Consider the following 122,355-nt stretch of genomic DNA (forward strand, 5'->3'; position numbering starts at 1 on the left):
ACCATGGAGATAAAACAGTAATGGGTAAGAATGAGATCCAGATATGACTGAGACTGTGTGTGCATGTGTTTTAGAGACAGCCTGGGTTGGGTAGGGGGCTAGTTGTCTAAGAGGGGGTACAGATTCTGGTCATGCTTCATACCCTGGAAGGGCAGTTTACTTGAAAGATATTAAAAATGAATACTGAAATTTTGAAATTTGAGGGCAAGTATTGAGATGTAGAGGAAGACTGAGTAGTCCACTACTTAAGTCTTGGAAAATAAAGCAGGAAGGACATAGAAAATAGAAAATGATGGCAGCAGGAATCTGAAATTTTAAAGAGAGATTAGTTATACCTAAAAAAGAGAACATCATGAGATAAGATTGGCATAAAAGGTGCAGATATGGTGAGTCAGAGTAAGGAAACCTTTTCTTCCTTCTGGTCTTGTATACCATGAGGAAAAAAAAAAGTAGTTTAGAGGATTAAAAGTATTGTCATGGAGGGAGTTGTTCTAGGTTAGAGTGAGAAGAAGGGATCTAAGTTTAAAAAAAGGATCAGTGATAGAGTGGTCACCATGGAAGACTAGGGAAAATCAGGATAAGGAGATTGAGGCCAGATAGAACAGAGGACAGGAGAATGAAAGGGTAAAGTTGGCTGTGGTTGTTAGTCTATTGCCATTTGCAGAAGGATCAAATCTGGAAATGACCATAATTATGCATTTGTGACAGGATGGGATTGAAAATAGTTTAAAAGGTTAAGACAAATGTAGTAGGAGGGAATTCATAGGAACAAATTGATGTCAAGTAGAATTACCAAATTTTAAGAGAGGAGACACACCACTAGACAGCATCCACCTGAGAAAGATCTGCAGGTTGCGATGGATCTGTGGCATTAAAAAAGTTCAAGAGATAAAATTTCTGGGTAGTTTAATAATGCCAGCATTTTAATAAAAGTATAGTCATTTGATCATCTCTCTCTTAGACCAAAGATCCTTTATGGAGGTGAGCTCCCAGTTTATATATGTCAAAGAATAGGTATTCCTGAGGGTGGCAATCAACTCTGGTTAATAATTAATCAGAAAATGAATATTACAATGAGAAGCTGAGCTATATTATAATGATGGTCTTGGGATACGTGACAGCGATCACCCATGTATTGATCAAAGAGACTGATAGATTTTCATATCACCCACCTGACACAAGGGAGAATCAATATTTTCCCAGATCTGTCTGAGCAAACATACATGAATAGGAATATCTCCATTAGCCCAAACTTAGACTTTCTTTTACTGTTTTTGGTTAGACCTCAGCCATTGTGCCTGGGAAATTGTTTTAGAAAGATTTCCCACACTGGATGAAGAAGTAAAGGGGGAAAACCTTGGCCCTAATTCAATAATTAATTATTTCAAGAAAGAAATACCCATTTCTCTCATTCACAAGCTCCATATGAGTCAACAAATGTGATGGGTGGTCAGAAAAGTTTATGTCTTCTGAGACTCAGTACATGAAACAAGAAGGATGTGAGGAGTGATGGGCCTGTGAAAGTCTCTCTGACTCATCTCTGATCTGAAGGAACATGCTTAGTTCTGGGTTACTCATTTTAGGAAAAAATTGATGAGTTATAGAATATACATATATATATACATATGCAGATATATATTAATATAATACAGATACAGATGTGTGTGTGAGAGAGAAAGACAGAGACAGAGAGTAGACAGAGAGACATATTAAGTGATGAAAGAACTGTGTGTGTTTAACATGGTAGAAAATTGACTTGCAGTGAGGGCATTGTGATTACCTTCAAGCATTTGAGTAACTGACACATAGAAGAGGGGTTAACCTTATTCTACTTGGTCTCAGAGGATAAGACTAGGACTAGTGGGAGGAAGTTACAGAGAAACAAATTAATACTTAATTCAATATAGGATATGCTTTTTTTAATGTGAAAATCTAAGATAATTACCAGTGAAAGCTATCCCTTAGTGCAACAGGTTTCCCCCAAAGGTAGTAACCTTCCAAACTCTGGGGATTCCCCACCATTATTGGCCCACCTCTTTTCCAGAAATATTGATGAAGATGAACTTAAAGGATTTAACGATTTCCTAAACTGCCCACAGATGAGAGGGACACCTCTAATCAGTTCTGGTGGAGAGGCCTGAACACACTCATCTTTCTCAAGGGGCCTGGGAATCTGCACAATTTCAGAAGGAAGCTTGGCAGGGATTTGGCTTGAGCCATCTTTCATCACTGCTTTTAAAAGCATGAAAAGCAGGTCATAGCAGTGAGGGCCAACTTCCTGCCAAAGGAGCAGAATCAGCCTTGGATGTGGGACTGTCCTCTGGAGTAACTGCTGACAGAGGATGTCACAGAAGGTGATTCCCCAACAGAGCTCATTAACACTCAGCCTGAGACCTGAGAAGGAGAGGGAATAACAGCCGGATACAGCCTTTAATCTGCCAGGATCACAAAGCATTTATATGTAACTACTGATTTCTGAATTAAAAGCCAAGTTTTTATCTCTTGAAGGAAGAGACACAATCCACATTTACTTCTCCTTATCCACACACACACACACACGTGATCGCACATGCACACACACACACAGACCCTTGCAAAATCACAGCAGCTGGCTCCATCTAAAAATGATTCTCTTCTTTAAATTTAAAAAAAAAAGCCTCCCTCCCTAATTTTGATCAGAGTCTATGCAGTAAGTGAGAAGGACATATTTAGACATCTCAGATTCCACAAGACAAAGTTGCTGGTGCAGGGTGTTGTAATGAGTGCTGAGCTGGGAACCTTAGAGATCAGAGAGCAGAGGATGGAGAGCAGGAAGGATGAAAAGGGGACATCTAGTCTGGGATTTCATTATTCTCTAGGTTAGAGAGCTTTCTCAAAAATCATATTTTTAAATGTATACAATAACATGTAGAAGATTACAAAGGTAATCAAATGTATCAAAATGCAGTTATCTATCTATATGTATGTGTAGACATGTATGCATAACCATATTTATACATACATACATAGACATGCATTACTTTATGTACGTATATATTCCACCCATGGCATTGCAATCTCGTGTCTCTTTGTATGCCTCTCTCTGTGCGTTTCTCTCTGCATGTCTGTGTGTGTTTCTCTGCTTGTCTTCATGTTTGTGTCTCTGTGTCTCTCTGTGTGTCTCTCCATGTCTGTGTGTGTGTCTCTCTATGTGTGTGTCCCTCTCAGTGTGTATGTGGGTCTCTCTCTGTCTCTCTCTCCATGTTTCTGTGTCTCTCTGTGTGTCTCTCCATGTCTGTGTGTGTGTCTCTCTATGTGTGTGTCCCTCTCAGTGTGTATGTGGGTCTCTCTCTGTCTCTCTCTCCATGTTTCTATGTGTCTCTGTATCCCTGTCTCAGCTGATGAAACTGAAGCTCAGAAAGGGAAAGTAACCTCAGACAATGAAGATGGTGAACACCAAAGCTTGAATTTAAACCCAGCTCCTCAGTTTCCAAACCTAACCCACTTAGGCTGTAAGCTCCTTGACGGCAAAGGCAGTCCTTTGCCTTTCTCTGCATCCTGGGTGCTTGGTCCAGTTCTTGGCCCAAAGGAGTTACTTAATAACCATTTAGTGGCTGACTAGCATCGCATCCTTTTGTAATTATGGGCAGGAAAACTGACCTCTACATAGTGAGAGCCAGGGCCAAAGTCACATGTGGCCAAGGCTGTATATTAAGGAGCCATGTGAGATTTGAACTTGGGCGCTCTGATTCCAAACTGAGTTTTCTCTTTCCATGTTGCAGAGGTGACTAATTAAGCCTGGTTAGAGAAGTCATATTTAACCACAAAGAGCTTTGGTTCCCTTTTCTGGAAATTGGGGGTACTAATGCTTGCACTACTTGCCCCTCAAGATTACTATGAAAGTTCAATGAGCTCATTACAGGTTTGGGACTTTGAGATACTAGATAAACATTAGTCAACCGAGAGCCACCATTGTCCAGAAGCTTTGTGGAGGGAGCTCTTCTGTACTTTGCCAGGAGCTGAACAGTGAACCAAGACTCATTTGGACTTAGGGGATGGAGATGTTTATAACAGGCACTGGTCACTTCCCCACCTACATGAGCAGGGTAGACTTCAGTTTCTTCAGACCTACAAGGTCATCAGTGTGGCCCTCACTTCTACTGCAATGTCAGAGATGCATCTGATAGCTCCTCTATTACTTAGGGTGTGATCTAAGAGCGGGTGGAGCCAACACCATTGTACTACCCTGTGGTTGAGCTGATGATGAATTTCTCCCAAAGAAGCTGGACTGGCCCTAAGTAAGCAAAGTCTATCCCCAGGCCTATCTTGGAAAGCTTTCCCACCTGGCAGGCCTAGAGAGAAGCTAGGACTTTCCCAGCATGGCCTTCAAGAACCCAGAATGTTTCCAAGCTATGAAAAGTAGAGAACTTTTAAGAGAGGTGCCATGACATGAAAATGTGATCTCTCAGTGAACTGCCAAAGAATCCCCAAAGTACCCTACTATGAGGACTGAGATTACTCTCAGTCATTACTGAGATTATCTAGCTGGGAATTTTATTGCATAGTGAGTGGGTAGTGGGCTTTTGAGTTCTGCCACTAGCAACGTATTGTTTGTTCAGATTCTTCTTCATTTTAAAATGGACAATTTTCTATATTTGTTGTCAGCATCCTTATTTGTCCAAGGTTCCCCCTCTCCATCATAATTTGCTTCTCATAATCTGTTGGGAATCTGGAAGTCAGATTGAATTCCTCTGATAGAATTTAAGACAAAGTAATAAGTGGCAAGGAACATGAGCCTGAGGGACTTCCCTGAGAAGAAATGAAGGAACTTTAAGGTATGGACTTTGTGAGCTCAGTTTTAACTTCATTTTTCTTTAATAGTTCACAGTTCTTAATTATCTCAAGCACAGTAGAAATGACTAGATAGAACTACATATTTCTAGAAATCAACTATCATATGGGGTATACAATTCTTTCATTTACCGATTAATAGATTTGTTGCTTATGTTGTGTTTTTTTTTAAAGCTTATACTGAAATCATCCACAAATCCACAGTTGGTGAAGGGTCTTAAACTCTTGCCTTATGTAGGATCTATTGGAAGAAATGGAAATATTCAACATGAGGCATTGAAGACATTGGGAAGTGGGGCAGAGAAGTAGAACTTTAGCATCTGGCTTCAATTAGTTGAAGAGCTTTCATATGGAAGATTTATTCCCATGGTTCCATGAACTCAAAGCAATGATAGGCAACTAATATTCACTAAAAAATGAGAGTTCTCCAGAAATGAAATGCGATACCTCTAGAAGGAATAGGTTTTCTGCCCTCAGAGAGCTCTGATCAAAGATTATTCCAGCACTCATTAGTTATGTTCTAGAAGGAATTATTTCTCAGACACACATCAAACTAGGGTCATGGAGTCCTTTCCACCTTTGAAATACAACAATTATCAGAGATTTCTAATCTTGGGTCAAAATCATTTTACCCTTCTTGTGATAATGTATACTTTTAGGTGTGCATTACCTGGTATCTTAGTGAGTTAAACATACTGTTATTCTTTAATCCATGTGATATGAAGGTATAGATATGATGTAAACAAATGCATGGTGGCTTATTGAGTAACCACGTTATAGTATTTTTCAAAAGCATATTCTCAGCAACATTGAATGAAGATCAGGTCCATTAATTGGTGTTTTACTTTTGTGGGTATGATCAAGGTCCATCACTTACTTCTTTAACTAGATATGGTATCTTGATAAATGAAAGTATATTTAAGTTCCAAACCCCACGCATCTAGTAATAGGAGTTCAGAAGTAACCAAAATTCTTTCCAAATTGGCATATTGAATGAAAACATAAGGTTTTACTTAAATTTACAAAATTATTTTTCACGAGTGTCGAGCAATAAGTTGCAAATGAGTTACTTGTTTTTCCCCGCTGCATGTTTAAGGTTTTGTCTTTAGCCACAGATGTTCTGATTTCAAACACAGATGAAGTCTCAGAGATGCTGTCCATTTTGAAGGGGAAAAAAAAAGAAAAAGTAAAAGCAATCCCTTTAATTATCAATCTAGTTTTAAAACTGAAAAAAAGCGAAAAGAAATAAGGAAGAAAAGGGTATGAGGTGAAATGCTCACTACAATTCTCTAGACACTTTTTAGTGCTTTTGAATATAGGCTAACACACAAGGGAGATCCCTACACCAGCCAAAGATTGGAAATAAATGTGGAAGTGAAAGGTTTAATTTAAGTATCTGAAGTGGGATGTATGTAGAGAGTATTCAAAAGGGAAATGTGGAATTTGACAGTGTCCTTTAAACGCTGCAGCAAAGAGTCAGCCTAGATTCCATTAAAAATAAATGTGATGTTTTATTTATGCTACAACTATTCCCAGGATCTCTTTTATGCAATATGCAAGACCCATTTAGAGCTTTGAATCAAACAGTAGAATTTAGGTGGGAAGAGACAGTAAAAGATGCAAATTCATTAGGGCTAGGGAATGGAAGAGATAAGCATTTGTAGCCCTTTAAAAACTCTGTCCCCAAAATCTCCCAAAAAATAATTGACAGGAAATTCAGAGGACTTCCAGACCAATATCCAGCACAGATCTTGAATCCCAGGTTTAGCACCTTTAATAAGTGATCTCACTGCCTTAAGCAGAAGGTTTCTCATGATGGGATCCCAATGGCTACTGAGGCTATCTTTCCTGTTTTGGAACATTCTTCCGCTTCCTGTTGACTAAAATTATCTGGGGTTATGGAATAGCCAAAAGGGAACACAACAATATTTTGATTTAGCCAGTTGTTTCATCTATGACCTCCCCCCACCAAAGAATTCAAATAATCATCCATAGAACACGGTTTCTATCAAATATGTCCACTTAAAGTACCTAGAAAGTCTAGAAGGAGCCTGAAACACCAGATGTCTTTATGTCAAATCAATGTTTCTACTGTAGGCAACACCATTAGATGACAAAGAAAAAGAACATTTCACACACACACACATATATATATATATATATATATATATATATATATATATATATATATATATATATATATATATATATATATATATATATATATATAGTGTGTATATATATAGTGTGTATATATATATATATAGTGTATATATATATAGTATATATATAATATATGTGTATATATACATATATATAATATGTGTGTATAAATATATGTATATATATAGTGTGTGTATGTATATATATACATATATAGTGTGTGTATATATATGTGTGTGTATAAATATATGTATGTATATATGTATATATAGTGTGTGTATGTATATATATATATACACACATATATATGTGTATATATATATATATATATATATATAAACAAAGAAAAAGAAAGGCTCCTATCTGAGGGGACAAAAAGATTTTAAAACAATAAGGAAGCTTTAAAGTTTCAGTAGAATATTTAGGGAAGTCATCCTATAGGAAATTTAATCCAGGAATATCAGTTTGATGCATCTCTGCAGAGACAGAACTATAATGTATGTATTGGGGTAAAGGTAAAGAGGCTAGAGGTCAATTAATGTCTAGAATGAAGCTGGTACTCTCAGAAGATACATGGCAGTTTGGAGGAATAATTTTGGAGGAAAATATAATGAATCCAGTTGTGGATATATTGAGTTTGAGATGACTATGGGCTGTGTGAAGATGAATTTATCAAGTGCCTACTCTATGCCAAGTCCTGCATGAAGCACTTTACATGTATCTCATTTGGTTCTCATAATAATCCTATTATGTAGACAGAATCATTAGCCCTAGTTTTTTGCCCTAGCCACTTAATGTTTTGTCTGTGAAAAAAGTTATGCAAATGAAAGAAATGAAGCATCTTTTACTTGACCTTCTGTTTCCAGCCACTTTTATCAAGTAGTAAAAGTTTTGATTTTATATATTTTAACATATTTAACATATATTGGACTACCTGCCACCTAGGAGGGGGTGGGGAGGAGAGGATAATTTAGAACAGAAGGCTTTGCAAGGGGTCAATGTTGAAAAAATTACCCATGCATATGTTTTGCAAATAAAAAGCTTTAATTTTAAAAAAAAAAACTTTTGGTTTTCCCCCCCACTGTTCATTTCCTATACAAATGAAATACGTGGTCTAATTCTTGCCAGTAATGTAGAAAGTCCTATCTGTTTCAAGATGAGGAATAGCACCAACTCTATTAAAAATCCTTCCGTGGAATGAAGCAGAAGTGTTGCTCTTAGTGCATAGATATGATGTAAGACAGCATCATTGGAAATGACCCAGGAAGGAATTGGGTATGTTTGACTTTGCGGAAAATTGTTACTATTAGAACTTGTGATAGCTCAAATAGAATAAAACTGAATTAGACTCTGCTAAGCTCCTGGTCATTTCTACATTTGGATTCATTCACTCAAAATGTTTCCTATTTATACAACTGAGTGAAATTGGGTTACCATCCTGAGAGCCAGGAGGAATATGTTTTTTACTCTCCTCTTCATTTGAGTCTGATAATAATAAAGTGATATCTTTAAGAAAATAATCTACCCTAGAGAAGATGTACCTGAAAACAATGAAACTCATGGTCTTAAAATATTTTTTTCTTTAATTATTAGTAGTAGACCTGCATGCCAAGTGAGAGAAAGTCAACAAACAGTGCTTAGTGCCTGCTATGAGCAAGCCTTAGTGCTAAACAAAAAAGAAAAAAAAGTAACAAAGAAAATAATAAAGAAAAATTAAGTTCCAGCTCTCAAGGAATTCATAGGAATTTATACAATGATCCATATTAAAAAACAAAAACAAAAGCAAAACTGGGATATAGACAGGATAAATTGGAGATAATCAGTAGGACGAAGGTACTAGTATTAATAAGATCTTGCAAAAAGCAAAGTCATATCTGGGAATTGAAGAATGCAGGGTAACCTACAAGTTAATGGAACAAGTGAAATAAGAAAAAATTGGGGAAAAAATTCATTGTGATCAAGATCTTAAGTTCACAAAATTACCTTTTCTAACAAGACACCAAATAGCAATTATACATTAAATAACAATTAGAATTTTATTTAGAAATTTTCAGATAAATAGTAAAGAACATTCTCAAATGCACAAATTGGATATGATCTCTTCTGTTTCCATTTTGAATATCCTATAACTCTTAGGTCTAGAGTCAATCCCTTGTCCCAGCAAGTAAAGGTATGTTAACTTTCGTTTCCTTTACTATGAAAAATGGGGTAGTGATTTTAAATCTTTCTTTTTATTTTACTTTTTAATCTAACAAATACTTGTTAAATGTTTTCTATTTCCAAGACATTGTATTAGGTACCAAATATGCAAAACCGCAAGTATACCAAAATAATTTGTACTCTCCTTAGATTTTGGAGAATGTTTTATACTCTGCATTTGATTTTATTTTTCTGTTGTTATAACCTAAAAACTTTACTATTCTTATTAGTCAAGTCTTTGGATCTCCTTTTCTCACTGTATTTATGTCTTCTGTTATTTATTTGTGCAAGTGTTGCTCAAACCCTGAATCAGTCACTTATTAGAGTCATTTAACCTGTTAGTCTCAGTTTCTTCATCTGCAAAAATAGAGGTAATAAGAGCACCTGAGTAATATAATTTATAAACCTTAAAGTACTATAGAAATGTTAGCTGGTAAATTATTGTGGTTGTTATTGGTTTGGGTATTATTAGGGATTATTATTAATGATAACAATAGGACAAGCCTAACTCAGACCTGAAACCGTCATTGTCTACTTCTCATCCTTTTATCAATATCCTATTCCCCCCAGAAGAAATAAATAATTTCATATATTAAATTATGGCGAGTTACCCATTATTCTTGTAGAGGGCTTGATCAATGAAAGCACAGCTCTTGATATATTAACACTAGAGAGAGCCCTACAAATTGTCACATTTTATCTGGTCTTGAAATTTAAAGCTGATGGAAAAGCATCAAAGAATCACCAAAAGTACCAGAAGAGGACCTTTGAGGCCATCAATTCTGACCCTTATCAGTAACCAAAAATTCCCCTTATAATGTACTCCACAACTGACTGTCCAGCCGGTGCCCAAAGACTTTCAGTGGGAGATCATCACTACCTCCCAATGCTGTCCCTCATTGTTGGTCTCATTGTTAGGAAATTAAGCCTAGATATGGCTCCAAACAATTTCTGCTCCACATGCTAGAGCCAGGTGGAACACGTCTAATCTTTCTTCCATATGACAGTGCTTCCTATAAAGGAAGGTAGCTACTGTGCTCCCACACACACACACACACACACACCTTTTTCTTGTTAAAAATTCCTATTTCTTTTAACTCATGCTCAGGATGTCCTTCAGCATCCCAGTTGGCATCCTATGCACTTTCTAGCATTCCGATGTGTTTACTCCCCTGTGGGACCCAGAACCCTTCATAATAATCCACATGTTAATGTCACCATGATCAAGATCAAAGGAGGAATTAGAAAGGATCCAAGAGTCCACCTAGTTTATCTCTCTTATTTTACTGATAAGGAAATAGATGCACAGGAAGGTTAAGTAGCTTACTAATGATCAGTGTTGGGATTTGAACTCACATCCTATGACTTCAGAATCAGTGACCCTTCCCCAAATCCATGCCATCTCTTTCCATTTGGCTACTTCTAAAGGAATGCCTTCCGTTCAACATGGAATACGCTAGTACCCATTATGGCTGAGCTTGGTGCAATCATTATGATTTAGTAGAAGAGAGAGCCCACAAATTTGTCCCTGACCATGAAGGGTTCACTCTGATCTGTGACTCAGCCTTGTAGAAAGGGAGAAGCACAGGTGCAGCTTTGCAGGGAATCCTGAAGGCAGAAGATTGATCTGTGTGGTTCCCTAGCAACTCCAAATTCTTCAGCTATCAATCATTAGGAGGAGGAGTGATTTGTTAGAGAGTTTTTCATTTTTTTCCTGCTCTTTAAGGGAGTAAAGGACATCTCCAATTAAGAAATTGCCTCATTTATAAAAAAAAAATTATGGGTATTTTGAGAACTTCTTTCTCTCAAAGGTCCAGAATTCAGGATGAGCCCATGGCCAGGGGCTCTTCTCCATTAGCCAATAGTCATTTCATCCAGAAGCTCTGTAAATTTAAAATGGACTAAATTTAACAAATATTTATTAAGCTTCTACCATGTAGAAGTACCCATCAGTAATGGAGATTCAAAGATAAAATGACAACTATTAGTGAAAATATACATTTAAGTATCTACTATGAACTAAACACAAGGGACAGAAAACCAAGGGCGAAACAGCGCCTATCTTCAAGAAATTCATTTTCCATAGGGTGAGACATCATGTAAACATCTAAGATTCTAGGGAGGGAGGAAAAGGAAGGGAGATAAAGGGAATGAAAAGGATAAAGAGGAAGAAAGAAAAAGGGAAAGAAAGGGAGAGGGAGGGAGAGGGAGGAAATGAAGGGGAAAATAAAAAGCATTCACTATATGGGAAAGAAAATGCAAGGCAAAGATGATCCCTGATATCTCAATGGGATTTCATTCTAATAAGGGGAAGGAAAGGAGGCAGAGTAGCATAGAGGAAGGAGCACTTAGGTTTGCAAACCTTGATAGAGCCAAAGGGAAGAATGGGGAATCAGCCCATAATAATGGCTGCTGATATGATTATGATTTAAGAAGGGAAAGGGGGGGAAGTATATGATGGACAGTATACATAAACATGAATGCACAATACACATACATATAGACATCATTGCAGCTGACTGGAAGATGTCTGGAAAGTTAAATAAAGCATGGTTTGAGCCTCTCTGGCTATAGGGAGCTGCATTAGACATTCACCAGCCAAAATAGCAGAAACCCAACGAGAGGGAGTAATTTAAAAGATCAAATTTTCTTTGAGGAATAATATTTTAATGCAAAATAAATACCAGATCTATGGATAAAGACATCAATAGCCCCGAGAGATCAGAAAAGGGATCAGTAGGTCTAGCTAACAGAAAATGATCTTTGAAGGAAAGAAGGATTTCTTGAAGGCAAAAAGTAAAGAAGACGCACATTCCATAAACAGGAGGAATAATACAACAGGAGGGAAGGGAGATGTCATTGGTGGTGAACAAGAAGAGCCCTTGGAATACACAAAAGAGAATAAGGAATGATAAGCCTGCAAAAGGGTGAAGTCAGGTTGTTAAAGAATTAAACAAAGCAGAAGAAATTGAGCCTCTTCCATTAATTTTTTTTTTTTTTTGCCAGCCTAATCTGGGAGTTTAATAAATAGTCAGATCTCTACATTCATTTGATCAAATCAGTGGATGTACTATTAGTATACAAATCAATCTGGTAAATACAGGCTTGATGATATTAGAGACTGGATCATGCACTACAACTTTGGATCCCTGTCCTTGGTTCTGATCCTGGATGAGAGAAAAGCACATGCACAAGGGAGAGCTACCTTTTGTATAACTAAAGATTTGATCCAAGTGGTAGGTATTTGTTTGTTCATTTGCTTGTTTTGTTATACAGGAAAACAAGGAGAGCCTTTTATACGTTCCATCTATCATAGACACACTTCAGTCACCTTTTAACACACAGTCTGAAAATGTCAAAGTAAGTAAAGTTGGTAGATTGTCCATTCATTTTCACTCATGTCCAACTCTTTATAACCTCTTTTTGGGTTTTCTTGGTAAAGTTACTAGGGTAGTTTGCCCTTTCGTATTTATACATACACATTCATACACACACACACACACACACACACACAAAATGGGGGTAAACAGGTTGAACATAGCTATGCATCTTCCAGACTTCAGGCCCAATGCTTATCCACCCCATCAGATAGCTGCCCTAGAGCTAGAGGAGCTCAAAGACCTGCCAAGTCTATTCCCTCATTTTAAAGATGTGGAAGTGTGGCTCTAGGAGATTAAGGGACTTCTCAAGATCACAAAGTCAGAAGTATTGGGGAAGATTCTGGGAAGGTGGCAGAATAGATTGGTAAATTTCAAGCTCTCCTGATTTCCCCCACAAATAGAGCAAGTTTATGCTTCAAGGTGAACCTAGACTTGTGAAAAATTAAGGAGACTTGGAGCAGAACAGGAGTCCTCCAGGCCCAACTCAAGAAGATCTGAAGAAAGATCTAGGGCCTAAATTAACTGGTGTGGATTACAAACACCTCTGAATTAGCTCCCCCAAAACACCAAGTGGGGTAAGCTGGGTGTGTCTGGAGATTCCGCAGGAATCACAGAAATTTTTGGGGATCATCAGAATGAGTGAAGCAAACCTTGGCTGACTAGAAACACCAATGAGTAGATGTGCTCCTGAGAAATGTCTCTGGGCAAGAAGGAACCAGCACAGTGGGAGAGTAGAGACAGTGGGGCAGCTTTGCTGCTAATTGCAGACACTTGCAGACACTTGGAGCTCTTGGTTTGGGATTCCTGGTCAGAGGAAAGAGCAGAGACACCATCCCCTCAAACCAAGATTAGAGATGCTAAAACTTATACATCTTATTTTTTAAAAAATAAACTATCAAAAAAGAACCCACAAGAAACATACAATGACTACAGGGAAAACCGGGGTTCATCTTCAGAGAAGGACACTGAAGTAACAAAAAAGTTTCTACCCCAAAGAGTAATATGAAATGGCTCTGAGCACAGAGAGAGTTTATAGAGCTAATGTATATGTATATATATATATATATATATATATTCCAATGTAAGACATTGAGGAAAACAAAACAAAACAAAATTCAAGAAAAAAGAAGATTATGGGGGAAAAATGTTAACCAACTAGAAAAGGAGATACAAAATCTCAGACAGAAATAACTCTTTGAAAATTAGAATTGGGCAAGGGGAAGCCAGTGAAGCTGTGAGATACCAAAAAGTAACAGATTATAAAGAATGAAAAAATAGAACAGAATGTGAAACATCTTATTTTTAAAAATTACAGATTTGGAGAACATCAAGAAAAGAAAATATAAGAATAATTAGACTTCATAAAAGTTGTGACCAAAAAAAGGATCTTAATACAATAATGCAAGAAATAATCCAAGAAAATTGTCCTGGAATGATGGAACATAAGGGGAAAGTAGAAATATAAAAATCCACTGATCACCACCTGACTGAGATCCTTTGTGGAAAAACACACAGGAACATTATTATCAAATTTCAAAACCCTCAGATCAAAGAAAATTTTGCAAGAAACAGGAAAAAACACATTTCATATATGCTGGAAGTACAACTAGAATTGTACAGGATTGTATCAGCTGTCATAATAGAAGGCCCCAGATGCTGGAATCATATCTACTAATAATCAAAAGAACTAAACCTATGGCCCAAAATATCATATTCAGCAAAATTATCTATAATATTGAATGTGAAAAAAAAAGGACATTCAATGAACTTGCAGATTTTCAGGACTTTCATCAATCAAACCTAAACTTAATAGAAAATCTAAGATATAACAGCCAATATCAAAGATGAATTTCAAGAAATTCAACATGGATGAATTGTTTATATTTTTCAAATTTATAGCATATGTTTACAATTGACATCAACTATAAAACAGATCAAAAGAAAGATTGGGGCAGAGTTAAAGTAAAAATAGTAATCATGTCATACAAATGAGGTGCAGAAGAAATATAGACACAGAAGCATTACAGGGGGGAGGAAGGCCCATAGTTCTGAACACCTACTCACACTGTACACATACTATGAAGGTTTTAGCACCCTCCAAAACCTATAAAGAAATAAGGTGGGAGAGATGGGTGGATGGGGAATCAAAGTATGAGGGAAAAAGACAAGGGAGGTGTTAGGTTCTTACTAAGTGCTAAGTCAGTACTTGACAATTCTCTTGTTCCAGCCTTTACTGAGAGTTTAACCCTTTTGAACTCCTGGGGAGGAGCTTGCATGCTTAGGAGGAGCAAGTTCATTGGTTGAAGTAATTTTTCCCAGAAGCCCTTGCGTTATCCCACATCCATTCTCTGGGAGGATAAAAGAGGGCGGCACTCGAAAGACTGAGTCTCTTGTCTGGGCCAGACTTGAGGCGGCTCTCCGGAGGAAGAAGAAGTCACTACTCTGGACCAGAGTTGGCGGCAACTGTCTGGAGACCAGGGCTCTCTACAGGAAGAAGAATCTGTCCTAGAGATTTGAGTTGACAAAGCAGATCTCCTCCCAGAGAGCAATCGGCAGTCTCTGGGCACAACAGAACTTTACAGGGAGGGATTCATGGGTGGAGGGAGTTTAAATGATAGACAAATTAAGGAACAGGATTAAAGCAAAGGGTAAGCAGAGACAGGAAAGATATGCTTGTGGATATGTGTAGGGGTATGTGTGTGGGGGTATGTATATATCTATGTATGTTTATATAAATATATAATTTCTTAACTATAGCCTGCTTGGGGGTGGGAAGAGTGATGGGGGAAACAGATCAAGTTAAAAAGATGCACAGCAGAGAACAGAGAACATTTTTACAAGGAAAAGAAAAAATGGATACTCATGGATATAATTTCTTCTAATATACTTTGTTGAACTGGTATTTATTGTTATATATTTTGAATCCTCTCTGATGTTCTGCTGACTGAAAATATGACAATATTCTTATTTGTTTTGTTTCATTTTGTTTTGTATTCCTTTTCTGTTTTTTTTTTTCTTTTTTCCTCATTCTATTTCTTTAAATAAAATAAATTTGGGGGGAAAAAGAAAATCCAAAATCTCCAAGGCAGAATTTTACCTCAAATTATCAATAATTTGGCCTTCCAGAGTCCAAGCATTTTCCATCATACTGTGTTACCTCAGAGCTAGTAGAATTTCTTTGGTGTCAAGGGACTGCCTTTAATTTATTCATCAGTCACTCTAACCACTACTGTTCCCATTTGCTCCTTCTTCCCTTGAGGAAGAAAGACCCAGTCTAGCCAGACCGCATGAAATTTAGTACTGCACTAGTCTCCCAACCACACAAAAGCTGCCTTCAAATGCTGACTGTAATTGCTTCTTCAAGAAGCCTGGGGCTAGAAATGGTCAGCACTTAAAATCTCTTTATTATAATATGGCCAAGAGTTAAAATGGCTGGTGAGCAGAACTTCCACCGGCTACATATAATGCAGAGGAAAACTGGTGAAGCTGTTGCTGTTGTCGTCTGTCCTTCATTCCCAAAGAGGACCATGGCATCAGGGAGGTGATGTCATGACATACAAGTGAATTGGATTTAAGGGAGAAGGGCTGTGCAAGGTCATCTGACTCACTTTCCCCTCCAGGGCCACCTGGGTCCAGAGGCAAGATGATCAGGATGTTTGGGAATATCTCTAGATGCAATGGGAACCTTGCCTTGGCCTTTTTAAGCTAAAGTCTTCAACAGGGCTCAGTTTGACTGAGGCTACACTCATTCCGGGATGAAGGCTGTTTCAAAGGGTCCTAAATCTTTGAAATTCCCTTTTTCTGGTTTGCGGGAATTTTTTTTCTCTCCACCTAGTGATCAAAGATTTTCTCAGGTATGTGCACATCATCCTGGGCAGAGAGAATACAGCCATAACATCATCCTGGGCAGAGAGAATACAACCATAACAACCATGACAAGCACAGCTGGCATTTAAGATCAGGGGACTCAGAACTTGGAGACACTTTAGAGATCATCTGCTTCACAGCCTCTCATTTAACAGAGGAGTAAACTGAGGCACAAGTAGCTAAAGAGATTTGTCTGTGTTCCCATGGCTAATGAGTAGAATGTCAGAATTAGAAGTCAGTTTCATTCCAATTTGGATTGAATCCAAAGCCAATTATTTTCACCTGGCACCATGTTGCTTCTCATTAACAAAAATCATCAACACCATCACGTCTTCCTGGAGACTCCATTTAAAGAAAGGGTTCACATCAGCCATGTTTACTTTTTTATTTCCTTTGTGAGTCTCCTTCTGAGTCTTTCAGGCTTCTCTTTTTTTCCTCACCTTTCCCCAGCAGACTTCACACCCTGGACCATATCTTTACCCCCATTCCCCATTAGCCTTCTGTTCCTAAATGATTCTTCTTTCCCTTTAGTCTTCTCACTGTGGAAAATCCTTCTCCCCTTAACTCTGATTGGTCAGTCATGCTTGAGACTTTCATTTTAGAGCAGGGCAAGGTCAGCCATATTCATTCCTTCACTCCAGATTCTCTTCCTTCATGATGTCACCACACAGACACACACACACACACACACACACACACACACACACACTATTTATCACATCTCTGCTTTGAAACTTACTTTTATATTTTTCACCCATATATATTTATACATATATATATGCATGTATATATATATGTATATACATACACATATATACATATATATGCGTGTATATATATATATATAAGCTCCTAGTGAACAGGGGCTGCCTATATTTTTGTTTTGATTTCTACTCCATGTACTAAATATAGTATCTGGCTTGTAGAGGATGCTTAATTTGTCTGCTTGACTTGACTTCCCAACCTATGAGATAGGTAAAACATAGGTAAGCAAATGGAGGTGAGGAAGGGTTCTTTGCCATAGATCTGGTAAGTGACAAAACTGGGATTTCAATCTAATTTTTCCTTACCCTAAATCCATCATGTTTTCCTGTGAGACAATTTATACCACTTCTCTCAATCTGAATTTTGTTTCTACTTATTTTTAAAATATCTAAGGGTGAAAAAGTATCTTTGCTATAGGAATATATTACCTTTCTAAAAAAGAAATTTCTAAAATTTTAAAAATTTCTTTTAAAAAATTAGAAAGGTAATATATTCCTATAGCAAAGATACTTGCTATAGGAAAAGGAGAAATCAGATGTCTGATTGCCCATTCTGATCTCTGGGCATTTTTAGATTTCCAGCCTAAAAAAACTAATGTTAGAAACTTCCATTCAAGGGGTTATCCCCTTTGCAAGAAAGCAAGCTCCCAAGACAGGTTCAATTCTGAATATTCACAAAGGAGACAAGCTTCCAAAAGCCCTCAGCAGGCAATACTATTTAACACCTTCCTCTAATCCAGGAGGGTTGGAACCTGTGCATAATCAGGAATGAGAGCCAGCCCCCTCACTCACTCAAAATCCATCTAGATTGGAATCAGAAATGAGAAAGGCAGAAGTTCTTTCCACAAGAAAAAAAAAAAAAAAGAGCAGAGGAAAACTCCTTGGAAGAGGATCAGAAAGGGAACTAAGCGTTTGGGCATCCCCAATGTGTGCTCATGCAGCAAACTCAAGATGGAAGGAAGAAATTCCAACATCAGGCAACCAGAGAAACATTTTTACAAAAGAACAGAACTGAGAGGAAACACCTTTTGCTACATACTTCCTCCAGCAAAGCCTAGTCCATGAAAAATTAAAGATGATATAGGCTAGAAAGAATCTGTGCACAAGGAAAGCCGGTCCACAAAGGAGAGAGCCATGTTTAATGCAACGGGACTGAACTCAGGTCTCATTCATTTTGCATCATTCTGAGAGAGGTAAAGTGCTCACCACGGGACATAAATCTTTCACTATAACTGCACCCACTGACCTTTTAAGTAGCAAGCTTGGCCTTCAAAATGGGCCACAGAGTGAGAAGGATTTTAGCAAAGGAAGAGATCCAATATCCAAGAAACCCAAGCCACAGCAGGGCAGCTGTTGGGCTGCGTATTCAAGGAAACACACACACACACACACACACACACACACACACAGAGACAGTCTGAGCTGACCTTTGTCAGGAGTGTTCCTTCCTTCCCTATGTCCAGCTTACCCAAGAGACTAGCAATGACAGCAGACAAACCAGAGTCCCCCTTTTCTGATGCCTTTAAAAGATTTGATCAGAAAGAAAAAAAAAATCAACATTCTGATTCATTTCTTCTGGCTGGATTGTGAGAGGCCTGCTGCTTTCAAACTGAATTATGTGTTAATGTCCTAGTTCTGCTCTACAACATGTACTATGCAAAGTATGTATTGAAAATACAGGAATTCAAAGATGAAAATGATCTCAGTGGTCACAGTAACCTCAGTCCTTTTACTGACAATGATGAGGTGAATATTGTGCATGTAGTATGGAATCCATCTAGATTTTAGCCACATTTTTGGTAAAAAGGAACCACTCCCTCTGAGGCCATCTTTGAGCTCAGACCTGAAGGCTGGGTCCCAGAGGTCAATCAACTATTACTTCCCTCAGAATTCTAGAGTTCAGACTGAAAGGTTATGGGTATGTTAAGGGGAAAAGAGAAGAGCTCCTAGTGATGTGCTCCCATTGATTATCCATTAGTCAAAGATAATCAACTTTTAGAAATAGATGTTACCAAGGTGATATAGTAAGAACATTTGTTAGAAAACTGCCAACTGCAAATTGGGGTGATACTCTACCCCTTCCACATCTGTAGAGGTTCTAGAGTAAAATGGACTCAAGTTTAGAGAACCTTGATGGCAAAGGAGCACTCGCAGTTCCTCATTTGGTAAAATCCTTGTCTCCTTATATGGGGTTCTCAAAACGTTTCTCTTAGGAGAATAACTCTCAATTGGAAGTCAGTCTGGAAGTGAACTCTCTTCACACCAAATGCACATTCTACAAATTTCTTTTCCTCAGAGCATCTCCTTGGTTCTGAATCAAGTGTATCATTTATTCCTGGTACAGACTGTCCAATAATAGGGTGAATGGTGATGGGAAGAGAGGGGGTGCACCACTCTCTTGAGGGCCACTTGCCTCATATTTTGTTGCCTTCTAGTGGGACATAAGGAGTCCACCTTTTCAAGTTTGACTCCTGGAATAATTGTTGTAACAACAGTTTTGTTCAAATTTCCTATTCTGATATATAAAGACCAGATACATATCTAATTCTTTCAACTAATCCCAAAGTATCTGATCTTGTGATTTCATTTTAATAGCTTTATTCTTCACACCTAGTTCACACCATTGATCGTTTCAATATAAAAACTGTTTGCACCTGTCTTACACATTTGATTGATTATATAATTTGATCCTATGCTTTTTATCAGATACAGGTATCAGGACATAAAGAAACTTGTTAATTACATTAAATGGAGGAGATTTGCTGGGTAACATTTCTCTTACAAAAGAATCTCTTATTCTTTTGGAGGAGATGTGCCCAGAGCGATAGAAATGAATGTCGACCTTGTCAGAGGGCCAGGAGCAATCTCAGAAGAGCTGGGATTCTGCTCATCAGGGAGAGGCAAGAAACTATTTGAACTTTAGAGGAAGAAGAAGAGACTGTTCTCACATGTCAAACTTTCATCCCAACTAGATATAAAATAGTCTTAAAATAAAAGGAATTGAAGGAAAAGAGAAGGAACTTTCCTCCCATTATTTTAGCCCAAGCTCAATACATAATTCTTGGGGCAGGAAGCATCATGGTGGATAGACTACAAGGGTGAAGTTAGGAAAGCATGATTTCAAATGTTAGTTCAGCTAGTTCCTGACAATGAGACCCTAGCCAAATCATTTGATCTCTGCCTAGAAATTTCTTCATTTGGAAAATGGGGATAATAATACATATACCACGGTGGCTTGTTATAAGGTTGATTTTTTTTTTGGTAAAGTCATTCACAAACCTTAAACTACTATGAATGTTAGATATTATTAGCAATCTCTTTTTCTAGCCTTAAACATCTGACTTTAAGAGAGACTCCTTTTGCAGGCTCTGCTGGGTTTGGAGGAAATAGGAAGTTAAGTGACTTGCTCATACAGGTAGTAAGTATCTGAGGTTGAATTTGAACTCAAGGCTTCCTGGCCAGCTCCGATACTCTGGCCACTGCACCCTATGGCTGCCTCATTTGCTGTTGTTCGATACCTAAAGGAAGCCTCAGTGCCTTCCTTGAGCTTAAGCCCTCTCACCATTTGCCTATTAGATCTTGCACAACAGATGTCCCAGGCCATCTCAGACTCTTAGTGTTCAAAGAACTAATTATTTGTGCCCTAAAAGCTATGACTGTTAGAGACTCCTCCATTGCTGAGGTGGGTCCCACCATCTCTCCATTCTCCCAGCATTTTTCTCTCCTACTTTTTTTCCCCTCATTACACTTGTTCATCTTGTCATCCATTCTGCCTGGTGCTGTCCACGTGCCTCTTCCACCCTGGTACTGCCCCTTCCAGCTGGTGCTGCCCACCCCTTCTCTTTATTCAGAGTTACCACTAAATAGGTCAGGCCTTCATGTCCTTTTGTCCAGTTCAGCGCAGTGCTCCCTCAGCAGAGTCTTCCATCCTCAAGCTTCTGCCCTTCCCATTAGAGCTTCCCCACAGCAGCACAAGTGAGTTGCTTTCAGCATGGAGCTGTCCTTGGTGCTGCTCCACCCCCTTGGGTGAGGGGGTCCTTCCTACAGCCTCTGGAATAAAATCTCAACCTCCAACTTTGACTCTCGCCCCAAATCATTGCCCTGGCTTCCCTCCTTCCCACAGCCGGTCCAGCCCAGTTGGCTTCTCTCTGTCCCGTGCCTCCAGTTCTCCTCCCACCTCCATGACCTTTCATGACCATCCCTTGTGCAGACAATGGACAGCTGCTTCCCCTCTACATTCTGGACCTTCTCATTTCCTTTTTGACATGGATCAAAAGCTCAACAATGAGTTGTCCCTGGTCCCACAATGCTCTTCCTCTCTAACTGCTTTATGGTGAACTACCTCTACTTTTAGTTATTTAATTGCATATGGATGGACCTCTAGGATATTTGAGAGTCTGGAGTGTGCTCTGTGCCTATCTGCCCACAATGGATGCACCTAAGGCTCTGTGTGGTAAGACTGATGATGTTGACTGATGCTGTGTGCATATGTGCTGTGTGAGTGTGAGTGTGGGCCCCGAGATCCCTCCTGGAGAAGAAGCACAAAGAACTGGATTTCGTTTTCTGCGGCCTCCTGTAGCGACACGTAGCCCATCTCACGTGGCTGGCTCGCTTTTTATCCACCACAAATTTTCTACTCTATGGCACAACTACTTTCGCTAAGTAAAAGCCCATCATTAAATATTTAACATGTTCATAAAAGTCTTTCTTAAATAAGACAGACTCGGCGGTTTGGCACAGAGAGGCCGCTTGCACACCAAGACAACGAGAATTTTTTAATGTGAGCAAGGCAATGCAATCTAATATGAAGATTTCAGAAGTTCTAGTCCAGTCCCTAACACATATTGAGTGTGTTAGCACAGGTAGGTCCCTCCTTCAAGGATCCCAGGCAACTGTCTAGGCCTTACTAATGCAGAAGAGGCAAAGCCCTGCACATTGGGGTGGGGGGGAATGGGGGCAAAGAGACTTTTCTGGACAAATTTCCCCTCACTCGTGAAGTCTCTGATCTAGAGAAGAAAAGTTGAAGCATCACAGCTGTGAAGATGAAGCACAGTTGGGCTGTCCTTAACCATTACACATACGTGTTATCCGTTTGCAGTTTCTCCCACAGCGTGTGCACGTGCACGCGCGCGCACACACACACACACACACACACACACAGAAGATGATCATTATTTTTTTTTCTCTTCTATGAACAAGGAAGCAATGGAAGGAGATGAAAGGAGTATGAGCAGAACCTCCCTGACATGGTCAGGGTGACAGGGGCCCCTGGGCAGTCTCCAAGGATGACATTCTTGCCCTGTACAGTTTTCCCCGCTAAGTTTCTATAAAGACAAAGCCGGGGAGAGAAGAGGTGATCCCTTCTCTCATCTCCCTCCACCTTTCTTTCCCTCTCCAGCACCAGCAGTGACTTTGAAGCAGCTGGGCGTCCCTAGGTCACCTTCTGCCAGCTGCTTCTAAAGTGTCCCGTCCTCTTGGATCACTTTATCTGGCAGATCCGACTTGGCTTCTCGTGCCAACTCTTTGGTCTGGGCCCGCTAACTGGGGCCAGGCGGCTCCGATGTCACTCGCTAGGGTGGCCTTCCAGACAAGACACTCTCTCCTGCCAAATGAAATCTCTCTCGGTAGGCGAAGACCCATTATCTGTAGCTGCCGCTGCCAGAGATGCAGAGCCTTTGCGCCCTCCCCCTCAACCTAATGCTGGGATTCACCTTTCCCATCCTGAATGTGTTCACCAAGACCTGAAGGATGGCAAAACAGCCGGCTCATCTGGGGCAGCAAAGTTGGAAGGAAGATGTGGGGCAAGACCCAGATCAGGTCTTCCCTTTCTGATCCCCTCCATTATCCAGGAACTACATAGACATTTCCCCGATGATCACTCCACTTTGGAGATGCCATATCCTTTTACCCATCATTCAAGGGAAGCAGCATGGAGTACAAGCCCCCAGCTAAGCTCATCTATCATTAACTAGCCCTGGAGGCTCATCCCTCAGCGCCCCCTCTCTACTTCCTTGGCATCTCCCTTTTGGTAAAGCCACAGATTGTGGCTTTTGTGAAGTGTGATGCAAACCTCCACTACCCACAAGGCTACAGTTCAGAGACTCAGGAACAATTTTAGCCCAAATAAGCCCCAGCTGCAAAGTGTTAAATTATCGAGATTCTCTTGGACCAGACTGTGGACAAACAAGAAGATGAGATAAACAGAAATTAAAGCAGTTCGAAGCAGCGGGCTCCCGTCCCAAATATCCATCTCCTTAACTAGCTGATTTTACACTCTGGACATTTCTCCAAAGATTGATGGAATTCATCAGATCAAGACAAATGCAGCCAGCCTCCGAAAAATGAAACTGCGACCAGTGACAGCGAGAGGCAGTCTGGGGACGAAGGACAAAAAAGCTGAACTGGCAATCCTGGGCTGGATCTCCAGTCTCCCGCCATGACCTTGGCTGAGCTGCTGAAGCTCTGGGGGCTTAATTTTCTCTCCTGTAAAATGAGAGAATTAGACCAGAAGTCTCCGAGGTCCCTGCCAGCTCAAAGGCCGGGTTCTTCAGACTAAGGCTATTTTCAGGCATTTCCTGAAATTAAAATGAGTAATTTGCCAAAAATCCATTTATTTTAATCATGATAAAACATCTGTAATCAAAGAGAAAAAGCCTAAGGTAAACAAATCAATAAATATATAATTACTATTGAGGATTGGATGTTTCTCGGCCCCTCACCAAGGTGACCAAGGAAATAAGAAATAGCACTTTCCATGCACAGAGAGGTACTTGGGTCTCACTCATTTCCTGGGCCAAAAACAGCAGTGGGCTTCTGCCTCTAGGCTACCCGTCCCACATTCTCCTCTTAGGATGTGATTCCTCCTTCGGAGTCTGGGATGTCCCCTTGTCTCAGAGGGGCTTCCCTGGTCTAATCTTGGAAGACCAGGGCAGCCATTAGCAGCATGCTGCCTTCTCCCAAGCAGTTAATCCCCAGTCCCCACTGTCTGTTATTTACCATTAGAGTTTCTTCCCTTTGGATCTTTAAGAGTCCCCAATAGCATGAAAAAAGCTGAGCCTCCTTTGCTCCCACTAGCATGAGAGTTGTGCCAGTCATCAGCTGAGGGAAAGACCCTGAGGCATTGAACTATAAATAAAATGGAGAAAACAGTCGAGGCAGAGGAGACCCAGAGGCCGAAAGCCCATTTCCAGGCTGATTCACCAGGCCACCTTCTTTCCGGAAGCTCTGCTTGGCTAACTCTAACTCATGGCCCAGGCCCTTGGTCACCAATACACAGCAGGAGGTGCACATTTTCCCATCTCCCCCCAGCCACCCAAATTTGTTTGGTTTTATTTTTTTTTCATGTTTCTGTGTACATCATTTGCAGGCTTTCTCCCCCAGCATAGCAGAAGCCTCTGGAAGGCAGGAGCCATTTCATTTTGTTCTTTGTAGGTAATCAGGAAGTGAATGTTAATTGCTTCTCTTTCTACTCTTTTTTTCTCATCATCAGGTATGTCCACCATGATTCTCTCTCATATTCTAGCCATAAGAAGACTGAGTAAAGGAAATGAAGGGAAGGAGGGAGAGGAACAGCGTGATCGATGCATCCAACATTGGAAGGATTATCATTTATAAAAAAGATTAGATTTATTTGATTGGAATTACAAAAGGCAGAAAATAAAAGTTATAGGGAGACAGATTTTAAGCAAATCAATATATATATATGTATATATATATATATATGTTATATATGTATACACACACACACATATATATATATATACACATACTTACATAACAATGAAAACTACTTATAAATAAAATGGACTGCCATGTTAGGTAGTGAGTTACTTTTTTTTTTTTGAAGTATTTAAGCAGACAGCTATTATTTTTCCTCTGCCTACCATTTCCTCTGCTTTGAAGAAAGATTAGCCTTAAAAAAAACACTAGACAGATATCAAACAGGAATGTGGAAATGTCCCAGTGCCATCCTAGACCACTGACCTGTCTGTTGGGGCAGTTCATCCAGCGATGAACCAGACCATCATCTTCTCATAGACTCCAATAGGGCATCAGATGCTCAGGCAATCTTTGAATCCATGATAAGTCTCTCTCAGCACCTTAGGAAAATAAATCCCTGGGGAAGAAAATTCTGTCTGACCCTCTTGCCATCAGAGAACTTGGGACTTCCTAGATCTCAGGAGTTCTAGAGTAGAGATTGCAACATTTATTCTATCTGGGGCTCCCAAATTGCTTCCGCCATCAGCTTTATTCTTTGTGACTACTGAATCGAGAAGCTAGCGACTTCAGCATCCTTCTGGGCTAACAGTTCTGGGTGGAAAAAGAAAGTGGGCAGAAATTTTAGAGCTTCCATTAACACAAGTGTCCACACCTGTCCACACTTCCCATCTCTCACATCCAATTAGCTCAAGTGCCCAGGCTATCTACAATTCCCTCCAGCTGAAGCTATCAGGTGTGTTTTGTGCTGACCCTTTATGTCGTGGATCACAGGTAGGGGAACTCAATAGAAGAAGAAGATGGCTTGGAGGACCCATAGGTCCTTGGTGCAAATTGTTCATTGATAATGGCTTATCACTGCAGAGGGCTTCCTATGACTCTATCCCAAGACTCCTCCTGATCTTCACTGAATCCTTAGGTTAGGGGGTTGGACCAAATCAAAGATCCTTAACTTGAAATGTGTGAACTTATTTGAAAAAAAAAATGGTACCTGTATTTCAATATAATTGGTTTCCCATATAATCAGTCCCTTTAAAAACACATTTAAAATATATTCTTTTGAGAAGGGATTCTTAGGTTTTACCACAGTCTGCCCAAGGGGCGTGTGACACATGAAAAAGGTTCCAAAACCTTGGACTGGTTGATATTTTAGAGCTTAACCAAGGTCATGAGTCTAGAAGATTAATTAGGAAGAAAATTGTAGAGAGGCAATATGGTGGGGTAGATGGGCTCGGTTTCATGCTGTGAGGGCCAAATGACATAAGGTATGTTATGAGATTTGCAAACCTTCAAGTATCATAGACATGTAAGTTCAATTTTTTTTTCTTTTTTACTGAGGCAATCGGGGGTTAAGTGACCTGCGCAGGGTTACACAACTAGGACATGTGAAGTGTTAAGTGTCTAAGACCAGATTTGGATTCAGGTCCTCCTGACTTCAGGGCTGGTGCTCTATCCATTGCGCCACCTAGCTGCCTCCATGAGTTCAATTTCTCATGAGAATGTAAGTTTCTTGAGTGTAGGAACTATTCTCAGTTTGTTAGTTCCCAATTCAGGTGCCTACCACAGGGCCTGTCTACATAATACCATTAGACAATGGTTACTGGATTGACTGAAGTCTGGGACAATCCCATGTCAATAGGAGGGGAAATTTAACATGTTGGGCCTGGAGAAATAGGACAGGAAGCCAGAAACACCTCTGGCTAAAATATCATGGAAATAAACTAGGTAGTGGAGAAGAGGAGGAAGAGGAAGAAGGGGGAAACAGAAAGAGGAAGAGAAGAGAAACTCACATATTTATAGAACACTTACTCTATTTTATGCTCTATGCTGAGCTTTAAAATTATTACATAGTTTGATCTTCATGACAACCCTGGGAAGTAAATGTTATTATTTCTATTTTAAAATTGAAGAAACTAAGGAAGAGAGAAATCTGGTTACTTGCCAGTCACCCAGCTGGTAACTATTTGAACTCAGATCCTTTCTTCCATACTTCCTCACACCCTATAAAGTCCTTTCTGCCCATCCCCAGATCTTTTACCCCAGAGGTCTTACTTTGGACTCCTGCTCACTCCTCTACTTATCTCTAAATGGGAGTATGGGGTGTTCAGGAGGACCATCATCTTTGGCGAAAAGACTGACAATCCCATTCCATGGATGCTCATCCACTTTGGGGGTTGATCACCCAACTCTTCCCTGTGGCTCCAAGAAACTGTAGCTAGCCCAGTGGCCATACTCTGGTCAAACCATCTTGGCAGATGGCTAAACTTGGTGGAGAGTAACTAAAGGGACTCAAAGCCCTCAATGAGTTAGCAGGATGTCTAAGCCAAGGATATGAAGTCTTGGCAGAATGGGTGGATGGGAACTATTTATTCAAACAGCCATGAAAGTAACTGCAGCAAGCACCATGGAGCTCTTAAGAGCTTGGTCAGACATCAAAATGGCAAGGTCATTCACTGCATCCAAACCATTGCCAGTCGGCCTGACTGTTGTCCCACCACTGGATGTCGATGACTCAGGAAGACAGGGGGAGGCTGATGACTTTATGCAGTTTGGCTCACTTAAACTCAATTCACTCATGAGTCAAGACGTCACCCATGATGTCATTGGACCTCTTTTAAAAGGAAGGAAAGTCAACACCTCTAAATATAAGCTCTTGTCCTTTTAACTGATGGGAAGAAAGAAAGGACGTGCAGGATGGAGGAGAAAGCCCCTTAAGTGTCAGCTGAATGGAATTGAGGCAGCTCCACACCTGGCAGTCAGCACCAAGGACAACAGCTTCACTGGGAAAAAAGCAGCCTCATCAGTGCTGTGATTCATCAAGCGGAAATGACCCTACAATTCATTAACACAGACAAATTAGAAAGGGAGAGCCAGTTCCCACAGTGGCATAAGGGGTACAATCTCCAAAATTCTTAGAGGGCAAGTAGACCAGTCCATGGGATATGGGCCTTCATGGTTTGGGTGGGACTAGTCTGGTCTCAACTAGTCTGGTCTAAGAATCTCATCAGAGCATAGGATTTCCCAGATTTCATGCCGTGATTAGTTATTGGACAATGGGCAAGAGAGATCTTTATGTCCCAGAGCACTGTCTAAAAGTAAAAGTAATAAAGAAGTTGTCCACGTGCAACTCCAGCATTCAATCATTCAATAAAGATTTACTTTTGTTGATGTTCGATAGAGTCTGACCCCATTTTTGTGACCCCATTTGAGGGTTTGCTTGGCAAAGTTTCTGGAGTAGTTTGCCAGGGAAGAAAGAAGGGAGGGAGGTAGGGAGGAAAGGAAGCGATGAAGGGAAGAAGGAAGGAGAAGTAGGAAGGATGGGTGGAAGGAAGGAAGGAAAGAAGGAGTAAAGGAAGGAAATACAGAAGGAAGGAAGGAGGGAGGGAGAGAAACGAGGAAGGAATAATTAGAGAATTGATTCACTGGAGAGGTCAAAGAAGCAGTGATCTAGAGTCCAGCTTCTGGTTTTTGTTCTGTGGTTCTTGACCCCATTTGGCGTCGCTTAACTGAATTTTGGGATCAAAAAATTATGACATCACATTTGCTTCCAAAAAAAAATTATGACTTGTTATCAGTAAATGTTTGATTGTATACTTATATGAAATACTCAAGGTCACATAAAAATTTCTCAGGCAAAAAGTGAGAATAAATTTTTAAAGTTCTGCTTTTTCTAGAAACTTACAATCCCCCTTTAGTACCCAAGATTCTCATTTCTCATTCTTAGTCAGCATCTAAAATCCTCTTACATCCTTTACCTCCTGCTCCTTTAAAAGTGTTTACATGTTTTGTATTTTGTTTTCACAATTCCCTATCCTGAAGCAAAGCCCCACAGCCCAATCCTAGGTATATCTCCAGCACAAACCCCATTAGATGTAACACACTTTTGTGACCTTACCATAATACAGTATGTGACATGTCAAAATAAGGGGTTGACACGATTGCATCTTGCTTTAGGGGCTTCGTCTTCCTTTTGATGTCATTCAAAGTCAGGTTACTTGCCCAAAGTCACCCAGCAGCCCTTAGACTTTGGCCACACATCTACTAAGGCTGTCTCAAGCAGTAGTTGCACTCAGTTTTGCTGACTTCAAATCCAAAAATCTGTCCATTTTGCCACCCTCTGGATTTCTGTTTTTTGCTTCTCTTCTTCCCCTGCCCTCTCTTGTCTGCTAGGTTATTTATTTCTAGGCTTTTCAAATATCTATAGGTAATTTTTTTCTTCTTCTTCCAGTTTCAGTTTAAATTTCCACTAATTACCTATACAAGACTTCAGACAACAAGATTTTATGGCTCTTTATAAGGTGTATTCCTTCCCTGTCCCAAGGTCCCCCAACGTGATGACATAGCTCCAACCACCTTGCTCTCACTAATGTACCAAGCACAGAGAAGTCTCTCCTGGACTGGGAGGCTCTAGTTTGTGGAAGCAGCTCAATGGCCCCCCATGCTCATCTCTCTAGTCCTGGGCGACCTCTGCTGGCACATCTAAGACATAGCACTGAGGAAAATAAACTACTGCATTAAGAGAAGCAAACTCAGCCCCCTCTGAACACAGTAGTGTTAAGCCAGCCCACGGACCCCCACATTGCAGGAGGGAGCTGACAGTGCATCCTGTGTCATTCCTGTGAATGCCATAGAAAAGGGGATGGGCTGGGGATGGTGTAATTAAGTCACCTTGGAGGGGGGTAAACAATCATGACTCAAAGCGGTGGACTAATGGTCACCTCCAAAATGGGGAGTGGGCCTCCCAGGGACAATGATCTTCTGAGGACAGAAGTGAGCAGCCCAGTGAATTTCTATTTAACACAACCCATAATGCACTTCTGTTTGGACTAACAATTCTGTGTGGGGAATCCTTTTATCTATGGTAGTCATCAAATCCAAGCTTGAAGATGAAATACCCTTAGACTTTGGCGTATCGGGGTCATCCAAACGTGATGATCAGCTCCAATCTCCTTGCTCTCACTAATGTACCAAGCAGAGAGATGAACTGGCCTCAGACTTTGGAGTATTGGGGTCACAAGGTCCCCCAATGTGATGATAATTAGATAGATAGATAGATAGACAGATTAGATAGATAGATAGATAGACAGACAGATAAGATAGAGAGAGAGATAGAGAGAGATAAGATAGAGAGAGAGATAGGTAGATAGATAGATAGATAGATAGAGAGAGATAGATAGATAGATAGATAGATTAGATAGATAGATAGATAAGATAGAGAGAGATAAGATAGATATAGAGATAGATAGATAGATAGATAGATAGATAGATAGATAGATAGATAGATATAGAGAGATAGAGAGATAAGATAGATAGATAGATAGATAGATAGATAGATAGATAGATAGATGGATGATAGATAAATCAGCCCTTTTTGTGGTGCCAAATATTTGAAATTGAAAGGATGCCTACTAATTGGAGAGAATGACTGAACAAGCTGTTGTATATGAAAGGTAATGGAATATTCTTATGCAATAAGAAATGATGGGACAGGCAGATTTCAGAAAAACCTGGAAAGACTTTTAAGAACTGATGTAAAGTGAAATGAGCAAAACCAGGAAACCATTGTACACTGTATCAGGAACATTGTGTGATAATTAAATATGAGTGACATCTCTTCTCAGCAACCCAATGATCCAAGAAAATTACAAAGAACTCAGGAAGTAAAATGTTATCCATGTCCAAGTAAAGATGGACTCTGAACACAGAGTGAAGCACTTTTTTCACCTAATTTATTCTTTCTTGTGTTTTTTTTCCCTGTTGATCTGTTTCTTTTTGACCAATGTGACTGATATGCAAATATGTTTTATATGATGGAACATGTACAAACTATATAAAACTGTCTCTCATTTTCAAAAGAGGGGAGAAGAGGAGGGAGAAAAAATTGGAAATCAAAATCTTATAAAATGATTACTAAAATTTTTTTGGCATGTAACTGGGGGAAAAAACAAAATGCTACTAAATGAAATTTTAAAGAAAAGAAAACATATAGAATCTGAAAATTGAATGTCCAGTGTAAAGGATAACAAGGAAGGCAGTTTCACAGAATTATAGAGTACTTAGAGGGGAATTAGATACAAAAAAAAAAGACGGTGGGTATAAGAAATCCAATTCTGAAGTGCTATAAAAACCAAACAGAGAAATTTTGATTTGATGCTGAAAGTAAGCAGTGGTTATTGACGTCTGTTGAGTGGAAAGGAGGTTGGCAATCACTGGTACTTAAGGGAAATCACTATGGCAGCTGGGTGGAAGATGGAATGGAATAGGGAGAGACTTGAGCCAAAAAAAAAATTGGAAGTCTATCGAAATAGTCCAGGGAAAAAGTGATGAGAGCATCAGGAGAGGACAGAATGAGTGTAAAGAAGTCAGTTTATAAGTGAAATGTTATATTTAACATATATTGGTCGACCTGCCATCTGGGGGAGGGGGGAAGGAGGGGAAAAAATGGAGCAAAGGGTTTGGCAATTGTCAATGTTGTAAAATTACCCATGTATATATCTGGTAAATAAAAAGTATTTTAAAAAATTTAACTCTTTACACATCATCTCACTAAAAAAAATAAGTGAGATGTTAAAAGAAGGTAAAAATGATAAACTTGAAATCATATTGGATATGTGGGCTGAGAGTGAGTGAAGAATTGATGATGAGACCAACACTGCAAGTCTGGGTGACTGGGAAGACAGTGGTCATGCTTATGATGATAATAGTGAAGTTTGGTGGAGTAGAGTGTTTCTCTTTGGGACATGATTAATTAGATCTGAGAATCATTTGTACAGAGCTGATCATTGAAACTTTGAGAGCTGTTAGAGACCACCAAATGACAAGGTGTAGAAGGAGAAAAGATGGAGTCTCAAGACAGGACCTTCGGGGGCACCCATTACACATGACTTCTATGAGAGTTTGGCAAAAATGACCGAGGAGGAACAGTCAGACAGAAAGGAGAAGTAACAGGAGAAAGTTTGTCATCCCACCTAGAGAGGAAAGAGTATCTGGGGAAAATATGGGACAGAGTTAAGTTACAGATAGAGATAAGAGCGTGCTGCCAGTCTCCAGTTCCATACTTATGAAGTCAAATGTGTCTTCTTGTATTGAGAACCCTAGTTCAACCCATTTGAACCCATATTTTATATATTTGTATGTATGCAGCAATAATGGCATGATGCTAATAATAATAATGGTAATTAGCATTTATAAAGCACTTAAATGCAGAGCATTTTCATATGTAATCTGATTTGAGCCTCACAACAATCTGTGAAACTGATGCAACATTACCCCCATTTTATAGATAAGGAATCTGAGTCAAAGGTTAATTGACACACGTATGGTCACACATCTACTAAGGCTGTCTAAGCTGTAGTTGCCCTCAGTTTTGTTGACTTCAAATCCAAAAATCTGTCCATTTTGCCACCCTATGGATTTCAGCTTTTTGCTTCTCTTCTCTCCCCCCTCTCTTTTCCGATAGCTTATTTGTTTCTGGGCTTTTCAAATCTTTGTAGGTAATTTTTTTTCTTCCTCTTCCAATTTCAGTTTAAATTTCCACTAATTACCTATACAAGACTACAGGCAACGAGATTTTGTAGTTCTTTATGAGGTGTATTCCTTCCCTGTCCAAGAATTCATCATGCCATTTAGCAGGGATTCAGAAATCCATATTCTCAAACTGTCTGTAAAGGTGGGGTTAACTCCCTTAAGTGCATTTCCCTTTCTAAAATCCAAGTAGGAATAGTAAGGAAAATACTATTTCTTCAATAGACTCCTCTCTTTTTTGTATTATTTCCTCATGTTTTTGCCAGGGCTTTGAAACACATAATTTTATCTCTGCATCCTTTTTCTCTCTTTTTAAAATAATGGCTTTTTTTTCAAAATACATGCAAAGATAGTTTTCAACATTCACCCTAGCAAAACCTTGTGTTCCAAATTTTCCTCCCTCCTTCCTATCCCCCTTCCTCTAGACAGCAAGTAATCCAATATAGATTAACCATGTGCAATTCTTCTAAACATATTTCCACATTTATTTTGCACAGGAAAAATAAGTTCAAAAAGGGAAAAAATGAGAAAAGAAAAAGCAAGCAAGCAAACAAAAACAACACAAAGATGAAAATACTTTGTGGTGATCCACATTCAGTCCCCAGAGTGCTCTCTCTAGATGCAGATGGCTCTCTCCATCACAAGTCTATTGCAGCTGGCCCGAATCACCTCATTGTTGAAAAGAGACAAGTCCATCACTGTTGATCATCACATAATCTTCTTGTTGCAGTGAACAATGTTCTCTTGGTTCTACTCATTTCACTCCGCATCAGTTCATGTCAGTCCCTCCAGATTGTTCTGAAATCAGCCTCCTGATCATTTTTAATAGAAGAATAATATTTTACAACATTCACATACTAAAACTTATTCAAACATTCTGAATGATGGGTAGCCATTTAGTTTCTAGTTCCTTACCAACAACAACAACAAAAAAAGTCTGCTACAAACATTTTTGTACATGTGGGGCCTTTTTCCCTTTTTTATGATCTCTTTTGGATTCAGACCTAGTAGAGGCACTGTGGGATCCTTTTTCTTGATATTATTTATCCTCCACTAATCACCAAAAGTAAATAGTGATTGTGATTAATCTTAGAAGATTTTCAGTCATCTCCCATACAATGTCAAATACAGTAGACTTGCTTTCTTTCCTTCAGATTGCTAAGGGACCACTTTGGCCCATCTACATCACTTGTCTCTTCCTATGACCCTCATTTTACTTAATGGCAGCTTTGGGTTTACACTATCAGCTATTGAAGTAAAGAACTTGTGAACCAGAGTTTACCCAGCTCTCTTCTCTATAGAAAGGCCCTCAGATCCATAGACATTTGTAAAGTATGTCAACACACATGCCCCATCTGTGCATGTCCATGCTATACCTATAAACATGTTTTAAATTTTTTTTTCCTTCTTGAGGTCCCATTCTTCAGTTCTCTAGCCAGCAGACAGTGATGATAATTCCCTTACTTCTTCACATTTTTTCTTCTTTTCTTCCCCCTTGAAGTTTCCCTTCTATTTAACCAAATAACGTTTCTTTCTTCCAAAAACCTGAAGAGTAGAAATGTGTTATTTCCACTTTGTATATTCTAGGTTATTGTGGCAGAAACACAGATTTAACACACTCTCTTCAGGTCATTACTGAAAATATTCCTGGTCTTTTTTAGGCTTCTCCTTCACTGCCCCATTCCCCAGCAAAATCCACAAAGCTTTTTTTCTTCTTTTTTAGTAGCTTTCTTTGTTAAACTTTATGTCTCAACGCTTTGGTAAACTGCCTTTTTGGAGAAATGTGAAACACAAATATAAGACAACTCATCCAGCCACCCACCCCCTTTTTTTTCACTTTAATGCTGTTCTCAATATGCTACCTTTCATGTTCTTGGAAGTTGGACTTCCCCATAAGTGGACAAAACAGAAGTCTACAAAACACAAGAATTTTATGAAATACAATTGAGCAATGAGATTTTTCCCTAAGTCAACCATTATCTGATCAAAAGACTTGAGCAAGGATCTGGTAGGGTGAACAAATGAAAACAAATAATAAGATTGCAACATGAAAGTTAAAAACATCTTGATGGGGGCTCTGCTGGAAGATTATTGGACCTAGAATTAACAAAAGCAGCAAAACCCACAGAAACTTCTGCAGCTTGCTGTGGTGATCAAACATTTGTTATTCCCCTCCAATAAAAGTCAGTTAATAGATTTGAGACAGGTTTTTATTACCTCTATTTGAAAGATGTGGAAATCAAGGTTCTGAGGGGCCAAATCATTTGCCTATGCTCACACATCTATAAATGACAGAGCTAGACTGGAAATCGATTGCTTTTCATTATAAATATCGTACTACTCCCAATATATCTGGCTGCTTCTTTAAAGAAAATGGATCAAAATCCATATGCTATGGCAGCTCTTTACTTAGCCATTGCAGCTGCAAGTCATTAATCACAAATATTTTGTAACTTTTCTTATGGATTTTCTTAAAAACCACACATTTATTTTAATGTTTGTAATGATTCTGTCCCTTTTGCTGAATGATGCAATTATAACAAAGATTACATTTAAAATTTTCCTCCAGTGTCAAATGTGCCTGCAAAACTCACCTTAGAAGAGGTGATAACTGTACTCTACAAACTTTCTGGAAGACAACTTCATCTCCTATAAGTTCATTCACAATGATGGGTCAGAGGAAAGATCCAAGTATTCCTAATCAGCTTCCCCCAAAGTCAATGAAGCATGTAGCCTATTAAAATCCCATCCAACCTTACCATAATTTGTCCCCAGGGATTGATGATACTTCTAGCATGTGGTGAGAAAGCCTAATGAGCTTAGTGGCAGTTATGAAAAGACATCAAAAGCCCAAGTAAATATATTTCTTCTTTTGGGTGCCTATTTAACCAATCACTTTGTCTCTGTAGTCCAAGTCAAAGCCTAATGATCTTGTCCATAAAAGGTTTCCAGTTGTATCAAGATAACCTCCAACTAATGCTCTCTGGCTATAGGATGCCTAGAGCCCCTAACCCTAAACTAATCTATAATCTAGAAATATGGAAGGAAACTTCAGGGGCATTTAGCCCAAATTTTCACCTTGTAATGGCAGCATCTGTTTCTTAGTGATTCTAGCAGGAGGCCATCCTGACTCTATTTGAACATTTCTAATGGCTTGGAATTCCCTCCCTCATGAAGCAATTCATTCTGGGTTTTGTTAGCTTTAATTATTTAAAATTATTTGCTTCAATAAGCAAAAGAGACCTCCCTATAAACCCAATCTATTCATCCAGTTTTTCTTTTTTCAGGAGAAAAACCACTGAACTTAAATTTGTAGGCTCGAAGCTTAAATTTCAGATTTGCTACTCACTGATTCTTAAGATTTTAGAAAAATCCCTTTCTTTCTTTGGGCCTCATTTTAAGAACAATATAGAAAGCTTCTATAGAAAGCAATAGAAGAGGTGAGAGGGGTGGAGATCCTGAGCTAGAGTGAGAGTTGTGTGAATAGAGAGGAGGAAAAAGGGGAATTAAGGAGAAGGAGACCTTGTAGAGAAAGAATTAGCCAAAGCTGAACACTGACTAGATAAAGGAAAGGGAGCGAGGAGAGAGAAAAGTAAAACTACTGAAGCTTCTTGTCCAGGAAAGGGATGTGACCAATCTTGTACCTTGGGGATGTCACTGGCAGGGTTGGGGAAGATGGATTCAAGACTCGTCTATTTTCTTGCTCTCTTTTAATCTTTCAGCTACATCAAGGTCTTTTTGGAAGTAGGTCAGGCATGAACCATAAATAATTATGTAGGACTTACATGGATTGTGTGCTGGATGCTTTTATCATTATCATCAACATCATCATCATTAGGACATGCCTAGATAGCAACAATTATACTTTATTTCATTTAGATTTCTATATTTCATCATCTAAAATTTTGGACAATAATAGACTTTGAGTGCAAAGTAAGCTTTCAGCGTTTTCAAAAACCCAAAATGTGTCCTTAGAACATTTAACTTGTAATACTCCCCCTATTTTATACTTACCAATCTGATTTTTTAAAACTCTATTTGTAGGATTCTTATACTCTAATCATTTCCTGAGAGCTATTCGAAGAAATAAATCATTGGCTTTCATTTCATAATGAAAGAACAGTATCATCTGAGGAGACCAGGGAAGTATGAGAATTTTCATAAAGCTCTACTCTTCCCAAGTGCTTAACCTTCAAATAAGGAAGGCAAGATGTTAAATCTGAGTTCATTTCCATATGATTGAAGTAAATGAAACCAAACCATGACATATTTCTTTTCTTCATCCATGACATCTTTACCTAAAATCAAATCCAGCCTGTAAGTGGAATAAAATCAGTTTATGCCCTATGGAAAGGGTCTGAGAATGAATTAGGAAGCAGCTGTAAAATGTATAACTTTCATAATAGATGATTATTGATATCCAAGGTTCACAGTTATTTTAGGTACTTATTAAAATACTCAAAACAGTTTTCAGTTTCAGTAGGAAACACTATTCTCTTCCACAAAGCAGTTTTCATTGTAAGTTGTATATATCTATCTCACAGACATATAGTTAACACTGAAAAATGCATATATGTATCTGTATGTGTGATAGTATATATATTCTTCATAGAGCTTAAGACTTTGTTTCTTCCACGTTACACTTACTTCAAAATTCTAGTTGATGTTCACAAGTATCCAGCATTTTGTTTTTTGGATCACAGTTGTGACTTCTTTAGTGGAGTAAACTCCCAGAGGAAATTTGCCAGAGGGCAAAAAGAAATAAAACTTAAATCTCTTCCCTTCCCCAAAGAAGATCAGCACCTGCTCTATAACTTAAAATTTTACTGAGTTATCTGAAACCCCCCAGAGGGTAATTGCTTACCCAGATCCCACAGTTAACAAGTGACAGACCTGAGACTAGAATTCACGTTTGGTAGCTCCACATTCAGGCCTCTGTCCATTGTACCATAAAACATCATCACTATAAATCTGAATTCTTCAACTCTGTTACAATTTTTCTTATTTTCTTACAAAAGCAAACAATGTCTTAAGACAATCTTTCCCCCCACTTTTATTCTTTTTATTATTATTGTTGTTGTTGTGTTATTTTGTTGTTATTGTTATTATTGTTAATAATAGCTTTGTATTTTCAAAATATATGCAAAGATAATTTTCAACATTCACCTTTGCAAAATCTTGTGCCTTCCTTCCCCTCACTCCTTTCCCTGGACAGTAAGCAATCCAATATAAGTTAAACATATGCAATTCTTCTATACATATTTCCATATTTATCATGCTGTACATGAAAGATCATCAAAATGGGAAAAAAAAAAGAAAAAAACAAAAAGCAAGCAAACAACATCAAAAAGATGAAAATACTATGTTGTGATCGCAATTCAGTTCCCACAATCCTCTCTGTGAGTGCAGATGGCTCTCTCCATCACAAGTCTATTAGAAATGACCTGAATCACCTCATTGTTGAAAAGAACCAAGTCCTTCAGTGTTGATCATCACATAATCTTATTGCTGTGTAGAATTTTCTCTTGGTTCTACTTATTTCATTTAGCATCAGTTCACATAGGTCTTTCCAGGCTTTTCTGAAATCTGTTAATTTTATCATTTCTTATAGAACAATAATACTTCATTACATTCATATATCATGACTTATTCAGTCATTCTGCAGCTGATGGGCATTCACTAAGTTTCCAATTCTTTGCCACTACAAAAGGGGCTGCTGCAAACATTTTTGCACATATAAGTTCCTTTCTCTCCTATAAGATGTCTTTGGGATACATTCCCAGTAGAGAAACTGCTGGATCAAAGGGTAAGTGCAGTTTAACAGCCTTTTGGGCATACTTTCAAATTGCCCTCCAGAATGGTTGAATCAGTTCACAACTTCACCAATAATGCATAAGTGTTCCAGTTTTCCCACATACCCTCCAACATTCGTCATTATCTTTTCTTGTCATCTTAGCCAATCTGAAAGGTGTGTAGTGGTACCTCAGAGTTGTCCTAGGAGAGTTTAAGTTGCACACATTTAAAGAATGGCTGGTGATTTTCCAATGAACCAGGGATGTAGAAGAATGTATGACTGAAGCAGAGTTTGCATTTTCCATTCCATGTGTCCAGATTCAAAGAATTGAGGAAAATAAGTCCCTACTACTTCCAAAAATATGTGTCCACCCAATCCCAGTTGAGGTTTTCCTTGCCAATCTTCCATTCTATTGTGCTATACTGACCTTGGTTCAGAAGACTAATTACTTCTGGTTGCTGGCATTTGAGAAAAACTCAAGAAATTCCAAAAAAAACTTCCATTATTCTTAGCCTAAACAAATCATCTCAAAATATCCCTACATACTGATGATAAATAATGAACTGATATTTACAGAATCGTTTACATTTATTTTCTTTAATTAGCAAACACATCTCAATGATTAATATTTATAACTATGAGCCATGGGTTTCCGTCCAGTTATCTATCTCTCTGTAAATGTTTCATAATATCTATATTTCTGTTTTTCTTAGCATTCATGTAAATTTATCCACAACTCTCCCAGTGACCTTGATAGAAAAGGAAACCAGAAAATTAAACACCTGTCTCATTGGGAAGTATAATATTTACATCCCTGCCACCCTGTCTCTTTCTCTAAGATCCCTATTGGAAACATGTTTGTAGTGGCTTCCATGTACTTGAAACTTTTACCCAAGGTCACAAAGAGAGAAAAGCTGTTTGTGTTGTAACAATATAATAATAATAATAATAATAATAGATGCAGGAAGAAGAGGAAGTAGATCCTATAAGCCACATGAGAGCACTAGCAGCCCTAATGGGTCACTTTATTTTATAAACACCAACATTTAAGTGCTAAGGACTTTGATGAATGGCTGACCTATTTTTTCCTTACTTAGGAAACATAGGACAGATTATCTGCATGGCTTGATGCCTTAAGGAAATGAGTTCAATTCTCTATTGTTCCCAGTGTTTCAATGGAAAGATGCCTTTTTTTCATATTTATGAGTGTTTCTAACATTTAATTAAATTGGAGATATGGCTTATGACCATCCATCAATGGTGCATCTCTTTTCCAGGAGTTATTGATCAAAAGAAGGATTGCCTTGGATAGAAATAAGGAATGTATGAGTTGGGAGAGACATAGAGACTGTCCACTCCAACCCTCATATTTTATAAGTCAGGGTTCTCCCGCCCCCCGGGATGTGAGTTATCCAAAGTCAGACAGCTGCTTAGAGGAAGAGCCAGTTCTTCTGACTCCCAGACTAGTAGGCTTTCCTTCAAACTATAAAATTTCTTGCAGCATTAATATTTTAAACTAATTCCCCTTTTCAACTATTCTCTTTCCTTTTTTCCTCCTTTATTTGACAATGCCAAAAAGGATGCTCTTTTCTCTTTAGGATTTTGTGAGACAACTTCTACCTGGTCTCTTCCTACCTATCTGCACATATGACCGCTTCTTTGCTTCATCATCCATACTGAAATAACCCCTTTACTGTGAGTAGACCTTACTGTTCTATCTTGGATCATCTTTTTTTCATTCTATTTGTTTTGGTGACCTTCTTGGATCTCATAGACTCAACTCCATTTAGATAACTAAAACTACAGATCTAAAAGTCCGGACCTAGTCTTTCTACTGAGTTCCACCTATCTATTAGACATTTTCAACTTCTCCAACCAAAGATCTCACACTTAAAATGTTCAAAAGAGGGCTCATTATCTTTTTATCCAAAAAAAAAATCCTTCTTCTTGATTCCCTTAATTCTGAAGTATATTGTCATCTTTTGAAACCCAAGGCATTGTAACTATTCATTCGCCTCCATGTCTAGAATCCATGTAGGTGACAATTTTTTGTTGATTCTCTCTCCACAATGACCCTCATTTTTTTTTTTTGTCTTCTCTCTGCTCACATAACCACTCCTCTAGTACATTCTTCTTATTATTTCTTAAGTAGCCTATAACAAAAATCAGGTTTTCTGGTTCCTGTCTCTGCTCTCTTTGATTCATTATCTACACAGTGCCAGAGTGAGGCTGCTAAAGGAAATGACGGATCCTATTCAAGATGGACCAGTGGTCCTCTTTTGTCTCTAGGAGAAAAAACAAAAACAAAAAAACAAAAACAAAACAAAAAACAGGATTCTCTTTATCTGTTAAAGCCCTTTCCAACCCTCACTTTCAAGTCTTAATCTACATTACTGTCTTCACACATTCTAAACAAACTGACTTTCTTGCTATTTTTCAAAACATAGGCCATCTCTGATTTTTATGCCTTTGCACAGGCTGCTACCATGCCTCAAATGCTCTCCTTACCTTCACTAATTAGAATTGCCATCATCTTATTGGGTCTTTACCTTTCTAATTCACTCACTATCTCCCTCACCATCACAATGCTTTCAAATCTTTACATCCCTCCTCAAAACTCCTATTGCTTCCTCTCCCCTCATTTTCTCAGTTGTGAACATTATATTTCATTGGGAGAAAAAATCAAATAATTGCTAAGAACTTCATCTCATTTCCTCATTTGCCAACTCACATTTGCCAGATGCCTCCTATAATCACGACCTTCCTGCATGTCTCACATGAGATTGTGTTTTTTTTTTTCTTTCTTCTTTTTCTTCCCCTCCTCCCCACCCTCCTTTCCTTCTCATTCTTCTTCTTCTTCTCCTCTTCTCTTTGCCACACAACCATTCTATAATCCAGTGACCTTGCCTTCTTCACTGTTTCTTTAACAAAACATTCCAGCTCTTGACTCTGGATATTTTCACTAGTTTTTCTATATTCCTGGAATTCTCTCCCAAAATTACTTCTTCTTTCTGGCTTCCTTAAAGTCCCACCTTATACAAGAAACCTTTCTGATTTTTATTGATTACAATAGCTTTCCTTTGTTGTTCTTTCTACAGCTTGTTTGTATATCCACATATTGTGAATGCCCTGTTAGATTGAGTACCTAGAAAGCAATGACCTTTTTGCCCCCTTTGTTTCCAGTACTTCTCCTAGTACCAGGCATACAGCAAGAGCTTAACAAATGCTTATTAAGCTGCTGACCTTCCTTCCAAGATGAGCAGAATTGTTTCATCTGCTAGAAGTCTTTCCATGTGCTTTAAACTACTTTTGTCTCCCTATCAATTTTCTTTTGTCTATTTGGTGTATTTATTGGCTCTGAATATGTGCATTTCACATTGTGTTTATTTTGATATGTACATATTGTGGCCCAAATAGAATACAAGATTCTTGAAGAAAGGAATTAAAAATAATAATAATAATAATTATTATTATTATTATTATTATAATCCCCAGCCCTGAACAAAGGCCTTTATTTTTTAAAATTTTTCTTTCCTCCCCAGGGCTTGGTGCTAAGAATGGCACACTCACACACATCGCCCCAAAGAGAACTACAACATTCCAGTATATGTTGACATAAAACAGGTTCTAAGCCTCTCAAATAAATACAATGGGACTGACTCATGAAGTGGTTTCATGTTTGCACATCAAAAAACCATACAACCATACAAGGAAAAGTCAAACAAAACTTGATCGTCACTTCTGCATCCTTGTACAATCATTGCAGATGAATTATGTGATCTGAAAATTAGAGATTTGTTTGAGGAAATTGTACAGCATTTCTGGGGGCCCTGAGTCTCCCTAACATGCAATCACATTGTGTGTGTGTGTTGATATGAAACAATGGAGAATAATGATATACCACCAACAATTAAAATTTTATCTCAGATGATCCAAAGGAAAAGGGCACAAATAGGTCATGATGTATTAGCAGTAAGACTGCACAAAAAGGGTTTTAAGGATGTCATTTGAGATATGAGGGTGGGCTGATTGTTCCGTGGCAAATAAGGATGAGTTAACTCATGTGACACTTTTAGGGATGATGGGAACTTGAAGAAAGCCTCCAGCTTGTTGTATGGATCATAAAGGGAGGATTAATGGAAGATGGTATAAAAAGTCATGAGAAGATCTCAATCTATACCAATGTTGAGGATTCATGTAGAAGAAATGACAAATACATTGAAGTGTAAAGAGCTAAGAGTCCCACTATGCTTATCCCAAGCCTTGTACTTCAGCAATCTTTTCAAAGCCATTATAATGAAACAAAGTAAAGATGAAGACCAGTGCAGTGGCTAACCAAAAGGACTTTATTAAGAGAGGTGGGCAAGACTGTTCACCTCAGGAAACAAAACAAGCGGGTCTACACACATATGACCCTTTGGTTCAAAACATAATTCATTAAATTCAAATGTCAGACTTGATTTAAAAAAAACAATAGTATGTGATCTGTTGAGAGAGGAAGGGAGAGAGGGAGAAAAAGGGAGACAGCGAGGGAAAGAGCGGGAGAAAGAGGGAGAGAGAGAGGGAGAAGGAAAGGGGAGGAGGGAGAGAAGATGAAGAGGGAAAGGAGACAGAGAGGGAGAGGGAGGGAGTCGATTGCATAGATGAGTTACTGTAAGTGTGTAATTTACAGAGTGAAGCCCCAAGTTCAAGCAAGGGTAAAATAGGATGTTGAACAAAGCTCTGTCATCCAGCCATCCAGGAGACATCTGGTCAGTCACAAACACCTCAAGAATTTTCCTATTAAAATCTCAGCAAGGAAATGGCCAGTATGTGGGGTATGGTGACCAACTTGCTGGCCATGGCCCCATGCCAGGAATGAGTGGAAGGTCCATCTGTCCCTTCCAGCAGTCCACTACTGCTTCTCCTAAAGGTCCCCACAATGTGTCTATTCCGGCCAAAATTTACCTGTAGTAAAAATAGAGTTTGGGAGGGACACCTTTATTGAAAATCCCCAACATAATTCCGGCAGGTTCCCTGTGGCCTACCAGGTACTATCAGATATATATTACAAGGTTTCAATCGTGTTGGTATTTATAAAGTAGCCATTAATGCCTCAGGATACTTCTGCATCTTGATTTTAAATATTCTGACATCCTAAAATTTCATGAAGGTCCTTTCAAATCACCCAACAACCTGTCGATGCCTTTTCATAGTGTCTACAGTGTGTCATTTGAGGTCAGGGTGCCTCTGGGCCTGAGAAGACAGCCATCTGAGCAATAGCTGCTCACCTCTCAGTTTCTAAGAATGCCTGTCCTAAGCCCTCCCCTTTCATCATTTCCAATATTTCAGAAGTGAAACTTAAAGAGTTATTACATCATGGTGAAAGTTTTCAATATATGGCATTAGGCAGACACAAATTCATCTCAAAAATCACATTTCTAGGAATCCTTTTTCAAAGCCTCACTCCTTTCCTTTCAAGGCTTCAGAGTATAAAATTAAAACTTATTCAAACCTGTAGCCAACAGGCACTAAGCTGTAACTGATACCTTGTGGGCTGCTTTGTGATTAGTGAAACAGGCCACTGGGCTTACATTTTACAAGGGCCAAAGTGACAGCTAACACAGTCTGGAAGACCAATTTCATCAGAAATAGGCAAAGAATCCTGCTGTTAAAAGGTGTTTCACACAACAGCTGGAAACTCTTTAGAGGACGTTGGCCATCCGCAGGACAAAAGTACAAAATCACTCTTACAGGCTGGCTCAAAACATTTTCGTCCTAATGTTTCTAGAAAGGTGGAAGTTCTGAAACTTTAAATGATTGTCCCATCAAATCATTCACTGCATTTTACCCTCCACAAAATATTCCAGATTATTAGGAGACAACGCTCGACGTGCCATTATTGGAAGTGAGCTCCTTAATAGCTATCGTGTGAAGAGAGTAAGACAGGCCCTTTCTGTCTTACTCAAGTGTTGGGGTTAATACTTGATTGAAAACAAAAGTCCAGATAATCAGACTTGCCAAACTCCTCTGTGAGTTTCCAGTTATATGACTGTAATAATGTGTGAGAGACCAGGCAATACTACTGGATGGCATTTACAGCATATTGAGGTGAGCAATACTTATTATACACATTTTAGTGAATGAGAGTGATTATTTCCATAGCCCTCCCCAAGGTGGCACTAATGGAACCTTTCAAAACAAACTGAGGTTCACTCAAACTGAGAAAAAAAATGGTCAATTCTTGCCTATGAAGAATCATGGTGAAGATTTTCTTTCTATTTGCTATTCCTTCCATTTGAAATAAAATGAATTCATTCATTCCCACCTCCTTAGGTGAGTAAAAAGTCACCAAAAGGAGAACTAAGAATTAAAAGAGATACCTCAATGAGAGCAATCAAAACTCAATTATTCTGGAACTGATGAAGTGGAAAGTGAGAGACTCAGGCCACTGAACATTTCCACCTCTTGCAGGTATTTTCTTACTGGGTAATTTTCTTACTCTCCTTGGTAGAATAGAAGCTCCTTGAGGAGCAGGGGCTGTTTCCTTTTTAACTTTGTAACCTGGGTGCCAAGGATGATGATTGCTACATATTAGCCCCTTAATAAATGTGTGTCCAGTGGAATCGGATCTCTTCCTCCCACAAGTTTTTGTTCACTGAACGACTAATTCAATAGATTAAGAAATGAAATGATCAGAAGTGAACTCCACAACCATACAATCTATAACATGCTTGCAGCTCCCAGGAGGAAGATGTTCCACACAATGGAGGGGGGGGGCCCTTCCCTCCATAAGCAGAGATAATGGAGAGCTGGCTGGGGCTCACAGTTAAGAAGTAAGATATGTTTGACTGCAAAGTCAAACGTGTTTAAGGCAATACTGCTCTTTAGAGACACCGCTCTTTCTTTGTCTTAAAGTGCAACTTTCATCAGAAAAGTGACTCTTTTGATGAGTGTCCTGGTTTCCTCTCCCCTGGTTGACTTTTCTAGATCCCCTTTCCCGAGGAGTAGTTTTGATTTGACAGCACCAAGGAGCACCTTTGATTTCAACATTTCTCCACATCTCTTGATCTCTCCTTGCATCAGAAAGAAGAGGAATTTAGCTGACACTCTGCTCAATGCAGCATTAACAGGACAGGGCCCCATCAAGCTCCCCTTTGGCATAGGGCCCAGAGGAAGGAAGAGTTGCTGGTGTCAATAAAAGGGAAGCAAATATGGCTTCGTGACCTGCAGGCACCACTGGAGACACAGGAAAGGAGAATCACTTTCCATAGTCACTTTTCTGACTCGAAGCAGACTAAATAAATAAATAAATGTCATCTGGAACTAAATGGGTTTACTCCTTTTGTAGGGATACCCCTTATTTGTATGTGTGTAAATAAAAAAGGCATTACGATAAAAGAGCAGCATTCAGGGAAACTCGACCATCACACTTTTCCTGTGTGTTTGCTGCCCAGAATTGACCCATTTCCTTCTTGGACTTAATCCTGCTTTGTTTCTCAGTTAAAAAAAAAAAAAAATCAAAAGGCCCCTGTATAATGGGGTTTCACTATAATACAGTGGGGACTTCACACAGCTATGACTAGTATATTTCTTCTTTTTTTTTTTAAATTAGCACTGAAAATATGAATAACTATCCCAAAGCCAATGGACATAGAGGCAACACTTAGTAAAAATCAAGCCTCTGAATATAAAATAAAACATATACACAAAAAGTAGAATATTTCCATGATAACAGCAGTTTCTGAAATAAAACATTTGGCACAGGATTCAATGTACAGAAGGTCTTCCAATAGTAATATATATAATATATATTTTAAAAAATAATAAACAAATAAACAAACAACAACAACAAAAACAAACACCACCAAGATTGGTTGTTTTGGTTCCTGGTAAAACTCCCCAACCTGGCAAAATCCTAAAATGTAGAAAGGTATGAACAATCATCAGAAACACGCAATCAGAAGACACTGTAGGGTCTTCTCTGCCACCACAGAGATGCAACATCCGATGTCGGATCAATATGGTAACTCTGATCCAGGAAAGGGAGCTTCTTGTTGGCCTTTCCTTTTTAACATGAAATCAGTCTTTGTAATAGACCATCCATGTAACAAAGAGAAAGGAACCTCAAAGTTCAAGGTCTAAATTTCTAAATCTCTCCCACAGATTTTCCATCAATTCTTTGGCCCCAGAACTAGGGGTGGGTGGGAATGGGGGAATATGTATCTGGAAGGATCTTATTCTTCATCTGAAATTTAAGCATCTCGTGAACTTTCTGCCTCTCTATCCAGTTGGCAGTGGCATATGATCATCGATGTCCCATTAGGAGGAGAGCATGACTGGAAGAATGGCAGTAATGGGTCCAGTGGCTTTCCTAGATGCTCCTCCCCCACTTACATTTGGGAAGGACCCAGCAAGCCAAGGCCCTGCATTGCAAAGAAATGAAATCAGAGGAATACAATATTCCCGGCTCTTGAGACCAAGGGACAACAGCTGATGGGCTGGGGAGTTTGCAGTTACAGGATTAAAGCAAGAAATAATCTCCCTACAGAGGTTAGTTTTGCACATGGCTCAGAGAGGGTCAGAAGAGTAAAAGAAAGATTTCCTATCTTGTTATAAGACTTTAAAGCAAAAGGCCATTTGACTAATTCAGTGCCCTGGGTTTGGAGCAGACAACTGACCTTTTTGGTATTTCTTAACATTATCATTGTGGTCTAGATTTCAAGGGAAGAAGGGTGGGATTCAACTGAATGGACTGTAGTATTTACTTCATTTTCTGGCAAGAAAAAAAAAAAACTGCTCCTCTTAAAAAAAAAAAAAAAAGATTTTAGTTACATCTAACAGGTAAAGAGGCTAATTTATATTTAAACTCTTTTCTTTTCAAAGCCTAGACACTTTACACTGTTCTAAAGTGATGCTAAATTGGCCAGCCATGACCACAGAAAACGATATTCTCAGTCCAAACCCAATGCCAGCGGCTGAGCCACGGGCAGAATCCGGGGAGGTGTCCGAGACATTGTGGACTTCATCGCAGAAGCATCCCCTGTGGACACTTCATGGAACTAAATACAACTAGAGAAAACATGAGGGAAACCAGAAAAAGGGAAAATTGTGACTGTTTCATAAAGTAGAAAAATAAACATTTGTCAAGTTTTTAAAAAGGCAGTTATTGTTTGCTAAATTATGAATTTAAGAAGGTTGTGTATTCTGTTCCTTTAAAGTCACTGTGACTGGCAAACTTCCAGAACGTGGGACACAAACAACCGGGCAGGCAAAATAATACCCAGATTGCTAGAGCTGGCCAGTTTGAGTATTAGAGGCCTCACTACAGGTAATTTGGAATTTGGCAGGTTCCATTTTCCATTCTACCTTCAAATGTGCTTTTCCTCATGAACTGATGTCATCTCCAGAGACATCAGCTTTCTCCTGGTTTCCTAAGTCACTACCTCTCTTGCTTCTCTCCTTCAGAATAAACACTTCTCCCTATTCACTAAGTACCAATTGGTTCTCAAACTAATGACTTATGTACACTCATGACCCTCACGCATAATGAGACTTCATTTTAGTCTGTTTTCAGAACTGACTGTGGTGGAGACACCAACTTATTGTGGCATCCTAGTCCGCTTTTACCCACTCACACTTTTTCTATCTGGAGTATACTTGGCAACAAGCAGGGTGCATACCACCAAGAGAAAATCCCCCCCAAAACAGGATTGATGAGTGACTACCATTGGTTAATTTCCATTTCCATTATCCAAGCATGGAAGGAAGGAAAGAGCTTCCATGAGAACAGTATCAAGGCTAGAAACTGGGTTTCTCTAAGGCATTGATTAATTCCTGTTTTCTGAACATTAGGAAGACTCTTTCTGAAGAGTTCTTTATCTTGGGCATCAGCAAGACTTGGAAGCAGAACGCATGGGAGGGTTAAATGGATTTGTATCCTTTTTGAGCCCAAGCGGAAAATAGCCACCATGTCACCAGGCCAAAGAGACAATGAGGATGGCTACAAGTACTCTCTAACCAAGGAAGATTGCATTCTCAGAGCCGAGAAAGCATGAGCACTATCATTAAATTATTTAAGTGGGAACGGGGGGGGAGAGGGAAAGGCATTTCTGGGGTCAGTGGAGCTTTATCCGTGCTCTCCTTTTCCTGACTGGCTTTACTGGGAACAACAAATATTTTATGAGATGATAGACATCATTACCTCTGTGTAACGAGTGCCAGATATTACGCCGAGGGCTACCCCTCCAAGTCACTTGAGCTCTGCCACGGAGAATACACCAAGCTCCATTCTTTAGGAAATGAAGGGGAGCCCAGGCCAAGGCAAAAGCTCTGTAGCACTTTTCCTATTGGGCTAGAGTTTATACATAACAGGAATCTTTCTGCTTTCTGCTACTGAAGGGGAAAGATTCCCATTTTATCAAGGCATTTGTCCCTTTATATGTCATGCTTTTTTAGTTTATTTTATATTTCAGGAAGGGGATGTAGTTTCTTGCAGAGCAGAGTAAATGTTATCTCTCACAATGTCACCCAGTGCACAAATAACTAAAATGATTTCTTCTAGGAGTTTTTTCTGTGATAAAAACCAAAGCCTACTCTTCCCTCTGCTAGTTTGGATCACAACAGGATTCCAAAGCCCTCCGTCAAAGGAATGGCTGCATTGAGGCAGCAGCCCAGCTCTAGAGATTACCATACTGCCCACGTGAGCAAGAGCAATAAGAACCTTTGAAATGAATATATACTTTGAGTGGCCAGGGGAAAGTTGAGAGAACACAGTTCTGGTGGTGCAAACTTAGGAGAAAAAATAAAATGAAACAAAATGAGGAAGGCATCGGATATAATCCAGTAATGTTGACTATGGGCAGCCAGATTCAAGGCTGCTTCTTTACTGTTTAGAACGGTGACCTAGAAAGAGAAATACAGAGAAAAAAGTCAGTGAGAGATTCTTAGATACAACTTTCCAGACAATCCATTATTTACATTCTGAGCTAACGAGAGCATTTTTCTCTTCTCTGATTTTTAGTCGATCTGCTCAGGAGCCTTTAAAAAATAGCTCCATCGATTTAGAACTGGAAAGGACCTCAGGGGTCATTTTATCCACCTTCTTCCTTCCCTCACCCCTTCCAGCTTTTCATATGAGGAAATGGAAACTCAAAAAGTAAATTGCTTAAAGTCACACAAGTAGTAAATGACAAAGGCAGAAATCAAACTTCAGGTCTATTCTATTTTGTACTGTACTGCTGTGTCTCTTAATTTAAGGCACATTGGGTATGTGAAAGGTCATGGAATGGGAATCACATAGAAATTAGTTGTTTTTAGTTTTTGTTTAATGAAGTTATAACAATACTACACACACATGTACTAAGTGGTATAGCATCCATACTCTTAATTGGGGAAGTTAAATGAGTTACATAAATAGTCAGTAAAACTATAGTAATGGAGGACCTCAATTTCTCCCTCTATTTATTTAATAAGTCTATTTATTTAGTCTAAGCTTTTGGAGCAAAAGCTCATTATTTGACAAAGAGTGCTGGGAAAATTGGAAACAGTATGGAAGAAATCTGACATAGACCAACAACTCCCACCATTTACTAAGATGAGGTCAAAATGGGATTAGGACATAAAGGATGAAACCCTAAACAAATTAAGAGAGCAAGGAATAGTTTACCTGTCAGAAAAATGGAGAAGGCAAGATTTTATGACCAAACGAGATAGAAAACAATGAAATGAAAACTGGAAAAATATAATTAGATTGCATTAAAAAGTTTTTCTACAAAGAAAATCAATGTAACCAAGATTAGAAAAGAAAGCAGAAAGATGGAAAACTATTTTTAAAATCTGATAAAGGCCTCATTACTCAAATACATAGAGACTTGAGTCAAAATTATAAGAATTTAAGTCATTCCTCTAATGGAGAAATGGTCAGAAGATATGAGTAGTTTTCAGATGAAGAAGCTATCTAGAGTTATATTTTTTTTAAAAATTCTATATTACTGATGATTAGAAAAACATTTTGAGTATTTTAGAAATACAAATTTGAGTATCTGAGAAATACAATTTAGAGAGCTAGCCAGGTGGTTGATGGAGAGATTTAGATATATGCATGATATATACACTAAGTACACGAAAGGGTGACAATGAATGCCAAAGCATTTATTAAGTGTTTACTGTATGTCAGAGGTTGTACGCTTACTTATTAATATAGTCCTTAGGCAGACAAAGTAAATGGATGACAAGAGAGTCTTGAGGTGGAGAACAGCTTCTTTTTGAAATTAATGCTTTTCCCCTCCTGTTTTGGAGGGAGGTGGGTTGGGGTGGATTGTTCTGGTGACACTGTATGACTCTGCTGCCATCCCCAAAGTCCTGAGACGTCTGAGGGGTTCATGGCAGGCTTGTATCAGCTATGACCCAGGACATTCAAGGAACTGACATAGCAGTGAAGGTCAAGGATATCATTTAAAAGGAGCCTGTGGATGGAAAAAATGGGCTGGCCACGTGGCAAGAATGAGGCCCCACTAAGTGAGGATCAAGTGCTCCAACAGCATCCTCAGAATGTCAGGAGAATATGAGAAAGACCACTTCTCTACTTCTCTGGAGAACCCCCTGGTAACATTTATGGGAGGACAGAAGTGAACAAAAATCATACAATATATACCTGTGAATAGAGTGAATCAGTGTGAGGAAAGAACCTCATGATGGGCAAGTAGGAAAAAAGCAAGGGCTGCCTCATGGGAGTCAATACTGACACGGATGAGCTCATGGCTACCCTGAGTAAGAAAAAGCTCCTACCTATAGAAGCAAAAGTAGAACGGGGGGAGAAGTTGAGGAAGGGAGCAGATCCATCTCTGGAGGACTCCAAGAGATGCCTGGATACCTTCATATCAAGCTGGATGCCAAAGGATTCCTTGTTCAGCTCTGGGATGGACAATTTTGCCTCTAGAGTCACTTCTTACTCTGTGATCCTGACTTCTACTGAGCAACTGTACTTTGTTTTAAATACTCAAATATCCAGAATTCGACTAAAGAGATATCAGTTTATGGAAAACACACACACACACACACACACACACACACACACACACACACACACACACGACACTATTTCCTATCCCCTGAGCTTTGGTCCCTGGTTCCCTGCACTCCCACAGGCAGCTTAGGCCTGGAGAAAACAAGACCTTAGTTTAAATCTGACCTTAGTCATTTACAAGCTGTGTGACCTTGAGAGATTTATTTCCTTTCTGATTCCCTCAACCATAAAATGGGGATAATACTAGCACCTACTTATCAAAGATCTTGTTAGGCCCAAATTAGCTAATTATTTTTAAAGTGCTTAGTATATAGCTGGTATTATAAAAATATGTATTCCCTTCTCCCAATGGACAGCAATATTACAAAATAATTCCATTGCCAAATTTAGAACAATGAATTAGAGCTCATGGTCTGGGATGGGAAATCAGCCCTGCCCATGCAGCTGCCCCACCCCAATTGCTTCCCAGGGCCTACAGGTCCGGAGAACACCGGACTTCCCGTTCCTACCTTTGTGAGATGACTCAGCTTTGGAAAATGGCCGCGTGGAACTATGCTGGTTTGAGAAGTGTGTGTAGTCTGAGTCCGCAGCATCCACCATGGTGGGGGGTGGAGGCCTGAAAGAAAAGTCAGGGTTACACCCTGCTCGTGGTGATGGAAATGCTGACCCTCAGCTGCTGGCACAGCTCTATGGACGCCAAGGCGGGAATCCCGGCTTTCTCCTCAGCTCTGTCCCTAAGTAACCACAGATGGTGCCCGGGGCAGCTAGTCTACCATGCTGGGAATAAAAGAGCTTTGAGAGGAGGCCATGGACCGCGAGGACAACTGACTAGCTCAGGCTCCAATTCTAATTCCAGTTCCCAACTGAGGCATTCTCATTGGCCGTCTTCCTTGCCTTCATCTCTGCCTCTTGGCTCCCTTCAAGTCCTAGCTACAATCCATCTCCTGTAACTTTGGCAGTTTCCTATTATTCCCAGGACCTTCTCTATTGATTATCGCCAGTCTGTCTCGTACATATTTTCTTTGTACATAGTTGTTCTCATCCCGTCTCTCCCACTAGACTGTGAGATCACTGAGCCAGTCTTTTTCCTTTCTTTGCATCCCTACTGCTCTTGGCACATAGATAAGTACACACTTGGTAAAATGTCTATTGACCAACAAAGTAAATGATTTAAACTGGAATCTTCAAGGGATTTTAGAGAAAAGAATGAGGTAGTTCAATATTGAATTAATTTGCTACAAATGATCTACTTTGTGGATTTTGCCAGTGACAGATGGATGGCCTTCCCAAAAAACCATCAGAATACCCCTCCAGCCCCTCTGCATAAAAAGGCACACAAGGAGTCTGACAGAGAATATTCCCATTGACGTCAGCAAAACCTGACGGGGACGTCAGATGTGCTAGTGGTTTAGGGTAGCCCGTGGCTGTTAGAGAAAGCGTGTAAGCATTAACACTCACTCTGGGGAAAGAGGAAATAGGTCTCCCAAGAAGCTGGGCCCTACTCTGACTTGGATTCTGGAAGGATTTTATAACTTGGAAAGAGAAGGATATTTTAAAAAGAAGGGCAAGATGTAGTAAGTTCAGCTCTGGATAAGGAAAGAAATAGGGGGAAGAGGGAAAGAAGGAAAGAAATGAAGAAACGGGGAGACAATAGAATAAAGGAAAAAAAGAAAAAAATAAATATAAGAAGACATGAAAGTGGAAAGGAAAATGGAGAGAAATAGGGCAAGAGAAGGGGAAGCAAGCCCAGAGTGGACAAGATGAGTGAACCCTGCTGCCCACTAGGTGGCAGTGCAATGCTTTGATTCCAGGATGGGCAGCTAGCCTGTCACACACTTTCCTAATGACTGCTGTGATCTTAATGAGTTCTTGCAGAGGGTCTTGGGTAGCAGACTAAAATTCAAGCCCAATCTCACATTCAAAAAACGTCCCAAGCGTGAGCTGTATTTCTGGAGCCTTTTTGGCCATCCAGGACAAGAGACAGCCACAAAAGAAACATGGCGTGGACTTTTTTCCTGGAACTTCCAGAAAGGGGGTTGTTGGGGGCAAATGCTTTCCCTGACGTTTCTCAAATGTCCATTTTCCTTGCCGCCCCATTCATCCTGGAATTTATTATTAAGAAAAGTAAAGTTTTAAAAGCCTCCAGCTCAAGTAGCAAAAAGTCTTGAGAAAGGGCTCGTCACTCTTTCCCAAGCTCACTTTGGGCAAAGGCGCCCGTGAATCCCTTAGAGGGCCAAGCAAAGATGGCTGGACTCACCGTCTTAGGCCCTGACTACCCTTAGTGCCTGCAACATTGATCCTTCAATTACTTTCTCTTGGCTTCCTCAGTTTCTTATTCTGAGCCCCTTCACAAGGGGTTTGGAGAAGGTGACCTTGAAGATGCTTTTCAGCTCTGTTAAATCCTATCAAAATCAGCCGCTGGCCCCACTCCGGGAGGATTCTTGAAAAGGTCAAATCATGTTTATAAAATGATTTCACTTCCTAGAAGTAAAAGGTCACTAAGGAATATTACAAGAAGGGGAAAAAAGCTAATTAAAATAGGGATGGGCCTTGGAGCAGAGATAAAAAGCTTATTGTTAATGTTGTTTTCCTAATTACCGAATCTTTGAATTTATTCAATTTTCCAAGAGGGTTATTTTGTTTTCTTTTGCTAATTTCCTGAGAAAGAGTGGGAAGTGCTGAATGAGATGGAAGAATTGGATTCATGACCTAAGACATCCCAAGCACGATAGCTCCCCTGATGAAAGAAGAGAACTTAAGAGGGAGGCAAGCCCAGATGTGCTAACCACTGTTTCGCACTCGTGTTTCTACTTAAAAGAAATCTCATTTGCTGAACTGTTACTACCGGCCAAAAAGACTTTATTTTCTTCACCTACCGAGGCTTGATTTTGTTTTGTCCCTGGATTGGAAAGGACATCTCCATGTGATGGAGTTGTCAGCACATATGCCGATATGCATAGGAGCAGATGGTGCAGAAAAGATAGAGCCGGCCTCATGGGCACGAAGTCCTGAGTTCGAGATGGATCAAAGAGGAAGTGACCTGGACGGCTCCCAATATACTAAGAGATGGACAAGGTGCCCTGTATGAAAAGCACCTTCCCAGCAAATGGAGGAAATCATGGGTTGGGAGCAGAAAAATTTAGATGAGCACTGGTTTATCTTCATATCTCAGTGGAAATACATTTAAGGAAACAGCAGCAGAGAATTTCCAGGACTCTACTATCAAACAGCATGAAGATTTGCTCACGCCCCTAAAGGTCCTCTCCCTTTTCTCCCTCCTTGCGTCTTTCACCTTTCCACTCTCTCAAGAAACACTATTTCTGGATTAAAATGTATTTTTAATTTCATTTTAATTAATTAAATGAGTATTAAAATGGCCTTTGAAAGAAGAGGAGCCAGCTACTTTCTCAGCTGCTGATTCTAGACTTAAGGAACAAAGGTTTTCTAGAAAGCTCTGGATTTCCCTTCCAAAAACAAAAACAAAATGGCCGAACTTTGGCTGAAAGACATGCTGCTAGAGCACCCTGTCACAAAGGAGGGGATAAGAATCTGGCAGCAGCATTTCCTGAAGTCATCTCGTTACCTTCTGCCCTTTCAAACAGAAGATGTCTTTGGAAAAATACAAAAAGACCTTTGGTAAAGATCTGGCACAGGATATTAGGGTGAGAGAGGGGTTTTTCAGCCCCAGAGCCACCATTTTTTCTCTACAATACTGCTCATGCTTTAGAGATTTATTAATACTATAGTAAGCCCAATCCAGGTTCAGATTCTTTATTATGATATTATATTTTTATTAATTTTGTCATTTTAATAATATTGTTTTATTTATTATTACCTATTATTTAATATAATGATAACATTTATTATTATTATTATTATTTTATAATTCAGAGTATTTTCAAAATAAGACTTCTGTCACTTGGGCCTCATTTCTCTTTTAATAAACTTCCCCTCACCGTTCCCGATCTTTTTTTTTTTTTTTTCCTTTCATTTCAGAAGATAACCAAAAGCATTATATAGAAAGCCTGAGTACAGATCACTCCATTGACTCCTGAAAAGTACCGGCCCTCCAACCCCCTCCCCCAACCACTCTGGCTCTCAGGGAAAGAAAGGCAGCTCAGAACAGCTGAGGTTACACTTCATAGCAATTTAGGACAAGGAAGCAGGAAGTGAGGAGATAATTGCAGCTATCTGAGCCAGGGAGACTGAGATGGGCACTTGTCTGGGCCTCCGAGCCTCGGGTAGACAGATGCACACAGACACATGAGCCCAGATGCCAGGGAAATTCAAGAATGCCCAAGAGATTTGATGCTCTGGGTGATATCCCAGGAGAAAAGCCTTTGGCTTCTTTTCTCCATCAGCTCAGCCATCGCTTCAGTTCACCTTACTGGAAGGTCAAAGGCACATCCGTTCCCACATCATTGTCAAAGATCTGAAACTCCCCTGCTTAGGCCCACATACTCCGACCAGATACCACCCAAGAAAGTAAGAAGACTGAGATAGCCGGCCCGTGGTCAGCAGACCCCAAAATGATAGATTTGATTGCCAAGCCATCATCTGGGATCTGGGAAATGTACCAGAGAACCCGGGGAACGTTAAGTAGATTGACATCCAAAAAGGGAAGACAATAGAGGCTGTGCACTTGACTTAATTGTCTGGCAAAATTCTCAAAAGTATTATTAAAGCAGTGGTCCTCAAACTTTTTAAATAGGGGGCCAGTTCACTGTCCCTCAGACTGTGGGAGGGCCAAACTGTAGTAAAAATAAAAGCTCACACTCTGTCTCCGTCCCTCAGCCCATTTGCCATAACCCGGCAGGCGGCATAAACGTCCTCAGCAGCCACATGCGGCCCACGGGCCGTAGTTTGAGAACCCCTGTATTAAAGGGAGGGTTAGAGAGGATTTAGAAAAGGAAACAGCAATCACTAGGGGTCCTGAGGGCTCCCTCTAGAATGAGTCGGATCAGACCATACCCATTTTCCTTTTGGACCAGATTTTCTAAACTGGAAGCCTGGGGATCGAGGGCTGTAGCTAGAATATTAACAGTAGGTGTGATAATCGCTTGGCTATGATTCTTATGGAAAAGAGGGACCTGTGTGGGCCTGTCATGAACAGCAACAGCAACTTAGAAGGAACTGTATAATCAGTATCTGTAGAAACCCATTTGTTCCTAAGCCGTTTCCAAAACAGGCAAGTTAAGTGTCTGATGGGAACTTTCTATTGGAGGGCACATTTCAGGCAGCAAATCCTCCTTGCTGCCTAGACCCAGAAAACCACCATCCAAACCACTGAGTAAGAGATAAGGGAAAATAATTTGTGCTGACCCCCATGGTTGCAAAACAGAAAAAGGAGGCAATCGAGTGACATCACTGAAATCCACAGAACTGTTTGTACAGGAGACTTCAGAATGGTTTCAAAAACAGAATGCCTTAAGGATAAGGAAAACTTATGTCAATATTATGTCAATTATGGAACAAAATCTGGCCAGAGAAGAGGGCAGGGATGTCTGATAAAGGTCTAAAAGTTGCAGGGGGGGTGGGGGGAAAGCTAGGTGGTGAAACAATAGCCAGGAAGACTCATCTTCAGCCACAGACACTTACTAGGTGTATGAGACTAGGCAAGGGACTTAAATCTGCCTTAGTTTCCTGTAACTGAGCCCGAGAAGGAAATGGCAAACTATTCCAGAATCTGTGCCAAGAAAACCCCCAAATGGAGTTATGGCAATAACAGCAAAAGGGAGAATTATGTAGTCTTTTATCCCAGCTACCCACATACATAGATTCGGCCTCCATGTATGGATTCTGGCTATAACATGTGACAATCAGTTTCTCATTAACTTAAATTCCACCTCCTGACTTTTATGCCCTAACACCCCCAACTCCCATCATGCTGAGGGAGTGTGACTTTCCAAATTGTATTCTCAACAGCTGCCTTTTCCTCTCTTCCTTCTGGGCCACTTCATCAAACTCCAGACAACCTCTATCCAGCATAAACACTTGCCCAAAGCCAAGGTCAAAGGTCCCCCTTTTCCAAGCTGAGCTTACCGAGTTGGCTTCTCATTCTTAGACCAGGAGCTTTCATGGGCCTCTCTTGACTTTGGCCTTGTTGTTTCTGCTGTTTTAGACTAGGAAACAAAAGGCAAACTTAAGGAAAACTGGATGATGATATAATTGCTTAATTTAAAAAAAAAAAAAAAAAAAGTATTTTTCAATTTTATGTAAAAAAAAATGTTTTTCAAAATTTTGAGTAATAAATTCTTTCCCTCCTTCTCTCCACTCCCCTCCCTGAGAAGACAATTTGATAATAATGTTATACATATGCAGTCCTGCAGAACATTTCCACATTAGCCCCATCGTAAAAGAAAATGCAGAACAGAACAAATAACAATAATGAAACCAAGAAATATAGTGTTTTTTCTTTTTTTTGCTTGTTGGGTTTTTTAAAAAGTATGTTTCAATCTATATTCAGACTCCATCACTTCTTCCTTTGGCTTAGATACCATTTTTCACCATAAGTCCTTCAGAATTGTCTTAGATCATTGTAGCCACGTCATTCTCCAGTGATCCGACGCATTCTAGAGGGAGCCCTCAGGACCCCTAGTTATTATTATTATGGTATACTGCATTCTCCCGGTTCGGCTCATTTCACTTTGCATCAGTCCGTACCAGTCTTCCCAGGTTTTTCTGAAAGCAGCCTATTTGTTCTTTCTTAATACAACAGTATTCCACACCGTCATGTACTACGACTTGGTCAACCATTCCTTAATTGATGGGTATTTTCAATTTCCAATTCTTTACCACTATAAGAAGAGCCTCTATAATTATTATACCTATACAAATAAGTCCTCTTTCTTTTTTTTTTTTTTAATCTCTTTGGGATATAGAACTAGTAATGATATTGCAGGGTCAAAGGGTATGCACAGTTTGATTGTCCTCAGAGCATAGTTCTAGATTGCTCTCCCAAATGATTGGGTTAGTCCCCAAATTCACCAATAAAACATGATTGTTCCGATTTCCCCACATCTACTCTAACATTTGTCATTTTCATTTTCTGCCATATTGGCCAATCTGATAGATGGGAGGTGGTATCTCTGGGTTGTTTAAATTTGCATTTCTCTAATCAATAGCAATTCCAAGCAGTTTTTCTATATAGCTTTGATTTTTTCTTCTGAAAATTGCTTGTTCATAGCCTTTGTATATTTATCATTTGAGGAATGACTTGCAATCTTATAAATTTGACCCAGTTCTTTAGATAGTTGAGAAATGAGGCCTTTATCAGAAAAAAAAAAAAAAAAAAAAACTTGCTAAAATTTATTTAAATATTTTCTGTTTTCTAAGAATAGACCAGACTTGGAGTTAGAAAGACTTGGAGCTTGAATTTAACCTCAGGAGCTAGCTTTTAACCTTGGACAAATGACTTCTCTGTGCCTCAGTTTCTTTAACTGTAAAATAGGCAGCCCTTCCCTGGACTGTGAAAAGGATAAAATGCTACCATGTGTGTAAAGGGCTTTAGAAGCCTTGCATTCTTGTATTAAGGATAGTGACCTTTTCAGTAGAGCTAAGATTTGCAAAGCTCTTCATATATACCAGCTCACTGGATGCTCACAACAATCCCAGAAGACAGTGCTATTTTATTCATACATACATGTATGTATGTGTATATATGTATATGCATATGTGTATATGTATGGGTGTATATACACACACACATACACGTGCATATATTACACTTTTACATATATGTATATTGGTGTTGTTGAGTCAGTTTATTCATATCTGAATCTTCATGACCCCATCTGTGGTTTTTTTTTGGCAAAGACACTGGAATGGCCGCCATTTCCTTGCCAAGCCCATTTTTTAGATAAGGAACTGAGGCAACAGTGTGGAGAGTCCAGAGTCACACCACTAGTACATGTCTGAGATCTGAAGACATAGAGATGAGTCTCTTCCTGACTCCACGTCCAGGCCTCTATCCACTGTACCACTTCACTGCCTTAACAAACAGGGTTAAGAGACTCGGCCGGGGTCACACAATTAGTAAGGAACTGAAGAAGCATTTGAATTCACAACTTCCTGATCTAAGTCTAGTACTTTTTTCACCACATCACTTAGCAACAGATATAAGTCTAGAACGGTAGGAAGAAGGGATCGTGTTATGTTTAAAATCGAGGGGAAAAACTTTGAATTTGATCCAGTAATAAAAAGCCACCAGACTTTACTGAACAGGGTTGGGGGGGATTGATTTGGTCCAACCCCCACTTTAGCAGCTCAGTAGAGGATGAACTATGGCATTATACCATGAGGCTGTTGCAATAGTCTAGGTGTGAAGCAATAAAAGCCTGCCCTGTGTAGCGGTAGCATCAGGAGACAAGTGTCCTACACAATAGGTTCAAAGGTCAAAATGATAGGATTTGACAAGGGACTGGATGTGGGAGGGAGGGTGAAGAGTCCAGAGTGACTCTTAGCTTTCATTCTCCAGGATGTGGACAGCCTGGGTCGCAAAGGGCCCTCTTGGTTAACCAAAAGCACCCAATTCCCTTAAGGGTGGGGCCTCTGGGGAAAGGAGCTGGGCAAAAGTACCTTCCAGTCTGGGTCCTGCTTCCTCTTTTCCAAGGAGGACTTCTCCCGTTCCTTTGCCTTCTTATAGGCTTTTTTCTCTTCAGCCATGAGCATGCGGGCGATCTCCTGGAAGATAAAGCCAGTGTCGCTGGGAAAGGCCGCCCCACTGGAGCCAGGGATGGATAACCCTCAGATCTCACTAAAGCCAGGGATGGACACCTCTCAGATCTCACTGGAGCACAGGGTAACTTACCTCATCCTGAGCTACCTGGGCGGCTCTCTTGTCCACCTGATTAGCCTGAAAGGGAAGGAAATGTGGAAATGAAGTGACACTGGGCAGCCACGTGATTTGGGGAAGACTTTGGAGGATGAGAGACCCCCGTTGGGTTTGGAGAGAAGGTTTGAGAGAGGCCTGCTGTCACGTCTCAGATCCCTGTGGGGAACGTTCCCAATGGGAATTGTACTAATAACTTTCCTTGTCCCAGAACCCATCATCAAACCTGACACATGGGATACTGGTGTGTAAGTGACAAAAGGAGATGTTGTCATCAGGACCAGGGAACAGAACAAGAGAGAATGGGTGGGTGAGGGGCTGTCACTGCCTTTCAACATCCATCTGCCATTGACTTACCCAGATGGAAGAGAAAAACAAGTACCCCCTCCCCCATTCATACACACACACACACACACACACACACACACACACACACAAAATCTCTTCTCCAGTCCATTAGGGCTAATGAGCACCACAGAACAACCAATTTCACTGGGATTATGCAAAAACAACAACAACAAAAAAAAAACTCAATAAATCTGGCCCGGATCTCTCCATGTCCATCTTCGCTCACCATGAGTTCTTCTTCCTGAAGCTTCCTGGCAATTTCGGCATCGTACAGTTCCTGGTTCCTGTGGGTCATTCTCGGCGGTGTATAGATGGTGTCTTTTGTCCCCCTTGGCTTCATTCCTAGAAAAACTCAATGCAGTCAGTCAGCCTGCTCATTTCCCAACCAGGGCGGAAAGTGAGGATGAGGAACTCTCCCCAGAGCACCTGGCATTCCCTGGCACCATGTACAATGCCCGTCTTTTCTCGGCACTAGCCCCGGGCCAGTTCTAGCTGTTTCCTGCAAACAAGCTCCTAGAAGGGCAGACCCTCCTCACATTCACATCCACAGCTTGCTCACAGACCTGCCTGGAGCTATTTGCAAGAAGCCTGCTTAGAAAGTTCCCCTCTCACATCCTTTCTTAGTGAGTTGCTGAATCAGCTGCAACTTTAGACATTTATTCCAGTCAACCTGGCTCATCTAGAAATGGGAAATGAGAAAAGAAGAAGTGGGAAAAATGAAAGCAACCACAAGAAGCGGGAGTTGAGGAAGAGAAACTTGGTAGAATATTTCCAAACTTCTAAAAGCCTGGGAGAATTTTTTTCCAATCTACCATGCCTCAGGATAAAAGAGCAAATCCCTGTTAGACTAAAAACCCTGAATGTAGGTGATGCTAAATGCTTCAGACAGAAGTGAAAAAACAAATCATTCATTGCACAGTGAAATTGGCCCCTTCTTAAGGATGACAGTGGGTCCTCAGTTAAGGACATGGATTAGACCCAACTCATGTCACACCTTCTACAAGAGGCTTTTCCTAATCCCATTTCCAGCCCTGGATTGCTATTACTCTCACTCAAAGTGACTCTGTATTTGATTTCTACATGTAATATGCAATACCGAACTGTGAACAGCTGCATTTTCCTTTTTTTTTTCTCTTGAATTAGATGAAGAATGGAGGACCCTGGATAGAAAGAATATAGAAATATCAGCAGGAGAAGGACTGACTTTGGAACAAGAAACCCTTAGTTCTTTTCCTTGTACATTTTACATGTGACTTCTTTGTGAGAGGGGATTATTTCACTTTTGTTTTCATATTCCCAGAATCTTTTAGAAGCAGCTTGGAATACTGAATAGAGCCAGCCTGAGAACCAGGAATTCCTAGGTTCATCTCTTTATTCTAATACTTTGTGGATTGTGTAGTCAAGGGAAAAGTCATTTAATCCTTTGCTATCTTCAGCCAACTTTGAGACTCTCAGCTGCTGAGGTGTGACTCACGTGCACTGGTGAAGAAAGTTCCCTCCTCCTCTTCCTAAACCAATGAAATAATAGATCTGGGCAAAAATGTCAAAATAAACATTGCCTAGTGCTACGCCAGGCACCTGTCTGAATGAGAGGCTGTAGTGTTAAATTCACCTATTTTATAACGACACAGAAAGCATTGTCCAGCTCATCTTTCAATCTGGCCCTGGCATGGTGAGCTCTTTCAGTAGACACTACGCTCTCCTCCCCAGGCAGGAAGGGCAGCCCCCAATATCCTTCTTCTAGCACCAAGCTGTCACATTTTCCCCATGAGATTTCTGCTCAGGTTGTCTGACAATACACTCAGATAAGAGAACACCGCTGGCGTTAGAGAGGACAGAGATGTGCTTCAAATTGCACCTCTGAGATTTATCAGCAAATCACTCATTTTAATGTGGCAACACTCTCTGAAGAGTGGAGTTATATGTCTTTAAAAGACTCCAGGGAAGTTAAGGGAAAAGCCCCCAAAGGAATAATGGACCAAATGCTTCTCTGGGGCCCAGACCTCACTGAAACAAAATCAATAGTTGCCAAGAGGAAAGCGGTTTAATCCCAAAAAATATTACCGCAGTGAGGAACATAGTACCTGAGACCGTTCTACTACTGCAACAGTGACGGTCTGTGCCGTACAGCAGCGAAGAGCCTAGAAGCTTCACTGACATAAGGATATATCAGTTTAGATCCCAGAGAGCCTGCTGCACAGGATCTAGAGTCTTGCCCAGCTGTGGTCCCAACCCCGGGCCAGGCGGAGTCCATCAGATGATGCTGACCTGGGATTCTAACATCAGCCTTACAGACCTTTAAAGGTGAAAAGTACCTCTGAGAGAATCCAAAAGCCCAAGTTTTTGCCTCTAAGTCCTGTTTGCCTTACTCCTAATCTGATCATCTCTGTGATTAAGTTCTTCTGAAACCAGGAAAGGAGAAACATTAAGGGTTTATTCATTTGTTTGGGGAAGAAGGGATTTAACCTCCTCCCCGAATCCACCGAGCATCTCCTGAAGTGCCCCTGGCATCGAGCACTTCCCTGGCTCTACCCTTGGCATGGGAGTCCTAGCAAAACATGGAAGGAGAAGTTACGCCTCTGAAATGCTTTCTAGTTCCTCTTTTCCCCAACTAAGTTCACTTCCAGGACAAGAAAGGGCAGTGTGTTCATGTAAGTGACCCTGAAATGAATCTGATTCCCCCAAATGCTTTCAAACCCAGGAGCTCACAAACAGAGAGGCCTCTGCCCAAATCACCTACTGCCCATTTCAGCCAGGCTCAGTGTACAGAGGTCTCTAGTTTCCACGGTCCTCCATTACCTGTGTCATCGAAATAGTGTTTTTCCTCCCTCTTGGAGGAGGCAGGCGTCCTTGTCCTGGGACCTTCCTTTTTATCTCTGGATTCCCCCATCCCACAGTCTCTCTTATGCCTTTCTTCTTTCCTATGAGGCCCTGGCTTCTGGGAGCACTTGGGCGAGAGTCGGTCTTGGTGGTGGGATCGAGAGTCATCGGGATGTCTCGCGGAACCATGGCTAAAGCTGTGGTCCCAATCATCAGATTCCGCACTCAGAAAACCGTCCCCACCGATCTTGGGAAGGGGAGATCTCAGGAGTCTCTCGTGTCCAGAGAGTTTCCTTTCCTGGGTTTCCCAGCTAGTCTGGGGGTCCTCCCTTCCCTTGCTAAGCCTGAGGGAAGACACAGAATTCTCCACGACATACTGCTCCTGGCATTCATCTGTGTCTTCTGAAGGCCTACTGGGTCTGTCCCTCCTCCGCCTCACAGGCCTGTCTTCTTGCTGCCTTCGAGACCTTGAGGGCTCAGAACCCAGCTCCCTGTTCCTCCTTGACCTTGGAGGATCTGGGGACGGAGCGGGGAGGTACGACAAAGAGAGAAGCAGGTTAGCTCAGAGTTAGCACACGGGAACAGCCTACACCAACTCATACAACAAGGAGGGGGGATGCCCTGTTCAACATGCAACAGAATGGACAAGATGGCTTCACTGAGCTCACAAATCAACCGAGAGCTTGCACAGGCTGGTGCGGCAGAGTGAAGGGCATGAGCATTTGCAGCATCTGCAAGGAGCAGGTCAGAGGACGACGTGGGAAAAGCAGGCCGCACACAGCTGACAGAATTAGTGACCCAGTCAGCCATTCACACGGGACCTTTGAGGTCTGAATGTGGTTGAGGAAGATGCCATCTTCCGGAGGGCTCCACCTGTGATTTCATTGGTTTAGGAAGCTGCCAATGAGGAAACACCCTGCACTGAGGCAGGTAACATAAGTTCCCTATGGCACAGAGAATTAAAGCACTGCCGGGGCACTGAGTCACATAGCCACCCGACTCCAATGCTGGATGCTCTATCCACTACACCACACTTTCTCTTACGTTATAAGTTACTACCCTTACTCTGAGGTATACAGGCCGTGTGTCCCTGAACAAAATGCTTGATGCCCTGGCAGCTCTCTGAGACTTGGAGGGCAGGGTAGGCTCAGACTTCCATCAGCAGAGAAATCAGCTCACTGGGAGACCCTCCACACTGAGGAAGACACGGCCCGCGCCTCGGCCCACTCTCACGGGCGCCAAAACAAAGGCTTCCACGTGTGTCGCTGGATCCTTTTCATTCTAAATCAAATTTTGTGACAATTTTATGAGTAAATATGTTTATAGGGATGAGGTTTAGAAAATTAGTTTCTGGCTAATTAATCATTTCACGTAATGTTATCAATCATTAATGAAGGGAATGATCATTTGGTCACTTTTTGACCCAAGTTAAAGAGGGCAGAGGATTCACAGTTTACATGCCCTTGGAAAAATGAGTATTTCCAAGGATGGCAATCGACTCTGATTAATAATTAATAATTAATGAGAACGAACGAATATCATAATGAGAGGAGGAGTTAGGGAGGTAACTTTGATTCTGTCATTCACTTCTAGATTACCCAGCCTTTGGCTAGCTAATTAGTTTATCCTAGTTTACAGCCTTTAGTTAATAAAGATAAATAATTTATGGAGACTCAAATCTGTGGAGCTAGAGCCACCTTAGATTAAATTCCTGGTAAATCTGGGTGGGGATGAACAAGATGGAGGATAAAATTGATTGGAACTCGTCCTTCACAGACTTTGAAATGAGAATTTTAGAAAAAGTGGGAACTCTGGATCTCCCCAAGTCACTTATTATTAAGTAATTAATAATATTATTAATTACTTAGTATTATTAATTAGTAATATTATTAAGTAATTAATTATTAACAATCATCTCTCAAAGGCCTCACAACATCGATGGCTCATCCATGGAGGATGTATGGTTCCCATGCTTACAGAAACCCAATGGATCCTCTTCTAGATCTGGCTTTGGCCACAGGCACGGGAGATTTAGATTTGATCAGGCTGAAGAACATATGTGCCTGTGTGCATTTCTTACTAGATGAATAGCCTCCCCTGCTCACACAGGTTGAGAAGCAGAGTGGGGTAGTAGATAGAGCCTCCAAGCATCTGGGCTGCCTTTTTAAGATTCATTACATACACACATGCATGTACATGAATAGAAATAGAAATACATATTTATACACACACATGTGTATGCATGTATTTGGACATTAGAGACACAATGTGTAGGTGCATGTGTACATACACAGGTCCAAAGCTGTCTCACTGTAGCACCATCTGCTCACGTGACCCTTCCTTGTGAGCCAGCCTCCCCAAGGAACAGTCCCGTGAGCAGGTCCCAAGCTGAGCTTTCTATATTTGGCGTCCCTTCGGCATATGGCGTCTGGAGGGCTCCCGATTCGAACAGGATCTGCAAATGCTCATGGGGGAAGGAGTCCGATACGCTCCTTGTGATCTGCTGATCAAAGGGAAAGGCGATCCGCCGGGAGGGACAGATAGGGTTAGTCGATTAGTCAAGCAAGGTGCAAATCAAACCGAGCCAAGTCATTCACACAGATGGAAAAGCCAAGACGCTGTTGTGGGGAAGGAGCTGGGGAGGTGTTGGAAAGGGCTGGTCCTAAGAAGTACAGAGATCCTGGGGGAAGATGAGCTAGCTGGAGACACTGTTCCCAGGACGGCGGGCTGGCCCACATCAATGGCCAGGGAACTGGGACACCATGACAGACATGGCGTCTCATTTCCTGAACGTGGCCTGGGAGCACGGGAGGCCACCACAGGGCCTGGTTCCGATCCCGGCTCTGCTCCTCACCAGTGTGTACCCTGGGTGAGCCCTGTAGCATTGCTAGGCCTGGAGGAGGGGCTCACACAGCTCCACAGCAGAGAGGTTGGGCCCACCGGTGTCTGAACTTCCTTCCAATGTCTGATTTCTGCGACTTGCACTCTCTCTCCCAACTTTCTCTCTTGTTTTCTGCCCTGTTCAGTTTCTCCAGGACTAGCTCTTTCCTCAGAGAGGCCAAACACAACCACCCTTCTTCCCAAGTGGCTCTGAGAGGCAGCATCACCTAGCGGATGGACTTTTGGTTTGTAGTTGGGAAGACCTGGATCTGAGTCTGGGTCAAGGCCCTTCATGCCCAGGTGCTCCTGGGTAAGGGGCTCAATGCCCCCTCTGAAAAAAGGAAGCTGGGGAGACATGGGCAGGCTCCAGGGCTCAAACCCTACAACACTCACTATCAGCACGTTCCTCAAGAGGTCACTTCACCTTCCTGGGCCTCGGTTTCACATCAGGAAAAATGGGAATGCTAGTGGGTCTGAGTCACGGCTGGGAGTCTCTGAAGAGATGATGCATCTCTACCCACTTTAAGGGATCATAGAAATGAAAGCTATTACTGGCATTAATTAAAGAAAAATACTGGCCGTGCATTCACTGGCCCTTTGAGACCTTAGACGTGAACCTCATTAACAGCCATCTGCCTCTGCAGTCTCTGGGTAAAATGGGCACTCGCCCCTCCACAGTAAGAGATGGATCTTGCCCAGCAGGGATGCAGGGAGTTTGCCCCCACGGGGACGGAGGAAACCCTGCGGGGCCTTCTGGAAACGAAGGACCGTTTTCAGCTCACCCTTCCCAACACACGGGGCAGAGAAGGAAAGCTCCACCACCAGCGCACAGCAGGGGAGACAGCAAGCACCCTTGGGGGCCTCACCTCTCGCCACCGGAAAGCTATTTTCGATTAAACATCAGAGATCGTTAAGACGAAGAAGTGAAGAAAAATTTGCAGATTGGATCTCATGTAAAATCACAAACTAGATCAATGGAACATGTCAGAACAGAGGAAGTAGCCCAGAGGAAGCTGTCGTCCCCCGTAGCAGCGCATCTCAATTAATTCCATCGGGGTATTTAATCGGCACGGTGCATGTTGGAGAAGGCTTCTGGGAAGGTCACCCCCCACCCACACATCCCCCATTCCCGGGCCAGGCCCTATGTGACACGCTCCAAATATGAGTCATACTCCAAGGAGGGAAGGGGAGAAGGGAGGGAGGGGAGAAAGGACGCGCAACAGCCAAGTTTCTGCCCCCCCACCCCGAGGCCGCTGGGGCAGTTTAGTTCTCTCTCCCACTCTGGTCAGCAACTAGAACCCCGGTCCTTTTGTTAGCATCAGAGCCAGGGCAGCCGCTGTCCAGATCCCAGGACAGAGGAGGGCGAGCCAGACCCCGAGGCCCCTCTGCAGGTCCCCCAAACAAAAAGGAGTGGCTGCCGGGCAAGCCCTGTAGGCCGAGGCAGCAGGCCCTGGACACCATACCTCCATTGGCCAAGGAGTAGCTATCATCGTAAGGGGACTCCGGAGAGCGCTTCTTTCGCCGTTTCTCTTCTTGTAGCTCTCTCTCCTGCAACAGGCGAGCGATGTCCTGGAGGAGGGAGAGAAAGAAAGGAGAATCAGCTGGGACGCCATCACTTCTTGTTTCCGTGACACTTAGAGGGTTTTCTCCCTGCCCAGCCCCGGGTCGAGGATGCCAGTATTAGGAGGAGGGAAGTGAAGACAATGACGCTAAATAGCAACAAACAGCATCATCCAGAGCTTTCATAAAGCATAAACATCCTTATCTATTAAAGCATGTGTGTGTGTGTATGTGTGTGTGAGTGTGCGTGTGTGTGTATGTGTGTGTGTGTGAGTGTGTATGTGTGAGTGTGTGTGTGTGTGAGTGTGTATGTGTGTGGGTGTGTGAGTGTGTATGTGTGAGTGTGTGGGTGTGTATGTGTGTGTGAGTGTGCGTGTGTGTGAGTGTGTGTGTATGTGTGAGTATGTGTGAGTGTGTATGTGTGAGTGTGTGTGTGTGAGTGTGTGGGTGTGTATGTGTGTGTGAGTGTGCGTGTATGTGTGAGTGTGTGTGAGTGTGTATGTGTGAGTGAGTGTGTGTGTGAGTGTGTATGTGTGAGTGTGTGGGTGTGTGAGTGTGCGTGTGTGTGAGTGTGTGTGTATGTGTGAGTGTGTATGTGTGAGTGTGTGTGTGTGAGTGTGTGTGTGTGAGTGTGTATGTGTGAGTGTGTGTGTGTGAGTGTGTATGTGTGAGTGTGTGGGTGTGTGAGTGTGCGTGTGTGTATGTGTGTGTGTGTGAGTGTGTATGTGTGAGTGTGTGTGTGTGTGAGTGTGTATGTGTGTGGGTGTGTGAGTGTGTATGTGTGAGTGTGTGGGTGTGTATGTGTGTGTGAGTGTGCGTGTGTGTGAGTGTGTGTGTATGTGTATGTGTGAGTGTGTATGTGTGAGTGTGTATGTGTGAGTGTGTGGGTGTGTGAGTGTGCGTGTGTGTGAGTGTGTGTGTATGTGTGTGTATGTGTGAGTGTGTGTGTGTGAGTGTGTGTGTGTGTGAGTGTGTATGTGTGAGTGTGTGTGTGTGTGTGTGAGTGTGTATGTGTGAGTGTGTGGGTGTGTGAGTGTGCGTGTGTGTGTATGTGTGTGTGTGTGAGAGTGTGGGTGTGTGAGTATCTCCACACATACACACAAACACAAATGTATGTGTATGTGTACATATGTACCTATATTTCTGTTATATGTATGTGTGGATGGATAGATTATGTATGTGTATAATTTAGGTGGATAGATAATATTACATATTATTATACAAATGTGTAACATTTAAGTCTTCCAACAGCAAGGGTAGATAGGTATTACCCATTTTACAGATGAGGATACTGTGTATCAGCAGACATATCTCTATATACAATTCTATGTGGAGCTCTTTTTTTTTTTTTTTTTTTTGCTGACACAATTGGGGTTAAGTGACTTGCCCAGGGTCACACAGCTAGGAAGTGTGAAGTGTCTGAGACCAGATTTGAACTCGGGCCCTCCTGAATTCAGGGCCGGTGCTCTATCCACTGTGGCACCCAGCTGCCCAAGCTTTCAAATTTTTAAAGCACTTTATATTCTCTTGCCTGGCCCTCATCCCAAGCCTCCGGGGGAGGTGCCATTATTACTCCCATTCTACAGATTTGGATCCTGGGGCTCTGAGAGGTCCTGAGCTTGAGGAGGAATCAGAAACAAGTCTTCTGCCTGCAAGTGGAGCCTTGCAGCCACTATCCCAAGCTGCTTCCTGTCCCTGGCCGCACAGCCACAATGTCTGGCACAGGGGAGGCGCCGTGCCAGTGCCGGAGGTGCCAACACAAAGAGCGACAATCCCCCTGGCAGGGAGCTGGCATATTAGGGGAGCTGCTGTGGCTCAGTCACGTCCGACTCTGCATAACCTCATTTGGGCAACGATACTCTGGCGAGCCATTTCCTCCTCCCGCTCACTGGAAAGATCAGCGCGTAATCTCAGTTAAGTGAGTGAGCAAACAGAGCCGAGTGCCTTGCCCAGGATCGTGCAGCTAATAGGAGTCCGAGGCCTGACCGTAACTCTGGTCTTCTGGACGCTAAGCCGGCTGCTCTAACCACTGTGCCCACCCTGCTGCCCTCAATAGGAGAGGTGAGCCTGTCTGTTTCTCTATATAACACAAATACATAGTCAACAAATACAAACAGACGTAAGGTTGTTCAGTGTGAAACGATCGGGGAGAAAGGGCCCAGGCAGCGGGGGAAGAGCAGGAGAGGCTCCCTGCAAGAGATGCTCCCTGATAGGGAGAGAGGACTCCCTGAGGTTCAAGAAAGGGAGTGAAGGCCTGGTCCACTACAAAGGCCTGGTGATGGGAGATGAGGAGTGCTGGATGAGGATTAGATTGCTCAACTGGGCTGGACAGAGAATGGGAGAGCAGAAACCACTGAGGCTGGAAAGAGAGCTTGAAACAGGGTGACTGAAGCTCTCGGAGACCAAAAGGAGTCTCTATTCCAGCTGTAGAAGCGAGAGGAAGCCCTGGCCTCCTCTGAGCAGGGAGTCTGGAGTCGGGCCATGGCTGCAGTGAGTGTGAACCATGCTGGAGGACGCTCGAGTCAATGAGAAGAGACAGGAGGCTGAAATAATGTCCTGAATGGCGGAGGAGAAGGAGGAGGGCTTGAGCCAAGATGGCGGCGGTTTGACGTGAAGAAGAATGAGGAGTCAGGAGATAGAAAAGCTGGGGTGTGGAAGAGGACTATACTGAGTCCTGCTTTCACCCAGTTGCTTTTGGGAAGTCTATGAGACATCCCATGGGTAGCTGAGAGGTGGAAAGGAAGCTTAGGGAAGAGCAAGAAGGTGGGATCCTGATCCCATTACCATCATCTAGGCAAACGTGGGCTTTGTCCTTTCTTCCTTCCCCCCACTTTCCCCATCTGCTCTCTCTGGAGCTTTCCGGCCGCCATCACACGGTAGAGCTCATTCTCTTGGTCTCGTATCCCGCGCTTGTGGTTAATACACCGAAAACTAGTTTCCTTTCCATGATGTTCCCACCACAGATGCTTTAATAATATTCTTGAAATGAAATCTTATAATATTTCCAGGAAAGGGAAAATGGGAAAAAAAGTGAAGACGTGCAAGCGTCCTCCTGCCAAGCCTCTCTCTCTGTCATGGACACCTCCCAGAGCTCCCAGGCCTGCCCTTTGGGGCCAAGGAAACAAATGAAATCTCTTTTCCGTGTGACGACCCCTCGAAGTACTTGGAGGCAGCTGGAACGTTCTCCGCCCCCCTTCCCCCAGACGTTCATGAACTACAGCTAGAGTTCACGCGGCCCAATGACCTCCTTTTGCAATTGCAGAAATGGACCCAGGGAACACCCAAGGAAGATGAGTGTCTTGTCAAAGGATGCTCCCACAAGCGAGCCAAAGAGTGGAGATTTGATCTAGCTGGAGAACACCGTGACCCTTGAAAACCATTAGAGTCCTTTGGGGGCCTTGACTGTCCCATAGGAGCACTAGCTGAAGGAATTATGTGTGTTTGGGGGGGTCCCGATGGAAGCCACCTGGGAGCCTGTGGAACCTTTGCTCATTGCATGGCTGTGATCAAGTCCTTTCTTATTTTCCCCTGTGTTAAAGGGGAAAATGGCACAAGTAGACAGCCAGCAGAAGTCCCCAGCCAGAGAGAGCTCTGCCTTCTGGGAGCCACGGCCGTCCGGGACTTAGACAGACTTCCCATCCTGGGTCCCACTGAGACGATTCGGAGGTTTCAGCAGCTGAAGGCAAATTTTTAAAAATGATTTTTGTTTTCGAGGGGAAAACCAGGGATTAACTGAACAAAGAAACAGAAATGTGTGTGAGAGGGAGATAGCAAAGATGAGGGAAAAAAAGCCCGATCCTTTGCCAAAACAAGCAAATCTAAAACATGGGAAAAGGTCACGGGGAAACTTGGAAGGATTTGGCGCCTCCAGATCTGCTTTGCAGACACGAATCCCTCTGCGCTCCTCCTTTCTCCTGATGGGCCCCCAGCCAGGATGGCCGGTTCTCCTCCTGTCTCCAGGGGAAGAATAAGATTGCAATAAAGCCGGGCGCCATCTTTGTAATGGTGCAGGGGGAACAGAAGCACTCCCACAGCCGGCATGAGGGATGAGCACCCCCGGCCCTTCACAAGACTTTCACCGTACCCCACTGACGGCTCCCCCCCACCCTATTTCTCCAGGGTTTCTCCTTTCTTGGGATGAGAAGCCCCAATGGCAGAGACCATTTCCTCTTCCCCTTTGCTTCCCCAGTGCCTAGCACAGTGCGGGCAGAGGATGGGCATTTGACAAATGCTTCCTGATTGGCTGAAATGAGAGATTGGTTTCCTGGCTGATTGAAGGGAAAGGTGAAGAAGAGAAGAGAAGGTGGGCTGATCTCTCAGACGCTCGGAGGAGAAGGGCTCGAAGGAATCCCCAGGATGGATGTCACGGGGACTCTGTGCTGACTGACAACACGTACGTGAGCTCGGGGCACCCAATGTTGTCTCCCCCCATGGCGGAGGGAGATCTCTGAAGGAAAATCCACATGACTGCCTGGCAAAGCAGACTTCCTCACCCCTGGCCGGAGAATCTCTGAGCTGGAAGGAAGGGCCTTGTGGTTAAACCAATCAATACCTGAGCAAAGGTGCGTCCCTGACACTAGCAGTTCGCGCTCTGGCAGCCCTCCTGGGAAGGGGGCTCACCACCCGCTGGGGCAAGCCTGAACTTCCTGGAGCTGCTCTGCTTGTGAGGAAGTTTCTCCTTCCACAACAATGAAGATCTCAGCCCTTTGATCCCTGCAGCCAGAGAGCACCGCTCGTGCTGAGGCACTTCCTGCCTCTCAGGAGGAATAGCCTCCATTTCCAGATAAGGACAAAGTTCTGCTTGGGTTCTTCGTGACAAGGGAGATGGATTATAATGGACCGTCAGCAAGAAGAACAATCATATTTAAAAATAAAAAGGAAACGGCATCGAGAACCTTTTCAAACGGTTTCTGATCACTGGAGACAGAATGGGCTGGCCAACGAGGAGGAAGAGCTCCTTTCTGTCACTCATGCTGGGGCTGAGACTCCGGGCCAGTGGCTTCAAGGGCAGTCACACAAGAGCTGCAAGTGGAGTCTCCTTGCCCAGGAGTTCCCAAAACTTGTCTGGTCCTCATGTTTCTTACATCAAAATGAAAATGTCCTTCTTCTGTGTTTTACCCACAAGTCCTTGTCAGGACCTTTGAGGACAAGTTGCACAAGCAGAATCCTTTTCCCACGTGAGAGCCTGCATGTGCTCACACAGAGCTCCCATCCCCCTGCCTCCAAGTCAAGTTTTCTCTGCCCATCTTGGAACAAATACCTCCAGCTAAGCAAAAGTTAACCAACGCACTGGCTACGCCCCAGGCCCACACCTAGGACGGATCAAAGGACTTACGGAAGTTTTAGGCTTTAATGACTTCAAGTGGGTAAATGGGACTACCAAAAACATCTGGGAGACTAATTCTTTGTTTCCAATATTGTGGTTCTTATTAAAACTCAACCTAAGCACCGTCTTGTGATAAGCGGCTCTCTGGTCAGTTTTCAGCTTTCTTGAAACTTTCACCAGCTGTTTCTCAGAGATCACAACAATCACTTCGGGCCCTCCAAGAGTTCCTGCTGAGTATGCGATGATTCGGGCCCCACAAGGGAAAAGCTGCAGTGGCCGCGGAAGCAGCTCCCTCCCCACCTTTCCCTCTCCACCCCCCCCAAACCCCCCAGCAATCCACTGGTCTGAGAAGGTGTCATCCAGAAACTTGTGCAAACACATTGCGTAATCCCAGAGAGCCCAGTCTGGTTCAAATTAAAAGTAAGCATTTATTATTCCAAATTGGCAAAATGGCCTAAGTTAAAAGAAAATGAAAGTCAGCTGTCAAGTGATGGTTTTTGTTAAATTTGTAGGATTTAGATCTCTGAAGTGAAGCTTCAAATCCACACTAAGACTTTTGGGACAGTCTAGAAGTATAGTGTGTGTGTGTGTGTGTGTGTGTGAGGTAAGGGTGTGTGTGTGTGTGTGAGTGCATGAGTGTGTGTGTGTGTGTGTGTGTAGTAAGGGTGTGTGTGTGTGAGTGCATGAGTGTGTGTGTATGTGTGTGAGAGAGTGTGTGTAAGAGTGTGTATGTGTGTGAGTGTGTGAGTGTGTGTAAGTGTGTGTGTGTAAGAGTGTGTGTGAGTGTGTGTGAGAGTAAAGGTATGTGTGCATGAATGTGTGTGTGTGTGTGTGAGTGTGTGTGAGCGTATGTGTGTGTGTGTAGTCCAGAGCAATTGCTTACTGACAGTACTTTCTACAGAGGAGATGAGCTCCAGAGAATCTGTCCCTTCTTTGGCTGAGTTCTAAGGGTTGGACCACAGGGTGACTAGCACCCCCCTCCTGGGGGCTCCAAGGAGCTCTAATTCGGTGGGGGCTCGGAGCAGTAGGCCATGATAGCCAGGGCCTGGGAAAGGGCACGGTTCTGCAGACACCGGTCCTCCCGACATTGGTCCTGTGTGTTACAACAGCTGTTTCCCTTTCTTCCATTTCCTAAAAAGTGACCTACTCTGTGGATGCTAAAGGGCAAGGACAAATGCTTCCAGAACACCGGCCCAAGGGGAGCTGTCTCAGAGACCTGAGAGCTTGGCCAGACTGCCCAGAAAGATCCCAAAGTTTGGGACCCATGTGTCAGGGACCGATGCTGTGCCAGACATGGTCATTCTCCCATTTTCAACAAGCATTTTTAAAGCACCTGCTAAAGGTGCTAAAAGTGCTAAAGGATCATGGTCATTCTCCCAAATCAATAAAATCAACAAGCATTTTTTTTCTTGGTTAAGGTAATCGGGGTTAAGTGACTTGCCCAGAGTCACACAGCTAGGAAGTACTAAGCTAGGAAGGCTTCCTGACTTCAGGCCCGGCACTCTATTCACTGCACCATCTAGCTGCCCCTCAACTAGCATTTTAAAAGCACCTGCTGTGTGCTAAGTGCTAGGGAGTCAAAGAGCAAAAACCTGGGGCAAAATCCCCCATCCCTGATTCTCCTCTGGAAAATGAGGGGGTTGGAACAGGAGGCTGCTCTCAAGTCAGACTTTAGGACATCGAGGAACCTCAGTTTCCTCATCTGTAAAATAGACATGAAAACAATGTGCAAACCATCTAATGGAGTTGGAGGGAGGAGCAGAGAGGGAGGAAAGAAGGAAAGTGAAAGATGGGACTTTGAGGGATTGCTTTCCATAGTTTATTGTATGTGGTTAAATGATAACCAAGAAGGAACCACAGACCTCAGTTACACACGCACGCACACACACACACACACACACACACACACACACACACACACACACACATTTACATCGGGTCCCACAGGTCTCAGTATGGATTTGATGCCTTAATCACTTCAGAGGCACAAATGCTACCAATTTAAATGAAAAACCATCATTTGAAAGTTAACTTGCATTTCCTTTTTTAACTTATGCAATTGTGTAAATTTGGAAAAAAAATAAATGTTTCCTTTGATTTAAACCAGAGTAAGGGCAGCTAGGTGGCGCAGTGGGTAGAGCACCAGCCCTGAAATCAAGAGGATCTGAGTTCAAATCTGGTCTCAGACACTTAACATTTTCTGGCTGTGTGACCCTGGGCAAGTCACTTAACCCCAATTGCCTCAGCAAAAAAAAAAAAAAAAAAAAAAAAAAAAATGATTTAAACCAAAGTGGACAACCTGCTCAGGAAAGAAGGAACACACACACACATCTCCATCAGCTGCCCAGGTTTAAAGACATGAGACGGTGCAGTAAAGAGAATTGGGATACCGGATTGTGCGTGACTCTGAATGAGCCCCTAAACTTGGTTGTTCAGCTGTAAATCAAGGATAATAATGGCCCTAGTCTCCACAGATGACCCAAGAGCCAAGTGAGATAACATTAAGTGTTCTGCAAACTTTTAGACAGACGCCAGCATTGGCTTTTTTCCCCTTTGTTTTCCTACCTCCTGAGCCCTCTCTCACATCCATTTCTCCTCTGCACTCTTGCCCTAAGTCCTGGTACTCATCAGCATTATTGTATGGGCCAAGAAAGAGTTTGGGCTCTGGAGTCAGACTAATTCAAATCCTGCCTCTGAAAGTCAGTTGACAAAGTCAAGAAATTTCCTCCAGGCCAAGTTGCTCATGCAACACTGTCCCCCTCCAGCCAGGGTTGGGGGAGGGGATTGAGGGAGAAGGCTGATGGGGGAGGGGAAGGAGGGATCAAGGTGGTACTTCTTCCAACTTGTAAGGGAAGATACCAGAATGGGAAATTGTTTGGGAGGAGCTACAAGGCCATTCCCATTGCATTTCCAGGTAGCCACCACAAGGGATTCCTCCTCCCCAGCTCAGGTTCTGACATCTCCCTATAGATTTAACCAGCCCAGGTAAGAGGTTACCAGCAGAGACAGGTTCCCCATGAAGGCACCCACACTTCCTGCTAAAATAATACCCATTGCCCCGTCCCCCTCTCCCATCACTGGGACACTGGGTGCATTGATGGGGACCCGGCTCGTCCCGCTGATCTTTTTAAAGACTAGCCTCCCTGTCTCCCAAATACAACTGCGTCTTTCAGTGCCAGGCTGAGGTCCTGGATAGAATCACCGCAGTAGGAAGGCCACGCTTCCTTCCACAGAAAGATGCCTTGTCCTGATAAAAGGAAGGAGCAAAAATAATCCCCTGCATCTGAATAAGCATGTTCCAGTAACCTGGTGCATAAACGGCCTGATTTATTCTTCTGAGGGGGGGAGGGAAGTCCCTAAAAGCCAAACCTCCGGTTCTACTGGCTGCTCTGCTGACATCGGGTCTGACCCAGGCATAAGAACCAAAGTGGATTTTTCTAGGAGAGTCACATGTGCCAAGCAGTGATTAAAAACAAAAGGAGGGACGTGTCGGGAATGTCCCTTAGGAACAGAAAGGGAGGCAAGATTTCATTTACTCAGGTAAATGTAAAACCATCGACATTCAGGAAAACAAACGGCAATGTCTAGTCTAATTAATAATCACAACACCTTATGTTATTTTAGAATTTGTAAAGGGCTGGAATATTCTGCAAAGGACTTTACAAATATCCTCACAAGAATCCTGGGGGGGGGGGGCGAGATATCATTATTATTAACTCCATTTTACAGATGAAAAAGCTAAAGTAAACAGAAGTAAAGAGATCCCACAGCTAGTACATGTCTGAGGTAGCATTTGAACTCGGGACTTTTCAACTCCTGACACAGTGCTACCCCCTGAGCCACCTAGCTGCTCTAGAAATAGAAGTATTCACGCAGTGCCTGAATGGCCCCTTTTCCAGGATGTTGTCACATTTGGGACACCCAGTGAATCCACTGCTCACTTTGCTGTCACTTCCTCAGCCGCCTGTCTCCGGCCCGTGTAAAGCACTTGAGAGCCCCCGAGGTCCCTCCCAGCATCCTCCACCCTCCCTCTGGAAAGGGCTCAGAGCAGCGGTGGAGGCAAAAGGAACAGCTCGTGGGGGGCTCTGCAGGCTGCAGTCGGGCACAGCGCCCTTGTTTGGACACAGCTGCCTAGTACCGGCCAGCAGATGACGGGGGCGGGGATCCTGCCACCTGCCAACTCAGGCCCTCGCCCAGGCCGGGGTCAACTCTTGGCTATTTAGAGCCATTTCACATTTCTAACACCATCTCCCCCAACTGCCTGCCTGTGTGGCTCTGCTTCTTCTGGAGGAAGCAGTGAGGGGGGGAGAGGAGATATTGGGGCCACTCCATTCCACAGCTTCCCTCCATGCCCCCTAAAGAAGCCCAGTGGGCCGCCTAGGCTGAGCCAGGCCGGGACCTCAACCGCCTCCTTCCAGTTTCATTTCTCTCCAGTCCTGGGAAAAGTCTCCCCCAGGGGACAGAGCCAGGCTCCCGACGGCTCCCCAAATTACAAGAGACAGCAGTGCTTTGGCCACTTTGCCACCGGACGCCTTCCCCGAGGCCGTCCCGAGCTCACATTTAGGATCAGGGTGAAAGCGCCCACAATACCTCGTCCTTCTCCTCCTGGAGACGCCTGCGTTCCGCCTCAATGACCAGCTTCACCTGGATTTCCTGGGCGATTTCACAGTCCTGCTGTTCTCTAAGATGCACAACAGAGACAAAGCCATGTGACTCAGAAAATCCGGAGGCCCTTTGCCCTCCCCCACCCCCGAGCAGCAAGGTTTGTTTCCTGGGGGCCCCAGGTCTTTGCTATCCAGACTTTAGGGATCAAGCACCATTGCAGGGGTTCTCAGTATGGAGAAGGGATGGAGGGACTAAGCAGAGATACGGCCCCTCCTCTGCACCAGGCACTAGGCTCGGGCTTTTACAAACAGGATCCTCCCAACCACCTGTAATTATCTTATTTTGCAGATAAGGAAACTGAGGCCAACAGGTGACATGCCTCGTTCCAGGTCACACACAGCTACTAAGGTGTGAACAGTTGGTCTGCCAGACTCCGGGCATCCCCTGGAAACCTGAATCCTGGGCAGGATGGGGGGGAATCCCCCACCCCGAACTGTGACACTCACTCACTCACACACACACTCACACACACAGTGGGACCTTGAAAGTTAGGAGTGTTTGCCTTTTTACTTCCTTCTTCTGTAAAATGGGTTGGCCCAGAGTTTTCAGTCTCCTTCCAACACTAACAGTCTGAGTCCGTAAATGCAAGTTGCAAAGAGACAGATTCAGGTATGAAAAAACTTCCTATCAATTAGAGATGTCCCAAAGAGAGGTAGTGAGCTCCCCATCCCTGGAGGTTAACAATGAGAGATGTCCCAAAGGGAGAGTGCGAGAGTGCGAGAGTGAGAGAGTGAGCTCCCCATCCTTGCAGGTCTTCAAGCCAGAGCTTGACAGCTCTTCAGGCACTGTAGCAAAAGCTTTCTTCTTAGGGACCCTCTGGAGTTCTGACCCTAAGGCTCCCCTGTGGCATGGTCCAAACAAGGACAATGCGGGCAAAGAGCTCATCCCGCAGCTCCTTTCCAGGCTCCGAGTTCTAGACATTTGGGGGTGAGGGGCGACCTTGAGGTTCCCTCTCAGTCCTGACGTTCCAGTACTCTATAAATCCAGGAAAGCTTGGGCCCACCTTCAGCCTCTGACATACACTGGCTGCTCTCTGTAAAATGGGCTGATAACTTGTAATACTCATCTCAGGGGTTATTGTGCTGCTCAACTGAGAGATTGTGTGAGAGTGTGAGTGTGTGTGTGTGAGTGTGAGTGTGTGTGTGAGTGTGTGTGAGTGTGTGTGAGTGTGTGTGACTGTGTGTGTGACTGTATGTGTGAGTCTGTGTGTGTGTGTGACTGTGTGTGTGTGTGTATGTGTGAGTGTGAGTGTGTGAGTGTGTGTGTATGTGTGTGAGTGTGTGAATGTGTGTGTGAGTGTGAGAGTGTGTGTGAGTGTGTGTGAGTGTGTGACTGTATGTGTGAGTCTGTGTGTGAGTGTGTGACTGTGTGTGTGTGTGTATGTGTGTGTGTGTGGACAGCACTTCACAAATACCCAAGTACAATGGAGCCATTCTTGTTTCACTACTATTAGAGATTGACCCTAAGACATCGGTAGCTGGAAAGAAGCGTGAAAGTGTCTGGCGCAGCCGGAGGGATGGGAAGGGCAGCGGGGATGGGCGCAGGACAGGCCGGGACTCAGAGGCCTGACTTACATGTCTTTGTAGCGTTTCTGGATGTGGGCCCGGGCCTTCAGGTCCTCCTCTTCCTGGAGCTGCTTGGCCACCTGAAGGTCGTACTGAACCAGGCGATTTCGCTGCACGTTGGACGCCAAGTGATGTTCGACTGAAAGGAAGCAGCAAGAGGTCAGGGGGCAGCGAGGCCCCGCCCATCCTGAACTCTACGCTCAACTCTTTATTTTGATTTTTAATTTGGACCAGACTTCAGATTCATTTCAAACTCCTTGTGAGAAAACGGCCTCTGCCAATGCCCAACAAGGGATGCCCTGCACTCTCTTCAAATACGGGACGTGATGCTTTGGACAAAACAATGAATGACGGCAAAATATAGTAAACTAATTATGTGAATGAGACACTGGTGCATTTGGGCTGGATACCTCCCAGACACTCTCTCTCTCTCTCTCTCTCACACAGACACGTACAAGTCGAGAAGACAATAAAAGGGAGACTGGGCCCCTCTCCTTCCCCACCGATTTCCCCCATAACGTTTCCCGGTCCCAGTGTCTGTCTACTCCCAGTCTCCCAGTCTTAGTGTCTTGTGTCTGCCCTGCAAGGACCAGTGGGCCACAAGGGCCGATAATTCAGGCTGCTCTCCTGGGAACGAGCCGCCTCTGCATGGAGTCGGGCCCTTCTAGCTGCTCCTGGCAGAGGCAGGTGATTGAGCAAAGGCTTCCCGATCCCCACTCACTTTCTTGCTCCTGGAGATTGTGCGCGAGCGTGTGGTCCTCCAACACAGCAAAGTCCCGGCACACTATCGGAAAGAGAAACACACGGAGGGCGTTATTAGGGCTTGACGTGGTCAAAGGTCACAATTAACCCTCTGTTAACGTGGCAGGTGGCTGGCATCCTCACCTGGAACAGGAGTCTCCCGAGACAGTGGAGAAGATCCCCACAGGCCGGGAGTGCAGACGCCCTCCCTCACTGTATACCCGGCCACAGTCACTCCCACACCAAGCTGGGACTCCCGGGCGAGGACTCTTCCCACTTTGTTACTATAATATCAATGGCCTTCTCTGTGGTTCATGAAGGGATTTACCAGAGAAACAGACACAGGGGCCCCTGTCTTCAGCAGGTGATGGACCCCAAGCCCCCTCCCAGGGGTACCGTGCTCACTGCCCAACAACTAAGCCCTTCCTGAGGTAATAATGGGGCCGAGCTGAAATCAGTGATGGCTCTTTCACAACCGAAGGACAAAGAAATCAAGGCACGGCGGCAGCGAGCCGGCTCTGAGATTGAGCGAGGAAGGGAAACCTAAGCCTTCACTCTGAAAAAAACAGTCATCTTCTGTGCAAAGCCGTGCCGGTCAGGACATGAGATGCCTCGCAGAATGACCTCTGACCCAGCCAGGCCAACAGAGGTCAGAGTGGTAAGATGCTGAGAAGCAGAATAAAAGAAGGGAAGGGCAGATTCCAATGGGACCCGAACCTACGGGTGTTCTCCTTGCAGACTCCACCATTGCATGCTGGGAATGAATGACTTGCTACAAATTCAAATGGATCCAAGGGATGGTCCTTTGGTATAAGACAGCCTGAGGATGGAGTTTTTTAAAATGTGATGCAGAGATGGAAAGACTTCAGCGATTTTAAGTCCACAAAAGAATTCCTTCCTTCCTTCCTTCCCTCCCTTTCTCCTTCCCTTTCTTCCTTGCTTCCTTCTTTCCTTCCTCTCTTCCCTCACCTGAATCCACATTACAACATGCCTGAAAGTGGAGATCTTCAACATAAAGAAGATCCAACTCACTTCCAGCTGATCAATGATGGACAGAAACAACTACACCCAGAGAAGGAACACTGGGAAGTGAATGTAAACTGTTAGCACTAATATCTGTCTGCCCAGGTTACTTATACCTTTGGAAGCTAATACTTAATGTGCAACAAGAAAATGGGATTTACACACATATATTGTATCTGGATTATATTGTAACATATGTAAAATGTATGGGATTGCCTGTCATCTAGGGGAGGGAGTAGAGGGAGGAAGGGGATAATGTGGAAAAATGAATACAAGGGATAATGTTATAAAAAAATTACTCATGCATATATAATGTCAAAAAGTTATAAATAAAAATAAAAGAAAAACATGCCTGATAATCCATCTGGTACACAAGTCAAGGCTAAATCTGAGAATGATGGCAGTGACCCAGAGAGCACTGGGCCTCCTCAAGGTTTACTCTGTGTGTGTGTCTGTCTTTTCTGTGTGGATCTGTCTTTGTGTATGTCTGTCTTGTGTCTTTCCATGTCTGTCTTTTTATGTATCTGTCCATTGTGCAAGTGTCTAGCTTTGTGTGTTTGTCTTTGTGTGTATGTGTCTTTTTCTGTGTATGTGTGAGTGTGTGTGTGCCAAATGTGCACTTGGTACCTGCGTGTGTGTGTGTGTGTGTGTGCGTGTGCGTGTGTGCGTGTGTGTGTGTGTGTGTGTTAGCACTCCTAATTCTGGAAGCTCTGGACCACTCCTTCCCCCCTCTCCTGATGAATCCAGAGGCACCCCAGGGCCATGAATGTGTCTGGCCACAATGATGCTCTGGCCTGCTCTGTGGGAAGCCTGATCTAAAGGTCTCCTGGGAGCAGATGACATGTGAGAAGATCCAGGGAAAAAAGGCGATCCCTTTACTATAGAGGATAGGTCAGAGGGAAGTGGCGAGACCTCAAGAGTCAGCCAGCAAAGCACAAGGCAGAACGGAGAGGGGCCTCCCCAAGGGCCAGGCCATCCCTCACACACACACATCGCCCATCCCCCTCCCCACTCCTTACACCCATGCCCCTGACTTGCACCATAAATAAGTTGAAGAGAATGGTGCACACGTACTCCAGTGTCACTTCTCTGCTCGGGAGCACCCCAGGCATCTGTGTTTCTTCTAATGGGAGAAAACCAGCGGGGATTAAAGGAAGCAGCAGAAGCTTAAAGGCCCACATGCAAAACGCTCCATGGATAAACATTGAGTAAGCTCCTACTACATACCAAAAGCTAAGATATAAAAATAAACCAGCCCCTTCCTTCAAAGAGTGAGCTCCCTCCTGGGAGAGAGAAAGAGAAGAGGAAGAGAAAAAGAAAGAGCAAGGGGAAGAGACAAAGAGAGATAGAGAGACAGAGACAGAGGCAGAGAAAGAGACAGAGACATATATGATGGAAGCTATGAGATAGATAATAAGTGGACGGATGGATGACACATGGATTCTATGTACAAATAGACCTGCTATGGGGAGGGAGGTCACCAGTGACTGAGGCAGTGAGGCGCAATTAGGAAACACTCCATGGAAGGGTGCACACCAGTTAATTCCTGAAAGAAATATCAGACTCGAAGAGGAACAGGTGGGGAGAGAGGACCAGGGGCAGGCGATTACAAAGGCAGGGAGGCTGGAAATTGGGCATCACATTTGAGAAGTAGTAAGCTGGGTATGACTGGCTCAACCAAAGATTAAATGAAGGAGGAAATGTGAGAAGATTCGAGATAGGCCGCAGCCAGATTGTGGCCTGAGATCAGTGACCAAGAGATTTGCTCCCAAAGATAATAGGGGCTGGCTGGATTTTCCCTAGAACGTGGAGTGTGTGCGTGTGTGGGGGGGGGGCAGGCAGCAAGGCAGGAAATCTGATTTGAACTGTAGAAAATGCTTTTTGACCTCTGATGGAGGATGGATTGAGGTGGGGGGAGGCTTGAGGCAGGGAGACCAAGTAGGAGGCCATTGTAATGGAGCCTCAACCCGTGTGGAGGCTGAGAGGAGGGAGGCAGGGAGATATTTGAGCAAGACTGTGGATGTGATCAGCCGGCACGGGGAATGAGGAAAGGTTCTGAAGGGTTAGAAGAGATCTCCTGGGGGCCTGACGGCCAGGATGGCAGCGCCCTCCACGACAATGGGGAAGCCCAGTGGAGAGACGGGTTGGGTGAAAGAGGATTATGTTTTTTGCTCATGTTGATTCTGGGCCAACTAAAGGACATCGCCATCCAAAGTGGAAGAGGGGAGGTGGGCTGGGGACTCGGGAGACTCCAGAAAAAACGTCTGGAGCCTGAATGTAAATCAATACAATCCATGTTGGCTTCTTTTTTCTATTTTTTTTTCCCCTTTCCCATGATTTTTTTCCTTTTGCTTTGATTTTTCTCTTCCAACATGATTCATAAAGCAAAGTTCATTAAAAATGGGTGAATTAATAAATAAGAGAGTTATAACAACAAGAATAAATTAATACTACATTAATAAATAAATAAAAGATAGCTAGATAAACATAATACAAATAAAGAAAGGAAGATGAAACCCTGGGAGCAGATGCTGACTGTATGGGTGGCTGGACACATAACCTTTAGGGGTCTTTCCATTTTCAGGTTTCATTTTCTGCAAAACCACAAGAGCCGCCGTGAAGCTGTTTTGAAACGCCAGATGCGTCTCGTTGGCCCTTCCCCGGCCTCCTGTGGGCCCCATCTCGGGCCTCCGCTTGTGTTTGTTTGCACGTCCGATCTAGTGCAAGTGTGAGAAGATTCAGATAACCGGGCGCGTCTACTGAGCTGGGACCTGTGGCTGAAAGTGTAGGCCGGGCCCGGCCACGCTCAGCCTCTGCTCCCTTTTTCATCCTTCCCCATCCCAGACAATCACTTAAGCTTCAGATAAAGGCCAGAGAGCATTCCCAGACACACACACTATTTGAGCTAAAAAACAACCCACAATCCTCTGCCTTCTTATGTCACATCTGAACACCCCGGCAGGCTGGGTCCCTCCGTTCCATGGCTCCCTCTCTCTTCGGGTCACTCCTGCCCTCCCAGGCTGGCTTGTGACTCGCACCTTGTTATTTACAGGTTTCTGAAACACGTTTCCTGACCACCCAGAAAGCCCTCCAACTCTTTGGCCCTCCTCAAATGAAAGAAACAATATGGTGCCTCCTTTTCCCTACTCCACAGCCAAAGCGATTCATCCATCAGCAAGTTGCACATTAAGAGACTCAATTACCCCCCAGCTTTCCTCCCCGAATGGGTATGGCCTCAGTCAAAGTGAGACCTATTGAAGAACTTAACATAAAAAGGCCGAAGTCTCCCACTGCACCCGGGGCCATCTCCAGTCATCCTGACCTCTATCTGGCCACTGGACCCAGAGGGCTCTGGAGGGAAGTGAGGCCGGTGACCTTGCCCATATGGCATCCCCCCCATAATGTCACGACCCTCTTCGGAACAAAGGATGCACAACAATGGATGCTCGTCACCAGAAGGGCCCGGCTCTGCCCTCAAGGAGCTTCCACTGTGCCAGAGGAAAGAGCATCTGTGTGAATACGGCCTTCCCTGCAAATCAATGCCAGGTGACATGGTCAGAGGGGAGGGGGAGGCTGAAAACAGCCTCCACAGAAGCCCTAAGATGGGAGAAGAAATAAGATCCGTGATGAAGGACCATGTGGCGGTCAGTCTGGCTGGGCCACAGGGATAAGGGCTAACAAGCCTAGAGACTTCGCTGCAACTGGGCCTCCCATAGTAAATGTCAACCTGAGAAATCCGTCATTTGCCCCAGGAGCCACTAGTGCTGCAGGAGCAGGGGAGGGACGCTGTCACTTGTGCTGCGGGAAAATCACCTTGATGGTTTGGAGCAGGAACCTCAAACTAAGAGGCCATTGCAACCATTTGGGGGAGGAGGGCTGGGTGCTAGACTTGGGTGGGGAGAGGTTCGGCGACTGGGTGGGCTCAGGGGGAATGGTGGGGAGAGAGAAGACAGGAGGAAGAGGTGGGGGGAGGGGGAGAGCAGTGAGGGCTGGCTACTCTGAGAGACTCTGGCTACTCTGTTCAGGAGGAAGAAGTGGCTGCTGCGTGGGGACAGTAGCACAGGCCCCGATTGTGTCGGAGGTGGCGCCCACACTGGGCTCCGACAGAAGCCGGGAAACAAGGTGTGCAAGCACCCGTGAGGTGCCGAGGCCGGGCTGGCTCCCGCTTTCATCTGCACTGAACCCCTTCTGAAGGTCTGACACCTTTCAAAAACCACGTCAAACCCCGGCCCCTGGAAGCCTGACTCAGGACACCTTCGGCTTCCACGCCCGGGGCCACATTTAGCCTTTTCCAAGTTCAATGTGGGAAAGCAGGGAGGCTGGAGGTCAGGGAAAGAGTAAGATAGCGTTCAAGGCAGTGCATGGACACCCTTTGGATCCCAGCTTCCTCCTTACATTGGCTTGACCCCTCCCTGAGCCTCCAGTTTCTTATCGACAAAAGGAGTTCACCAGAGGGGACGACTACTTTGGGGACTTTCCCATGCCCAGGCAAGACAAGAGGAGGGTGCAAAAAAAAGATTCTCCAAGATCAATTCCTTGGGAATCAAGGTCGGCTTTCCAGGAACGGCGGCGAGAAGGGCCACAGGCCGAGCTGGTGTCCCTTGAGCGCTGTTCATTTACAGATCCCTGATGTCATCATTTTTATGTGAGTCTAGTGGAGAAAAGGTCCCTTGAGTGCTGAGAAAAGGGCAGAGGAAGCCGCCGAGCCTTCTAATAGCAGGATGCCTCACGGACTCTACTGGAGGCAGAATTAATTCCCAGAGGGATGCGGGGCCTGTGCACTAGGCCAGTTCTCCCCTTGTAGTTCCCCAACTAGCTTCAGCAGAGAAAGTGAGCCAAACCAAACGCCACAGGACACAGTCCTTTCGCTGCTGGTGTGGAGCTCAGCCCGGGCCAAGGAGCCTCACTGGAGTCCTAGGATGGCCTTCCCAAGGGAGCACAGAGGAGCTCCCAGGGGACTGAAGGGAAGTGATCAGCACCCTCCTCCACCATCTGAACCACAGTCTCCGCATCCTGTGCCACTGGTTCCAGACCACGGAGGCAGGCACACAAACGGCGAGGGCGACAATGACATTTCACCCTCTGTGGACGTGGAGGAAGAGGGAAGCAGACTGAATACATGGGACTATTTTTTAAAGAACTTTTAAGTCACATTAAATGGATGAAAGCCTCTGCTCTGTGGCTGAACTCTCCGGGCTGGACTTGGGAGACAGGGAGAAGGGGAATCCCACAGGATGGGTGAAGCAGGCCGGCCAAGATGGCCCACAAGCCCTGGCGCCGAAAAGAATGTCCAGATGGAAGACATCGAACGGCATCACTGGACTTGAGTTGGAGTTATTTATTTATTTATTTATTTTTAAATCAAGGATTTGAGGCTGAATTCACTCTGTGTAGAAACAGGAAGGAGCCAGCTGTGTTCTCCTGAACTTTCCCCTTGCCCCCCACAGGCAGTCCCTGGGACTCAGCTTTAGACTCGGGCAATGGGGAATCCATCTGAGTTTGCACGGGCCGATATGCCGCAGAATAAGCCCCTCCTCAGCTGGCTAAGGAGGCCCTGGAGGAAATGCCGACCTCCCTCGGCCTCAGCTTTCACCAGACAATAAAATGACGGGACTTTCCAGAAAATCATTACAGAACGCAGATCTCCAGCAAATAAGAGTAAGAAAAACCGGGAAAGAGGAAAAGGGAGGGGAGTTGGTTACCATGGGCTCCCCCAGGCACCAGGGTCATCATAATCCTAAGGTCTGAGTGCTTGAAAGACTCAGTGCAGAGTCAGAGAGTGGGCTTGACATCAGAGAAGGCAGGTTCAGATCCATGGCCTTGTACTGGCCCTGTGACCTTGCTTCAGGGCTTTCTTTTTTTTTTTCCCATGGGACCTGTATCTAGAAAAGAGATTTGGACTACATGACCCTTGAGATCCATTAAACACAAAGACATCCTTTATCTCAGAATCAGAGAATCAGAGAAGAAGAAGTCACTCACCAAAAGGGATCCCCCCATCTCAATGCACCCAAGAGGTGGTCACGGCCTCTGCTTAAACACTCCCAAGCCACTACCTCCCCAAGAAGCCCCCTTGCCCACAGCTTTCTCAGTTCTGCCCTTTACTCCATTGCTAGGTTCTTCTAGGGCTGCCATTTTGGAAAGCTGCCCAAACAAGCCAACCTTAACCCCCTCCTGGCTTTTCTGACTTCCTGGACCTCAATAACATCCTCCCAAGGGTCTTCCAGCCCACATTTGAACTTCCTGATCTCAGGCCCAGGCCTTTCCATCCACGGCAAATGTTTCAAAGTCATGGAGGTAGAACCAGCGATTGAGGCCAGTCTGAGGGCTGGAAGAGGAGCTTGGAATCTCACCTCTCAGTAGCCGAGTCCCTTCATGTCCCCGTGACCCCCCAAGGTCCCTAAGGCCCATCTACAAGTCCCAAAAGGGCCATTCTGCTCCAGCAGGAGGAGGAGCTCAGCAGCCAGAGAGCACGTACCCCAGACACCTTTGCCTTGGAACCCACCGTGCTGATCAGAGGGTTTTGAACGTGCTGAAGTGCACAGTTCTTGAGTCAGACAGATGACTAGTTTAACAAACCACAAGATAATTTCTTGGAACAAAGCAGGCTGAGTCAAAAATTAGTGTCTGACGGGGCAAATCACCTTGGGGCTGGAGGGGGGGGGGGGTGTCACGATTCAGCTGAGCCAAAGCCTTGGATCAAGATAAAGCTTAGAAAGGAAACCAGCCTCCAGGTTAGCTGAGGGTCTCTAGGCCAGAGAAGAGGAAGAGAGGAAAGGAGATGCCCTGAACCAGAGGCTTCCCCGAGATCTCCCACTGAGAAGACATAGGTGGTCCAGCGGAGTCAGAACTTGGGGCAGATGTCCCTTAGGGCTCTCCCAGCTACCCTGATGGCCGACGGGGCTAGGGGCTCTGGGATGGATGGAGGAGGGGGCAGGTATGTGGTTTGCTTCCTTCTACAAGGATAGTGTTTTTTGAAGGTGAAGGCCGAGGGCAGGCGGCCTCCAAGGCCTGCTCTGAAGCAACCCAGTTGTTCACTGGCCTGTCTGGGTGACCACACTCCACAGAGTGTGCTACATAAACAGTCCCAGAGTGGGAGGGTGAAAGCTCACCTAGTTCTAGGTTAATGAGCTGAAGGGCCCGGGGCCTCCTTCTTGGAGCATGAGCTACAGGGAAAGGAATTCAGGACTGGGTCCTTTCTGTCCAGATAAGACAAGAACTAATGGGAGGAGGAGCCCACAGACTTAATATGAACATTTGTGAGCTGACCCACTGAGTAGGAATCCTTACAGATACACTGGTAGCCTCTGGGCATTGAGGGTATTCAAGTGGCAGCCATAGTGTGGCCAGGAGCCAGAGAGAACTGAATTCAAATCTAGCTTCAGATACTCAGACTGTGTGACCCTAGGCCAGTCACATAATTCCTGCCCCAGTTTCCTCATCTGTAAAATGGGGATAACAGTTACATCCACCTCCCAGGGCTGTTGTGAAGATGAAATGAGATGCAACTGGAAAGTGCTTAACACAGGGCCAGGCACATGGGGAGGTTCAGTCAGGTCCCCTTTGGGGTTTTTCGTGCAGAGATACTGCAGTGAGTTGACATTTCCTTCTCCAATTCATTTTACAGATGAGGAAACTGAGGCAGACAGGGTGAAGTAACCTGCCCAGAATAAGCATCTGAGGCTGGGTTATTTGAACTCAAAGAGATGAGTCTTCCTGATTCTAAGTCCAGTGCTCAGTAGCTGCCCCTTGACCTATGGCAAACACCATGTAAATGCTATTATTATCCATGAAAGAGTTCAAGAATGGGGATGACCAGGTGTAGAGTATGTTTCACTTTATCTTTTAGAGGAGTGGGAGGGAGGTTCCCTTCTAGCTCTCAAATTCCAAGGTTCTAAGGTTCTAGGCATAGTTGAGGACACAGATTGACAAGAATATAGAAGGAACGGCTTTCCCTTCCCAAAAGGCATTTGGTGCCTTACTTGGTGATGGCTTCACAGTTTGTGGGCGGCAGAAGGGCAAAGCTGAGCAGGATATGTGTGGGTTCTTGGGCTGGAGTCCAGATCCTTAACACCTCTCACCTAGATTACTCCAACCGAGGCTCACATTGTACTAAGTGATGGAGCCAGGGGACTTTCTCCCTCCTTTCCTTTCCCCCTCCCTCTCTCCCATCCTTCCTTCCTTCCTTCCTCCTCTTCCTCCCACCTTCCTTTCTTTTTGTTCTCTCTGTCTTTCTCCTTTAATATTTGATTATCAGCATTCACTTTTAAAACCTCCAAGTTAAAAAACTCTCCCTCCCTTCCTCCCACCTTTTTTACTTTCTTTTTGCTCTCTCTCTGTATCTTTCTCCTTTAATATTTGATTATCAGCATTCACTTTTAAAACTTCCAAGTTAAAAATTCTCTCTTTCTCCCTCCTTCCCTCCAGTGAAAGGACAAATAATCCACTCTAGGTTATACATGAATAGTCATGCAAACTTATTTCCACATTAGTCACACTGTGAAAGAAAACACAGTCAGTGGACTTTCTGGACTTCTCTCCCTTGTTTTTGTGTATATTTTCTCCCCAGAGTAGGTAAGTTCCTGGCCAGCAGGAACTGTCTTATTCCTTGTATTGATTGCTATCTCCCTAAAGCATCTCCAGGGCCTACCATAGCACCTGACTGATGCATAATGGGCACTTAATAAAGACTCATTTGTTGAGCAGTTGGAGTGTTACTTCATGTATTGGCTGTCTCCTTTGAATTAAAATACTCAGTCTGGAAGATGATGCAGAATTTGAGAGCCATTAGGACTCTTGCAATCCAGTCTGGGGAAGCCTACGGGAGACTTCTCAGAAGAAGGTTTTCCATACATTTAAAAAAAAAAAAAAAAAAAAGCTCACAAAAGAAACCAAAATTTAATGAAAACGAAGTAGTGTTTTTTTTATTGTTGTTATTGTTTTTGGCACAAAATTATGAGCCCCTGAAATCTATCCATAGACTCCCCTTCCTGGAATCCAGATTAAGATCTACTGATTCTGAAGATAATCAATTCCCAACCTTAGCACCCATGCCAACAAGAATGCAGTGAAGTTGGGTAGTGGGATACATGCACAGTTCATAAAACTCTACTGCTCCATCATCTGCCCAGGCTTCCCTTCTTCTCAAAAGTCTTCAGTGGATCCCTATGGCCTTTCAGAGAGAAGAGGGCAAAGGCAAGAAACACTGGGGACAGCAGACTTAGATTTTGAATGGTTCATTTATGAAATTATGAAAATGGGCCCAGTCCCTTGGGTCCCCATTGGGAAAACCAAGATGGCAGTGGGAAGAGAGGCTTCAATTATATTTTAATAAGGAATAAAGGGTATAAGGAGGAAAAGATGCAGAAAGTATGGGGACAAGCAGCAAACAGAGGCAGATTGTGTGAGGGATAGGGTGGTGAATACTGGCACTCAGCAGTAGGGAAGAAGATGGAGCCTGAACTTGGATGCACTCAAGCAGCACGAACCCTTAGGAGATAGAAGAGACTTGATAGGGGAGGCAGGAGCTTGGGGCAAGGAAGAGGAGAGAGAGAAGCAGTGGTCAGAGGGACCAGAACACACAGATTTGAATCCTAGTTCCACTCCTTTCTTCTGGAGGGCAATAGGTAGATCATGTAAGCTCTTCATCCTCTGCTTTCTCACCAGGAAATAAGAGGACAACAGTGGATGCCTTCTACCTTATTTTCTACACTTAGGAAAACATTTATTTGGTTCCTTTTATCCTTTAGCTTCTCCCTCTTTTCCAGCTCCAGTTTCCTTCATGTCCCCTCCCTGATCAATCTGGCCTGCAAGCTGCTTTCTGAGCACCCCATTCTATCCTCTAGGCCTGGCCTCTGTTCAAGGCCCTTCATTTCTGAGACAGGCGCCCCACCTTGCCTCACTACTTAGGATCCCTAGCTCCTTTCTCAGTATAGCTCAGACACCAACCTTGCAAGGCCTTGTCAGGGGCTTCACACCTCCTGAATTTCTAACTAGCATTGGGCCATGGCGCACTTAAGTCTCTCCCATGAGAAGGGAAGCTCCTGAAGGGCAAAATCTGTCGGCTGGCTGGTCGATTGGTTTCTGTACCGGGCGCTTAGCAGTGGCCAATGCACAGGAAGGACTTCACAAGTTTTCGTTTAATTGTATTCACACACATTTTCCAAACTGCACAAAGTGAAGCCTGCTTGCCCATCTGCTTACTTGTTTTGCTGCCTATTCACTTGCAGGCCTGCCTGTCTACCTGCTTGCCTCCCCACCTGCCTACTTGTCTGTTTACTTGCCTGCCCACCTGACGGCCTGCTCAATACCTGTACAACACTTTGGCAGGACGGGGATCCCCTCTGCTGACAAAGCCTCAAACTGCTCTAGCACAGTCTGGACAGGCTGCTGGAGCCAAATGGGGGAAAGTCCCCAAGTAGATGCCTCTTTTATCCCTTCCCCACATCTGTCACCTGACCCAGAAGACACAGAAGATCCTTTTTTAACCATGATCATGCTGAAGGGAATGGAGACAACTGGGCCAGCACTAGCATCAGAATCCCCAAACTTCCCCCCCATAGGTTTTGATTATCAGAAACTTCTTAAGCAGTGAAAAAATCCACTAACAAAATACATTTTTTGAAAAGTTAAGCAAGACTGAATAAAAGCAACATTACAAGAGATAATTCAAGCCATTTCTGCATTTTTCAGCTTATAGATAGCTAACAAAAAGGATGTTTATTTCAATCTGATACTTTTAAAGCTTATCTGCCATATTGAAATCAATCCCCACCCCCAAGGGCCCCTCTCTGTCTTTATTTACATGATGGAAGTCTATGTAGAATGTTCTCTTGGCTCTGCTTTCTTCCCCCTACATCATTCCATAGCAAGCATGTCAAAATAAAGCATAAATCGACCCAGATTTCTCTGACTTCTCCCTCTCTGCCATTCTGTGGGACACAATAACCATCCATCACACTCACGGGTTCACACAGTCCCGGATTGTTGGCCATGTGCTCTGTCTGCAGCTCAGCTAGAGCGAGTAGTCCCATCGGGAATGCCTCTATAATGCAAACATATGGGTCTTTTCTTGTCAATAATTTTCTGGGCACAGAGTTTCACTGGTGGAATCTGAATAAGAGCACATCAGAGGCTGAGATTTTCTTGCATGACTTAAAATTGTTTTCAAGAACAGATCCAACAGTGAACGGCCAGCCTGTCTTCTCACTGCCCTTCAATTAGAGACAGCATGACACAGGGGTAGCCATCTGGCCCCAGAATTGGAAAGACCCAGGTGCAAGGACTACTTCGGTCACACACTATCAAGGCTTCTTACTCATTATTTCCTTCTGGGTACTCTGGTACAGTCATACTGGCCAACACTCCATTTACAATCTCTATGACTTTGCAGTCTGTCCATCGGGATTGGAATATTCTTTCCTGCTTATTTCCACTTGGCTCTTTTGAAGATTTAACTCAAGTCTCTTCTACCCCTTTCTCTCTACTTAGTAATTGAATGCCTACGATTGTTTTCCTCATAAATTAGAATGTGGATTCCAAGAAAAGAAAAAGACAAGAAAAGAAAAGAAAAGAAAAGAAAAGAAAAGAAAAGAAAAGAAAGGAAAGGAAAAGAAAAGAAAAGAAAAGAAAAGAAAAGAAAAGAAAAGAAAAGAAAAGAAAAGAAAAGAAAAGAAAAGGAAAGGAAAGGAAAGAAAAGAAAAGAAAAGAAAAGAAAAGGAAAGAAAAGGAAAGAAAAGGAAAGAAAAGGAAAGGAAAGGAAAGAAAAGGAAAGGAAAGGAAAGGAAAGAAAAGAAAAGAAAAGGAAAGGAAAGGAAAGAAAAGAAAAGAAAAGAAAAGAAAAGGAAAGAAAAGAAAAGAAAAGGAAAGGAAAGAAAAGAAAAGTAAGAAAAGTAAGAAAAGAAAAGAAAAGTAAGAAAAATAAGAAAAGAAAAGAAAAGTAAAAAAAGAAAAAGAAGAAAAGAAAAGAAAAGGAAAGAAAAGGAAAGGAAAGAAAAGGAAAGAAAAGAAAAGAAAAGTAAGAAAAGAAAAGAAAAGTAAAAAAAGAAAAAGAAGAAAAGAAAAGAAAAGGAAAGGAAAGGAAAGGAAAGGAAAGGAAAGGAAAGAAAAAAAGAAACAAGAGCCTTAAAAAACAACAACAAAAGAAAAAAATGTCTGGTATTCCAAGCACTCTTAATAAAGGTTTGTTGATTCATTGAGTGATACTGGCTAAGTGACTCTGGGCAAGTCATTTAAAATCTCAGACTTAGAAAACTCAATACAGATGCTGATAAGTACCCTAATGATCAGGCACTGGTTCATAGGTAGACAGACAGAATGGTTAGATGGATAGATAAGATAGAGAGACAGCAGACAGACAGAATGGTTAGATGGATTGATAGATAAGACAAAGACAGACAGATAGGTATAAAGATAGAATTGTGAGATGGATAGATACATATAGATAGGAGTTAGATGGATAGATGACATAGATGGATAGGCAGATAAATAATCAATGAGTGCACAAAAAGATAATCAAATTAGTAAATAAATGGATAAAGACAAAGAAAGGGGTGTAAATTAGATGTGAACAAGAGTCAATCTGACAGTCTTTGTGATTATTAAATTTTCATTGTGAGCATTTACATCTCAGAAATCAGCAAATAATGATGAGGTCCTCAAAGATGATGGGTGTGGTGGGCAAAAAGTGCTGATAAAAATTAAATTGTTTCCTGGGGCAGACAGGAAGAAGACTCTTAGAAATAAGTTTTGATAGAGGTAAATTTAGTTCCATGATTTCACCCTCTGTAGAGATGATCCAGTCAGAAATACAAGTTAGGTCAAGAACCTGAGGCTAAATTTTCCATATAAAATAACTTATGGCCCATGGCTTTGCTACTGCCCTCCTCTGAGTCAGTCAGCCACTGGCGCTCTGCCTAGGAATCCATAACATATCTGAACATCAAAACAAGAACCTTTTGATGAATTTAGAAAACAATACAAGAGGTTATCACCAAGGAAAACATGGATTTTCCCAAAGGAACTTCTAGTCAAAATTGTTCAGGCTGATGACATTAGCCAGAGCCTCCTTCCTGATTGACATCAGGAATTCTCATCCCGCCCCGGCTACTATCCTAACATGACAGAGCCAAAGTCTGGATGATGAAGCATTTCAATGCCTCAAGCAGGAGCTGGCATGCAGCAGGATAAAAGGATCAAGACCTGAGAATTCACTGGTTACACTTGGAGACAAATATTCTCCTAGAGCATGATGGGAACGGCCCTTTTCCCCCCTCACACTCCAACATGCCCTCTAAGGGTTTGGCAGCTAGTGGTTTGTTTGCCTTACCCAAAAGAGAAAAACCGCTTCTCTCCTGCCATCCCAGAAGCATCAACAGCAGCGGTGATCATGAAAACCCCAAAGACCACGGCCACCCAGTTCAGGCGAAAGTTTACAACAAGAGTGGGAAACCATTTAGGTTTATTGGATTCACATGAGAAGAGAGTAGCCTCAAGCACTGGTTGCCACAGGTTGTTCAGGAACATTTTCCATTTTATGTTTTCTCTGCAAATAAAGACCTAGCTCATCCTTTGCTTTGAGAATAAACTCAGTTTTCTTTCATATGACCTATGGCCACTGCTGAAGTTGCAGAATCAAGACTGGAAGGGACCTTAATGTCATCAAGTCCAAGCTTTTCATTTTATAAATGAGAAAAGTAAGATGTTACCTGGCCAAGGTACATGGTATGGCCGGTGTACAACTGTAAGCTGCAGAGGCAAGATTTGAACTTGGTTCTTTGATAACTAATTCAGTGCTGTCCTTACTGCCTACCGGAATGATGAGGAAAAGCAAAAACTTTTTTGGCTTGCCATCGTTATACAAATTCTGTCCAGCTTTCCTTGCCTTCACTGTGATTATAGTTTTCCAGTGATCTCAAGCTATGTCCATATATCCAAGCATATATCCATGTCGAAGGCTAGGTTTCTGAAGTTCAGGTCACTACAAAAAGGACTTTTCTAATCTTTATCCCTTCTGCTATTAATACTCTGTCTCTCTCTCCATTTTCCTCCTCTCTCTCCATTTCCCTCTTCCTCTCCCTCTTTTCATTTTCCTCTTCCTTTTCCTCTCTCCTTTCCCTCTCCCCTTTGCCTCTTCCTCTTTCTTATCCCTTTCCCTTTCCCTCTTCTCTCTCTCTCCATTTCCCTCTTCCTCTCTCTCTTTATTTCCCTCTTCTTCTTTCTTCTCCCTTTCCCTCTTCCTCTCTTCTCCCTTTCCCTTTCCCTCTCTCTTCTCCCTTTCCATCTCTCCTCTCCCTCTCTCTTCTTTTCCCTCTCTGTCACTCTATTTTTATTTGTGTCTATTTCTGTGTCTGTGTCTCTCTCTTTCCCCCTTCTCTCTTCCCTTGCTTAGAGAAACTCATTTTCCTGAGTTCAAACTTAGGCAAGTAAATTAACCTAGTTTGCCTCAATTTCCTCATTTGTAAAATGATCTAGAGAAGGAAATGGCAAACCACTCCATTATCTTGGCTAATAAAATTCCTGATTCACAAAAAGTCAAACAACTTAAATGGCTCAATCATAAACAACACATATCTATAGATAGATAAATATAGATTTACATATATACACATAAGTATGAGTATGTAGCTATATACTTATACACATGCCATATTTCCTATCCTTCACCACCACCATCATCCCTTTCTGCACCATGTCAGATCATCGAGGGCAGGGATTCTTTCCTTGATAATATTTATATCACAGAATCTAGCATGGTATCTAACCCATAACAGGATGTTTCCTGAATTTTATTGTGTGATATAATATTAAATCTCTTTAGTTTAATGATTACCCACTTCTGGGAGCCTCCTAATTTGATAATGCCATTCCTAAAACGTGACACCTGAATTATACATAATAGCCAGCAGAGGGGAAAGTGAAAATTTTTCTGGGGTGGGGTGGTATGGGGTCTTGTAATGTACTCTAAGATATTATGAATCTCTCTAAGATATCCTGAATCTCTTGGCAGACACATCCCAAGGATGACTCGTCTTAAGCTGAAAATCAAATAAAATGCCTCATTGGTTTCCATATGTCTAGCCACCTGAAGAGTTATGATTTTAATGAATATATTTCCACATTAAACTCAAATGTATGCGCCAATAGAGCAGCAGATAATCCAAAAGAATTCTCTATGTCTAATCTTAGAAATGTGTTAAATTTTAAAAATATAATTTGCATGTTTGCATAAGGGACTTTTCTTTCTAGTTATATTTTTCTCACTTTGAAATTAAAATCAACTTCCATTCTGAGTGACCTGGAAGATAACAGCATAGTATGGAAGCAATGGAAGGAACATAATGTATGATTAAAAGTTAATCACATATAATTCCCAGACAGATAACTAAGGGACATCTAGTTTTTGAGGAGGGAACCTAATAAAGGCTCCACTTCAGTCACAGAAATGTAAACAGTACTGCTTCCTGCTCATCAAATTAGCAGCAGCACCAGAAAGGTCAGAAATAATAATTGACAGAGAAATCCTAGTGGTAGAGGTATGCAGAAAAGGAAGCACTTGTATATACATTTTTAGAACTCTCTTTGGCACAGCAAACCAGCAGCAAGTGACACTTTAGCAGAGCAGAGGGAGACCCTGAGCCCCAGTATGGTGGAGCAAGTGAACAGCAACACCAGAGCCCCTCACATGCATCAGCATAGTCAGAGGAATAGGCAGACTTCAGCTTCAAGGACTGCCAGATGTTTCACTGTAGCCCTGAGCAAAAAGGCAGCCAGACCACCAGGTGCTGCAGTGTAACCAGAGTACATGCCAGACTCTAGCACTAGGACCCTAACTGAGAATCATATAAGCTGCCAGATCCCTACTGCCTCCAGCAGCACCATCTCAGCCCTTAGGTACACTGCCAGACACAAGGATTCCCCCCCAGGGTCACAAAAACAACATCAGTACAGCATCAGATAAACAACAAAGCCTGTAATCACTAGCACAAGAAGCCTGAGATAACAATTATCACTTCTACACCAGGAGCAGAACTCAAATCTATTTATTTATTTATTATAGTTTTTAAACTTTAAAAGAAAAAAAGGTCAAAAAAGATGAGGAAAAAAAAAATCTGACCACAGAAAATCATTATGGTGATGGGGAAAATCAAGACACAAACTCAAAAGAAAACAAAAATGTCAAAACACCTCTGAGCAAAGCCCCTGAGGAAAATGGGAAGTGGTCTTAAGTCCAAAAAGATGTTAAAGATGTGCTCAAAAAGGAGCTTAAAAACCATTTAAGTCGAAAATAAAAAGATTTAATAAGAAAGAAAAAAAATAATTTAAGAAGAAAAATTGGGGGAGGGGAAGTAAAATAATGAGAATTATGAAAAAAAGAGCTAGCAGCTTGAAAAAACAAAACAAAACAAAACAAAAGAACTCCTTAAAAAGTAACACTGGCCAAATGAAAAAGGAAGTACGAAAGTTAACTGAGGAAAATAACTCCTTTAAAGTCAGAATTGGACAAGTGGAAGCTAATGACTCTGAGACATCAAAAATCAATCAAACAAATTCGAAAGAATGAAAAAAATAGAAGTAAATGTAAACTACCTTATGGGAAAAACAACTGATTTGGAAATAGATTCATGAAGCTAAATGGTTGCATACTTGGAACACTGCCATCTTTGAAGATTCAGACATATAAGTGACTCATAAGGCAACGGAGTCACATAGGATGTTCACATCAACTATAGCTTGTTTCTTGTGATGAGCTGTGCTTACTAAGTAGCCTAAAGTGTCCATCATTTAGGAAATGGAAAAAGCCCAATCGTGTGGCAAGAACAGAGGCAAACAGATGCACAGCCTGCAGATTTCATACGAGTAGTGAGTACTCATGAAATATAAGAAAATCTACAGAAACACTTGAAGCATTCTGGGTAAATCCTGTGCAGAACATCTCTGGAAGAACACAGACAAGAATTTCATAGGATAAGAAGGGATGAAGGGTTGATATTTGGACCAAAGAAATGAATAGCTACAAGAGTGAGATTGGAGATCCATTAAAGTATTTCTCATGTTTAATGATATTTGTATTCTTATATTCTTAGAAAGACAGGCAGATCGATTAATGAGAATAATGAATCCCATGGTCCCATGTGAAGTGGTCACATGTATTCAAATTCATGTTACTCAAAAGCTATATAAAATAACAAAAATTATGATCATTGTTTCCAGCCCAATAGAACTATGAAATATGAATTTGAATTATGGAGTCAATTTAAGAGACTCCTCATTTACATTAATTGTGTCTACCTCTACATATTCAAGACTTCTTTCCTTTTCCTGTACTTGTCCTTCCCTTCTTTCCCCACCACCTCTCCCCAATCCCATCTGTCTCTCTGTCTTTGTGTATCTCTATTTATCTTACACACACACACACACACACACACACACACACACACACACACACACACACACACACACATCTCTTGACTGTTTAGAACATGGCAAGAATATTTACATAGAAAAGGTGATCTTCAATGGCAGGGTGTCTTGGCAGAAGAGCTGAGAAGGATGGCAGAGACTTCCCCAATTTAATCAACCCCTTTTCTTCCTCCTCTTTAATTTCTACATCCAGCTCCCTGCCCATCATTGTCATCTGTCCAAAGCAGAAGCACTGAGGAACTAAATCACTAGACATACCATCTGACTATATGAAATGGGCCGATATAAGAGGCATTTTTTTCATCTCTTTTTTTCCCCCTAAGATAAACACCGGCAATATAATGAAACTTAGAAATAATATATATAGGGAGAAAAAGAGAAAAAAAAGGACAAATGAAAAAGGATAATATTTAAAAGCTCTGTGATTTTGTCACTATGTGACATTCCTTACACATGTAGGGACTTTCTTCTCAGCTGTGACATGCAACTCAATAACCCTTTTAATCAATAAGCCCAAAACAATGTGATAAACTGGGGTTAGGTGACCTTCCCAGGGTTACCCTGTGCAATTATAACCCAGGTTTTATTGGCTCCTAGCGCTGCTCCCACTAAGTACAATTCTACCAAAAAAGAAAAAAAAAAAAAAAAAAAAAAGGCTGACATCAACAGCCAGAAAATGTGAGGGGGCTCGGAGAAGGACCTAAAATGTGTCCAGAGCATTGCTTTTATTCAAATTGACTTATTCAGATGTAAAAGAGCTCTAACTGAGAGTTCTAATTAAATTTATGCTAAATCATTTATCTAAAAAAAGAGAAGGGGGAAAAAAAGTCAGAAATTGCATCTGAGCTCCACATTTGTTTATAGGGAACTTTTTTTTTTTTTCTTTTAAAAGAGAGAAAAGTGTTTTCATTGAAAAACACTGGGAGTTTGGTTAACTGTGAACTTTGGACTGCCCACAGCCCCCAATGGGCCTGCTGATGGAAGTCCCAAACCTCTTGAACTCAAGCCAGAGTTGGGGGCCCAGGTAAAAGCAAGAAGCCCTGGGCCTCTCCAAACCAAACTGAGAGCAGAACTCAGCTACCACTTTCACTTTCCCTGCACTGTTTATGTTAATAACAAGAGTTAATGAATTATGTCAAGTGTTTCTGGCCAAAATTCCTCTCCAAGCTCGACTTGAGAAAGTAGCCATGTGCAGCCATTCCCCTTGCAAACAGACACACAAATGAGGCCCCCTACAAAGGACTCCAATATACATTCTCCTCCATTAGGAACACAGAGAAGTTCCCATTAATGAACCCTCTTTTCTTTTTATTTACTTATTTTTTTTAAATCAAATTGATTCTATTTGAAGAAACAGAATAAGAAAAAAAAAAACAGAAAAGGAATACAAAAGGAAACAAAAGAGAACACTGTCATGTGCTGAGCAGAAGCTCTGGGAGGATTCAAAAAATATGACTACAAAAACCAATTTAAGAAAAAATTTTCTTAAATATTAAAATGATTTATATTATATTATAAAATATTAAAATTTAAAAATAAATAAAATAAATTTCATATATATATGTGTGTGTGTGTGTGTCTGTCTGTCTGTCTTTACTTCCTTGTAAATTGTTTTTTGGCTCTCTGTTGCGCACTATATATACTTTATTGCCCCCCCCTTTCATCCCCCTCACCCCCAAGCAGGCTGTAGTTAAGAAAGGATATATTTATATATACTTATGTAGTTATACACATACACAGACATACACACACACACAGACAAACACATAGTATCTTTTTCATCCCCCATTGAGCTACAGTTAAGTAAAGATATATTTATGTATACATATGTATACATATAAACCCCCCACATACACACATGTCTTTCCTATCCCTGCTGACTCTTTCATTAAATTCTGCTCCATAATTTGGCTTACTATTACTTAATCTCCCCCACCCTTGTCTTCTTCCCACACGCTTTGCTTTCCCATGCACCCATCCCTCCCCTCTTATTTTATATTTGTTTATTATGTACAGATTTTGGAGGGTGTCATCCCCTGCATGGTATGTATGTAATGTTACCTGTTGAACCCAGTGCCAATGTGAGTAGGCATAATGAACCCCTCTTTTCAAGGCTCCACCCATTTGAACACTGAACCAGGAGGCAGAGGACTTGGCTCTGCCACCAATCTGCTGTGATCCCAAGGGAGCTCTGAGGACCTCTCCCATCCGCAAAGCAGAAAGAATAGTCGCAGCTGCTCTCAGTTTCTTCAATTGTAAAACAGTAGTTGGCAAATGCATTTAGTGCCTGACTCACAGAGCAGGAAGTAAACAGTCTGTGAGCATTTAATAATGAAAAGCTAAGTTCTGGGAAGACAAATCCAAGAAGGAAGCCCGTCCCTGGCCTTGCCCTAAGGAGCTCATGAGGTGATGGAAGAAGCTGCAGAGGGGGAAGCAGGGGAGAGACCCAGAAGCCAGCTGGGGACAAGGGAGAGAAAGGGGGCTGTAGGCAGGAGAGCTGAGGCCTGGGACCCACTTGGCAGAAGAATAGAGGCAGCCTGAGGAAAATGGAGAGGCTCCTTCCCAACGGCTGCCCTCTTCATCTAAGCAACATCAGCTTCCTTCCAGCTCCTTTCCTTCCTTATTCCTCATGGCATTCTCCAGCCCGCCTCAGCTGCCCAGGCTGGCCATGCCCTGGATCTCGTATTCATTTCCAAATGCACAATGTCCATGTTTGGGAGAATGGAAATTCCCATTTCTGATCTCCATCTGTTGACATTCCAACTCTTCCCTGCCTTGTACCCCCAAGCTCTGTTCTTTAACTACTCCATGACCTTTAGCCTCCTCAGTTTCTCCCCTCTTTCTAGCATTACCCTCACACAAGCTACCATTTGCCTTCCCATCCTGACCACCTGATGAACCATTCCTACTCTTTATTATGCTCTTTTCCCCAGAATCTCTCATCTCCCCTTATCTTAGCCTGGACAATTATCCTAGCACAGATCTTTCCCCAGCAATTATCCTAGCATGGAATTTTTCTCCATCAATGATCTTAGCAGAGATCTTTCCCCATCAAGCCTGGACGATTACAACTATCCATTGCTTTTGCTTTCACACCACTAAATGAAGCTAGAGAAAATTAAAAATCATACCAACTGGGTTTACTCCAATTATGTCGCATATTCACAACTGGGCCCTCACCACAGTAAGGCAATCTCCCTCTTGCCACTAAAGCCTTTTGAAAACTTTGCATCCTCCTCAAAACTCCCATAGTTCCCCCATATTGTAACCCTCTTAGTTGAAAACCTCTAAAAGGCCATTAACTTCCATCAATACATCAAATGATCACTGCCAAGGGTCCAGAGAATGTAGAGAGATGTAGAGGCAGGGCAAAAGCCTCAGGATCTTGCATCTCTCCATCACATCAGAAAGGACAGAGTTGGTAACTTATCTCCCCCAAGTGGGAAGTGAGAGGCAGTGTGGAAGGAAGGAAAGAAGCAAGCACTTATTAGGCATCTACTGTATGCTGGGCACTCTTACAAGAGCTTCACAAATATGATCTCACATGATCCTCATAAAGAGGCGAGTACTATTATCTCCATTTGACAGTTCAGGAAACATATAAACAATTAAGTAATAATAGAGTGCTTAAATGACTTCCCCAGAGTCAGAGTCGGAGGCTAAATTTGAATTAGATGGCTCTACATCCAGCACTTTATCTACTGGAATATCAAGCTGCATAGAATAGTGTGAGTAGATCACAGAATTCAAGCTTTGTCTCAAACTCATTCTGGGGAGTGGGGAGGGAGAGAGAGAGAGGGAAAGGGGTGGGGAATGACTAAGAAAGAAACTGATCTCTTGGAGTATTTGGAGAAAGAACTGTTCCATTAAGCCCATTTGGCCCATGGATGTAGAACCAGGAACCATGAGAAAAAGCAACATTAGGCTTCAAAGTCAGTGAAGGCTGGAGGACGGAGAGCTTAAGCTGGAGTCCCAATCTCTGGGCTCAAAACCAACTGTCAGTGGCAGCATTTGCTGTACAATCATGAAAAGATCAGCGAGACACTAAGCCCCTCAGTCTCTTCATCTGAAGGTAACAATACTTGCATCAAGAAGAGCCACTGTAGGACTTCCGGCCAAGATGGCGGCGTGGAGGCAGACAGCTGCATGAGCTCCTCGTTTTCTCTCAGAACTTACTTCATGACAAGCCTCTGACTTAATGCTTGACCCAGAAAGAAATCCACAAATTATCACCAAGAGAAGACATCCTTGAAAGTCGCCAGAAAAGGTCTGTGTTTGTTCGGGGGAGGGTCAATCAGACTGGGCGCAGACTGAGGGCAGACAGCCAGAGCAAGACAGGCAGCTCACACAGCTCAGACCGGAGGGGGAGGGGTGTGATCTCTGTCGTTTTTGTGAAAGGGCTTTTGCCCCAGTGTGGATGCTCCGTCTTGGCAGCAAGCCAGGAGCGGTGGAGAGGGTGTAAACACCGGAGGTGAAGATTAAAACCCCAGAAAGCCAGCGTCTCTCAGAGCCCAGCCACCCCCAACCCCCACCTGGACTGACTCGGTGCGTTCTCGGAGCCTCAGAGCGCAGACTCAGTACAGTCATTGCTGTTCTGTTAGTGGCTCTCTGCTGCCCTACCCCCAGTCTGTAGAGGAAGCCCATTAATACCATCCAGCCCTATCCCCCGCAAAACAGACCAATTGTTTCTCTTGTCAGTTTGTTTTCTTTGATTCCTACTCTGACAAAATGAACAAAAAATTCAAAAGGGCTCTAACCATTGACAGCTTCTGTGTGGAGAGGGAGCAGACTTCAAATGCTGAAGAGACTAGGAACAGACTGTCCCCAGATGTATCCCCTGGGAGGGATATGAGCTGCTCCTCAATACAAAAGAACCTCATAGAGGAAATCAAAAAGGCTCTCACAAGAGAGCTGGAAGAGAAATGGGAAAAGGAAAGGGAAGCTTGGCAAGAGAGCCTGGAGAAGTCATCCCATGCATTCAAAGACAGAATGGATAAAGAAATCAAATCATTGAGAAACAAGATTAGTGAGCTGGAAAAGGTAAACAACTCCAAGGAAAACAGGATTAGAGAGCTGGAAAAAGAAATCAGCTCTCTAAAAAATACAATGGAAAAAAATTCCATAGAAGATAAAAACTCAATTGGACAATTACAAAGAGATATAAAAAAAGTGAGTGAAGAAAATACATCATTGAAAATTAGACTGGAACAAGTAGAAATGAATGACTCAAGGAGAAACCAAGAGGGAGTCAAGCAAAACCAGAGAAATGAGACAATTGAAAAGACTGTCAAGTACCTTACCAGAAAGACAACAGACCTGGAAAACAGATCCAGGAGAGACAATTTGAGAATAATCGGACTCCCTGAAAAATGGGAGGAAAAAAAGAGCTTGGACACCATTTTCGAGGAAATTATCAAAGAGAACTGCCCAGATGTTTTGGAAACAGAGGGTAAAATAGACATTAAGAAGAGCCACTGTAAAGACTGGTGGTGCCGGTTATTGCTTCTGCTGCTGTTTGTCCTTCATTCTTGACAGCAGGGAAATTATGTCACATGCTAGTGAACCGGATTTAGTGAGGGAAGGCCGTGCAAGGTCACCTGCCTCAGTTTCCTCTCCACAGTCATCTGGGTTCAGTAGACAGATAGAGATTAAGCAAACCAGACTTGACCCTGGATGCAGTGGGAGACCTTGGCCTTTTTAAGTTCAATGTTTAATAGGTTTCAGTTTGCTGATAGCAACATCTATTCAGTGACTAAAGCTAAGGAAGAACTAAGGCAGAAAAGGTATTTTTCAGATCTTAAAGGTGGAAACTATTGGATCTGTCATTACTGTTAATAAGAAAACTATCATCATAATATTCCATTTTATAGGATTACTCTATACAAATCATAAAAATTAGATGATTGACAGGCAGCATTGGATAGTGGATAGGAGTTGGTATTCAGGTCAGGGAAATCTGAGTTCAAATCCTCCCCCCTGACAAATTCTGGCTGAACTGATTGGCAGCTCAGTCAACTCTCAAAGTTGAAAGGTTCTCTTTTTTTGGGCAGGGAAGTTCATAGATCCCTTTGGTAGCAGTCTGGGGAAGTCCCCAAAGCCTTCTGAGAATCATGTTTTTGATTACATAAAATAGAATCACAAAGAACTACTGTCCCCACTTTTCATGTTCATCTGCCCAGCGTCCCAAATGAAGTCTCTTTTATAATTTATCTGACATTTCATGCCTATTCTACTTGAACTTTTTTTTTCCTTAAAAGAATAAGTAAATCACCACCATTAGTTACTGCTGCTTACACTTGCTAGATGGCAAAAATCCGCTTCCCCCTTCTTCCAAATGCCTCCCACTCAATGCAATGTCTTAGAAAAACCAATGAAACTTCCCTTCTATAGAAGTTTTTCCCACAAACTCCCAGGATCAGATTAAACACAATCAGCCTATGTATGGCAGCTCTCTGAGAAGGGCTCCTGAGAATGGCTCTGTGGTTCCATATCGCAGCCCGGTCTGGGGAAGTCCAGTGCCCACACGTCCCCGGAATATCCTGGGCTTCTTCCTCCCCCCATTGGGGATTTCTCCTAACAATTCCCTCCGTGCCACCAGGCTGTGTTCTCTGGAACCTTCTGTGGACTTCAGTACTCTTTGGTGTAGATGTGGCCTTGAATAAGGCCTGGAAATCCACTTGTCCTCTCCTGGAGTTTCCCCAGAAAGGAAGTGAAAATACACGAGATCAGCTCATTTCTGAACTGAGTAGCAAACTGCCCTCATGCTTTTCTACTTTGAAGGATTCTCTTTCACTTTGTAACATGCTATTTGCAGAATCAGACTAACATCCACACAGGTGCTTCACATCTAAGTTCATAAACACATATGTGTGCGCGTGCACACATACACACACAGGTGAGGGGTCGGAGATCATCTTTGTCCAGTGCCCAATCCTGCTCATGTTACATCAGTGATAATCTCAGTTTCATAATGTGCTCCAGAGGAAAAAAATATAGATTCTTTATGCTTCAGTTTCAAATGACACAACTGAATTTTACTCATCCCTAGGCACACAGATATTTGATAGATAGATGAATGGACAGATAGACAGGGATAGAGAAATGGAGGGGAAAGACAGGGAGTGTTTGTGTGTACATTAGCAAATGCTAAAGGATTCAACTCTGCCCCTAATTCCACAAGGAAGAAGGGAGCAGGGCAGGCAGAATAGAGCCTGCTCTACAGTGTTCCTCACAGGGCGTATACTCTACAATCTGATCATAATTTTTCTCAACATTTTTGGTGGCTTCCTATTACTATCAAATAAAATCCAAACAACTTGGGCTTGGCATTCAAGACCCTCCAAGCCATCTTTCTCATGCCCAGGCCTCTTCTATGTTATTTCCTCTAGCTAAAATGCGCTCTCACCATTAAAATCTAGTTCCCAGGTCATTTTATCCAGACAGCTTTCCCCTTGCAGATCTTTTTCCTTTTGTAGATGTCATGAATCTTAAAGTATTTTATGCATTTATGTGTGTATGTGTGTGTGTTATTTTGTACATTCCACATAAAATCATTTCTCCTGAGTGGAAATCTTCAACATAAAGAAGATCCAACTCACTTCCAGCTGATCAATGATGGACAGAAACAACTACACCCAGAGAAGGAACACTGGGAAGTGAATGTAAACTGTTAACACTACTGTCTTTCTACCCAGGTTACTTACACCTTCGGAAGCTAATACTTAACGTGCCACAAGAACATGGGATTTACACACATATATTGTATCTAGGTTATACTGTAACACATGTAAAATGTATGAGATTGCCTGTCATCTAGGGGAGGGAGGGAAAAATCTGGAAAAATGAACATAAGGGATAATGTTGCATATATACTGTCAAAAAATGTATAATTATAAAATTAATTAAAAAATTAAAAAATAAAAATAAAAATCACTTTATTTTACTCCAAAAAAAAAAAAAAATCATTTCTCCCGGAGGGGAAGGAAGCAGTGGCCAGTCCTCCTTTGCCTTGGACCCACCAGTCCCCTTTGCTCTTATCTATGACTTGTGTGTGTTATATTGCTCCAGTGAACTGTGTCAAAAGCAAATGTGGTTAAGAAGAAAAGAACAGCAATCTAAGCCTTCATTTGGAGCCAGTCCTCTTTCTGCCTCTGCCCCAAATTCTGCCTACAGTTTCTCTTCTGTTCCACTGACCCATTTTCCTATTTTTTTTTTCCACTCAGCAGAAGAAAGTTGTAATGAGAAAAGCCTTATCATTAAGTCAGGTTAAAGGGATCTCAGAATTGAAAAGAGCTCCAGTGGCAACTTAACCCCACCCCCAAGCTTGAACTAAAATCCACATGACAAGTAATCATTTCTCCTTTTTTTGAGGGGGAAACTGCCATCCCACCACCCCAAAATAGCCCATTCTACTTTGAGATAGCTTGAAGTGGGAGAAAGCTTTCCCCAAAAGTCCTCTAAATGTCAACCTCTTGCTCCAAATTCAACCTTCTGGAGGAAAACAGGACTAATCCTTCTTCCCAACACTTGACAGCTATTGATCTCCCTTTTCTTTCCTCCCAAACTTTCTCTTCTCCAGAATAAACATCTACAACTCCTTCAATTGATAGCATAGGGCAAAGGTGTGAAAGTTAGGACAGGCCAGCAAAACTCCCTGGGAGCACATCAAGCAGATTAAAATGTAACTTAAAATGTTTGACCAAAATAAATAAAAAAGTAAAACAGCACAAATAAAGTAGCTTTCTCAATTAAAATGTGTCCACAGGCACCTTTTTCTATTTAACATCATCATCTTATCACAGCCATCTCTAAGAAAGTGTAACTTCCTCTTAGGAGAGAACAATCACAAAGTAGCATCTTACTGAGCAGTAGAATGCCCGCCCCCCTAAAAATAACCCTTAAGTAAACACCTAAAAGCTTAGATAAACGTATTCTTTTGTATATCCTAAGAATCTGACTTTAAATAAGATACTGTTAATAGCCCCTAATCAGTGCCAGCAAACTTGGTAAATATGGGCCACTCTGCAAATTCAGGGATGATGGAATATGTGAGGAGGTGATGGGAAAATAGATTGGGGAAAATAAAATAAAACTATTTCTGCCCTCAAAGAGTGGGGGAAGAAGGAGAGAGGAAGAAATGGGTCCCGTGTTCTCCAGTCAAAGCACAGCTAAGAGGCACCATAGTGCCCAAAGTACTGGCCCTGAATTCAAGATTACTCTTCCCAAATTCAAATCTGGTTTCAGACACTTATTTGCTGTATGTTTTCTCATCTGTAAAATAATCTGGAAAAGGAAATCACAACCATCTTTGGCAACAAGACCCGGAATGAGTCACCAAAAAATCTGACATGACTGAAAACACTGAACAATAAAAACAACAGTGCTTAAGGAGAACAAAGTTTCTCATGGAGCTGTCATGAAGAAAGCTTTGGTGATTTCATAAAATATTCAGTATACTTTTTGCAAGTTATTTTGAGGAGCCATTACTCAAAACTATTAGATCAGTGCTTGTCCTGATGCACAACCCTTCCTCTCCATTGGCTCTCCTTTTGAAAACAACAAATGGGGCTACTTTTCAGCCACAAACAACAACCACTGGAACTTAAATGGTACTTCAAATTTTGCAAAGTTCTGAATATCTCAATACATCATCTTTTAACCGCCCTAGAGGGTAGGAATATTTTTTAAGGAAAGGGAGGCAGGAAAACTTGCCCAGGAAGTATGTGAGACTATATTTGAGCCCTGATCTTCTTAATTCAATCTCCATTATTCTAGATCAGGAATGGGAAACTTTTTTTTTTTTTTTTTTTTTTTCCCTGCCAAGGACCATTTGGACATTTATAACACCATCCATGGGGCCATACAAAGTTATCAATTTAAAAAACCAGCTTGTTACATGTGGTCAAACATTTAATTAATTCACCCCTAATATGAAGGCTGAAACTATGGCTGCCTTGGTGGAGGGAGTGGACCCAATGATTTCATGGGCCTTATGTGGTCCAAGGACCAAACCCCTAGACCAAAACCTCTAGATTTTAGGTCACCTACATTCCAGTACTGCTAATGGAATAACATCAGGGCACAGATTATCAGCAAGGATGGGGAAGAAAAGGAACAACTGATTTGTCCTGCCTGTCCACTTTGGAAAGCCTCCAGTTGTAGTGTCTATGGGGCTGGACTTATATTCATTGAGATCCATTTTCAAATCCTGCTGATTCTTCCTAATTGTTTGGCCCTCAGTGCGTTTTTTAACTTCTTCTAGCTTCAGCTGCCTCATCAAGGAGATGATAATGATGATAATAGCGATAATGGTGATATTGATGACAATGACTACCATTTTAAGATGTGCAAATAATTTAACACAAAAACCTCTCAGATCTGTTGTGAGCATCAAATGAGATAATGGGTGTGGTTGTGTGTACATGTGTGTATGTAATATGCCTCAAAAATATTAGATCAATATATAAATGAGATTTGTCATCAAAATGACAATTTCATTGTCAATGAAAAGATGACCTTTGGACATGAGCTCTCCTACAGAAAGTGAAAGCCTGCTGCTTCTCCTTTACTAAGATTCTAGCCTTCCTGGCTTGGCTTTTGTCAGATTCCCTCACTCTCCTCTCAAAAGGGATTTCCACTTCCTAAATGGGGAAGCCCCTGAACAGCAAGCACAAGGCACTGGGGTCTAAGCAGGGAGCAAATAAGCACCCCGGGATTCTGCCTTTGAAATGAAAATGAGGAAAATGACAATGGGGCTGTCAGCTGCATTGGCTTGACTTAGGCCAGAAGAAGGCCTGGCTCTGGTGCCTTTATCACTCTACTCCCTACCATCTGCTCAGCAGCTGTTTCCCACAATTCTTGGGAATCCATGTGTTCAGAGTAAGAAAAAGAAAGCTCCATTGATTCTACTTGTTATGAGGGACAGGGGAAAGAAGCAGTGGTAGGAAAGAGAGCAATGATTTCAAAAAGGAAAAGGAGGTTGATAAGATATTTGCACAGAAGGGGGCTCAAACAAGACCACCACAAAGGGATGACTACATGTGAAACTGAGTTTATAATTTTGAGGGAGAAATCTTTTTTTTTTGTGTGCTCTTTATATGTGGAATTTTTATGACTTTTTGACTGAAAAAAAAAAAAAAGAAAGAAAGAAATAGGAAGGCTCAAAAGTCTTAGGAAAGAAACCTCTGACTCTGGGAGTATTAAGAAGCTCCAACATTCAGATCTAAAGCTCCTGGGCAGTAGAATGAGCCTAAGTAGATGACTTAGGAGAGGAGAAACCAATGTAGGAACTGGAGTGTTCTCAGGAAAGAACTGAGGTACCGCAAAATGGTGGCTAGGATAGGGAACAGGACAGAATCAAGATGCTCAGAGCAGCAGTTGTGTTTGAGCCTGCAAAGGGCTACAATAAGTGGATCCTGAGTCTAGACCTCATACCCAGCTTCCTGTTGACCCTGGTGGGTCAATCCAATCCAAAGGAACAGTACATGATGAGCCAAGAAGCAGGGCTAAGGGCCAGTAATTGTGTGCACAGCTGTAGCCAGATGACCACACACAGGATAGACAGAAAAAATGTGTTAGGGACACACAGTGAAGTCTCAGTTAAGCATGAAGGCTAAGTTATGAGACAATGGGATTGGATGAAGCAGCCCCTCCCCTGAACTAGTTCCACTGGACTGGAAAACTGTAGACAAACTAAACCCAGGTGCATGATGGGAGAATGGCTAGAATTTGTCACTCAATCAATAATACTTATGAAATGGCCAGTGTACCAAACACTATACTAAGTTGTAGGAGCTTGGGAAAAGGTTCAAGGAGGCAGTGTAATGAATTTCCAAACTTATAATTCAAATTAACAGCTATCTATTAACCATGGATAATGACTAAGGCTCAGTGCTGTTTGTTGGGGCTTACATTCTATTGGATCTTTCTAGACAGAGTAGTCTAGTCAGTAAAGTTCTCCAAATTGCAGGTCAATCTAGAACATCCTCCATGAGGCGCACGGGGTACAATTGTGAGGCTTTGGAGGCTTCATTTCAAAAGTTCAGAAGGAGACACAAACAGACCAATTCTGTCTTGACAAGGGGAAATTTAATATGTGCTAAAAACAAAACAAAATTACCCAGTAAAAGTTCATAGTTTCACATTCAATTCTCTTTTTGCTCTTTGGATATTGAAATGCTCATGTTTATTGATGATTGTTATTTTCACAATAAAAACAAAAACAAAACAAACAACAATAACAGGCACAAAAACTTTTAGGATGACTGGTTCCTTGGAAAAGAATATAGATATTCAGCCTCACTAGAGCAGAGCTACAGGAATTGGCAGAGTTTCCCTCCAGGCTCTGCCACTCTGTACCCCTCACGTGTCTGCCCACTGGGCAGGACCTCCTTTAGGCTCAATCTCCTCATTAACATAATGAAAGGGCACCGAACTCAATGATCCCTTGCCAGCACCAAATCTTATGTCCTACATACTGAGAATGAAAATATCACAGAACACAAACAATTTTTCCTTGTGGCCTTGTCTTCACATTTTGGTGAATCATAAGAAGTGAAGACAGGAACAAAAAGCAGAAGAGACCAATGGTGACTCCCATCACATTTGGCTGCTGTAGTTTTATGATCTGGAACAGCTGGGATTTGGCTGGCACCAGTGATCCTGATAAGAGGTAGGAGGGAAATGCAGTAACCTCTCACCTATTCAGTCACCAGACTGTGGAAAATAACAGAAATCCAAGGACTACACAAAAGAGGTTCCTAAACAGCTGACAGATGGCCCAAAATGTGTGCATTAATTGCATGTACTGTTCATATCAGTTCTCTACCAGTGTCAATTTTTGACTCACAACTATATTGTCTTCTTGGGGAGCTCATTCAGTCACTAAATCTCTACACAGATGCCATCTGAATGTATATATCCAGCCCTAAACTCTCTTTTTGACTCTGATGCAGCAACTTCAACTGGCTGCTCACCATTTGTGCTTGGATGCCCTGCTAACATCTCAAATTCATCACATCAACATCCTCTCCCTTAAACTCATTTTTCCTATAAATAAACAAACAAACAGATAGATAGATAGATAGATAGATAGATAAATGGATAAATGAATGAATGAATGAATGAATAAATAAATAAATAAATAAATAAATGAATGAATGAATAAATAAATAAATAAATAAATAAGTAAATAAATAAATAAAATCCCTATGTAATTTGAGAGCCCCACCAACCTTCCAGTGACCTAGGTTCACAAAATTCATAGGAGGCCTGACATATATATACGCACACACACACACACACACACACACACACACACACACACACACACACATACATATATATATAAAGCCTGACTTTTCCCTCTCCTACCCCTTCATCCACTCTGATATGTATTAATTCTTCATTCACCAAGTCTCTCAAAACTGGCCTCTCTCTCCACTCTGGGAAGCACTTCTTTCTAGACCTTTACTAGCTCTCTCCTGCTCTTCGACAAGACTAACCTATGGGGTCTCTCTGTTTCAGATCCATCCCATTTAATCCCTTTTCTATGCAGTTTCCAAAATATACTTGAAGGACCTAAACAAACCTGCTCACTCCCTTGTTCTCACAAACTGCTAAGGCTGGCATTTAAAAATCCACAGTCTTGCCCCAACCTCGTTTCCTAGCCTTATTTCAAACCTCCATATGGATATGGAATCACATGCCCTTGCCTTGAATCTAGGTTCTGAACATGTATATTAGTTAATGCTCTGGACTCATTTCCCTACTTGTTAAATGAGGAGCCATTTCCCCCCCCCCCCCCCCAGGTTTTCTTTCTTTCTCTGAATAGGCAATGCTATGACACTTTTATGCCAAGGTATGGTTCAGTCAAATAAGACTCCAAACTTGACTTGTATTCAGGGTGGATTGAATGTATGAAATCCCTTTCTTGCTCACCCCTGCCTTTCAAAATTTTGATCTTATGATGAATATTGGAGGAGATGTGGGAAAACTAGAACACTAGTACATTGTTGGTGGAATTGTGAACAGACCCAGGGGAAGAGGGAGAGGGAGGAGGAAGAGGGGGGAGAGAGGAAAGAAAAGGGGGAGGAGAGGGGAAGGGAGAGAGATCTTGATCTTGCTTCAGTCTGGCAAGGGTCTTTTTTTTTTTTTTTTTCCCAAAGACAACTTCCCCCAGGGCTTCTAGCACTTATGGCTTTAGTTCTTCACAAACTGTATTTACTGATTTTCGATCATGTGACATCCTCATTTCAATGAAATACAAGGAATTGTAACCATATCTTTAAAACTCTAGCTCCTAGCAGAATACCTAACACATAGTAGGTGCTATATAAATGCCCAATGCCCCTCTTGTTCCTACCACAGAGCCTAGCGTGTTGTAGGTACTACATAAATGCTTAATCTCTCCCTAGTTCCTAATACAATGCCTAAGGATACCAGAAGATAACTGATGATTGTTTGATTGAATTAAAGAAGCTTTCAGGTCTCTGGCCCCCAACTCACTGAAAGTAGCTCACCTAAAAGGGATTACTAGAAATGTTGGAGGGCTTACACAATGACAAGCATGATAGCCTGGCAAGAAAACCTATAAACTGCCACAGCAAGTCTATGATCTTCCAAGAAATGGTCCCATCAAGTCTCCGCTCCATAGATAATACACAGACTCCTCAGAGCTCACACAGATTATGCAACAAACTGAAACAAAGACATCCCATCACTTCCATTTAAGAAGACAGAGAGGGAAGAAGGCTAGATTTAGAAAGATAATCCCAATGGAACAAGGTATAAGCTTGAGACATCAGGAAGAGGTATTTGCAAAGAAAACCTGTTTACCTGAAAATGCTGAAGAAAGCCAGAGCTAGTACAGTGCAAAGACCAGACCAGGGAAGCCACCTGTACTCAAAGAGCTCTCACCCTGCTCCATCCTTCATCCATTCAGCCAGGAGGAGTATATGCAGGCCCTGCTGAGTGAGGCTTGGCATCCTTTCCCATTCTAAAATTTAAAGGGAATGGTAGGTCTTTAGACCACTGACCAAGGCTAAGAGCTCCAAATGGACAAAGGATGCTTTCTTAAAAACCATCATGGAGAAAAAGCAGAGATGAGCTCCTATTTTTGTGAAGCAGGTGGGGAGACACGCACACACCTGAAGTTCACCCTCCCACTACCTTCTGTTATCCATGAAGAGATTCACTGACCAAATATGGTGAAATCTTGGGAAAAGCTTTCAGAATGATGAAATCCTTTCCTTCATGCTCCTTTTGTTTCTCGCAAACACTATTCCTTCCAAGTGCCTTTTAAAATAAGCTAAGAGAGCTTTAATGTCATGTCCATCATTCTCCTACTCTTCTTATGGGACATTTTCTTTTCCATTATCATTTTTATAAATGGAGAAATTGACGCAGGGGTATGACTTACTATATCGTTCAGAGACTGTCAGCTGCCGAAACAAAAATAAAACCTGAGTGTACCAAGTACTCCTAAAAAAACCATGGACACCACCTATGTTTAATTACCTGGGCATTCGAATTAAATGCTATTTTAATGCTACTGAAAATATAACAGAATGAATCAAACTTATTTGTTCTACAATGAAAATATAAGTTTAAAAAAAAAAAGAAAGAAAGAAAAGAAAGGATGGTCAACTCCACAACTCACTGATGGAACTAGGGATCAAAACTTACTATCTAGTACCTAGGGAGAGGAAAAACGTTGTAGAAAAGAGAAAGAACCAGGACCAGATACAGGGAAATCTGAATTCAGTGCCTAGCATTTTCCAATTTTCCATTCTGAGACCCCAGGACGATATTTGAAACTCCGGACCTCAAGGAGCTCCCCAACATTCAGATCTTGTACCAGGAAAGAAATGACCTCACCCAAAAGTTCCTCTACTGATCTAGTAGTTCCAGATCTGGCCACCCCAACCATCTCTCAAAAAGAGATTCTCAATGTAGTCTGCTCCCTGCCCTTGTGTGAAAGCTCCCCAAATACTCATCTCTCCTCCAGTGGCTAGAGCACCTTAGGGGCAAGTACCCTGTTATTTTTTTCCCCAACCCTCAATATTTCTCCTCAAGGGAGAGTGAGGACCCTGCCTTGAATTTATCCCTAAAACCAGGGCTTCTTAAACTTTTTCATTTGTGACCTCTCTTCACCAGAGAAATGTGTAAATATATCCCTGAATATACAGATATTTAAAATATACAAACCAAACATTTATTGACGATAAATTATAAGGAAATTGATTTAAAATAATTCTTTGGTATTCAGATGATTTTACCATCATTCATTAAAGATAAAAGGAAATTTCCATAGTAATGAGATGACTGCACTTATTTACTTTTATATAAAAAATTAAATATTGGTGAATATTTGATACTTTTTGCTGTTGACAGTTTTTTTTTGAAAGCCCCCAATTATAAGACCCCGTATGGGGTAGAAACCCATAGTTTAACCAGCTTTGCTTTAAGAAACCTTATTCTATTATTTCTATTATGTGGTTGGGAAAATTGGGATGAAGTGGGAGATATTCTGGGCAGAAATAAATGTTGACCCAAGGGCAGTGGGCTACCCAAAGGCAAACAGACTGGCCCACAGTGGCAGGAGCAAGCACCTGTCTGATAATAGCCTAGAACTGGGGGAGAGAATTGGCAAAAGGAACACCAGTGGAGGTGGACACTTGGAAAAGAAGGCGAGGCGATCACTAGTGGCAATAAGATGGCCAGCTGAGCTGCTGTTGTGCAGATACCAAGAGAATTCAAGGCAAGCCCCCAGATCATTGGATAGATGGACATACTTCCTGAGGTGAGACTGAACGACAGCCATGGAAGGATGAGGATGAATGGAGGGACCAAGAGCAAGTTAGACCAAGGATCCAAAGCCTCCCTCCCTCATGGGTAGCCTCTGACTTCACTTGTGACATGCAGAACAGTTCTTGCATGGGGGAGAAACTCAACAAAAAATAACCATGGCTCCTACTTATAATTGCCTTTCAGGTGATCCTCACAACAGCCTAGTGGGAAAAAAGGGGCTATCATTATCCCATTTTGCAGATGACAAAACCAAGGCTGAGAGTCATTCCACAATTTGCTTGGATCACCGGCTCCACCTGTTCCCAGCACCACACCTGATCTATAATCATTAAATGAATAATACTCACCTCTCTATCTTGACTCAGTGTTGTGACCTGCCATCTATGCTTGGAAATTATTGCTTATCTTTTGGTAAGAAGCTGAGTGGGTAGGAAGCCAATCCTAACAAAATAGGCCTTTGCCGTTCCCTGGGGCCTCTGGGCAAGCCTGGGATGCACTCCCTCCTCACCTCATCCACCAGGAACAGCCTCTCCAATCCAGTCTGGCCACTTATTAGCACTCCCCTAACTGCCACTCACTTGACATTCACAGATTCACATGAACAAACATTTCAAACTTTAAAGGCCACTTCTGCCTCCACTTCCTCATATTATGGATAAAGAAAAAAGCTCAGAAGGATGAGAGGATTTCCCCAAAGCCAATAAAGCTAGAACCTAGAAGATTGGGGACTTGCACCCAAAGCCTTTGCTTCCTCAGCTGCCCCTTCCCATGGCACCACAGTAAACTCCCATTACTTTCAATATATTCTCTACTTATTGATTTCCATGCAGAGTTGAGGATAGAGGGCAGCCAGGTGGTGCAGTGGATAGAGCACCTCCTGCAGTCACGAGGACCTGCATTCAAATAACATGTCCTAGCTGTGTGACCTGGGCAAGTCACTTAACCCCAACTGTCTCAGCTAAAAAATATATATATATATATATATATATATATATATATATATATATATATATATATACATATATATATATATATATATATATATATACAGAGAGAGAGACAGAGAGAGAGAGAGAGAGAGAGAGAGAGAGACAGAGAGAGACAGAGAGAGACAGAGAGAGAGAGACAGAGAGAGAGAGAGACAGAGAGAGACAGAGAGAGAGACAGAGAGAGAGAGACACAGAGAGAGAGAGAGACAGAGAGAGAGACAGAGAGAGAGAGAGACAGAGAGAGAGAAAGAGAGAGAGAGAGAGAGAGGAGAGAGAGAGAGAGAGAGAGGAGAGAGAGAGATGAGAGAGAGAGAGAGAGAGAGAGAGAGAGAGAGAGAGAGGGAGGGAGGGGGAGGGGGAGGAGACAGGAAGGATTTATTTTCTTTTTCCTTTTGTAACTCTGGGACCTAGCACAGAAAAGACCTTTCAAAAAGGAGATGTTTAATAACTACAAATTGGTTCACAAGCTCACTGATGGGCCATCAATGGTGATCTAGTCCAACAAATTCATTTAAAAAATTGTTTTGTTAAATATTTTTCAGTCACATATAAAAATTTTCACCACATATCTATGCACATATCATATATGTATTTCCAAAATCTCTCCTTCCCTCCTATTCCTCCTCTCACCTTGAGAAGGCAAACACTCTGATTTCCATTACACATGTCATACCAAACATTTTCATTTTGTAAATGAAAATTACACACACACACACACACACACACACACACACACAGAGAGAGACACACTAAAACAATAAAAATAAAGTTTACAAAGTCTACTTCAATCTACATTCAGAATTGATCTGTTCCCTCCCTGGAGGTCCCCTGGTCCTCTAGAACTGTCTTGAATCAGTCATTACAATACTTTCATTCCTATGGACAATTTCTGATTCCACTCGCTTCATTTTGCACGTGTTGGAAACAAATCTTGCCAGATTTCTCAGAAACCATTCTGTTGGTCATTTCTTAGAGAGCACAATAGCGCTCCATCACAACCACACACCACAACTGTTCAGCCACATGCCAGTTGATGGGCATCCCTCACGTCCAATTCTTTGCCACCACAAAAGGAGCTGTTATGCACATATATATGTGTGTGTATGTATATATATATATATATATATATATATATATATATACATATATATATATGTATATATATATATATATATACATTAAATGCAAATAATCTGTTTCCCTTTTCTTTGCTCTCTTTGGGATACAGACCAGGAGTGGAACTGCTGGGTCAAAGGGCACACTCAGTTTTATAGGCCTTTGGGCATGCTTCCAAATAGCTTTCCAGATTGTCAAACATCCATTTTATAGAGAAGGAAACTAAAGTCAGAGAAGTTAAAAGCTTGTCCAAGGTCACTTGGAGTAGGGAAAAGAAGGCTGTAGAAGACTCAGGCCTCAAGTCCCACATGCTGGATCTCTCTGTCCTCCTGGGCCTCCTCTAACCTACAAAGCAATGGAGGCTGCCCATAATCCCATGCTCAGGGAGCACCTGGTGACAGGTATGCCATGTGAAAGAAGGACTGATTGAACCCCTGACCCCTAGGAGCCTCCAGGCTCTCCCCATCCCTGCAGAGTGACATCCCAGTCAGCCCAGGTGAGAAAAGGCTGGGATGCAAATTGAACCCAGGGTCCCAAGGCTTGTCGGGAAAATCCAAAGCTGTTCATTACTCTAAATAAGCACACCACAAGATGTCAAAAAAAGGCTGCCAGGAACCACCCTGTTAATAACACAATCCAAATAAGGAATGTTCTTTACTCTCCCTAAAGGCCCACTGAGGCAGAGATTAGACTTCAGCTGAGGAGAATAAACTGATAATCTTTATTTCTCAGTCCTCAGCTTCTGGCTGGTACCACAATGAACACAATTGAGGGGCCAGGTGGGAAGCTCTCAAAGAACCTCTGCCTCCAACCCATGCTGGCCAGAACAGCCAGTGTGAGCTGACAGATGACCTTCCACAGAGTGGCCACTTTGTGCTAAAAAGCCCAGCAGAGTTGGGGGGGGGGGAAGAGGGAAGGAAGAGCTGAGGGGGGAAGAGCTGAGCTCCTCAGAAAGCTTGGTCAGCAGCCTGCCTATTAAAAGAACTGCTAAACATCCCACCCAAACTAGGGTAGAAGTTCCCTTGTCAGAACAACTCCAGCATCTCCTTCTCAGGGCACATCTTCACCGATCTATTTTTATTCTTTTAATTGGGGTCAAAAGAAATTGTTAGGGAAGGACTGGCCATGATGAGGGTTTATCCTGTACCTTCCTCAGAAGAAATGAGTGGGAATCCTCCCCAAATCCCAGTCAGCCCTCCTGCCTGCTCCTCCCAGGGAGCACAAACTTTGACCTTGGCACTCAATTAAAATACTTCGGATAAATACCAATTCTGACAAACTAAGCAGACACGGAAAGTAGTTTATTAAATGAAATTTCATCCACCCCAGCATCACAGTCCCAACCTCATTTGGTCAGCAATCATTTATGAGACACCTACTGTTGGCTAGGTTCTTGTTCTCTCTCTCTGTCTCTCTGTCTCTCTCTCTCTCTCTCTCTCTCTCTCTCTCTCTCTCTCTCTCTCTCTCTCTCTCTCTCTCTTCCTCTCTCTCCCTCCCTCCCCTCTCTCCCCCCCTCTCTCTCTCTTCTGTCTGTCTCTCTCTCCTTTCTCTCTCTTCTGTCTGTCTGTCTGTCTGTCTGTCTGTCTGTCTCTCTCTCTTCTGTCTGTCTCTGTCTCTGTCTCTCTCTCTCTCTCTCTCTCTCTCTCTCTCTCTCTCTCTCTCTCTCTCTCTCTCTCTCTCTCTCTCTCTCTCTCTCTCTCTCTCTCTCTGTCTCTCTCTCTCTCCTCTCTCTTCTCTCTCTCTCTCAGTTTGGGAAACCACTTCCTTTAATGGGACTTGATTTCTTCTTGTGTAAACTTAAGAGAGCCAGGGTGATAAGTGCAATGACCAATACATACATTCCTGGAAGTTCTTCACTTTATCTCTCTATTCCACCCAAGTGCCTGCTGGGGCAGAAGGAGGTGGGCTCAGGCTTCCAAGACCTTCAAGTCACACAGCCCCTCTGAGTCCCAGCTTCCCCATTTTTAAAATGAGGAGGTTGACCTCGGTAACCTCTAAGGTTCCTTCCCACTTTAGACTTAAGATTCAGTGATTTCTGGCCTCAAGGAGCTTACTTCTAAAAAAGAAATGTGGAGACAGATGAGTGCTATGAATGTGGAAGTGACGGTGCCTCTGTGCTAGGTAACTTTCTAAAGACTGGGAGCAGAGAGCTGCTGGCCCACAATTCCCTTACACGGGGGAGCCCAGAACCAGGGACACCACAGGCCCTGTCCAGAAACACATAACTATATAGGTGGGGCAATGGTTAGAACTGGGGAAAGGGAGTCAGGAAGAATCACGTGAATTGAAATCTCCCGCTTACTAGTTGGGTGCCTCTGGGCAAGGGATTTCACCCAGTTTGTCCGTATAATGAGCTGGAGGAAAGCCTGCCAAGAAAACCCCAAATAGGAAGGCAAAGGGTGGCTGCGACAGAACAAGAAAGCAGCAGCCCGGCCAGTCACAGCTGGGGAATCCCGGAAAGCCTCCAGGAGGAGGACATTTTCGAGCTGACCTTTCAAGGGAGCCAGTCTAGGGGGGGAGGGGGGGGGGAGGAAGGACGACCACAACTTTTTTTTTTTTTTTTTAACAGAAAGCTGAGCAGAAAAAAGGGGCACCTTGAATGGGATCCACTGGGCACCCCCCGCCCCGGAGACTGATGGGAACGCTGGCCCACACAATGCCTGGGGCTGAGTGCCCCCGCTTAGACTTTAGTTACTGAATGGGGGGGAGGCTAGCCCAAAGTCCATAGGCAGGAAAAGCAAGGGAGAGCCCCAGGCCAGCCATCCGCTTGGGGGAGGGGCACGTGGGGGAGCGGCGCGCAAGGAGTGGGGAGCCCCGCTCCGCGGCCCAAGTTCAGGGAAGGCATTTGCAAGTCAAAGGCCAGAGGGCCCGAGCTTTCCACACAATGGCCCGCCCCGGGCTAAGGAGGGAACTTGGAGGAGGGCGCCCCTCAGCCCCGGGCTCCCCAAGCGGAGGCTGGCAGCCGCTTCTCGGGCCCCAGGGCAGGACCGCGCCCCCCGCCCTCCCGGCCAGGGCTCAGACAGTCCCCCCGCCCCCCAGCTCCCGGCCAGGGTTCGGACCCCCCCCACCTTTGTGCACCGAGGAGGGAGCGAACAAAAGCGCCTCGGCTCCCGTCCCCCCCACTCCAGGCCACCGAAACATCTGGCGCCAGGCCGGAGCGGGGCTTCTCCGCAGGCGGGGCCCGCTCGCCTCCGAGGCCCCGAGCTCTGCTGGGGGGGGGGCGCGGCCGGATTCCCGGCACCCCCAGCTCGGCATCGCCCCCCACCCCCGGCCCAGGCAGGCGGGAGTCCGAGGGATCACCTCAGGCCAAAGCAAACCGGCAGCGGGGGGGGGGGGGGGGAGTGTTGGGGGGCGGGTGATGGGGGAGGGGGCGATCGCTCAGCCCGGCCCTTTAACGGGTCTGGGAGGGGGTCCTGACCACATCCAGCTCGCCCCCACAGCCTCCGGCAGGGCCCCGGGGGGGAGGGGGAGTGGCAGCCTCCGCTCCGGGGCCAGGACGTCCCGTGCCAACTTTGGGAAAAGCCCCGAGTCCGGGGGGGTCTGGAGCGGCTCCCGCCTTTGCTGCGGGACCGGGCGGAAGGGGAGACCCCCGCCCCCCACGCTCCCGGGCTCCCAGGCAGGAGAGCGGGGCCCAGATTTCGAGGGATGTGCCGGGGACCCCGAGCCCTCCCTCGCCCGGGTCCCTCCTGAGGGAGCGGGGGAAGGCGGCGGCGCCCCGAGGGTCTCTGGCCAGCGCCGGGGTCACGGGACGGGGAGGGAGCGGAGCCTCGGCCCCGGGGGGCTCACCTTCCTTCACTCCGGGAAGCTTGGACTGGTCTATGCTGATTTCGGCCATGTTGGGAGCGCCTCCCGCTTCGCCTCGGCCCGGGCGGTGCTCACGGCGGGGAGCCCGGAGAGCCGCCCGGCCCGGCTCGCAGACGGAGGAGGAGGAGCGGGCAGCCGGAGCTGGAGAGCGGCCCGGAGAGCTGCGGGAACAAAAGCCGGCGAGCCCGCGGAGCCCCCGCCTTCCTCCTCTCCCTCGCCTCCCGCTCGGTCTCGCCTTCTCTGAGCTCGCCTCGGCGCTAGGGAAGCCGCAGCCACCTGGACCACCTGCTCATCCTCTTCTGGGGCTCAGCTCTCCATTGACATAAAGTAAACGGAGCCAGGAAATTGACACAAAGCGTCCGGTACGGCGAGAGAGAGGGGCCAGAAAGCCGGCCGGGAAAGAGGGAGGCGGGGAGAGCTGCAGGTTTTAACCGCAATTGCCTGTCTGGCCGGGAGAACGGCGAGAATGGCCGCAGCCTCCCGGCCGAGCCTCCCCTGCAGGCCCCTCGGTGCTACTGCACCCCAAGTCTGGAACCCCCAAAGGAGGGCCGGGAGTGCGCTCCGAGGGCGCGAGGCTGGAGACTCTGAGGGGAGGGGGAAGATTTGGGGGCTACGGAACGGGAGAAGGGGAGAAGAAGGGTGACAGCAGGGGGCGGGGCTGGGGGCGGAGTGGACACTCCTCTCCCTAAGCAGTCCCTCCTCTTCCCATCCATCCCTCCTCCCCTCCCCCCCGTGGGGCAGCCTCATACCCCGGTCCCCAGGGCGGGCGGGGCGCCACCGATCTCCCCCAGGGAGGCCAGCCGAGGGCCCACAGAGAAGGGGGCGGGGGGAGGGGCACGGGAAAATCTGGAACCCCGAAGAAAACTGAAGATCAGGGGACGGGATCTTGCAGGACGCATCTACTGGACCCAAACTGGAAGCCCCCACTACGGCTAGGAGCACTGGCTGCCAGAGGAGGCAGAGGGCGTGCCCTCAAAACTCACCTAGGAAGTCTACCTGCCCCAGTGACTTTGGGCAAGTCCCAGACATGGGGGGAGGGGGGAGAGGGAGGGGAAAGATGGCCCCCAAGGGCTGGAGCTGGACTTCTAAAACTGACTTTTTTTGTGACTTGGAGTCTGGAAGGCTTTGGAGCCTTCTCGGGCAGATTTTAAAGTGCATCAAATTATATACAGAGAGAATTATAATGGAAAACTAGGATACTGAAATACAGTATGT

The 122,355-nt window shown here is 42.9% G+C and overlaps 1 protein-coding gene across 2 annotated transcripts; it reads right to left on the reverse strand.

The window, feature by feature from the left end:
- Positions 1-45,806: 45,806 nt before the first annotated feature.
- CCDC50 (coiled-coil domain containing 50) lies at positions 45,807-121,587 on the reverse strand. Of its 2 annotated transcripts, XM_074297864.1 has the most exons (12): positions 121,123-121,587; positions 79,959-80,021; positions 79,247-79,376; positions 77,598-77,688; positions 67,585-67,690; positions 63,221-63,757; positions 60,648-60,763; positions 60,053-60,097; positions 59,821-59,925; positions 57,286-57,365; positions 51,753-51,859; positions 45,807-49,121 (listed from the first exon to the last, which is right to left on the reverse strand). In XM_074297864.1, the coding sequence occupies exons 1-12, from the start codon at positions 121,169-121,171 to the stop codon at positions 49,102-49,104; spliced, it is 1,449 nt and encodes a 482-aa protein (XP_074153965.1). In that variant the 5' UTR covers positions 121,172-121,587; the 3' UTR covers positions 45,807-49,101. The 2 variants fall into 2 exon arrangements, with proteins under 2 accessions (XP_074153965.1, XP_074153966.1); XM_074297865.1 differs by lacking the exon at positions 63,221-63,757.
- Positions 121,588-122,355: the final 768 nt, after the last annotated feature.

This window comes from Sminthopsis crassicaudata, chromosome 3 (assembly GCF_048593235.1).
Source record: "Sminthopsis crassicaudata isolate SCR6 chromosome 3, ASM4859323v1, whole genome shotgun sequence".
Lineage (NCBI taxonomy): Eukaryota > Metazoa > Chordata > Mammalia > Dasyuromorphia > Dasyuridae > Sminthopsis > Sminthopsis crassicaudata.

Excerpts from the sequence above, each read along its gene's own strand:
- CCDC50 (XM_074297864.1), bottom strand. The coding sequence starts at position 121,171 with ATGGCCGAAATCAGCATAGACCAGTCCAAGCTTCCCGGAGTGAAGGAA. Across the intron at positions 60,764-63,220 it reads ACACTATTTCGATGACACAG|GAATGAAGCCAAGGGGGACA; the intron begins GTAATGGAGGAC and ends GAGTTTTTCTAG. Across the intron at positions 60,098-60,647 it reads TTCAGGAAGAAGAACTCATG|GCTAATCAGGTGGACAAGAG; the intron begins GTGAGCGAAGAT and ends CTTCCCTTTCAG.